Genomic DNA, 143715 nt, shown 5'->3' with positions numbered 1-143715 from the left:
TCTCTTCACATAATGGCCTTCCAGCTGTTGACCAGGAACCCACAAGCAGGACATGATGTATGTACCTGCTCGTATTTTAATGTCATCCACAGAAGCCCTTATTTATTGATTTTATTACGTTTATATCCCACCTTCCCCCCCACCCCCAAGTAACTTAAGGTGGCATACATAACTACCTCCTCCTCTCCATTTTATCCTCACAACAACAACCATGTGAGGTAAGCTGGGCTGAGAGTCTATGACTGGCCCAAAGTCACCCAGTGAGCTTCCTTGGCCGAGTGGGGACTAGAACCCGGATCGCCCAACTATCAGTCCAACACTCTAGCCACTACACCACACTGGCTCTCTTCCTCAAGTATCCCCTCTTCTGAGGCTCAGAGGGTGGCAACAAGAGAGGGGTCTTTTTCAGTAATGGGCCCCCAGCTCTGGAATGGTCTCTCAAGGGAAGCTCACCTGGTGCCCACACTACTATCTTTCCAGCACCAGACTAAGACTTTCTTGTTCCCCAGGCTTTTTCAAAAAATAAATAAATCTCAAAGTCTTTTGAAGTATTTTAAAATATTTTCGTGTTTTTGTATTTTATTATCTTAAGTCCCTGCATGTTGTTTATTATCCTAGTCCCTGCCATGTGGTATGCTGTGTTGGGCATGTTTATTAGCTTTATATTGTTGATTTTATACTGATTTTATTTGTATTTTTATCATTATTGTAAAACACCTAGAGAACTTTATTTTATGAGTGGTTTAATAAATTTAATAAAGAAGTAAATAAGTAACCACTTCTCATATCAGCCATTGGAAATACTATGAAAAGGGCACTAGAGGGCACTAGAAGGACATGTATAGCAACTTCCTTATTTGGAGAACAGATTGTGAAATAGTTGTACAATTTCCTTTGTAGGAGCTCTTTCTCGGAACACAGGCAATTGAACATATGCAATCCTTTTTGCAGTTTTGTGCTTTGTAAAAAGCTGATTCTGTCCCTTGGGCAGAGATAATGTCTTTCATGTTGCAGCATCGTAACAGCATTAGGGGATCTTAACCAAGGGCAAGATGGATGGATGATATTCTGGAGGTGACAGACTTGACCTTGGGGGAGCTAGGGGTGGTGACAGCCGACAGAAAGCTCTGGCGTGGGCTGGTCTATGAAGTCACGAAGAGTCAGAAACGACTGAACGAATAAACAACAACAAACAACCCCAAATGTGTTGAGGAATGTTTCATGCCAATTTTAATGGTATTTTCTCCTGCACTAAATTGTATTTTGGTTCTCACCATGGGAAGCCAGCAGGCCTCCCAAAGAGGAATAGTCCAATGCCTGGGTAGGTACAGGCTCCTCCTCTGTTCAGGCCTTAGCTTTGCATGACCCAGAAGGCAACTTTGTAAGGCATAACCTGTGTATAACGGGGGGACATGGGGGTGTAATTTAAAGGACAGGGGATACTAAATCCTTGCCACAACCAGTCTTACCTCTACAACCTATCTCTCCATGTACTTCCTCCCAGTCAGACTCCCAAACAGAAAAGAGCCCATTTCCAGGAGTAAAATGCCGGGGGGGGGGAGGGGAGTCAGCTCACCCTTTGGCCCTTTAAATCTCAGCCCAGTTCCTCATCCTGCTTTTGATATGAATGGGGTAAGGCCCAGTTTAAAGGCACCTGTCACAAGGGGTTTGGATCGAAATCTCTCCAGCATGGACAGCTTTATCTTTCCCACATTGGATTGAAAGCAATGGGCATAGATGTGCCTAAGAGCTTTATCACACCAGCGTTATACTGTGCAGTCACTGCGAATTGCATGCAAAGGACTCAGAAGCTGTCCCCCCCCCCCTTATAATCTGCTTTGATTGTGAAGTACTCCCATGCATCCTGCCTTAATTGTGCAATAAAGCAAAAAGATTCGCTGTATTTAGCCCCTACATTTTGAGCGTACTTTCCAAGTCGCCGCTGGGACATAGGAGCAGGATTTTAAAGAAATGCTTACATCTGCGTAAGCTTTAAAGATAAAGACGCCAAAATTGGCACAGTAATAGATATTAGGGAGAGCTTTAAGCATACCAAATTAGAATTGAATTGGGTCATCCATTGATTTTTTTACATTTCCCCTCTTAAACTCACTTCCTGGTATGCAAAGGATCGCTGTTGCCCGTAGCAAAAACAACAACAACCGCAAAAGCTTAGCACTATGGGGATAATCTGAGGGAAGCAGGTACGTGGGATGAAGCTTCTAATCTGCGTAGGGTTACAGCCTTACAGTGCTAGGACCAGTTTAGCCACCCCCTGTTTTTCTTGGGCGTTTGCCTCCCTTAAAGTGCCCTATTAACTTCTCAGGGTGAAGTTGATTAGTTCTGCTTCTAGAATGAAGAAAATATTGAGAAAATAATATTAAGGAAATTAAGAAAATAACTGACTACTGCTAATTTTCAGTTTTTCCATCCCTGCAGCGACTGCAGTAATGTAACAAGGTGTGTGCGCATGCATTTGGCTATGGTGGGTACCACCACTTAGGGCCAAAATAGTTCACTTCTGGTGACCAGCTAATATTTCAGGTAGGAATAGTATGCATATTGAAATATGCAAATTACCTGAGAGGCGCTCTCGTACACAGCCCAAATGAGCTGATAGCTGGCTCAGTGGGACTACTCATGAGTTCATTTGTATTATTCCAACTCTGTTGCGAAGAACCCATCAAATTTGGGTTTATTCATGAAACATGTAATTCCATAGAATTTTGACTGCATGGCCAAGACAGATCCCAACAATGTTTGCATTTTTTTTCACATATGGGATCGTGGACATTCCCTTCAAATATTCCACAGCCTCGTAGCCAACTTTAGCCAAAGACCTGGAATGAATGCAAGAAGCCATTCTTTCAGACTGGTTCTGGTAATGTTGATGTTTCCAAACAAGCCCAGCTCTTGAGTTGAAGGGGTGGGGACTGAGCAAAGCATACTCTGGTGGGGCCTCTTCCTCAGTCAAAAGGCTTATTTGGCTGTGGTGGCAGCAGTCTTAGAACTTCATCACACAGGGGAAAATAGTGTTTGCTTACTGTCACTTCTCTGCCCGCATGTTTATCCCTCATTACTTCCTCGTTTGAAAGAGGAAGAAAACAACGTGTACATGGCCCATGCAGTGGGCTGTTTTGATCGCGCTGCTTCTCCTGCACACCGCAGAAGATAGCAACTTCCGTCTTTAAAATGTCAGACTTACTGGGGTGCTTTTTTGTGGCGCAAAAAAGGCTAGAAGGGGTGGGAGGTACACGGGAGGTACACAGTCCCTCATGAGAGCGACTGGTGAAAATCTGTGAATGCCCAGTAATGAGCATGCAATAAAATGCTCGTTTGATGGAGCTCTGAGCAGAGCTGGGTCTAGCCACCCTTTCAATTTCCCACAGTACTCCAAAGCTATGCTAGGTTGTGGGAAATTATGAGGGTGGCTAGATACAGTCACCTGTCACTGCCAGAAAGAAAAGTTAAGGGAAGGAGCAGTTTGGACTTTAGCAGAGGGTCCTGCCAGGGTGCTGGAACTCTGGCATCTGCTCAAAGACGCCACGTTCTGATGCCAGGCTTGCTGGTAGCAATGACTATAAGCAACCTATTCTTAATGCCAAGTTACTTCAATCCCTAGGGAATGGGGCACAGAAAGGAACAAGCAAAGCCATTTGTTCAGGGGAGGATACTAGCACAGAGACAGAAATATTAGAGTAACACAAGGGTGCCATTACCTTGCCAAGGGCAAAAGGGCTTTCTTCTGTATTGCCCCCAAACTATGGTATGCACTCCCTCAGGAAGTATGGTTGGCCCCACACTCTTGGCATTAGAAAGGGTGGGATAACACATCTCCTCAATTTAGGCTTTAAAAAAAATATATTTTCAATGTTTCAAAGTGTAATCCTAAGCACGTTTAAACAGAAAAAAATCCTACAACCCCGAGCCTGTTGTCTGAGCATTTTTTTCTAAACATGTGTAGGATGGTATCTTCAATAAATAAATTCCTTGATTACCTGCTTTATTTTGGATCTCCATTTTATACAACAAGTGTGGTAAAAATATGATGTGTCTTCATGCAAGTTAATGGGGCACACGTTCACACAGAGTGGAGTGCAGATGATGGTGGGTTTTTTGTTGTTTTTTAAGGGTGATGTAGGTGTAATTTAACTAAGTTTATTTTTGCCACAACCTGAGCTATTGTTTGTATCAGGTTTCTTTTTATGTGCTTTCTGTTTTCAGTATGAATGTGTTATAATTTCAGGTGAGAGATGACTCAGACATAGATATTAAATATCCCTATTTAATTTCTACATAACTTACTGTGTGATTCTTCTGCTGCCTCTCTTCATCTTGATTGATAACCTGTGTGCGTGCTATGCAGTGGATAACCTCTTATCTGTGGCATCCATCTATGACGCCAATGTGTATGTATGATATCAATATGCACTGAGTGACAGCTTTTATTAGACAGTTGCAGTCAACTATCAGCCCCCACTTGAAATGAGATGGTTGTAATCAACATAATATGGGGTTATTACGAGTGATCGACTACATTATATCATAGTGCTGCCATAAATCACCCAACTTGCCCATCTGAAATATAAGGATAATAACAAAGCTGGACTTAATAATAACTTTGGTTTATGACAATTGGCTTATGACAATTTGGCAACACGAGTATAAAAGTTCTGCAGAACTGTATTTACATTTGTAGTACAATTTTCAATTTTTTAAAAAAAGAAATTGCAAACATTCACGCTTTTTACACACAATAAAACTCGAATTTGGAACAGACTGAATTCCTGCCTTTGCTTTTACTTTTTTTGAGGGTGCGGAATAAAACACAGCGTCAAAACAACAACACTAGGAATTCCGTCCAGACGAAAGTATTGTCCTACGGACACCGCTTTGCGGTCACCACAACTCCCAGCATCCTTACGGCCGTCAAAATGATCAGCACCCCTCCCTTCCCATCTCGCTGCTGAGACGTGCGTTTCGACTACACTTCCCAGGGCGCACTTCGACTTTCGTCCAGCGAAGACTCGCGAGGCGGAAGTGGGCAGGCTTCCGGTGGCTCGCTTCCCCCCGCCTCCCGCCTCCTTTCCAGCTTGTTCTGTTCTCTCGACTCCGCGGCCGTTGAGGAGAGCGAGAGGCGCCGCCCGCCCGCCTCTCCCCGTCCTGTCGCCGCGATGGGCTGTACGCTGAGTGCCGAGGATAAGGCGGCGGCCGAGCGGAGCCGCATGATAGACCGCAACCTGCGCGAGGACGGCGAGAAGGCGGCCAAGGAGGTGAAGCTGCTCCTGCTCGGTGAGAAGGAGGAGGAGGAGGGCGAGGGCGAGGGCGAGGGCGAGGGTGGGGCCGGGGCCTGCTCCGCCGACGGTCTCCCGGGCTGGAGTGAGGGGAAAGGGGAAGGCAGTGGCCTGGCGCGGGCGGCCAGGCACAGACAAACGCCCACCGGCGCCGAGAGAGGGAGAGAGCCTGGGTTCCTGTCTCTGCCCTGCGCCGCTCTGTTTCGGGCGGCCCAAAGGCTTTTGTTAGCCAGGCGCTGGGAGTTGCGCCTGGCCTAAGCTGGCACTCCCATAGCTCCGGGGCACGTCCCAACTCCTGCTGGCTCGCTCGCCCGTACACACAAGAACAGGCGAGTTGGCTCGGGCCAAACGTGTCCTCTGTATCCGTCGCCACTTTCCTACCCTCACTTTAGGCCCGTAACGAGTGTGTGTCGGGAGGGTCTCCCGAAGTTGGCCACGGCTGAATTTCGAGAGAGAAGATCCAGGGCCGTGCAAAGAGGCGAGGATCGGTTTATTTTAGGGAAGTTAAACTTGACCCTTGAAAGATGACATTTTGGATACTTGTAGCATTCCCCCCCCCCCCCCCCAAGACCTTGAGTGAGGAGATAACGAGCAAAAAAAGTTTTAAAAGGTCAGGCATGTAGGTAAGGGCTCTTCTATATTTATGCTTTAAAGATTCTTTAATGCCCTCCCATTGTTTTCTATATGCCATCGTTTATATCTTTAAAAGAAAAATAAGGCTGAACATGTAATTAGGCTGTGTGATACTACAGCCTGCTTGCACCTTCTGCATCTTCTGAATCCTCTGAAGCTAAGATGAAGGCAGCAGTGAAAGTGGGGGAACCTTTCTTCATACAGCCCCCAGCACCTTGGACAGCAAAGGGGAGACTGTGTGGTCTCTACACAGCACAAGTAGTTAAGTTTCTCCTAGGGATTTGTGTTCTGCCGCAAACTACTGAGAAGAGGAAGAGAAAATAGGGTGGACCTCAAGCTATGAAGGTAGCAATGGGATTGTTTTTCACTTGCAGAGAGCAAGAGGATAGCCTGCCTTTTGTTAGTGACATCTGGCAAGTGTACCTATTTCTTTCTAGACATCACTGCAAAACATGCCAGAGGGAAACCTGAAGCTGAACTACTTTTGGCTTGTAGTGAATCTGAAGTACTTTGTTAGATTTTAGAAGTTGAACTGACAAATGAAAGTGATAAAGTCACTGGGGGGAGATGATATTAATCTCAGTTCTTATTTATTTACATTTTATTTGGGTTTTAAAACAAAACAACCAAGAAAACATTCTTATAAAAGTAATAACAATGGCATTCAGCTTTAGCTTTGATGAACTCAAAATAGGAAATAGTTGATTAAAATACCCTTAAAATAAAAATCACAGCAAGTACAATAAGAAACAAAAATATGGACTTTATTATTGGGAGCATCTTCCTAACCAGATCTTCAAAAACGTTTTTGACCATGTTCTTCAGCAGAGTATTTTAAGGCAGCCTTCCCCAACTTGGTGCCCTCCAGATGTTTTGGTCCACAATTCCCAGTATTTGTAACCATTGGACATGCTGGCTGGAGTTGATGGAAGTTGAGGTTTAAAACATCTGAAGGGCACTAGATTAGGAAGACTGCCCTAAGGAAACGTAGCACTCAAGGGATTAGATAGTGGATCAACATGACTCAGTAACTGGAGGAAAACGAAGAACAGAGGATAAGAATAAGCTTTGGTTTTCATAATAGAGGGAATGTTAATAGTGAGTGTCCCCTAAAAGCATGTGTTTATCTTAAAAAATGACATGAAGTCTGGGATAAATTGTGAAACAGCCACGTTTACAGATGATGCCAAGTGGTACAGTATAGGATAATCATAAACTGGCCTTGAAGAGCTTCAGAAGAAGTTCTCCAAATTGGTTGGGCAATTGTATGTTTATGTATTACATAATTTTATTGTGTGTCATGTCTTCTTCTTTTTTTTTAAAAAAAAGCTATTGTTTCACCTTCATATTTTAAGGATCTGGATTGTGCATGATACTGTTACAGCTGCTCACTTCATCAATAAATCATTCAATCCCAAAAGATTTCCAGAGTGGTTGCCATGTTAGTCTGTTACAGTAAAAACAACAAACAAACTTGTGGCACCTGGAAGACTAACTCATGTATTATGGCAAAACTTTCGTGGCTACAGTACAGTTCATTAGAAGTAGACATAGTTCATGGAAGCTTATGTCAGAAGATATTTCTTAGTCTCCAAGGTACCACAAGATTCTTTTTTGTTAATTTTTTTTTTAAAAAAGACATCTTAGATAAAGTCAAATGAAGGACAATTATAGTGGTCACAGATATTAAATATCTTTCCTATGAAGGAAGGCTTAAGAAGAAATATAACTAAATAGTGGTCTGTTAAAAATATTCTGAACCACTAAAACTCTGGCTCATTCAGTGAAATTGCTTGTTGATACGTTCAGGAAAGAAAAGGAAGCACTACTTCACCCAGTGTGTAGTTAATTTATGAAATTATTTACTACAAGATGTGGCTGTGACTACTTACTTCGGCTGCATTCCTGGGATGCTGTCTCAGAGGCCGTAAGATCTCTCTCCTCTTAGATTGGAGAGGGAGGTTGCCAAGCTTCCGTTTTGCAAGCATAGAAACTTCCATAGCCCTTGCCTCTCTAATATTAGTACTCCTCCATCAGAAAAAACAAAAGAGGGCATGGTGGGAGTCCACAGGATTCAAAGAATTCCCTATTCTCCCAACATGTCATCAAACCAGCAGCAAAATTACATCAGCCCTGAAGCTGACATAGTTAATTTCCCTTACGTTGGAACGAATGGGAGCGGGAAGGGGACACTCCCTCCAACTTTTGCCCTGCCACTGCGAGCCTGGCAGGGTATAGGAAAGAAGGGTTCGTCCACCTTGACTTCCCCCTCATGCAGTAGGATTACTGCCCATTAGTTTTACACATCCATGAATGTTTGCTATCAGTGGGCTTGATCCAGACAAAGTTAGTCATCCTTTAGTCCCATTGAAATCAATTGGATTTCAGTTAGTCATGACTAGTTTCAGTGGTACTACAGGATAACTGACTTAGTCTGGAGCCAGCCCATTGGTTAGCCATGATAGTTAAATATGGGATTACCATGTTTACAGGGAGTATCATTCTGCTTATCAGATGATGAAAAAGGGGAGAGCCATCACTAACATGCCAAAGTTGAATGTTTACTAGGGACATTTGACTGTTGATTGTTTGCAATAAAACAGTCTGACTTGTGAGGTATTTCTTATGGAGATGTTATGAGGGGAAATATATGAGTAAAACATTGTGCACAATGTTTTAAATAAGGAGAATCACAGCATTTTCATAGCTCAAAATTCCTTTCTAGGGCAAACTCTAAATATTTCACTTAGAATGACAGTTTTGATATTCTTGTTCCTTAAGGAAGGACTCTTTTCTCTATTTGCATTTTATTTTTATTTTTGAAGGACACCATATCTTCCTGAGGTCTAGTGATACTGATACTCAGAGTTCATTTCTTTATGCTTGCTATTCTCACTCATGAATGTAAAGTTCATAAATTGATTCATTGGACGTAAAATACTTTGATACTTGAGATGTTGTATGGAACTTATGAGTCTATTTAATGTGCATGTAAGTAGTGTTGTTTTAAATGCTGAAGGGAAAGGTGCGACTTCATTGCAATATACCCAGATGAAAAGAGAATTCCTGACCTAAAACTAAAATATTTGGTTAAGGAGCAATCTTGAGTTGGTTGAGTAGAAGGTGAATTACTTGATAGATGACTTCTATTAAGTATTTTAAAGTTATAATTTCATTTTAAGGTGTGGCATGTACTTAGTCTTTATTGACCTACTTAATTAAGTTTGACTGATCTTGGTAGGGTGTGTGTGCAAATTTTGTATTCCCTCTTTATTACCAAAACAGGCAAGCTATAGCCGTCTGAACTTGTCCATGGGTATGCTGCTTAGGTTTTAGTATACAACCTTTTTCTCCAGAGCAGTTCTGTTAACACTATTGGTTTGATTTATTTATGCCATTTGCAGGATACCCAATAACTGTCGATCTCTGAGCAATGTAAAAAAATTATTAAAAGTAATTTAAAATCTCAAAAATCCACAACATTCAAATCATTAAAATTTTAAAAAATCACTAAAATCCTATAAAATAGAGAAAATAAATAAACAAAAGGCCCATAAAGAGCAGTAGATAACACAACCTAAAGTTCAAGAAAGTAAAACATATTTAAAATACAGCAAAAAAATTAAAAAAAATCAAATTTGTAAAGCCTGAGAATAAAAGGGCATTTGCCTGGCTCTGAAAGTACATTAAGGTAGGCACTAGACTATCCTATCTGATGCGGGCATTGTATAAACTAGGGGCCACAGCTGAGAAGAACCTACAGCTGAGAAGAACCTACATCTACAGGAGCCCTTCTCCGTGAGCCCCTGCCAAAGGAAGTGAGGCAGGTGGCTACTAGAAGGAGGGCTTTCTCCGCTGTGGCACCAGGGTTGTGGAATGAGCTCCCCAGAGAGGTCTACCTGGTGCCTACATTGTACTGCTTTCGTCGCCAGCTGAAGACCTTTATTCTCTCAATATTTTAACACTTAATTTTAACTTAAATTTAAATCCTACTGTTTTAACTGTATTTTAATCTTATATCAATTTTGCTGTGTGGTTTTATCTTGGTTGTGCTTTTTGTCCTGTATTTTGTAATTGTGCTTTTAACCTGTTGGTTGTTTTATTGTGGTTTTAATTTTTGTGAACCGCCCAGAGAGCTTCGGCTATTGGGCGGTATAAAAATGTAATAAATAAATAAATAAAAATTCTCTTGTAGCTACCTTCAGTATCTGAGCTTGTTGGGGTACTCAAAAAAAGGGTCTCTGTGGCTCTCAGGGCATGGTCAGGTATATATGGGAAGAGACGGTCCTTCAGATCCCATGACCCCAAGCTGTGTTGGGCTTTAAACGTCAAAAATAGCACTTGAATTGAGCCCAGAAATGGACTGGGAGCTAGCAAAGGCTCTGTATCAGTATTGTAGGAGCATTGTATTCCATACCAACTGCTGTTTCTAGGCTGTCTTTGAAGACAGCTCCACTGAAATTCAGTTCTATACAGTAATCTATATGGGAGCTTACCAAAGCACAGATCACTGAACCCAGACCAGTTCCATCCAATTGTGTTCTAATCACAAGTAAATGAATTGTAGTTTATCACTTTTTTTGGAAGCCAATACCAGTGAAATTAACTTTAGAGGTAGGCAAAACTCATATGTTCACATATATACTTATGGGGCCTGAGCTAGCAGTAACTGAGTAGGCAAGGAATTTTGGGCTCAAGGTGCATAGCTCAATGAAAAATGTTGGTCCAGTGTGTGAGAGGTTTGAAAAGGCAAACACTGTTAGGGATCATTAGGAAAGGGATTGAAACTTTTTAATATATATATATATATATATATATAGAGAGAGAGAGAGAGAGAGAGAGAGAGAGAGAGAGAGAGAATAGCACCTTTATGCAAATATCTGATCACATTTAGTATACTGTGTTCAGTTCTTAGAATCATAGAATAGCAGAGTTGGAAGGGGCCTACAAGGCCATCGAGTCCAACCCCCTGCTCAATGCAGGAATCCACCCTAAAGCATCCCCGACAGATGCTTGTCCAGCTGCATCTCCAAAAAGGACAATTGTAGAATTGAAAAAGGTTCAGAAATGGCATCCAAGGTGATCAGGTGAGCTAGAGCTGTTTTCCAATGAGGAAAGGTTACAATATTTGGGGCTTTTAGTTTAGTGAAATAGGCAAGGAGGGAATGTGACAGAAGTTTAAAAACATGCATGATGTGGAGAAAGTGGAAAGTTGTCAGGCAAAGGAAGTTATTCACACAGTACAGTTAAACAAGATACAATGATGACCACCCTCTTATGTGGCTTTAAAAAGGAATTGGACAAATTCATGGAAGATAAGACTATCAATAGTTATTAGTCAGGACGGCTATATCCTGCCTTGCTGGGGAACAGCAGCAGGAGAAGGCTGTTGTCTTCATGTCTGCCACATGGGCCTCTTATAAGCATTTGGGAAACAGGATGCTGGACTAGATAGGCCTTTGGTTTGGTCCAGCAGGCCAACGTGGATATTCTTATGGTTGTTTTGAGAAAAGAGCGAACGTAATAAGCTGTAAGACCTATGTATGTTTATTCAAAAGCAACCCCATTGAGTTCAATAAGACTTGACACTCTAGGTAACTATGGAGAGGATTGCATCAATAAGCGTGTGGCGTCAGAACTCATAATTGATGACTTCTTCTTTTGTTAAGAAAAATCAAGCGTATGTAGGGAAACCTAATAGTATTGTTGCCATGAAGTTATAGTTAAGCCTTTAGTGGAGGAGGGGTGCACAGGTAATTGGATTCAACAAATGTATTGTTTAAATTACTACTTTTCAGAATTCAGTGAATATAAAATGTCTTGCTTGTACATAATTTCTAAAGAAATAGTATATATACTTATTAATGAAGTTAGTAACTTCGTTAATCTCATACATTGGTGGATAACAGAAAAAATGACTTGAAAAGTCCCTCTGGAACTGTCATAGCTAGAAAAGATTTATTACGGTACAACGCTATTAAACAGTAACATATAAAATGCCTGAGTGCCCATTTGTATTTGTACCTCCTCCCCAGAAATATGTCTGTTTTTCTAGCAGTACTTGTTCCTTGATGACTGCTGTAGTTTGTGGTGGTGGTCTTCAAGCAGAGCTCCAAAGAATGATGGAAAGTATGTTGTTCTGTTCTTTGCCTAGTGAGATTTGCTTTTTTTAGTGGTATTTTGTTTGTTCAAGCAGTTACGTAAACTGTTCAATGGTTTGATAATTTCCCTTTCTCTCAGTTCATACAAAGGTCTTATTTCTCCACAAACAATACTCTAGAGTTTATCTCACAATAAGAGCTGTTAAGCAAGTACAAAATTAACTTTTAACAGAAGTGTGAAGAAGTAACTTGGCATTTTACCAACAGTCAATAAGTTATAGATGTCTTTGAAGCAGAGGTGGGCAGAAGGTAGATCTGGATCTACTGGAAAATTTCTGAGTGATCTGAAGTAGAGCAGCAAGGATGTCTGACTCCCAATAGTTTAATAGCAGCAACAACAAAAAGATGAATTATACTGCTGAAATGAAGGAGGAGTAACTAGGAGTGGATTTTTGTGTGGAAGGACTGTGAGCTCAGTTCAGGTACTTAAAACAAACTCCTAGATTCAGAACTTTTTGATTCAAAGTTTGTGTCTTTTGCACCTGGTCTGGTTGGTGGATCTCAGGGCAAAAACAAAAGCTAAATCCTACAAGTCTGAAGTCTGCCCTCCTCTATTTAAAAGAATGTGAAAAACCTAATTCTGCAGTTGAGTTAGTAGCATTATAGGCCATTCTTTCAGCCCATAGTAACAGGTCAGTTTTCTGTTAGTGAGCATACAGAAAATCTATAAGCAAGCTACTGTTGCACTGCCCCTGTGCTCCTTTCTTTGCTCATTTCTGCCCCAGACAACACTTCTATTGTTTCATTATTGCAGTGCCTCCAGGAAAAACACTTTTGTGAAGGGCCACTCAGTTTAGCTGACGTATAGTTTTGTGTGATTTTCCTATTACAGCAAGTGGCTAAATATTTAAAAGTGGTTGCATTGATCTGCCTGCTCAGCTTAACTTCTGATGTGTATTACTTGCCTGGTTGAATATAACTTTGAAAGACCCTGCAGTCCACAGACCATTTGAGTCACAGTACTTTAGGTTTAGTCCCAATGATTTCAGTGGGGAAAGTGTAGCTAAATCCAAGAATCCTGTCTGAATTTACAGGCTACTTCACACATTATAAAATCAGCAGATATACAGTGTGTAACCTTGTAACATACGATGAATAAATGCCTTTTTAACTGCATATACTCAAGAGCCGGGGCTTTTACATTTGCATTTTTTCTAGCCCTGTCCTAATCATGGCTCCCTGCATTTTATTTATTTATTTATTTATTTATTGCATTTCTATACCGCCCAATAGCTGAAGCTCTCTATACAGAGTGGTCAAAAAGGCATGTATCCTTGCACTTTAAAGCCATTGTGGGTATATGAAATCTCCTTCTGTATGTCTCTGTTCAGACCCTTAGGTCATCTACAGAGCTCCTGGAGGAGATTAGGTGCATGGCTACAAGAAAGAGAAAGAGCGTTCTCAGTTGTGGTGCTCTGTTTATGGAATGCCCTCCCAAGGAGGCTTGCTTTGTTGTCAATGCTGTTGACTTTTTGGCACCAGGTGAAGACCTTTTTTCCTCCTTTCTTTTTTTCCTCCAGGCAGAGTTTAGCTTTCAGATTGTTTTGGCTGTTTTTAGATATTTTATTTTTATTTCTGTGCTCTTTGTTGTACCTTATAATTTTAGCTGCTTGTAATCCACCCAGAAGAAGTCTGTTATTGGGTGGATTAAAAATACAATAAATAAATAATAGCCACAGTGAACCTACCAGTTTTATGCCATGGCCCTGAGTTATAATACCTTTTTATGTCAACACCACATTTTCTTAAAAGAATGGGAATTTTCTAGCTAAAGTAAGCATACCTTTATATTAAGTGGCAATATGAGCCTTCTCTAATTCTCTTTCTATTAACTAAAGCTTCTTCCTATTTAGAACAAACTGAGTGTTAGTAATTTGTATTCCTTCTATTTTTTTAGGTGGGACCTTAGAACAATGCCAGAATTGCACATTATTAGGCCAGCTTGTGAAATAAAATCTCAACTGCTGTGTCTTCTCTGCAAAATAGCATCAGAAGGGAGTCATTGAATTGGAAAAGCAGCTGGTGCCTGCTGGTTTTCCCTTGCAAGCCCCCATTCCTTTTCTGGTGTTTCCCCAGCTGGATTCCAGATCCATGTTTGCGGGGGGGGTGGGATCTGGAAAATTGCAGGGGGGAAAGCAGTGAGTAGCAGAAATGTTAAGCATCCCAACCTTTGTGTGTAGTGCTTCTCTATGGAAATCACCCCCCCCCCCTCTCTGCTTTGCAAGAAAAGTGGTGGTGATTTGGGGCTCCTTCCACATGGTGGCTGTGTAACAAATATTTGTTCTGGCCTAAGGTATGTGTGTTAGGACAGAGCTGGGAAAAATCTCAGGCTCCTAGAAATCTGGGGGGAAAGTACACAGTATGCCTAAAAATCTGTTGCTGGGTGATTGATGTCTTGAAGCTACTTCCTAGGACTCTGAATTATTTTCAAGCTCTACTTCATTAGGATTTTAAAAAGCACTCTATACTGGGCTGTTTATTTCATATTAAAATGCCTCAAATTCACTTCTCTGTAAAATACGGTTTTGTTTATTCTTAAGATAATTTTGTTCAGTTAAGAGTTTCAGTGCAGCTTTGAGATCCAAAGTCCCACCTAGTTAAGACACTAATAAAACAACTATCTGCTTGCTTTGACAATGGAAGGGCTGTTTTAAGAATGTAATGTAAAGGTGCTACTCAAGATTATCCAAGTTGTTTTGTTTATTTGCTTCATGCTGTCTGATGTTTCTCTATTTTATTGTGGTATTGATAAACTGGATCATGAAAACATTTATACTGCATTGTATCATTCTTTATTATTCTAACTTAATCGGCAATACAGTTCCATTGTAAATAAAATCCTGTTCTGCTTGTGACTGAACTTGAAGCATCTCAGCATCTGATCTGCCATCTGAAAGGCAGTTAATATTTTAAGCACTGTATTATTCCCATGTGCTTAAGCGTGGCTGAGAGGCAAAGCAGTTGAGAAATGTCTCTAAAGCAAAAGATTCTAATGATGAAATACCTGTCCAATTTCTCATCTCAAGACTGACTTTTACTTGGTTTGCACAACATACTTCAGAGACAAAGTTCTTGTCTTTTGGGAAAAGTAACTGCTAGCGTTTTATTTCCAAGGGATTCTAAAGTAGGTAAACAAGTATATAAACATATATTTGAACTGTAAACGTCTTAAACTGATACTTCTGTGTTCTATTAAATATATAGATGTTTGTAGTTTTATTCATTATTTGAATAAATCTCTCACTCACACTCTAAACTAATCCTCCTCCAAGCCTACCCCGGTTTGAATAGGAATACTAGAGTTCAAGAGTCTTATTGCAGCCTAGTGATGCAGGGTGACATGGGTCCTGGTTTGCATGTCACAACAACCCACAGTTAACAAACCATTACAAACATAGTTACATCGTGTGAATGGGACATAGTAGTCCTCTTCATTCTGCTGATGGTGCAGTAACTTACTTGAGAGCTGAATTCAGAGAGGCTTACTTCTGAGTAAATATTGCTCAGTAAGGGTGGGATTGCTGATAGGCAGCAGGTTTCCTTACTCATCTTTCAGATATGCTACTATAAAGTATAATCAGTATTCTTGAATGTTGAGCATGTATACATTTTTTGTCCTCCCATGAAATACGTTTTTGTTAAAATATTGGGTCACAGTTTATTGTGCTAGATTGTCTGTTAAAAGAAATCCTAGGAAGGATTAAGGATTCTTGACATGACAAGAAAATTATATTCTTGATTTGGGTACATGGGGGTAAAGTCAACGTGGAAGTCTCTCTGACTGGGAATACTACAAAATAATGACTCAATTTCTTGAAACGTAGAGGTTCTGCTGTTAACCATTTGCAGTTATAAGTAATGAATCCAGAATTTCCATTTGATGATTAAATTGTAGCTACACAAATTGCTATCTAACACAGAATCTTGAGAATCCTTGGGTTGTATCCAATCAGTCTTCCTCTGCTTATGGAAGCCTCTTAGATCTAGAAGACATTTGAGTCAGCAGAACAGGAATGAGGCGATTTTTGTTGATTTCCCCTTGTGCCCCCCAAATCTTCTGTAATGCACCTCCCCGCCTGATCTTTCTTGCTAAAACCAAAGGTTTTCTTGTTCCTGGCCTATTGGCAAATGAGTTTGTTGAAGGATGTGTCTGTAGCAACTTGGACTCCACATATTATGCCCTGTGGCTATTGATGTGTCCAGAGCACCATCTGGTGAAGTTTTGTTCAATAATATGCTTCTTAATGAAGCCCAAGGATAGAGATTGCTTGGAAGCGTTCGCTCCAACCACCTTTATGCTCAATGCGATGAAATGATAAATTGTGTTATTGTTTATATGTGGATATTTAAGTGTTTGGTTCAGGTTTGGATTTGCTGTGGCCAATTCTTTTATTTTCAGGAAATGGTAAGTAAGTTGGAGGGGGGAGTTAGAATGGTGAGCAGTGTCAATGGTGTCCTCTGATCGGTTGGTTGATTGGAATGGAGAGAGAGGAGGGGGAGTGAGAGGACAGTTTGGCAGTTAGTTAAAAGTTGGGGTGAGAGAAGGAGGGTTGAGGAATTAGTGAGGGTAGGAGAGAGTGAGGTGGTAAAAGCTTGTTTCAAGATAGTATTAGGAAAGTGGGATTATAGGATTTGGAGGTGGTTAGTGTTCCCTGGGAGGTTAAAGGAGGTAGATTAATCTTAAAGTGTAATTTAAAATCTTTTTCTATATAAATAAATTTTGTTCTTATTTTGTTTATCAACGACATCTACTCGGTCATTTGCTTTACGTCAGGTAGACAATACATATGCTCACTCACACACGAAAGGTTTATTATTCCCTCTTTCTTTTAGGAAATAAAGAATAGGGTGGTGGCAGCGAAAGAGAGGTTTGATAATAGACGTCACTGAGGTTGGTGACGCCACACTCTACCTTTGCCCATCTTGGCTTATAACAGCTAGCAAGGTGGGCTTAACCAGGTCATGGTAATTTCAGATGCCTCTCTGGATGAGGAGATATTCCCACCCATACCTGAACAGGCAGTTATTTATTTACCTAATTATTAGTCCTGAAGAAAGCCATGCTGGACCTAGGGGATTTTATCAACTATTGATTGGTTGGTAATATACCCTTTTTGGGGAGAAAAGATTCTTGAGCTGGTGATAGCCAGGCAACTCCAGACACTGATTATCTGACTCCTCACTCTCCTTTATTCCTCATATTGAGTCAGTAGCTAAATCCTGTCATTTTTTCCTGTATAATATTGCCAGGATTCGATCATTTTTGTCTGTCTCTTCTACCAAGACTCTTCTTCATGCACTGGTTATTTCTCGGTTGGACTACTGCAACCTTCTTCTCTCTGGCCTTCCTTCTTCTCACATCAGTCCATTGGTCTCTGTCCACCACTCTGCCGCTAAGATCATCTTCTTGGCTCGCCACTCTGACCATGTCACTCCACTTCTGAAATCTCTTCATTGGCTTCCAATTCACTTCAGAATCCAATATAAACTTCTCCTGTTGACCTTCAAAGCTTTTCACGGTCTAGCTCCTTCCTGTCTCTCCTCTCTCATCTCACACTATTGCCCCGCTCGTGCTCTTCGCTCTTCTGATGCCATGTTTCTCGCCTGCCCATGGGTCTCTACTTCCCTTGCTCGGCTTCGTCCCTTCTCTTCTGCTGCCCCTTACGCCTGGAACGCTCTTCCAGAACATTTGAGATCTACAAGCTCAATCACAACTTTTAAAGCTCAGCTAAAAACTTTTCTTTTTCCTAAAGCTTTTAAAACTTGATGTTGCTCGGACTTTATACTGTTAGTTTTACCCTACCCTGTGCCTGTTTACCCTACCCTGTGCCTGTTTGCATTCCCTTCCCCTCCTTATTGCTTTACTATGATTTTAGTAGAATGTAAGCCTATGCGGCAGGGTCTTGCTATTTACTGTTTTACGCTGTACAGCACCATGTACATTGATGGTGCTATATAAATAAATAAATAAATAAATAATAATAATAATAATAATAATAGATAGGCTTCAATCCATTTTCAGGCTAGGGTTTGGTACAGAGACAACTTTGGTCCTATGCCAGGAAAAAGGCGTTGGTAGTACAGGTTGGTAGACCTCTTGATGGCCCTCAATACCATGAAATGTGGCGTTTTCCTGGGCCAACTGTCTGCAGTGGGATAGAAGGCACTAAATTGATAAACTTTATTTCCTATCTTGATGGTTGATTCTAGATTGTCATGCTGGATGACTACTGCTCTACTTGATACTTTTTATTATGTGTTGTTCTGCAGGGCTCTGTTTTCTCCTCTGCGCTATTTAACAGCTACATAAAGTCATCCAGAGTTTTGGGGTGAGGTCATCAGTATGCATTTTTAAACATGTTGTGTATTTTTTGAGATGACGATCATGTCAGAACATTTGGGAAGTGTGAAAGCAGGTTGGCCACTGTGTGAGCAGAGTGCTGGACTAGATGGACCCTTGGTCTGATCCAGCATCAGGGCACTTCTTATGTTCTTATGTAATGTATGTTCTGATGTTCTGATCACATAATTATCCACGCTATTCATATCAGGCCAGTTTGTAAGACTGAATTCCACAAGCATCTGTACTTTTCAGTTGGAGCACCCCACTTTTAGAAATCCCTTCCTTGATAGGTGAACCTATCTCAGCCGTTATTTTCTTTCAGACTTTTTATTTGCCCAGACCTTTCGATTTTTGTGTTCTATTTATGCTGGATTTTAAACTGCTTGCTAAACCTCTTGGTGCTGTATTTGATTTTTGTTTTGTTTTTGTAAGTTTCTCTGAGAGCCCTGGCTAAAGAGCAGCTAATAAATGTTTTAAATAAATAGGAACCTGGTGTTGAAACCACTGAGATAGTTTTGCAGAAGATCGTCAATTTCATAAGTCATTATTAACAATAAATAGATGCCAAATGCAAATATAATAGGTAAGTTCTGAAGTTCTAAAGCTGTAGTGGAGAGGTTGTCAGCACATCATGCATAGTTCTTTAGGTTGTGTCGCAACAGTTTTCAGTACCTTATCCCGGCCCTTAAATTTAAACTATGTAAAGGAAGTACATGCGGTTGTTTTTAAATTTGTACAAGTTTTCCAATAACAATTTTACATAAACACTTGTGATATTTTGGGACAAAAAACTAACATGGGATAGTTTTGTTTTGTTTTACTTTGGTTTATTAAAAACAATTTGCTGCTGAAATTCAGTAATGCAGCATCCAAAAAGCTACATTGTTCCTTTAAAACAAGGCACTTAGGCAGTTCGGGCTTTGTTTTAAAGGAAAAATTCATATATTTTTGCTGCCACCATGCTGCCAAATTTGGTAGCACAGTGCCAAATTCAGCAGCCGGGGGGTGGGGTGGGGAATTGACCCCTTGACCCCAAAAGTTGCCCACTACTGTTCTAGGGCATGAGAAGAAAATTATCGTGAAAATTGCCCTGTGACAAGGGACACACACACACACACACACACACACACACACACACACACACACACTTGTTTTGGCCCAAGGGCCAAATTGACTGCCAACAAGCATGCTAGGGGCCACATGTTAGCAGTGGGCAAGGCCACCACACTGCTGGCATGTGGCTTAACCTTGTGATTGCCCAGAAGCCATTTAACTCTCTCTCACCCCCAACACACTTTCACATACTCACCCACAGACGCATTAAACGCACACTTCATCTTCTGAAAATGCCACCCTCCTCGCTCCAACTAGGTTTTTAATGTCTCATAAATTTTGTATAAGGATATCCCTTCCATGTAGGAAATTGCATGCACCTGAGTATACACTGTTGCGCGATGTGTGCATGTACCTGTCTTGTGCCATATACACATGATGGGAAAGAGAATTCTTCAAGTGTTTTATACATTTCAAGCGCTTGGTATTTAGGTGCAAGATTAATAAATAGCCTTTCTTTGGGAGATAAATAATGTTTTCCTGCAGGGGGTATGAGAATTCTGATAGATGGGCGATGGGTAATCCTGTATGCCTGTATAAGTATCCCAGCTATATGCATAAAGAATTCAAATGCATAATTTAGAGTAGGGCTGTGCACAGACCGCCTGCTTCTGACCTGATTTGATTCGATTCAAATCCGAATCGAGATTCAGATTTCTCATTTTCCCATAGACTTGCATTGGAAAAAAGAACTGCCTATAACTTTTTCATGATGCAAACATGAAGTTTGGAGACCTTATAGATGCTGTGGGGGTGATCAAATCTGCCAAATTTCAGACAGATTGGTGCAGTGGTATTGATGCAATCATCTGGTAACTTTGCTTTTTTTAGGGAAACTACTCAAAGCAAAGTGCTATAACTTGTTCATTTTTCATGATACAAACATACAATCTGGATACCTTTTAGAGACTGGAGATGTTCATGTCTTCCAAATTCAAGAGAGATTGGTGCAGTGGTATTTGTGTAACCATCTGGTAAAGTTTGCTTTTTTAAGGGAAAAATAGAGGAAGGGGAAGGAAGGGGGAAAGGATTGGAAGAAACACACTAAAGGCTAACCACTAGAAGAATATATGTAAAAGACAAGCAGAAAGAGAAGTAGAGGAAAGAGATAACAGTAAGAGAAGGGGGAAGGCTCAAGAAAGTTCCAAGTACCAACACCCCAAAACACACACCAACAAAAAACCTAAACTAGCCAGCCCCAAATACCCTACTTCTACCAAGTCTACCAAGTCTAACCCACAATGAGCAAGGGTGACGGAAGCTCGATCTCCTGATTGTCCTTAAGCCCTCCTCCACCATTGTGATTGGAGGCTACTGGAGAGAATTGGGAGACTTCAGGAGGATTGGGAGATGAAGCTGTCACTTAACAGCCAATTTGCCCCTCCAACTCCTCCTCCCCCTTCCTACTCTAACAAAAGAAACATTGCAAGCACAGACAGGTTGTCTGTGCTTGGAAAAAATATCCAAATCAATCCGAATCTATTTGGACCATGCCGATTCGCTTTGGACCAATTCAGATCTGTTTTGATTCACTTCAGATCTGTTTCAAAGCCCTCCGAATCACCCCGATTCACGATTCGGATCCGAAGCCATACACAGCCCTAGTTTAGAGGTCAGGATTTACACTCAGGATTAAACTGTCTGCAGATTGCTTGTAGCCTTTCCTAAGCAGCATAGGAATTTAAATTGTACTGGTGCTTAGATGCTTTTGAAACAATTGGTAGATATAGGAATTTCTTTTTTAAATTTTTTGACATTTTTCAATTTAATTCTGTTTTCCCAACTGCCACATCAAATTAACGCCAATTTGTTTTGCTTTTTCATAGGTGCTGGTGAATCTGGTAAAAGTACCATCGTGAAGCAGATGAAGTAAGTAAAATAGCATGTATTTTAGACTGATACACAATATGTATGCAGTCCACTTGCATTACTGGCACAGTGTCTGCATCCAGAGGGTCTTGTGGGCATTGCAAAGAATGGAAAGTGTATGCATCTCTGTTTCCTGTAACATCACACTTGTTGGTGTGAGGAGAGGGGAAATAGAAAGCAGTTGAGCTATGTTAAGATCCTCTGTGGGTGGTGTGCCCAGAGTGCAAATGAATTGTACTCATTTGCTGAAATCCAATGGCCTTTTGCAAAAGTGGAAGTGTCTTCTGCTAGTGCAAGCACCCCACCCACTCCCCTTGTATTTTTTCTGGTTTGTCCTTCCTGCTGAAGACTATGCCACTTTCTAAATCATTTTGAAGGGTCCTTTAATCTTAAGAGGCAACTTTTTGGAGAGCACAGGGCTGTAGAAGGAAGAGGAGGCAAGAAGGCCACAGTTTGAGGGCAGTAGTTTGAATCAAAGCCAATATGTTTATATAGATGTAAGAAATTCTAATTTATTTATTACAATTTTATCCTGCCCTTCCTTCAGCAAACTCACGAAAGTATGCATGATTCTTTTCTCTCCCTTTTATACTTACGACAACTCAGTCACCCAGTGAGCTTCATGGCTGAGTGGGAATTTCCCTGCTCTGGACCTGCCACATAACTGGTTAAGATTTATTTATTTTCCAGAATCATTCATGAGGATGGCTATTCAGAGGAAGAATGCAAGCAGTATAAAGTGGTTGTCTACAGCAATACTATTCAATCTATCATTGCAATAATTAGAGCAATGGGAAGACTAAAGATAGACTTTGGTGAAGTTGCCAGAGCTGTAAGTATGTTGTGTTGATAGTACTGGAAATTATGATAATGTTGATAGTACTGGAAATTATGATAATGAGGTTTTGAAGTACATGTTAACCATGAAATTGGTAGTGGAAATATACATAAATACAAAATAGTGGTTTGCATTATAATGTGTGAAGAGGAGTTAACACTCTGCTTTGAGTGTTTTGTTACCATTACTTTGGTGTTGCCAGGATACATGAAGGACTCTTGCATGAACCTGCCTACACATTATGATCTTCCTCTGAAGTCCTTCTCTGGGTTAATGTTTTGGAGGTTAGGCAGGTGGTGACTGGAAAATAGTCATAGGATCTCTAGTGCCCCATTTAGGGAATGCTGTCTGCAGGGGTTTGCTTGGTGCCTGTTTGTCTTTTCAGCATTAGGCAAAGACTTTTAAATTTTATACAGGCTTTTAATTAACTTTTTAATCCATTCTACGCTGTCTTTTTTCTGCTTTTATTTTTATTGTTTTTAATTGCTTTTAAATTATTATCTTATGTAAGCTTCCCTGTGTGAGCTTACTCAGAGGTTGCATTCAGACAACACGATAGTCAACATTGGGGGAATCAACCAACAGTTGTTTATCTAGGGGGATACTACCCACACAACATGATAGACTGCTGACCGGTACATCTCACAGAGACCATATAACACCGGTCTTAAAGGAATTGCACTGGCTGCCTATACACTTCCGGTCAGAATTCAAGGTGTTGGTAATGACAATTAGGCCCTAAACAGCTTCGGACAGCGATACTTGAGGGGGTCTCTCTCCCTATATATTCTGGCCTGAGACTTGAGATCTGTTGGAGGAGCCCTTCTTCGTGCCCCATCAATGTGAGATATATACTATGGTGGGATGTGGGAGAGGGCTTTCTCTGTTGTGGAACCCCAGCTGTGGAATGCCCTCCCCTTGGAGGCTCAACTGGCACCAGCACTGGCTTCATTTCAGCCCCAAGTTAAGACATGGCTTTAGCCTTTGATGGCTACATTCACAAAACCTATTCATTGTTTTAATTGGTTTTACTGTTTTTTAAATTCTATATTGGTTTTAGCTTATTGATGGTTTTATTTGTTTTTAGCAGTGTATATGTGTTGTTTTATATTGTTTGTATGATTTTACCTGTACACCGCCGTGAAATCCTTGTGATATAGGGTGGGATACAAATGTTTTAATAATAAATAAATAAATAAATAAATAAAATAATCAACCGTGGTGTGGATTAGGATCAGCATTGAGTTGTCTATTAGTCCACGCTGAGTTGACTCACTCATCCCCCGCCCTCTCTCCCCATCAGTCCTCCTGCTAGTATCCCATCAACCATTTCTGCCGAAAATCTATCCTGCCAGCTGGACTAGAGCAGCAGCCAATGCTTGGACCACTCTTGCCTTGCCACTCTGTGGCTGATGAAATAACCGATGAGGAAATAACCAACAGTACCCACCACACAACATGATAACCAATGGTTGTTAAAATAGCCAGCTCTGCATAGTGTTGGTTAATTGCATTGGTTATTTCAGCCAAATAACCAACCTTTGGTTAACAAACTCCCTCCACACAACACAATAACTCATGGTGGGTTAAATAAACAACTGTCGACTATTTAAACCACCATTGGTTATCATGTTGTCTGAACTCAGTCAACATGTTTATTGTGAAATCTTATGGTTGAAGCAGTGCTTCTACAGCAGGGATGATTTGATTAAATCAGATTGATTTAAATCATGAATTAAATTGATTTAAATTTGATCATGATTTAAATAGCTTCTCTGAAGGACTCAATTTTAATGATTTAAATCACAGTTTAAATTGCTAGTAAGGAAGATTCTATTTAATATTTTTAGTAGAAGTACATTATTGGTTAATATAACCTTAATACATATTCAAAAATGTAGGTTTCATTAGAAAGTAGGTACACGCTAAGCAATTATTCTGAATTGTTTTCAGATTAATTTTCAACAAAACAAATGAGATGATAATTTGACTTCCTGTATATCGGTCATTTCTCCCTTTTTTGAGCACAGTGATAGATTGTGGCAGTTTTTGAGAGACCTTAAAATTTTAATTATCCATGACTTTTGATAATGGCATGTTATGAAGGTTGATGAAGCTTTTATTTCAAAAATTCCAGTTTCATTTCCTTAATCTCTCACTATCTGAAAATCCATTTTGTCTGACATTGTTTAACAGTGCTAAGCTACTAGTTTTGCAGCTTTTATTATCTGTTTTTATTGAGATTTTTTATTTTCATAAGCATTATTAATTTTTAGCACTTGCAATTCTTATTGCAGTCAGTGAGTTTAATAATAGATTTGCCTTCTTTCTGATTGTTCAGACTAGCACACCCTGTTATGTGAACTCTGTGGTATGCACCAAATAATGGTTTCTGCAATTAGCAGCTGGCTGTTTTGTTGCAGAACCTTTCAGGGAAGAAAAGACCACTGGTTGTGTGTCTACCAAACCATTGTAAACTGTAACTGAAAAACAGTTTTTCCAATGCTTGAAGTTAAGTTACTGCACATGATAACAGCAATATTTAATTTATCTTTTCCTGCAGGATGATGCCCGCCAGTTGTTTGTACTAGCAGGAAGTGCAGAGGAGGGAGTCATGACTCCTGAACTAGCAGGAGTGATTAAACGGTTATGGAGAGATCCTGGGGTTCAAGCCTGCTTCAGCAGATCAAGAGAATATCAGCTTAATGATTCTGCATCTTAGTAAGAAGCCTTTTTATAGATTTTAAGCACTTTGACAGGTGACTTCATTTTCTTAACCACTCTCATAAGCACTGTATTTGACTTTTCAGAACTGTTATTTATTTTACAGAGTTATTGTGGCACGAATGAGTACTTCTAACGAATTTCTCAAAAGGCTGTGGGGAAGCTCTCAGTGTGAGGATATAAAAATGCATTTCGGCAGAATTCCTTAAGATTGGTAAACTGGAGTGTTAATGGAGGCCTGCCTTTGAAGATTCCATGGATTATGCTTAGTTGATCAAAGCAGGCTCTGGGTCAAAGGAAAGGGCTAAGCTGTCAATCCCAACAACACTCACTTTCGCTATCTGCTAAAATGGAAACTGGGCAATCTGTTTTTAATGGCACTCTTGAGATCTCCCTCTTGGAATTGATGTGCACTGCAGAACAAAGTGGTACTGATCCTTCCTTTTTTGGTAAAAATGTCATCTCACAAATTGTCCATATTTGTTTTGTCTTGACTGAACTTGGGAGTTTCAGATAGTTTAAATCTAACAACTTCCATAGGGGTATCCTACCAACTTGGGACAAGGCTTCATGCGTCTTCTGAAATGGACTCAAGTCCATTAAAATTTATGCCATAGCAAATTGGTTAGTCTTTAAGGCACCATGAGGGTATTTATATTTTTGTTCTCTATTTAGTGAGATTTATTAGAGAGCAGTTTGAAATCTATAGTGCTAGAAATAGTAGTGGGTGACTTGTGGCCCTACCAATGTTTTCCATTTCTGATCAGTCCTGATCAGAGCTGATAGGAGTTGTAGTCCAATAACATCAGGAGAGCCACAGATTTCCCATCCCCGTATTAGAAGCACAAAAATGACACAGGATAATGAGCAGAGATGTATAATTAATGATATTAATTAATAGAGGAACATTTCTTCAATTGCTGCTCCCCCCACTGCAAGCATATGTTAATTTTCCTGCTTCAAGAAAGTGGCTTTTGTGGACCTTACTGGGCCTACTGTTTCGTTTCAGAACTTCTATTAACATTCTTAGAATATTGGGCTATTGCTATAGGGTTGGATCAAGAAAAACAGCCCGTCCTGGCAGCCCCCCTCCCAATTAAACCTTTTCCATGGGCTGAGGCACCCTGCTAAATCGGGTGGGTTATGGCACAGGGGTCTGAGGGTGAAGGGGTCCCCCTGAAAATTAGGTGGAGACACCTTTGGGGAGTGGAAACTCCACTCAAAGGTGCCTCCACCCAGTGTTCAGAGAGGCTTTTCCAGTAGCTTGGGTGTGGGAAAGTAATCTTTTGCCAGCCTCATCCCTCAAGCTTTTCTTTCGATCCAACCCATAATTTATGCAACACCTCTGTGCTGTCTTGACACTGTTTACATTTATTTAACTGAAGACACAACAAAAGAAGCCATTTACACCTGTAACAGCAGTATAAGATTGCCTTGGATTATGGGGCATGTGTCTGCTTAATGACTTACTTTGGGCATTGCTGTGCAAATGCTTTTTTCCACAGAGCAACCCGCTTCTGTGTAGTAGTTTGCCACAATTGCTATGGTGGAATGTGTGATGGAGCTAGGCTCCCTTATTTTTAGGAGAAAAGCTAAAGAAGTATTTTATATATTTGGAATGATTTTTTTTAAAAAAAAATCCAGTGATTTAACCAAGATTTTTGTGGAGAGTTTTAGGATCTAGATACTTTAATTTGTGAATCGCCCAGAGAGCTCCGGCTATTGGGCGGTATAGAAATGTAATAATTTAATAAATAAATAAAATTTGTAGTTAATAAAAAATTCTATTACCATTAGAATCCACTGATGTATAAAAACGTCATAGCACATGGACAAAAAAAAGTATTAATTCCTTGGTGGTCAATACGTGCTAAATCAGCTCTTTGCAGTGCCAGCTGAAATAGAGCTAAACCAATTTTACTCCCACAAAGCTTGCTGTTGAAACCTGACAACACCGTATGCAAATGACTATGCTTTCCCTCATTGGGGGAGTGTAGCATCTGTTTAAATAATTCACTGGTTCTTGTTATCAAAACTGAACTGTTAACTGTTCTCAGGACTTCTTCTTGCATTCTTCTACCATCATTTTGCTTTAGAGCCAGTTGTCCGGAGTTGCCATTTAATTGACTTGCATTTCGGTTTTAGTTTCAGGTGGCTTCTCTATTGCCTTATATAAAAGCAGGATACTGTGCTCTCCTTTCTAATGTGGTTCCATATAGGCAGAAAGGCAAGGTATTAAATAAACGATGTAACAATGTAAGCTACCATAAAATTTTAGTGTTATTTTACATAGATCTAATTTATCTAGTATGGGTTGACAACAATCTTTGTTTCATAGCAGAAGTATTTTTTTTTTCATCACAATAAGTTGAGACAGTAAACACTTCCCTCTCCAAATGAAGTTAGTTAACATCAGAACCCTATTCAAGAATATGTCTCAGCAAAGAGATGGCATCTCAAATAACAATTGTGCTCTTTATTTAAAGCTATCTTATGAATTGGACAACTTCATAGAAACAAGAGGGTGTGGAATGAAGGGGCTGTCCACTAAAAGGTTGAGTAAAAATGTAGTAACTAAAGAAACTGCAGTGATGAAATCCTTCTGAAGTAGGAAAACATAGGCTGGAGCCCTAGTACTATATAGTAGCTAGTGTGTTAGGATTGGATGTAGGAATCCAGTTTCAAGTCTTGTTCAAATTTCTACCCTGAGGACTCTACGTTCTAAAATGGTGATTGGACTAGGGGATACTTTAGACCAAGCTATTGCATTTACTGACTGCTCTAAAACTAGTGAATTATCACGTGAGTGTTGCTCATTGTTTTTGGAAATTATTGAGCCTCCATTTTACAAAGTACATTTTAAGGCAGCTCTTAGTGTAGGGGTCCCATAAAGAATCCAGAAAAGTTCATTGCCTCCAATTTAAATTTGGCTGAAAACTAGGTGATATATTAACATGGAATCGGTGTATAGCTGGAGCTCATTTTCCAGTACTCAACCATTATATTACTGACATGAGATCCTGGCAGAGGAGAATTTTAAATTTTTATCTATTCGAGAATAAGGTGATCTAAGGATAATTCCTGGAGACATCTTTGTTCATAGGAATATATCTTTTATCTGCTCTCTTGGACTAAGAATGAATTTCTCTCTGCTCCCCCCCCCCCCCCCCGGTTAGCTACCTTAATGACTTGGACAGAATATCCCAGCAGAGCTACATTCCAACCCAACAAGATGTTCTGCGAACCAGAGTGAAAACAACAGGCATTGTAGAAACACACTTCACCTTCAAGGACTTGTACTTCAAGTGAGTAATGTGGGCTGCAAGGTGCAAATTATGTATACTATCACGCTACAATTTCTTTGGGGTATGGTGTAAAATGTACTGCTTTTTCTGTATGTGTGATGTAGGCTTAATTTGACTCTGGCTTCATATAATGCAATATTTCTGTTATTAATTTCAGTTCTTATTGGAGATACTTGGTATCAGTTCACTTTTTTATTTTCATTGTTTTATTCTTTTCAGCTGCTTTTATGTTGGGATCACAGATGCAGGTACTGAACCCTTGCTTTACAGGAGCATATATACTAAAAGGATACTGGCTACTGTTTTATATTCTTCATTGGAAGGTTAAAAGATAAAACCCACCATAGAGACTTTCCAATTTGCCATGCATTTATTTTCCTGTGTTGCAATCGGAGCTGAAATTAACGTGGCTCTCTGAATTGTGCATGGCTTTCTCAGCAAAACTGTAGAGATGGTACTAACCAGCCAGTAGTACTGAACATTGGCAGGGAAGCATGCACAGGTGATAAAATGCTTGCCATTAATAGTGCTTGTTGTAGGACAGGAGCTGTGTATTTGCCATTGGAATACACACAGACTGACTTTTAAGTCAGGCGTAGGTGACATACCATCAGGTGTGGATGTCCCACGCCTTTGTAAAAACATACCATGTGGAATGAGTGGGGCTGGCAAGTGCTCACATTTCCTCCTGGTGCAAGATGCCTTTGTGGAAATCAAAGGTTTTAGACACTGTGAGGTATGAACTAGGAAACTGTAGGGAGCCCTGCCCTGCAAGCATGTGCCTATCCCAGTGTAATTAGCCTGGACTAGTCAGTATCCCTTTAAGTATGCATTCCTCACTATTGCCTCTTATCCTTCATGCCAGCCATAAGGATGCACTGAAGCCTAGAACCACCTGCCACAAAGCTAAACAAAAGCTCATTTCAGATCATATGCTCTACTTTAGACTAGTTCTCAAATGCAGTTTGATAAAAAGTTACATTTTTGCAGTATTTTAATAATTCTATATGTAGCTAAATAAGTTACTACTTTTGCTTGGATTTCTTTTGACAAGGTCCACTTGCTTATGGCTTTTAATTGCACTTTTCCAGTTGATTGTGGTAATGTTGATAAATGTTTTGTGAATATATTTTACAAAGATTGAGCAAAATCTAAAACCAATGGAAGTTGAGATTAGGTGGGGTGTTATGTTTGGTTCTGGGCGTTAGTCAAATCAATTACAGAATGACCTCTGAAAAACTATCATAATTGAGCCTCTGTTCAAATATGCAAAATGGTAATAATGATCCATATATATATATAAATATTGAGACAAGGTCTATAACATCCGTATGCTAAAAGTATTATGTGAACGCAGGGGGAAAAAAGTGTATTCTAGTGAATCAAGCATTGGACTTTGGAAACCAAAGTTCAAATCCTTCTCCCTCTACTTTCCTTAAAGTATGGGTGGGGAACCATTTTTCTGTCATGGGACCACATTCCCTCAGGGGCTGAAGTCAGCATGCCTCCTTTTCTTTGCAGGCCTGGGTCTTGCATTGCCCAACTCTGTAATGTCTGTAGGTAAATGAGTGTCCACCCAAGGTCTTCAATGCCAGCGGCTTTGCCATCTGGTGGTTCTATCTTCAAGCACTGGGACAAAGGGCTGTATTGCCTTTTTGTTCAGTACATTACTGCACATGATGAGGCTGTAGCATGTTCTAAAACCTGGAGCCTCTCGAAAGGGGATTCCATTGGTTGCAGAGAGTGACTTATAAGATTTAGAAATGATACATCCTACACAGTGCTTCTCATGAGAAATACAGTACGTAAGTAAAATATAGACAACTTTAAAAAATCTTATGTGGGTGGGGCAAGACCTCACCCATTTATTTATTTATTTATTACATTTCTAATACCGCCCAATAGCCGGAGCGCTCTGGGCGGTTCACAAAAATTAAAAACGTTCAAAGTATAAAACAACAGTATAAAACCATACTATAAAATACAATATAAAAGCTCAACCAAATAAAAACAGCAACAATGCAAAATTACAAATTTAAAACACCAAGTTAAAATGTATTTATAGACTGTTAAAATGCTGGGAGAATAAAAAGGTCATAGAATCATAGAATAGCAGAGTTGGAAGGGGCCTACAAGGCCATCGAGTCCAACCCCCTGCTCAATGCAGGAATGCACCCTAAAGCATCCCCGACAGATGCTTGTCCAGCTGCCTCTTGAAGGCCTCTAGTGTGGGAGAGCCCACAACCTCCCTAGGTAACTGATTCCATTGTCGCACAGCTCTAACAGTCAGGAAGTTTTTCCTGATGTCCAGCTGGAATCTGGCTTCCTTTAACTTGAGTCCATTATTCCATGTCCTGCACTCTGGGAGGATCGAGAAGAGATCCTGGCCCTCCTCTGTGTGACAACCTTGCAAGTCTTTGAAGAGTGCTATCATGTCTCCCCTCAATCTTCTCTTCTCCAGGCTAAACATGCCCAGTTCTTTCAGTCTCTCTTCATAGGGCTTTGTTTCCAGACCCCTGATCATCCTGGTTGCCCTCCTCTGAACACGCTCCAGCTTGTCTGCGTCCTTGAATTGTGGAGCCCAGAACTGGACGCAATACTCTAGATGAGGCCTAACCAGGGCCGAATAGAGAGGAACCAGTACCTCACATGATTTGGAAGCTATACTTCTATTAATGCAGCCCAAAATAGCATTTGCCTTTCTTGCAGCCATATCGCACTGTTGGCTCATATTCAGCTTGCAATCTACAACAATTCCAAGATCCTTCTCGTTTGTAGTATTGCTGAGCCAAGTATCCCCCATCTTGTAACTGTGCCTTTGGTTTCTATTTCCTAAATGTACAACTTGGCATTTATCCCTTTTAAATTTCATCCTGTTGTTTTCAGCCCAGCACTCCAGCCTATCAAGATCACTTTGAAGTTTGAAGTCTTCCAGGGTATTAGCTATCCCACCCAATTTTGTGTCATCTGCAAATTTGATCAGCGTTCCCTGCACCTCCTCGTCCAAATCATTAATAAAAATGTTGAAGAGCACTGGGCCCAGGACTGATCCCTGCGGTACCCCACTCGTTGCCTCTCCCCAGTTTGAGAAGGTTCCATTGATAAGTACTCTTTGAGTCCGATTCTGTAGCCAACTGTGAATCCACCTAATAGTTGTTCCATCTAACCCACCTGGCGTCTAAAAGCATACACTGTAGGTGCATATATGTAGGTGGGGCTATTCCCCCCCCATCACTCCCAGCAGGCTGCCTAGGAGAGATAGATCTTTCTTGCCCGAGGTCTAAACTGGCCACTTGCCAAGGGCTTTTGAAGTTAGTTCAAGGGCTGAAGGTTGCCCATCCCTGCCATAGCCACGCAGTGCCTCTATGGTTATCTCAAGTCTTGGTTCTTCATATGTAAAATTGGAATATCTTGGGAGTTGCTAATACAGGTTTCTTATTAAAACAAAGAAGCTAAGCTTTGCCAAGTATTTCTAATTTCCCCCCAACTTCTGTTTAAATGAGTCTCTTAAATAATACGTTCTTTTGGAGCTGCTTGGCCTCTTGCCTATTCTGATGTATGAATTTTTTGCTACAAATTGCCTTTAGTATGCAGCATACTAAGTAGTCTAAAAACTGTAGTAAATTATAGTGCAGCTTGATGTCTTGTTTTGATTTAAAAACTGCCCACCAGAGTAGTGTGTGGCATGTGTTTAAGACATAGTTTTAAAGCAGTATAGTTATCACTTTTGTTTGATCTTTTTCCTATATCCTCCCCCTCCTCCCCTCCCCCACCCACCCAAGCCTAATCAAGTTGTGAGGAAATCTTCTTTGCCCTGTGCATGCAAGTTGATAAACATCTGATCCCTAACTAATAAAAGGCACATCCAAAATTTGGATGAGATCAAATACAAGTAAACAGAACTCGTCTGTGCATCTGTGCAGTGGATCTGTTATGTATATTAAATAGCCTTATTTACAAACTGATAGAGGGGATGGGAGAGAGACTCATTTTTCTAATTTCTGTGCATGTAACCAACTCAGTCCTGCAAGATGAAGAGCATCATGCATGGAAGGGAAAAGTACCACCACCATATCATTTCTGAATGTGTAAGTGGGCACACCTTAGGTGTGCCATTGGAACTCTGGAGAGTCTTTTTAAATTCAAAAATGTGTAGTTATTCACACTCAGATGTAAACAGCTGCTTCTGAACATAGGTGTGAATGGCTGTCTGTTAATGATCTGTACATCTGCCCATAGCAGCTTCTGCACATATAACTACATACAGCATTTTTAAGAACATGAGGACCCCTGGTTCAAGGCCAAAGCATTTACTTTGCAGTATTAGGAATGTTAAACATTAAGCCAGATATTCTATGATGGCTTGTCTAATGATTTCTAAGGAGTTCCTGAAGCACTTTTGGCAGTATAGCATGTCTGTTAAGAAGTTTCTTAATTTAAGCAATCCCCAAATTAGACAGTCTTAATGGAATCTAGTGTCTGTTTGGCTTGCTGGGCCATTCACGTTCCTCTTGAAATTACTCCTTTTCTACCATAAGACAAGGCTGTATACTCTCTCCTATCTGGGTCTGTAGTTTTGTACATAACCATTTAAACCAGGGGTGCACATCCTTTTTTGGCCCCAAGGGCCCACTTCTGTGTCAGCTGGGGTGGGGGTGGGGGGCAGATGCATACCTTCCCCACCCAACCCCATGCACACACATCAAGGTGTGCAGGGATGGGGAGATTTATGCCTTACTTCCCTGCCTGCAAAGATCTTCACATCACTGTGGAATGGGAGAGGCGATCACTGCCAAGATCATGGTTTCTTCATTGCACCTACTGGCTGGAAAACAGCAAACTCCAATCACTGGGGTTTGGGGGAGGCTTTACCTCTCCCATTCCCCAGCATGTTCACAATTATGGCAGTACTATTAGATTTTTCTCCCCACAGTCTTGTGATCAGCTTGTCTATGGAGAAAAGTGGTGGGGTCCTGCAAGCTTCATCAAGCCCTTCATGCAGCTTGCAGGCTGTGCACCCCTGCCTTAAGGGAACTTGCAATATCAGAATACCTTGCTGTACTGCAGAGGTAGGCATCCAGTTGCCCTTGAGATGTTCTAGATCGTGAGCTCCTTAAGCCTCTGCTAGGAGATGCTGACCATCATCTTTTAGCATGTGACGAAAGACTAGGCAGTCATGAATCAATAAGTTACTAAAGATGACAAAATTATGCCCTCTATTGTCAGTAGTTTACAATGTCTGCAATACAGGTTTTGACTAAAAGAGATTGATAATACTTCCCCACCCACCTCGGATCATTGCTTATATTCCAGATTGGCTCCCATTCTAGCCTGAGGTACTACTGCTGATATTTCACATGATCAAGTGTCAGGATATCCATAATTATCATAACTGAACTTACTTTGTCTTACATTATTGCTCTATCTTCTCAAGTTATAGGCGAGGCTTTTACTGTTATTTGTATTAGCCTGTCAAGTATCATAGCACTAAGTGAAGGATGAAGATGGTGCACCTTGGGAGCATTGTATTCACACAAACACACTAGTTCTAGTGGAACGTGTCCTAATATTATAAGTGATTTGTCCGGCTCTTGCTTACTGATTACAGTTTTGATTAATAGAGGCTTCTTTGTGGTTGTTTGTTGGTAGAAAAGATTAGCATGCTTCAGTTTTGCAAAAAAGCTTAATGTCAGAAGAGTATCCTTGTGAATTTCAGCATGATAGATTCTGCTAATGGCAAGGGTTGTCCAGCTTATTTAAGGACCCCCTATTGTGAGCTTTTAGTGGCACTGAACAGGTAACTTCACTTTCATTTTGGTGTAGTATAATTTTCAAGTCATTGTCTTTCTGCCAGGATGTTTGATGTTGGCGGCCAGCGTTCGGAACGTAAGAAATGGATCCACTGCTTTGAAGGAGTAACAGCAATTATATTCTGCGTAGCTCTCAGTGATTATGACCTTGTGCTTGCTGAGGATGAAGAAATGGTATGTTGCCATAGAGTTATATATTAGTTACAGTCTGAATAATGTGAACTGTGGTAGAAAGTAACTGTAAGTTTTCTGTAGCTTGTTTAAGAAAGCTTAATTCAATAGGTTTTGCTGTTTGGCTGCCTTGAAAATTACTAATGGTAACCAAGTTTCAAAGTGGTGTAAGAACAAGCTTTTCTTGTATGCATACTCAAATTCCTGCAGTAAAAGCTGGCAAAGGCATTCAGAGACTTCTTGTGATCAGTCTTTGCCAAACTGTAGGAATTATATAAAGTTCCTTCAATACTGCCTTTTCAATGTGGTGTTTCCCCCCTTCCCTAGAATCGTATGCATGAGAGTATGAAACTCTTTGACAGCATTTGTAACAACAAGTGGTTCACAGATACATCAATCATTCTTTTTCTGAACAAGAAAGATCTGTTTGAAGAAAAGATAAGGAGGAGTCCACTAACTATTTGCTACCCAGAATATCCAGGTAAGGTAAAAACTAATGGGAACAATAGGATGAAAATGGCAGATTGCTGGGGTGGTCATGGTGGTTAATGTCTGTGCGCTCTTGTATATGTACATTGCCTTCTTCCTGGGCCCATCCTCTATTCAGCCTTTTAAATATATAAAGGTCTATCTAGTAGAGTTTTGATTAGGTGAAAGCAGAGAAGTCTTCGGCTACAATTGGCTCTGTTAACTACTAGTCCTTCTGTCATGAGTATCTCATATTGTTTCTTATTGTCCAAGGTTTTATTTTCTGATGGAAGCAGGTATCTAACATTATTGTGTTTACTGCAAATTGTGCCCTTTCACTAATTATATATGATAAGAAACTCAACTTGTAGAATTCATAAAAGATATCTAAGAAAATTAGAAGGGGTTGTTTTTTCAAATCATTAAAATAAAGTTTCCATAGCCCCATTTCTGAAACTGGTGCAGAGTGTGCTCTAATGTCATCCCGTAATCATGCCATTTATTATGGGATGATAATAGCTGCATGCCTATTCTCTAATGAATTCAGAACGAACACTGCAATCTTCCTCACTACCTGGCTGTGTCTTATTTGCTTGAATTCATTCTGTCACAGAAATTGTTTGGGGGCTATTAGATGAATTTGCCAGGCACTTCCAGGACAAAATCTTTGACATCCGTCAGGACGTAGACTCCAGTGTTATAGCAGTTGAATCTAGTGAGGTATTCAGAGCGCAGGCTTGTACTGTTTTCTTGGATGAGTTTCAGTTGGTAAAGCTCGAGGACGTGGACAAGGTGCTTGGACTGGTTCGCGCGACCACCTCTGTACTAGATCCTTGCCCTTCTTGGTTAATAAAAGCTAGTAGGGATGGAACAGCCGGCTGGGCCAGAGAAGTGATTAATGACTCTTTACGAGAGGGAGTGGCCCCGGGCTGCCTGAAAGAGATGGTGGTGAGACCACTCCTAAAGAAACTTTCCCTGGACCCGGAAAATCTTAATAACTATAGGCCGGTGGCAAATGTTCCATTCCTGGGCAAGGTCCTTGAGCGGGTGGTTGCGGGCCAGTTACAGACACTCTTGGATGAGACTGATTATCTGGATCCATTTCAGTTGGGCTTCAGGCCTGGTTTTGGCACGGAAACAGCCTTGGTCGCCCTGTATGATGACCTATGTCAGGAGAAAGACAGGAGAGGGAGTGTGACTCTGTTGATTCTCCTCGACCTCTCAGCGGCTTTTGATACCATTGACCATGGTATCCTTCTGGGACGACTTGCTGAGCTGGGAGTGGGAGGTACTGCTTTGCAGTGGTTCCACTCCTATTGGGTGGGTCGGATACAGAAGATGGTGCTTGGGGAACATTACTCGGCCCCGTGGACTCTCAAGTATGGGGTCCCGCAGGGGTCAGTTTTGTCTCCCATGTTGTTTAACATTTACATGAAGTCGCTGGGTGCGGTCATCCGGAGCTTTGGAGTGTGCTGTCATCAGTATGCTGATGACACGCAGCTCTATTTCTCCTTTTCATCTTCAGCAGGAGAGGCTGTGGATGTGTTGAACCTGTGCCTGGCTGCGACAATGGATTGGATGAGGGCTAATAAACTGAAATTCAATCCAGACAAGACTGAGATGCTGTTAGTAGGTGATTCCGCTGACAGGATGGGGTGTGTTCTACCAGTTCTGGATGGGATTGCACTCACCCTGAAGGAGGAGCAGGTTCGTAGCTTGGGGGTTCTTTTAGATCCATCATTGTCACTTGAGGCTCAGGTGACCTCGGTGGCACGGAGTGCCTTTTACAAACTCCGGTTGGTGGCCCAGCTACGCCCCTATCTGAACAGGGATAAACCTGGCTTCAGTTGTCCATGCTCTGGTAACCTCCAAGTTAGATTACTGCAATGCACTCTACGTAGGGCTGCCTTTGAAGACGGTTCGGAAGCTGCAGCTCGTGCAAAATGCAGTGGCCAGATTGATTTCGGGAACCAGAAGGTTCGACCATATAACACCTGCTCTGGTCCACTTGCACTGGCTGCCTGTATGTTTCCGAGCCCAATTCAAGGTGCTGGTTTTTACCTATAAAGCCTTATATGGCTTGGGACCACAATACCTGACGGAACGCCTCTCCCGACATGAATATACCCGGTCACGACATTCAACATCTAAGCTCCTCCTCCGGGTGCCTACTCCGTGAGAGGCTCGGAGTGTGGCAACGAGGGACAGGGCCTTTTCGGTGGTGGCCCCCAGACTATGGAACGATCTCCCTGACGAGGCTCGCCTGGCACCAACGCTGCTATCTTCCCGGCGCCAGGTTAAGACTTTCCTCTTTGCCCAGGCATATGGCAGCACATCTTAATCACCCACATGTTTAGTTTTTTAACGGTTTTTAATGCTTTGTTTGTATGTTCTGTGTTTTAAAATTTTAAATTTTGTATACTTGTTTTTATCTCAATTTTAGAATTTCTGTAAACCGCCCAGAGAGCTCTGGCTATGGGGGCGGCATCTAAGTGTAATAAATAAAATAAATAAATATAAATAAATATTCTTCCCACAACTAAGCAAGTCCTGGTTATGATAGCTGCTAACTACTGGTACAAGGCTGAGTCTATGTCCCTCCATATAGGGCTCCACAAATCGTAGCTTGGCTTCATAACCCTCACACGATTACATTTTAACCACTCTTCATACTGCCATGGGAACTCAATAGAAGCATCTATGAATCATTGGAGTGGAATACAATTAAGTTTTTTCATTGATGGAACCATGTCTGTTGATGGGACCAGGACAGAGGCAATTCTCTCTCCACCTTCTGTGCACCCTCAAAATCTGATTTGGAGGTCGGGGAGGCACTTTGGAGCAGATGTTTGGGGGGCTGTAAAGGGAAAGAGAAAGTCTGAAAGTCATATTACATATGTGGGTTTCTTCTTATGCAACATTAGATCCACCATTTTTTAAATAGTGAGTGTTAAAGATGTGTTTTGGTTGTTTCTGAAAAATGCTCACATTCAAAATTTGTTAGGTGTACAATTAAATTGGAGTGCTTTCATGAATAAAGCATTTCTTCAGCAACTTTTGAGGTTTATCCCTGTTCTTTGAGCTGTCTGAGCATCAAAGAAAGAGGGTGGCTTTTAGGGTCATTCTCTCATGCCTAGTGCTTGCTAAGGGCGGCCACTGACTGCAGCACTATTTGCACTAAAGAAACAAAGAAAATTTACCCAGCAGTAACCTGTGCATTGCAAATAGTCTTTTTCTGGGTTCCCTTCTTACCTTGATTGTCTTCGGTTGCTACTCTTCTGTTCCAAGCCACTTGCTGCTGGTAAACATTTTTTCTCATGGAAGGTTTAGATTGCATTTAGGATAAATATGCATACGATTGTGCTGTTGAGGAGGCAACAGTGCCTTTTTAAAAGTAAATAATAATCCTACTACTCCCCAACCAGATTTAATTACTTAATTCAGGTACATGTAAGACTCACGTAACTGTTTCAGAAACAGCAATGAAGACCCTGCTGGTTGTCCTGCTTCCTGTCAATTTTCTGTATGGACTCCCCACCCACCCCAGGACTAGTCACACACTTGCAGTGATGCTGGCACTCATCTCTAGGCAGTACAGTGTGCTTGTGAAGCAAGGGAGTGCGTGTACTGCAAACAGCGACTTTTTCTGGGTCCACTTCCTACCTTGATTGCCTTCTGTTGCTACTACTTCTGTACCAAGCCAAATAAGCTTCCTTCTAATGTGGTTCCTGATTCTTTCCATGCTGCAGGGAGCTCCATTTTCCAAGCAGAGTTCTTGCTTAAGTCCATTAAAATCAATCGTTTTAAGAACCCCTATCATTTCATAAGGATTTGGCTGTAAGCCTACCAACACAGTGGCTAGGTTCAGACAACACGATAGTGTGAGTTGTCATTGAACCATGGGCTGTTGTTGAAACGTGGATTATCGTGTTGTCTGAGTTCAGCCATTCTAACAAACCATGGATTGTTAGCACAATTGGGTTCAGATAACACAATAGCCCCCATTTCAACAAACAATGCACAGTTCAATGACAACCCACACTCAACCCATAGTCAACCCTTGAATGTGGGTTATCACTTTGTCTGAACCCAAGTAGTAGTCATCTGATACCTGCATCACACTTGTGAGGTTAAAAGAATCATGGTAATTAGTGAGGGCATTTGTGGATCATTGCCCACATATCTTGTCAGTGAGTGAGTATTGGTAATAAGAATCCTTCAAGACTGTTTCATAGGAAAGCCTTTTTGTACATGAATGTAATTATAAGAGTTGTCTGTCTGATGGTGTCTAAGTTTAAATCATAGAATTGGGCTTTTGAATAAAGAGAACTGAAACTTTACAGTGAGCACTACTTGGCTGTAGTCCAGAAAGCTTAGGAGTGTACATGCCCATCAATGATTTCTTTGAAGAGCAGTGCTGATCTCTATGCCACTTTGCAAGGTTTTTATGAAATTCTCTTGAGTTTCAAAAATGGTTTTGCCATGCACTGTGGGATTCTGTTGTGTGAAGAAGAAAAAAACACTGATTGGGCCATGGAACCTTAATGACTTTCTGGTTGGCAGCCCTTGTTTTTAAAATCTCCACTAAAGATCCCCATCTTTCTTTTCCTCACATGGCCATCTACTTCATAACATAATTAGATCCTTCTATCATATTCCCTTTTGTTTTTCTAATATGAATTGGGTCTTTATTTTCTGTTTTGTGTATTCTATTCTTCTTCCAAGTAGCTAAGAGCAGCATGGGTTCCTGGGTGACCTTTCACTTAGGTATTAACCAACATCAGATCTCCTTAACATTGGAGATGAAGCTACATCGGGTATCTTCAGACTATTCCTTATGACTATGAGCATTTCTTTAGCCAACAATGTTGACAAGAGTTGTCTCTAATCACCGCAAATTGAAATAGTGCATTTGGAACAAGTGTAATTGCCAGTGATTCTTCCTTTTTCAAAAGAGCTATGCAGTGGATCAAAAGTCCTTGAGAAGTGGTTTGGGTTAGCGTATGTTTGTCTACTAGTCATGATGGCTATATGTATATCTCCAGAATTGGAGGAAGTGTGGCCCTCTTGCTGGGGAACAACAGCCGGAGAGAGTGGTTGCCCTCTCATCCTGCTTTTGTTCTTTCTAGATGTATCTGGCTGGCTACTGTGAGATACAAGATACTGCTCTAGATAGGCCTTTGGTTTGATCCGTCAGGGCTGCTCTTAATTTATGTGTCACTTTCCCCCCCCCCTAGGTTCAAATACATATGAAGAGGCAGCTGCATACATTCAGTGTCAGTTTGAAGATCTGAATCGAAGAAAAGACACCAAGGAAATCTACACCCATTTCACATGTGCCACTGACACTAAGAATGTGCAGTTTGTTTTTGATGCTGTTACAGATGTAATAATTAAAAACAACCTGAAGGAATGTGGACTCTATTAAAAGAGAGTGACAGGAAAAGGTACATTTTGAACTTAGGAAGCTACTCTGAACTTTAGCATTGTGTAAACATTTGCCTGGCTATAACATGCACTTCAGCTAATGGTTTTTTTTCCTTTCAGATTTCAGGATATGGTGTTTTAAAAACTGGACTGTTTATTTGCTGCCTCATGGGACAGCTGCAAGCATGAACAGGACTGGGGAATGAAAACAGCATGCAAAATCCATGCATTCTTTAGCACAATCTTCTGTACTAGGGACCTTTTTATTGATATGGGATGCGGAAGTTAGACTTCAAACATGGAACTACTGTTAAGTGTGATTTTTGATCATCCAAGCATCACTTGGATTGCATAGTTTCAAATGTGTACAGCTGTTATGAAATTGAGATCGCAAAACTTCAATATGTAGCTTTCTTTCTTTAATAAGCCACAATTGCTCTGTTTTTAAGGTTTTCCATCAAAAATATATCTTGACTAAATTTTATTTCCTTATTTGCAAATGGTCTTGTTTTAAAAACAAACAAAAACAAACACTTAACTATGCACATGATGTGACCAGATCACGCAGAAAGTATTCCTCTTAGCAGGAACCTTTTGTTTTTAAAACTTGGTATGGTCAGAACTTGATATTACTGCAACTACTTAAAAGGGCCTTAGAATTCTTATGGCTAAAGCTATGGCTTCTTCTAATGTATACTTTGTTACCATTCTGCTATGTACATTGTAAAGCTTTCTCCCTCCCCCAAAAGATAGACTTCCTTTAGCGGGGGTAACAAGTTTTGTCTTACTTATGGATTGGGGAGGGTTAGCCTGGTTTATGCTGATTACCAAATCGCTTGAGTGTGCTACTATTGTAGCAGATTGAAATCTGTTTCTTATATGAAATGCCTGATGTGGCTTCCAGTTAGAAAGGCGAGTTGTAAAATTCCAAACTGGAGGGGAGAGTATGTGCTGCTACAAAGCTAATTAAACAACCACTTAATTATTTGTGCGTGTGTGTGTGTGTGTTTGGTCTTAAACCAGTGGGGAGTTTTGTAGACGGTGCAATTTGTTCTGCATTTACCAGGGCCTTTTGTCTTCAGAGATTTCAAAAATGTATCAACAGCATGCCTTTACTTTGTAAATGTGGTGCCAAGTTCCTGTTTGCCATTGTTTTTACTGTAGTGATGTTATTAAGCAGAGTCAGTACATTTCTTTGCTGAAACCATTACATTGAGACTCTTTCCCAATTTGTCATGTACAGTTTCAATCTGATGTAGTTATTGGCAATATTAAAATGGTGAGTTAAAATTCTTAATGTTCTTAACTTTATTGCAGCCACATCTAGAAATGTTCTCAAAGTCTTTGTCGGTCCCTCTTAATTGGTTTTCCAATTCCTGAAAATAAAGATTTTACTTAAATGGATTAGCTATCTGGTATTGCTGAACATTATGTCAATAGATGTGGAGCTTTTGTATCTTAGTTTCTGAAGACTTTTGATGCCAGTATTCCATCCTGTTAGTACAGATAGCTTATACAAATAAGGCTGAAAAAGGTGGCAAGGTGTGTTTGTTGGTTCTTACCATATAAGTCATATCAACAAGATATTACAGTTGCTATCTCAAATCCTGCGACTACTTGTTACCAATTATTATGTTTATGATCACAACAGAAAAGTGATAGAATTCTCATGTTCTCTTCCTAGCAGGATGTTACAGATATGGAGATTATAGTAAGACATTGACCCTGTAAGGCAGGCATGGGCAACTTGTTGCCCTCTAGATGTTCTGGCTTACAACTTTGATCATCTCTTACCATTGGCTAGGTCAGATGACAGTTGCAGACCAAAACATCTGGAGGGGTATAAGTTGCCCATCCCTGCTATAAGGTGATGTATTCACTTGTCAAATGGGGAACTGAGATTGTAACTTGCCAAATACCACTCAGTGAGAACTGATTTCGTACAGCATGTTTAGAACACACTGGGCTGGTTCACATGATCAGGGAGGGAAAATAAACCACAGTGCTGCCTAATTACCCCGAGTGTGGCTTGTTGTGGCATCAGGAACTGGTAAGGGTGGGTGGCAGGAATGGTTTACAAACCACACCGCGAGCATAGAACCTGGCAAGGGTGGGCAGCGAGGATGGTTTACGAACACTCCGCTATGGGTTCTGGGGTTGCAGGTTCTGACATCATGACAAGTCGTAACCAGTAAGGATGATTATTGTAATTAGGTAGGAAAATAAGCCATGGTGGTTTATTTTCCCTCCCTGATGGTGCAAAGCTGGTCAATACCACCAGTAGATAAATTGCAAGCTAAATGTCTAAATTGAAATCCATTGTTAGAGATCAAGTCTGACTCTCTGTGTGAGGGTTGCTGTGTGAAAATTTCATACATGAAAGTCAACTCTTAGTATTGCAATCACTAAATACAGGTGTGTGTCTCTGACTCACCTAAATTTTCAAATTCAGGTTTCTCCGACTACAATTATTATCCACTGAGGCCCATTGGTTCTTATAAGGTCTGTGTACACTGTATGGATAAGGATCAGGTGGCTTTTGAAAACAAAAATAAAACTTGAATTTCTTAAGAAAAACTATTTTTCCAAATAGATAACACAGTATCTACATTTTAATGCATGTTTATTTTTTGATTTCCTACATTAAATTGAAGCTGTATAAGCAATTTTCTGCAGTAAATATTGATACAAAGAGAATCTTGTCTAGTAACATGACACTTATTTACAAATGGTCAAGAACAATACAGCTCTAAAGAGTGAGATTCCTGACATAACCATTTCCACTGTGTATCTTTTCTCTCTATTTCCTATGTGTGTGAAGAAGTTCTCTAACCCTTTAATGTCCATGGCTTTCTTTTGTATGTTGCTGTGACCTCTTTACCATAGAAACCAGCGAGGCAACTACAACAATAGTCTCCACAGCAAGAAGTAAAGCATTGGGCTGGGATCAGTAGTGCTATACTCCATGAGCTTAGTTGGTGTGGAGAAAAAAGAATCTGTCTGGGTTCACCAGGTTTTCTAGTACAGAAAGAGTTGGATACAAGAAAGAAAATAAATTACTTAAGGCTGTGGGGACAAATTGCAACAGTTTCAAAGAACTGCAAGTAGATATGTGTGTTACGTGTGTTTACTTGGAAGGTTCGAAAAATATCTCACTTTCTGGGGTTATTTACAAACTGATCTCATGATATGGGAATTTTTGGACATTCAGCCATTAGGATCTCCATGTTCAGCAGAATCACAGTTCAGACCATTTATAAATAAAGGAAGAGAACAGCTCTATTGAAGAATCCACAAAAGCACTGATTGTGTTGTTTCCCCACAGAAGAGTGATGCTTCTCTTAGATCTTGGTTGTATAGAAACACGAAGATCCAGTGTTTGTCACATGATTAATTGTTTGCAGACAAGATTGTGTTGGCTCTCTTTCATGTTGTAGTTTCAGGGCTTACAGATTGCAGAGTATTTCAGAGGAAAATTACCAAAGAGAATGACTCAGAGAGATGGGAGGCTTTTAGCTTTTTGTTTCTTCATGCCTTACTGATGGCATGTTCTTGGAGGTATACAGTTTGTATCATGGGTGGGTTATAGAAAAGTGTGAACTCTTGTGTGACTTTTGGTTACTCCGTTGGCTCTGCTCAGCAGAACAGTGAAGCTAACTGGAAGTCCTTTTTCCTAATTAACGAAGAAGGTGAAAAAGTATTTTGAGAAATGAAATCAAATTACATTAAAATATTTTGATTCTAAAACAAAGCACAGGTATTTGCAAAAGATATGTAATATAAACTGGCTTAATCCCCAAAATGCTTGGGTAAATTAGCTACATCAATGTCAAAACTTTAGTTCTGTGTAAAAACTCTCAAACCCTTTGTCAAATACTAGCCTTGAGATTGGGTTGTGTGACGCAGTTCTGAGTTTAGCAAGCAACAGAGAGGTGTTCACGGTCTTTGTGGCTCATAAGAATGTTCTGGAGGTGAGCTGAATGTTGGCAGGAGCTCATCCCCTACCCTTGGCACATATGCTCAAAAGGTGTGGCTCCTGCTCTTCCTACTTAGTTCCTTTTTAACTGCAGCAGCAGGAGTATGTGACCACAGAGGAACCACTTCCCTCCATGAATATTTTCTTGCTTTCTAATTGTGTTCATATCTTCAAACCTGCTTAGGCAATAAATGCTCTGAGAAGAATTTAGGCATGAAGCTACCTCTGTTGATGTAAAGCAGAACATGTTTTTGCAGAAATAAATATATATAAACCCATTAAACAAATTATAAACCCATTAAACAAATTATAATGTCAGGTAGTTAAAAGATCTGAAAAGTCAGGGCACTTAATGTACAATTTGTGTCTACATGAACATCCTACTGCAGATTAGGTTTATTGCTAGCTATTAGGGATGTACTTGAGATTTCTTGATTAATGTTGTTGTATATACAGACATTCAAATGTAGTTAATGAACTAGGAAGAGTGGCCAGTTTACTTCATCTACATGGGAATTGGGAAAACCAAATTCAGGGTTAGCTCACACTTTTAATTCAGAACCATTTTTCAAGTTCTTGTAATTCAAAGGGAAAGTTCTTCCTAAAACGAGTTCCTAAACTTGCTAAAGTGAAAAATGCTGCTAAAGTAAGTGCTTCAGGTTTCTGTAGAACTAATATTTACAAGTTTGGGCTGCTGGAATAAAATTAAATGCAAATTCAGGTGTAAGCATGGCATAGAATGGAAATTACCTTTTAAAACACTGAAGTCTTAGAAGAGACCGCAGTCCTTGAGGTTCTCTTTGATGATGACATCTGTGACTGCATCAAATACAAATTTGACGTTCTGTGTATCTGTGGCACAAGTCATGTGACTGTAGATTTCTTTCACATCTTTTCTCATGTTCAGATCGAGGAACTGAAGTTTGATGTAGTTGCCTGCGTCTTCAAATGTATTGGGGCCTGTTTATAAAAAGGAAACAAGGGAAAGGATGGAAATGTTGCTGAAAGGTATATAGCTTATTTTACAGTATATGGGTTGAATCTTGAGTTGCTTTCTTATAAAAGAGCCTTTGTTCCAGTTTCATGCTGGTGTAAGGGAACGGGAGATTCCCCCTTTCCCCTGTATCACTTCCCACACTGTTCCAGACAGTCTCCAACCCGCTGGAGCAGATTTTTAGGGAAATGGCAAAAATCTCCTTCTACCAGTGGGAGCATCCCATGAGCTGAGTTCCACTCTTAGGATCCAAAGCCATGCATTTTTGTCCCTGACTAAGAGCTTATTCTGTTGTTTGACAAGAATGTTTATATAAATTTAGTATGACAATCCTGAACACCTTTTTTTCTACCAGTGCTTTTAGAAGCAGGTCTTGGTAAGAAACAAACCAATGAAAATGCTTGTGCTCCTCCAGTGCTCTTCATATGAAAACGGTTTAGGATAGGAAGTAGCATTCATAGTAAACATGATATAGAATATATTTTGGAATGTGTCTGTGTGTAACTTTTGAAAACACACCACTTTAAGATAACCTTTTTTTCTACTTGTGTTGACTTTGGTGCAGCAAGAGGTTTTTTTAAAAAATCAAAGGATTGTCTCCTAAATGGGTTGATCTTGCATTGGGAGTTGAGTTTCAAATTACTGAATGTGTAGCTCAGTGGAAAATTAATACATAACACTATTTCTACAGTGGATGATATATGGGGCTAGAAATGACTGGTAAAGCAGATCATTTTATGCATGACAATAATATACTAGGTGTTCCTACACCATCATGCATCCATGTACGAAACATGTCATTTGTGTACCAGCTCTTGGATCTAATTACTTTGGCTTTCATAAAAGGAGTGTTTTGACCAACTCACCATCATAATCTGGGAAACAAATGCTGAGATGTACTTTCTTGATCTTTTCCTCAAAGAGGTCCTTCTTGTTTAGGAATAAAATAATGGAGGTGGCAGCAAAGAACTTGTGGTTGCATATACTGTTGAACAGATGCAAAGATTCATGCATGCGGTTCTAGAGAGAAGACCACACATTTTAAAAAATGAAGCTGAAAGATTTTGTGCAAAATCTGAAGATACCATCATTTACAAACATCTTCATTAGCCCCAAATGCTTCTCAATTATTTCCACTCTGGGCTTTTCCTGTGTATTAAAAAACATACAGACAGGGCAGTGTGACTTGAATCACTGTCAAGGTCTGAATCAAAGCTTCAATTTTACCTTGACTTATTCCCATCTGTACAGCAAAAAACATTCTATATAAATAAAATGGGTATGTGGACATGAAAGGGTAGGACTAGGAATAAACAACATGAGAAATATCCTTGGTTTTTCAAAAGAAAATGAATGAGTGGATGTAAGTTAATATATCACATGTCAGGGATCGGTAACATGGTGCTCGCACCATCCCTGATGGTGCTTGCCAAGGCTCCCTTATGCCCCCTTAATGTGCCTTCCTCAGCCCTTAACTGTGATCTCACTATCTACCTTACCTCTGCACTGCTGAAAGCAGGAAGTCAGCGGATTGGAAGAAGACTGGGGAAGGTGTATGGTGAGGGACAGAGATTCCAGGTGGTGGGGAGCGCTGAAAGTGGAGAGTTTTGGAGTGCATGGTGGAGAGGACAACAGACACGGGGATTTTGTTCATTAGAAATGTGCCCATGAGACCAGAAATTTTTTTACAGATGTGCCTACCCATCATACGAAATTGCTAGGGTTAGTATCCAGTGAGGCTACTCCACTTCCGCTAGTTTCATTGCACTTGCAGGACTTGTGCAACGGGGCTTTTGTGCTTCTAAAAACAACCCCAGAAATGAGTGGAAACAGTTGTTTCTCGAATGGGCCTGGTCAACGGAGCTCCCTTCAGTGAGCTTTGCTGATCTGCACCCTTCTGGAAATGAGTATTTCAGCTTGTTTCTGCTGACTTTGAGACCCGCTAAGTTCCCATTGCACCAGTAGTGCAGGGGCAGTATTGGATACTACGCTCATGTTTCTTTTAATTTTTTCAAATCTCAAATCAGAGGACCTCTCCTTTAAAAAAATCTTGATGAAAATGCAGTGGAAAGCCGATAAGAGAGAAAATACCACTTTTGATCATCAAATAAAGGGTGGGATTCCGATTTCCCCCTAGCGGCGTTCTGCTCAAGAGATGCACCTTCTGGTGAAGAAGGCAGAGTGTTTTCTGCCAATTTCCTGCAGCCCTATCTACACTTGCACATGATTCCATTGGGTTAGGGGACCATCCAGAACATTGGAGTGGGGGGAGTGGAGGGGCTGCAGGAGAAAGGGAATTGGTGAAAACTGCCAGCTCCTTTCCATCCAGTGGGGACCTCTATAAACAGAAGGAGCCTTTCTGTTCAGGGTAGAACAAGTCTGGATCCAGCCCATGATGTTTTAAATGAAGTGCTCAGGTTATAAATGTAAAGTTCTTGTATAGAGTAATGTGACCAAAAACACAGGAACGCAATAGGTGCACTTTTTCAGAGGTAATCTTAATCTTAATTCTAAGCAATTTGGCTCAGTGGTTGATACATCTATCTATTCTCCCTCTTCATTCTAATTGCTGTATTTTTCTGAAACACCACTTTGTCTTTTAGTTTAACAACAACAACAACAATCTGATCTCACAGCAGAATTGACAGGTTTCAATTTGCTGTTTTACCACCATCTGCCTACTACTCTTAGCCAAAGTTTTTACTATTGGAATTCTCCAGAGTAACTAACCCTGGCTAGTCTCCAACCTGGCATCCTCTAGATGTGTTGGACTAAAACTTACATCAGCTAGCACCTATGCCAACTGGGTATGATGGGAGTTCTAGTTCAACACATCTAGAGGCTGTGGTTGCAGAAGGCTGCTCCAGAAGCTATTGTCAGGCCTTAGAAAGTTGCACTTTTTATGATTTTGCCCCTCCTAATTCCAGAGCATGGAGAGAATGTTTCCGGCGAATGTCCCCATTCAGAGTCATGATCTCTTTAAGTCTGAAAGAGAGCTCTACAAGTTATACTTGAGTGGAATTTCCCAAATAGTTCCCTCATTTCAGTAGAAAGCTGCAGCAGGCTTCGTTTTTCTCTGTGCTTGGAGACCAGATTTGCTTACATTGGACTATGAGAAAGCAGCTGATAGCTTTTCTGCCAAGTCATCTTTAGCTTCCTTCTCTCATTTTATTGGTCTTGATGGAGAGATTGCAACCAGCTGTAGGGTCAAACAACTGAAACATGCACATTTTAAAGAATTTTGTGCAACTTGCTGGGTGTGCTTGCCCCTTCTTTTGTTAGATTTTCAACCGACTAATCCTATTGGTGAAGAGAACACTTTTCTATACCTTCATTAGTGTGAGACTTACAGATCTTGCAAAATGGAGAAGCTCTCACCACCCACATTTCCCTTTTTGGAATCAACAGGGTGTTCCTGGTTCTCATTGTTTTAAAGAAAGTGATCAGATGACCTTCCCTCTCTGGCCTGCAGGAACCCTGAAAAAACAGGGATGGAGTTCTGCTTCCTGTTCTTGTGCTTTTTAAAGGCTGTCCTGCCCTCTCCCTGTTGATGTCACCTTTGACGTAAGCTGATGGGATTCTCCCCAATCCAAGTGCATGCGGAGCATTGGAATCAACTGGTTCTAGGATGTTGCTGTTCTGCGTGAATTAATCCTAGCTCCCAACTCTTTAACTGCTTACAGAGAGACATTTAATTTCAGGCAGGGGTTAAGCAAATGTCAGGCAAATGTTTTTCTTCCGGGACTTGCATCAGAGCAGCACAATGTAGCAAACAAACCACTAAGTTCCCTCAAGGCTCTGTAATTTCCCTCTCTCTGTTCTGCTAGCTTGGAGCAGGGCTTTTAGCGGGTCAGATTGTGGCATCACTGCACCTTCTTGTGGGACTAGGGGGCTGATGGTGTGTTTGAACCTGTGTGGCTATTGGATTTCAGAGTAGAGGCAGACATGCTTGAAAGTGGAGCAATCCCTGATCCCCACAACATTTGAGCTATAAAACATACCACTTCATCATCTTCTACCAACACCATGTCATAAGCACTGAGAGCGCCACAGAAGATGATGCAGGTCACCCCTTCAAAGCAGTGGATCCATTTCTTGCGTTCTGACCTCTGTCCGCCTACATCAAACATCCTGCAGAAGAAAGAGCCGAGGTTTGTGGCATTAATCTCACACCATTTGAAACAATGCACCAGAGGGGAAAGCGTCATTTAAATAAACAGTTGCTTGGAACTGAAAAAAGGGTGTATCTTTTACTATCTGTCAGGCTGGTTAAAAGACGTATAATGCAACAGTCTAGAATGAAAGCATGAAGATTATACTGTGAAATGGAAAAGCAACGCAGGTTGGCAAAATAGATATTTAGTAAACATATGTCTCACTTTTTCTTCGGTGAAAAAAAATAACCCCAGCAGCATATTCCATAAAATTCTGCAGCAACAGAAAAACAGTAAACAATAAAAATCATAAATTCCAAAGAGCCTTTTTGAAAAGCTAGGATGGATGGTTCCCTGGGGCCTGAATGCAGTGGAGGCTGGTGACTCCAATGTCAGTGGCACCTTGGATAGCTTCTTTAGAGTTCTGACTGAAACCGAGAGCGAATTCACCACCCCACTGATATCAGAGCCATCAGCCTCCATTGCCTGAATGTACTCAGTGTTGGGACCAGACAAGTTTCTCTGGGAGATGGAGCCAGTACTAAGAGTGCCTTTGTAGTAGCAGACACCTGCTGTTCCTCAGCTGCTGGTGGTTGACTGAGCAGACCTCAGATGTTGGAATGGAGTGTACAGAGGATATGCAGGAGAAGGGAATCCTTAAGGTAGTCTAGAATTAAGAAATAAAATGTATCCATGCTGAAAATTGGTTGCAGCAACAAATGGATTAGGTAGAGGATACTTTGAAGGAGTTTTGTGTACCTGAAGTTGAGGTCTTTGACACCGAACTTTGTCTCTATGATTCCTGTGGTCTTAACTCGTGATCGCAATACATCCTGTTCATTGGGGAGGTAGTTTGGGGCTGTGATCCTATCCAGTTGGTTCAAGTAGCTGCATAAGAAAATGGAAAAGTAGTTTACAATGAAGTTTGTTCATCCTCAACAATAAATTGGTGGGTAAATCATTTGTATTTCCATTTCATAGATATGGCGCCAAGCTTTCTTAAAGCTACCTATAGCCTTAATGGCTGAGCAGGTTTTGAACTCAGAACTTGCAGATTCAAACCATTACCATTATTTTAGCTGAATAGTGTCCTCCTAAAGGCTCCAACTATTGGGAGATTAAAAATGAAACAAATGAATAAATCACTAAATAAAATAAGGTTTGGGCATAGAGGTTTAGAGCCAAGTGGCTGAAAATGCTGGCCATTGTGAATATTCAGCCATTGTATGAGAGCAGCTGGGAACTGATCTCAAAACATTTTCCTACTGAACATAATGGGTTGAAGAGGACTCATGAACAACAGTTAACTCTTCATTAATGCATTAACCTCAAAGACATACAAGTATTTGCCAGTGGATTTGCACTGAGCTACCAAAAGGATTGCGCAGTTATTGGAAGTTACTATTTTGCAGTTTATTGTACTGTTCAGCTTGATCTATTTAAGTTTACAGCTGTTTGCTTCTTGCAGAACGAATGCAAGCCCCTTTTAATAGACTCTTTCAGCCTGTGTTTCAAACCTTTAATGCTAATATTAGCAAAAAGCAAAAGGACAGCTCTTCTACCAGTAGGAAATGGTATTGTTTCCTGTGCACGCAGCTTGTACAATAGGCTTCCAAGGTCCTAAACTTCCCCAAGAAGTTATACAATCGTACAGAATAAGTTGCAAGTAGAGCTCATATCATATTTGTTTGAAGTGATCAGGTAACAGTGCACAAGTATTAAAAACAATTTTAAACCTGTTTAAGGTTTAAAATACATAGGAGGACATTGTTTGTTTGTATCCCAAGGCCATTTACACAATAAATTCAATGACCTAATATAATCTACAGCAAGGAATCCATTGATGATGGACATTTTGTTTAAGCTTTGGATTACAAAATACACAAAATACTAACAGGATGTATTTGCCTTGTTCTTTTTCGCATCCTTAGTTGAAACACATATCCCTTCGGCTGTGAATTCATTCAAAAATGTCCACTGACTTAAGAGTTGAATTTGTACTTATTGAAGGCTATTAATCTGGAAATATCCCATTCTCTTTGGACCACTCTACTGAAAAATTAAGCTTCCTGGCTTTTAAAAATTAGTTTATCTTTGTAAACCTCCCAGAGAACTTTGGCAATTGGATACTATAGGAATGTAATAAATGAAGTGTAGTAAATGAAATGAAATTATTAGTGCTGTGCTGAAAATTTCTCCCATGACAATTTCGACCATTCTCATTCACTCTGATAGAAAAGAAATTCCTTTCAAAAAGAAATTCAAAGGAGAATAAATTTCAGAGAAATTCTCATGGGTTTAGTTCAGGGTTCTTTTGCTTACCTTACTAACATGGTTGAGAAGTGTGTGAGTGTCCTGCCTTTCATTGTACAATCATCTCTCTGACAGTCTGTAGCCCCCTTGGCTTCCTGCACTTCTCGCCCAGAGGACCACATCATAAATTTATTCCTCCCATAGGGCCTTTTCGAATCAGGAAGTGCAGGCAGCCTGGGAGACTATAGAGCAATGGTGAAATATGTAATAGAAAGAAAAATATAGACAGTACCCTCAGCCACCTTACAGTGATTAGGTAAGGTCAAAAATACCATCAACACGCATTCAAACTAAATTTAAAAAATATCCTGAGAAGTAAACAGAAAAATGGAAGTCTTTTTTATGGGGGACAAAAACTTTCAGGACATTCCTGGGATTTTTCTTTTCTTACCTCTTCAAAATTAAAGGACACTTTTCACATTTTTTACCACATTTTCTTCACCATTATTTTTTGTGGCGGCTGCATTCACTCCCCTCAATGCCCTGGAGTGATGGTAGGTATATGGGGAATGGTGGAGGATACAAAATGGGGGCCAGGCTGCCAACTGAGTTGATGTTGTTGCCACTTGCAGTGGCAGTGCAACACACACACCCCCCACAAAACCGTTAGAAAAAATTAAGAAGCTCTTCTACAGCCCTTGCCAATGGTGATGCCTACCTGTGAGAAATGGTTGGAGAATTTCTCCTCCTCCTGGAGAAATTCGGTGAAATTGACCCTGCAATTTCTCTATCCACAAATAGGGTGGAGAATTTTGAGAGGCCTCTTGTGCACAGCTCTAGAAATTATTCCCACCCATTTGTGGTTTCTAGCCTGTCCCTTCCTGAAGAATTTGTGAATGGAACAATTTAAAACTGAAACCATATCTAAGTAGCAGCTAAGATCAAGATTGCACTCAACTTAGAATAGACCCATTGAAATCAATGGCACTCAGGTTAGTGATGTGATGATGTGCCCTAACAGAAGGGAGGTTTTTTTAACTATTGAGGGCCAGCCTCTGAGTTCCTCTCTGCATGAACTCTGCATACAGCTCGTGTAACTGTTAATTTGGCATAGCACAGGCATGGTGGGCTGTATCTGCACTTCTACAGATCTGCGAGTCCAGTGCACATCTGACTCGCACCATTTGCACTGGACCCCTCATCCAACTGCACGGTTGGTAACTTTGGTTGTGCTGGATGGCACAACTATAGGGCAATCAGGACCTCTCATGATGTGGCCTTGAAGAGCCTGTGCAACATATTGTCACTGTTTTTGTTCTTTTGTATTTTTATTCCTTTTTCCTTTACTGTTCACTACACTGGAAACTTTTTCTTTTTTTGGATATAGAGCAGTTTATAAATAAACGAACGGAACCCTTTGTTATGCTCCTCCTCTTCTTGTTCATTCCATGCAAAGTGAGCAGGTAGCACACATGCTCTTATCATTCACCTCTGCCAGCTTCAGGGGAGCGTCTTTCCTTCGACAAAGCTGGGAATCTTGCCCTCTGTACAACAACTGTCTAGGTGTAGTCAGACTGTTTTTGCTGTGATGCCTTTATTTTAATTTATTTTGCCATATGGAATTTTAAAACATTTAATGTTTACTTTTTTGAATTATTTGATGGCTGATTGCTAATGTAATAAACTATCTTCCTTCCCTCCTTCGACATAATATCACGCTGCTAGAGAGGCCAACCCAATGGGTGGGTCTGATTGCATGGGTCATTCTCACTGACCAGGATCCCTAGTGGGGAGAGAAGATGCCAACAAGGTGGGAAAGGTTAGTATAAACAGCCCTATCCAAATTGCTGGAATATTCATACATTCTTTGCAGAGCTGTGGGATCCCACCACAAAGAAGCAGCAGCTGTGAGAAGGGGACCATAGTAGGACCAAGGGAAAGAAATGGCCCCAAACTTTCTGAAGGGTACCAGCTTGGGGAAGGTTGAAATTTGAGCAGTGTGCTTTGGCATTACCAGAAGAACTGGACTTTCTGCACACCAAAATATGTCACTAAAGGGGGTGTGGAGAAACACAATCACAGCAGGACATGGTCGACGTCATCTGAATCCTTTGCATGCAATTCACCACGACAGCAGACTATAACACTGGTGTGATGGAACTTTTTATTGCAATCCCTTGGGCTAGCAATATAGCCTCTCCTCTCCCCACTAGGATCTTCCTATTGATGCAACTGCAGGGACAGACTTACTATGAAGCAGAGTCATTGAGCTGGTACTCAGCTGCTCGCTCAAAGCAGGCCTGTACACCTCCATCTTTCCATAGCTTCTTTATACAATCCACTAGCTCAGGAGGCATGGTTCCCTCTTCAATGGAGTCAGCCAAGTTGAACAGCAGTCGGCCCTCATCCTGTAAAGAGAGACAGCCCATAAGAGGATCAAGCTTCAGTGACTTGAGGGATAACAGAACATGGGGTTCAAGGTTGAATCGCATCTATGTTTGGTCTTGAGGACACACACACAAAAAATCCCCTCCCAAATAATTGGAAAGTTCATCTTTTTTTTCTTGGTGACTTGCAGAAACAGCTTTCCTTTTAGGCCATGCATCAAACCGGATAAAGATGGAGAAAGGGGTGGGCTGGGGGATAGGAAAAATACTGGATCCTCTGAGGAAAAGATAGGAAGTAAGAAGTCCAAATGGCTATAAATCAGCTTTGAATTCAATGTAAGAAATCTCCTATGGCTGATCAGAGGTTTGTCTACTGAAGTTGTGGGATCTTCTTTCATGGAGTATTATGTGAAGATTGATATTGGCATCTGTAGGAGATGCTAACATCTAGGGAATCTTCCCTTAGAAGAAAGTCTGGACAAGGAGAGTACCTGCATTTCCATGTTGCTGCTCAGATGGATGCACCATCTTAGCACAGTCTCTGCAAGTGGTCTACATCTTTCATTGCATCTTTCCAGTAATATCAGGTGTTGGAGGGGGTCTCGGCAGCCTTTCACCAATACTGCACTGTATCGTTTAAAATAAGTACTTAGCTCCCCACTATTAATTGTGCCAAGTACAAGTAAATTAAGTGTAGACACAACCTAGATGCCATTTGAGGTCTTTCCTGACATAATTCTATGGATGGGTTCGTGTGACTCCATTGACAGGAGACTGGTAATGCTCTCAAAAGGTTTTCTTTAACCACTAGGTGGCACAATCCAATAGCTGCTTCAGCCTCAGGAAGCATGAAACCATCTTGCCTGGGTTTTCTAGGCAGGTTATAAACTAGCTAAAGTGTGCAGCATAGTCCGTTGAGATCACTGCTTCACTAAACTTTACAGTTCTGGTGCTGGGATATTCTTTCCTTTTTATATCTATTTTTTTCCTTTAAACATCTCATGGAAATATAAATAGGAGGCTATCTAGTGGCAGTGGCACACCTATTTCATGGGTACGCTAAACCATATATTGGCCTTGAACATGAATAAAGACACATTCATAGTAGTCTTTCTTTCTCACATCAAATTAACTACAGTGCACACAGCCTGATCAATACACAATCACGTTCTGTGCAAGAACGTGGAACTGTTTTCAGCAGCCTTCCCTAACCTGGCCTCCTTCAAATGTGTCGAACTGCAACTCCCATAATTCCCAGCCAGCATGCTTGGAATTATGCTGGCTGGGAATTATGGGAGTTGCAGTTCGACACATTTGAAGGAGGCCAGGTTAGGGAAAGTTGGTTTCCGGAGTTGCTCGTGCTCTGTTTCCATCCACCCCACACTTCCAGTCAACCTCAATGGCTTAAGGAGGCACGGTGCTACTGACCCCTCGGCTTGCTTCGGCATAATCTATCCCCAAAGTGGTCATGGCCCTTATGATGGCCAGGATGGACTGTAGAATGTTGCCATAGATGACCGATTTGAACTCCAAACATTCTTCTTCCGTGTAACCATCTTGATGGATAATCCTGTGGTAAGAAGAGAGAGAAACACAACCCCCCTTATGTGAAATATCACTGTAGGTTTTATTTTAAACTTACCCTGCTTTCATAGAGGTAAACAAGAATGAATGGCAGCTCTTCACTTGTATGGAAAAAGTCAACATACCTAGTCTATGATACCATGAAAGGGGGAGTAAAACCTCCTTCCAACTCTGACAGTGCTAAAGAAAGGGTAACTGAGCTGCGCTTGTCTTTGTTATGCTTTCATTTGCATACACATTTCACAGGGCTTAGGAAATTGCTATCCTTGGACTTATTATGGGAGTTATTTAAACCACATACAGGGAAATTGATGTTGATGCTGTAGTATGAAAAGGAATTTCCTCCTTATCCTACTCAGGGTCAGTTTATGAAGCAAACAGTTGCTCCTTGTTGTCCTAGCTTGGTTTAAGTAAATGCTATTTTTATTTGTGTTTTAAGCCTTCCATAATCTGTTTAAGTTATTTGCCTCAGCCCAATCCTGTTGCCAACAACACTGTGAAAGTGCCTATAAATGTCCCTCACTGGGCTGATGTGAGAGAGCACCTGGAAGAAAAAATGCTCAAGAACACAACGTGTCTCTGGGCTCCTGATCCCCATCTCCCAGGTGGTACTCACTTCATCTGTTTGACAATTGTACTCTTGCCTGACTCGCCCGCACCTGGAAAAGAGTAAAAGGAAATAGGTTGATGCCAGAATTATGGTTAAAGGACATACAGGCCGATCACTTGACAACAGGAAGCATTTTGAGTTCGTTCTGAATTATTTATTGTTTTCCTGCTGGAATTACTTTCCATTGCTAAGTTCACAGCTGGCAACAGATTCAGACATTATATCACCTGGCTTACTTGAGCTAATAAATGTGGGTGACCTCCTCATATTGGTGGTATATATGCATAGGTGGAGACTTAGGCCTTAGCTAGACCTAAGGTTTATCCCGGGATTGTCCTGGGGTCGTCTCTGCCTGCACTCGGGATCCCCTGTGTGTCATTTACATGAACAGGGATGACCCCGGGATAAACCTTAGGTCTAGCTAAGGCCTTAGAATCTTAGAATAGTAAAGTTGGAAGGGACCTATAAGGCCATCAAGTCCAACCCCCTGCTCAATGCAGGAATAGGAGCTATACTAGAGTGACCAGATTTAAAAGAGGGCAGGGCACCTGCAGCTTTAACTGTTGTGATGAAGAGGGAATTTCACCAGATTCCCCATATATACAAATGACACCTGCTGAAATTTTGTTTTCAGTACAACTGTTAAAGATACAGGAACCCTGTCCTCCTTTTCATATGGTCACCCTATCCTACAGCATACCCAACGGATGGCTGTCCAGCTGCCTCTTGAAGGCCTCTAGTGTGGTAGAGACCACAACCTCCCTAGGTAACTGGTTCCATTGTCGTACTGCTCCTTCAGTCAGTAAGTTTTTTCCTAATGTCCAGCTGGAATCTGGCTTCCTGTAACTTCAGCCTGTTATTCTGTGTCCTGCACTCTGGGAGGATCGAGAAGAGATCTTGGCCCTCCTCTGTGTGACAACCTTTCAAGTATTTGAAGAGTGCTATCATATCTCCCCTCAGTCTTCTCTTCTCCAGGCTAAACATGCCCAGTTCTTTCAGTCTCTATTCATAGGGCTTTGTTTCCACACCCCTGATCATCCTGGTTGCCCTCCTCTGTGGCTTCCCATTCTATGAATGAGGAGCAGTCTGTGATCTCAGAAAAACTTCCTCCTCTGATTAGTATGGGAGCAGAGTCTTTACATGGACTGTGACTTGAGCAGGTTGGCTGCTATATCATCTGAAGCACCACCAAGGGTGACCTATTAAATATTACAGCAGCAGCACAGGAGCCTTTGGAGTGGAAAATGTCACTAGATGTGCTAAATTAACATACTTTATTTGTGTTTCTATCCACTGAAACATCTGAAAGGCAGAGGGTGGGAGATCCTGTGTACATAGTTCAGACTTTTAATTCGATAGTCCAATCATGTTGAAAGAGATGGATGAGATATAGATGGGTAGGCAAGTTGGAGAAGAAGAAGAGGAAGGAGGAAAATGGATAGAAATAGGAATGTCATCTAGCGAATATCACCATCCAAAGGGTTTGAGACATGCTCCTTGAAATGTTATGGGAGACCTTGCAATTCACTTTGACCCTGAATTTTTATAATACCTCCCTGGATGCAGTAGTGGACAGTATTGAGGCTCAAGCCAGCTTTGAAGTCCCATCTTGGATATCTGTGAGGACAAAGTCTTGCACAGAAGTAAGAGCAGGCCAGTCTTTGCATGGTCATCCTCCTATTACCACTTTGCATATCCTAAAGCTGAACCCTGACACTAAAAGGAGTTCCAAAGCTGTCTACTGGCACATGGATTGTTCATACTTAAGTTCTGTCTGCAACTGCATTTATAGCTGCAATACAACCTGTTCCTGTTGGACCTGACTTGTCAATGCACTATTTGTACATCAAGCAGAAATATGTCCTACTGGAGGTAATAATCTTTCTTCCTACATCATTCTTCTTAAGGGCTCCATCTATTAGGCCTAGTCTACACATGCAGCAGAATGAAGTGGTAAGTGTTTTGGGGGGCTTTAAAGGACAGTACTACTTGAGACTGTAGGTGGCAATTCTATTTTTTAAATGCTCTCCTCTCCTGTGTTAAAACCAAACCAAAAATAACTCACTGCTGCAACTAGAAAAGCTAGCACTGTAAGGACCAGGTTTAAAAGACTACCTGAAGTGCTAGTCTTTTAAAAATTACTTGCAGAGAATTAAAAAATATGTATGTGGGCAAGCATGACAAAATGGCACCCATCACCTTGCAATTTATTCTCCCACCTCATTTTGCTGCAAGTGTAGACTAGCCCTTTTAGCAGTTACTGACTACAGATCTGGAGCAAGTGTGCCAAAACTGTAACTTGTGAAGCAGCTACATGTTCTTCTTAAACATAACGCGTGTATGCTGTGACTACAGCTATAAACAGCAAGAATTACTGTGGGTGTGTAATATTTTCTTGCTAAAATGTAATATGTGAAGCAGTAAAACCAATATCACTCCTCTAAGTGGTAGCCTGCCCCCCTTCCTAGCCCAATGAAAGCGGTGCGCTTCTTTGCCAATCAGAGTGGAAGATGCTTTCCTTCCATGGCCCAGAACAAAGAGTGGAAACTCTTTCTTGTTTATTCACTGCAAAGAAATATCTCATCTTCCTGTGTTTTATTGCTACTATGGTGTGTGTGTGTGTGTGTGTTTAGATTTGTACTACATTGTATGCTTATCAGAGCATCTGCTAAAAGGTCTGGATCAGGGTTAATACTTGGATTTCTGGGAATTATGGCAACACTATCAGTGTTGTTTCCCTCAAATGATGAAGCTCCTCCTGGCACTAAGCAAGGGGTTAAAAAAAACGTCCTTAACCATACTGATTGGGGATGATGGGGTTGCAGTCCAATACATCTAGAGAGCACCTGTTTAGGGAAGGCTGTGGAACTATGTGGCTCCCAGGTTAAAAAAAAAAAAAGACTGCCCTTTATAGAACAGGACACTTCCCTGGTAACAGTTAATTGTTTAATAATACATTATTGCTGGAGCACCAAGTATTATGTTAAAGGAGCAGTAGGGAGACTTTGAGAATCTCCCCCCCCCCCTCTGTTGTTGTTTGAATTTTTATCCTGTTTTTCAGACAAGGATAATCTCCCAAACCAATTCATATCAATAAAATAAAAGACAGAGGCAGGCCCTGCCACCAGACTTGCAAACCAAAAGGACATGCAAGGGAAGGGGAGTGGAGGGAAAAGGAAGAAGAGGAAGATCCGTTTTTGAAAACCGGAAAAAGATGGTGAGCTGCACTTGCTGGTTTTCTTGTTTGACTGAGGCTCTTGTTCTCTGGGCCAATGGAGGGGACCAGAGTGTTCTTTCCACTTCCTTTGTTTGAGCTGAATGTTCTTTCTGTCAGGGAGGGGGGAGGGGGCTTCCTGCAGCTGCTGCTTCTCTGCCTCATAAAACGGCCCAGGGTGGTCTCCTCTTGGCTTGAGGTTATTCCTGGGATGTTGGGGTGCAGCCTCCCAGTGGCTCTAGGTCCCCTGGCTGATGGCAGAAGCCCAAGTGTATAACCCTTCTGCTCTCCAGTCCTGGGGCAATGTCTCTGTTGCTATCTTTGTGGACAGAAAATGTTCTGAAATGAAGCATTCTTTATATGCCTTTATTCCTGGCAAAAGAGTACGAGTCATGCTATTCCCAGCATGAAGTGCAAGAAAGGAGAATAGGAATGACTGTGGCAGTTGCTACAAGAGGCAATAAAAGAAAGAGGCAAAGTAATTACGAAGGAGTGAGTTAACATGGGAATACAATTGGAGGTAGGGCAGATCGCTGTATGGTGCTTCCACATGCTGTGCATAGCACGCAACCATATAACAGACCCTTCTGTATCCACTCCCTGTTTTAATTCTTGACTTCTCCATTTCTGAAGCGCCTCGCCTTTCCTCCTACCTTGATCCTTCCTCCCGGTATTGTGTATCAACCAGTGGTTGTGGTGGTAATTTTGAAGGGCTCAACATGACAAACCCCACAGCCATGCCCCCAGGGAGAGCCCGAAATTCAGGCAGCTGGGTTGAGCCATGGCAAGAAAAACAATTCAAGCAGTTTTCATGAGCAGGTCTTTTGTAAAGCTCATGGGCCTACATGGCTCATTCAAGACCAAGCCACCCCAAAATCATAACTGGGAACATATTGTTGCTTGGAGAATTAATTTCCTCCCTAGTTGCTGTGAGAATTGTGGCTATGCTCAGAGGGGACAGGGAATTCTGGGGAGAGTGGCAGATGATGTCAGCATGCCTGCTGATCAAAATGTGCAGGGGATGCATCCTTGTGAGCCCCGGTTCCAACATCACCTGTTTAAAGCTCCATCACACCTTGGAAGAAACGCTGACTAACGTTTGCTACCGTCGCTTCTCCGTGGACACTCAGTTACTTCCTGTTTTCAAACAGGAATTAAACAAGGTGCATGACAGCCATTCAGTTCCTCGTTGTGAACATGCTGCTTCTCCCACACACAGCAGGAGAGAGACGCAACTTCGGTTTAAAAAATATTTTGGTGTTTTTCTGGTTTTTCTTGCGGCACAAGAAGACCAGAAGGGGTGTGAGAGGCAGACAATGTCATGTGAGCTATTTCCGAGGAATCTGTGAGTGCCCAGTAACAAGCATGCAATAAAATGGGTGGAGCTTTTAGAGGCAGGGCCAGCCCAAGGCACTTTGCTGCCTGAGGCAAAAGACAAGATGGCACCCCCTTCTCCAGCCCATGTACAGAAGTTGACTGGATCGGCAGCTGAATCTCATACATGAGGCAACAGACAAATTTAGGGGGCCCAAAACAGGTTGTGTGGCAGACGGGAACAGCCAGAGGTCAGGAAGAAGGACCAGGAAGCTGCTCCTGCTGGTCCTTGGCATCTCCTGCCTGAGGCTGTTGCTTCACTTGGCCTAATGGTAGGGCCAGCCCTGTTTAGAGGACAAGAGTTCTCTGTGTTCTTGGTACCATCACTGTACATGTTCCTTTTCTTTGTTTCTAAAGAGGCAAAAGGAGCCAGGCAAGGATTCAGTTATCCCCACTTACATGGAAGTAAGCCCCATTAAATCAGATTTACTTTTGATTAGACATGCATTGGATTGTACTGGAAATGTCCCCCCACCTGTGTAATCATCCTTATGAAAAGCTTCAGTTCCAGTTTTAGTAAGGGCCAACAGCTCCCAGCTGAGATGTGGGCCATTAAAATAGTGATCTCATGTTTCTATTTTTATAAGTCTATATAAATACCACGATATTCTTAACACTTCAGCATAGATTCATATCTTAACTTTACCAGTGCTGGTTCATATTTTACTCCAGATCAATTGGTCTTTGCAATCTAGGTGTGTTAGGCTGGCTGTGTGGATTCTTAAGGCTCCCTGGTCTTAACTGTGCTGCCTCCTCCTCCTCCTCTTGCCCTTCAGTCTTCTTCTGCAGCCATGGTAACATTTCCTCATCTCATCACTTTAAGCAGCTTATTCCAAAACAGGAAGCTGCTTAGAATTAGGACTTAAGTGCCCTGATCCCAACCTCCCTGCTGTCACCTGGATGAACCCCTGCTGCAAAAAGACAGGGAACCTGCAACTTGCCTGCACAGGGACTACTATTTTATTTATGCTACTTCACCTATTTGATCCTTACTGTTGTTGTTCCTAGGGAAATGCTATCTCAAGAAGCCACTAAGTAGGAGTAAGGGCATAAGAAAGTGTTTCCTTCCTGTGCATGAAGAGCCCTCCAACAAGCCATAGCTGCTAAGAGCTGTGGTTTCCGATTCCTCCAGCTTAGAGTTGGCTAAGCTGAAGAGCAGTAGCGGCAGCACTATTTTCCACTGTATGGAGGTTGCCAGGAGTGTTCTTATCTTGGTCTCTGAATCCCCCGTGGTGGGATGGGTGAATAGACTCTCTGCCCTTAGAGTGGTGTCTATGTTCATATATTTCCTAGGCTACCTTTCCCCAACCTGGTGCTTTCCGGATAGGGTGGCTGCTGATGAATTGCCAAAAAAAGAGGACTTTGATAACGTGTGCTTATGCTAATTTATATGTGCAGAATGTAGGAATAATTGATTACAATTTAGATCAAAACACAGTACATCTCACCATAGTGTGGAAGACTGCTGTCCAAGTGTTGTTGACAGGCAGTGTGATGTCCCCTTTCTTCCTTCTTATGGTTCTTTATCTTTACAGTACACTTCTTAAACAGAGAATAGTCTTCTAAGAGTGGACTATTCTTTCAAAGAGTGGACTGTCCTCTGTAAAATAGGGTACATGGCCACTCCAGCTCCAGATGTGTTGGACTACAACTCCTTTCATCTCCAGACACCATGGCCATTGGACATGCTGGCTGGGGATGTTGGGAATTGTATTCAAACTCATCCAAAAGGCACCAGGTTGGTGAAGGCTGCTCTAGGTTTTTCTGCCTGGAGGCCTGTGCTTTTCAACCCACTCTCAAATGTGCTATCACAGGATGTTCCTTTTCCTTTGCCCAAGACCAAAGTGTTCACTGCTGCTTTTTTCTACATCCCAGTTTCACCTAAAGTCATCCACAACTTTAACAGGGACAACATGTTTACCACAGATGGCTGGGAGATGTTCCTTAGCCATGGGCTTTCCCCTGTCTCAAATGTTCTTTGTGCTGCCTCTTCTTATAAAATCTTCACTGGCAACTTTCTTCCCACTCATTCACTTTCTAGATTAGTTTAAGGAAACTGAGCTCACAGCTAGGAGAGAGCCACAGTTGGGTATCATCCAGATGAATTCATCCATGCAATCAGGAGCTCAGGAGGATGTAAACTCGTAAGTGCGCAGCGCATCACAGTTAATGCTTGGAAGGTCTGTAGCCATAAAAAGAGCTGATCTGCAGGGTCAGCTGTGAGGAAGTAGGAAAAAGCTCAACACTGCAGAAGAGACTGAGAAGCTGGAACCTTTGGCATCACAGGGAGTTATAACTTAAAAAAACAAAACAACCACTGGATTTAATCCAATACATATCCATTGAAATCAATGGGACAATCAATTGAAATCCCAACTGATCTGTCCAGGGAACATTATTTACTGAGAGGATTAGAAATATAATAAATAAAATGAACAAATGAATAACTTAACTCCAATTGATTCCAGTGGGATTACTCGAAGTATAACTAAATCTGGATCCAACCTACTGTGTCCTTCCAATAAAACTGTCTTGAATTAGCAGTGAAGCATTTGGCCACTGGTCTGTTGCAGTATTTTTATTTATTTATATACTGCCCCATAGCTGAAGCTCCCTGGGCGGTTTACAAGAGTTGTGGATACTCCTTTCATGCTCTATCTCTAGTGACGAAAAGGACGCACACAGAGAGGAACCATGCAGAGAGCAAAATCCCAGCTTGGACTCAATCGGAGTACTTGGAGGCGATCTCTTCCAGCAAAGAGATTATACCAAGGACATTTCCCTCTAAAGCAGCACCAAAATAAAAGGAGAAAACATTGCAGCTATTGTGACTCAAAAGCCTATTTTTGCAGCATACCAGCTTTTAAAGCCCCTATAAGGAAGCAAGACAGGATGAGTATATAACATACTTTTCCTTCTGCACCAAAGACCTAAGGATCTGGAAGGGTTTCACTGTTCACACATACAAACTGTAGCTATATCTCATTACAGCTTCAACCTCCTGAGCTTCACAACTGCCCTTAAGTGCTGGTGGTGAAAGTAAAGCTAAGATTGGCTAAATAACCAGCTCAGGGCACATTATTTTGGCAAAGCCAGTTGTGGTTATAGTCCTTCATACTGGATGTTTAGACTATTTTTTTCTATATGTAAGGGGCTAGGGAATTAGCCCAGAATAAATCACTCTATTTTGCAAGCCAGATCAATTTACCACCTCTTTTTGTGCTGGGAAATTTTTGTGACAAAGTTTGGCAGATCCATCCTAAAACAAACAAGCAAAAACCTAGGCCATAGCTTCCGTCATCTCTCCTCTAGGCATAAGTCCTTCTTGGAGATGCTTAATCTCTTCTGACAACTGGGGCACCCCGGACTGCTTTGCTGGAGAGGGTGTTTGTGACCTCTTGCTGTATCCAATGCGCTGAGCTATCTGTGCTCTTGCTAATCGGCTGACTTAGGAAGTCATCAAGCTAATGAGAAACCATCTGGTGCTACTTAGGAAAATATATTCTCCAGTTTTTATTTTTAAACTACGTTTCTTTTTGTGTGCTGAAAGACGCTTGGGTCAATCTGCTTCCCTTCCCTTCTCTAATGTCTTTGGCCATCTACAATGGTTTGTTGCCTGGCAGCAATGTCAACCATAGGTTGTGTGTCTTCTGGCCCTTCTTCAAGCTTGCTTTGGAAAACAACATACCACAGTGTAGCTGCCTTCATGCTATCTGCTTCTTGGCTAAATCAGAACTGAAAGACACATCACCATTTATTTTCTGTGTGCATGCCCTACTGAAAACAAGGGCTTTCCCATTCCATCTGCTGCCACTGATACAGAATGGCTGGGATCTCACCCCTGAATTTTTCATGGGCTGTATGTACATTAAGAAAATGTGCAGTCAGGGTAGCTCTAAACACAACCATCTTCTACCACCCATTTTGCTCCGCCTGCACCCCACCTCCCCTAGTACAGCCAAAGGTGCCCCACGTAAGGTTGAGTGGCCAGTTACAACACACCTACCTAGCAGTAGCAGCTTGACTGTCTTTGCTTCTTTGTCTGCATCTTCTTGTAGCTTCTTTTCCAATTCCTTGGACCTCTTGGCAAGTTCCTTATCCTCAGCACTTGCTCCACTCCCCATCTCACCTTCTTCCTCCTCCTCCTCCTCCTGTTCCTTGAGCTCCTCTAACTCTTTTGTTTCTTCCAGCTCTTCAGATTGGTCCACTCACCCCTTGTTGAGTGGGGAGCAGAGAGACCAAAACAAAATATCTATGGCGAACCCTCCAGGGTGTGATAACGAAGGTGCTCCACGGAGCTGCCTTGCTCCAGAGCTGTATGCCCAAAGGCTGCTGGTCCAGGACTGCTAAGAAGGTAGCATCAAAGCCTTTCACCTTGCTCTGTGCTCTTTCTCCCCCGTCCTCCTCCTACTCTTAAGTCTTCATGGATAACCCAATTTTGTTACGGTGGATTGAGGACTTTTTATCTCACCATGTGACCTGGGGAATCCAATTATAAAAAGCCCAAGATGGCAAAGATTAATGACGGGTAAAGAGGAACATTGAACCCAAGCCCTGCGGTATGGAGAAGGTGGTTATGTAACAGGGGACTGCCCTCTCTACCTACATGCAAGGCCAGGACTACAACAACTACTGACAAAGTTCTGAATCCCAAGCAATGAGGCCTAGTCTCTGCTCCTCCCCCTCCTGCTGTTCCTCTAGAGGCCTGTTAGGTAATGTTTAGAAATAGAAACTGATGAGGAAGGTAGCTTAAACATAAGTATTAGTTGAAGACTAAATGTATATGTGCTAGTATCCCCATTTTGGCAGCTACAACCCAGTAAACCAAATAGCAGTTATCCCCAACAGGTGCCACTTAGGGACTGTGTAGATGGCATCATTGGAATGCAAGTGTAATTGGATGCAGCTATTTATGTTCCCTTGCTATTCTCCCCCACGCATGGTCAGGAAGAGTATAAGATTCTGACAGCATTCTCTTTCTCATCTGGAAAGGGTGGCAGGGCCTCCTCCCCCTCTCCTACTTACAGCCAGATGCATATGGCAGGAGAACCAAGCATATGCAGCTGCTGCTGGGAAGGTAGGCATTGGAAGCTATCATGAGCCTGGCTTTGCCATCCACAGAGCTTGTGTTAAAGTGAGCTTTTTCCAGACGTGCAAATATCAAAATAGATGTTTTGTTTATCATGTTAGGAAAGATGGAGCGGTTGTTGTTGTTTTTTGGTTTGTTTGTGCTTTTCCTGCTGCAGATTGCATTGAAGAAAGGAAGCTAACTTCTGTCTTAGTTCTAGACAGGGAACCTGCCAATGGCCGACATGGTTGGGCACCTGCCCAGGGCTCACGAAGCCACAGGGCCCGCTGGCAAGAATGGCTCCTCGTGTCAAGCAAGCAAGTGGTCGCAATGGCGAGAAAGAGGGTGAGGAGGAGCCATAGAACCTAGTGACAATGGCGGTGAGAAGGTCGACTCACTGGGGGAGGGGTGCTTTGCCCAAAGGCCCTAGAAACCATGGAGCTGCTGAGCCCGGTCCTAGAAGCAAGCAGTGGCCTTTGAAGCAGTGTGGGCTGTGGCTTGCGCCTGTGTATTTCTGGTCACAAGAGCTGGCTGGGATAAAGTCAACAAACTAACCATGGGGTATTTCTCTCTCCCCCCACTCCTTGCTGCTATCTTCCTTATGAGGAATAGCATAATTTGCTGAGGTGAGTAAGAAGTGAGTTTAATCCTTAAATGCCAGAAAGAAGAATTGCACACACTAATCATGCTGCTCTCCATCCTGCCACTTAAGCTATTTAACGTGTTAGCTTGGCTCACAAAATCCTTCCCTTCCCCCTCCTGCAGCAAGCTCCTACTTTTGGGGAGGCTTGCAGCTCTAGAAGGATCAGGAGATCTCTGTGCTCTCTGCCCTGGGGAGGCCCTCTGAGAGCTCTCAGCAGGGTCTGAGAACCACACTGCCCAATGTTATCTCCAGCCACTTCCCCCGCAGCTGCTATTGGCCAAGTGCCTTTTCACCTTTGACTCTGATTATGGTTACCATTTGAACCACCTCTCTGCAGGCTTTTCTCTTTTACTTCTGTTTTCTTTGAGAAGGAAACCTGAAAGCAGGTTGATGATAAAATACCAAGACGTGCAGGAAACAGACTTTGTGCAGATCCGGGTATGTATGTATTTTTCATTTATTTGTTACATTTTTATACCGCTCAATAGCCAAAGCTCTCTGGGCAGTTCACAAAAATTAAAACCATGAAAAGCACAACAAAACAACCAACAGTCTAAAAACACAAATACAAAATACAATATAAAAAGCACAAACAGGATAAAACCACACAGCAGAAATTGATATAGATTAAAATACAGAATTAAAAAGCAAAGTTTCAATTTAAGTTAAATTAGGTGTTAAAATACTGAGAAAATAAAAAGGTCTTCAGCTGGCGACAAAAGGAATACAGTGTAGGCGCCAGGTGAACCTCTCTGGGGAGCTCATTCCACAGCCGGGGTGCCACAGCAGAGAAAGCCCTCCTCCTAGTAGCCACCTGCCTCACTTCCTTTGGCAGAGGCTCATGGAGAAGGGCCCCTGAGGATGACCTTAGGGTTTGTGCAGGTTCATATGGGAGGAGGCGTTCCTTCAGATGGCCTGGCCCCAAGCTGTTTAGGGCTTTGAATGTTAATACCAGCACATTGAATTGGGCCCGGACCTGGACTGGGAACCAGTGAAGCTGGAAGAGGACTGGTGTGATGTGGTCTCATTGGCCAGTCCCTGTTAGTAAACATGCTGCCCTATTTTGTACCAGCTGAAGTTTCCGGACCGTTTTCAAAGGCAACTCCACGTATAACGCATTGTAGTAATCCAAATGAGAGGTTATCAGAGCATGGATAACTGTAGCTAGGCTATCTCTGTCCAGATAAGGACGCCATCAGTTTAGTCAGTTTCTCTTGGTGAGACATGTGTAGTGGGGGAACTCCTTCCTTGAAATGTGGTCACACAAACAACTCAGCTAACTGGACTTTAGTTGGTACTTCTCCCCTCCCCCCACCCCACAATATAGCAGGACACCATTCATAAAGAATGCAAAGGTTTCTTGAGACTCACTCTCCTAAGTTATGGGACAGCTATTTGCAGTGTACTGTTTAACACACATTATTTTATATTTCTCATTTGGTTCAGTATCCAACCTTAGCTCTTCTTTTTTTTTAAGCTGGACAGTATAACAAGAAAGAAAGAGCTTCATTAAAGGCCAAATTTCAAGTGATGTACGCCGCCCTGAGATCTTAATGATATAGGGCAGAATACAAATGTTTTAAATAAAATAAATAAATAAATAAGTGATGTTAAATGCTTCTATGCATATAAATGCATGCTTCTTAAAAATGCACAATGCATATTGCATCAGCTGAAGGGATCTAAAGGTCTCCTAAAGGTCTGTCTATCTGGTTCCTATCTCACAACGACCCCTGGTTAATTTCATTCATATCCTGAGAGGGAGCTCATTTGGCTGAGCACCTACACTAACATCCAACCAACTCAAATAACGTTTGTGCTAATAGGAGTCTGAAGATATTGTGCCAGTAGCCTAATTATTATAATGAACTGCTTGCTTTATGACACAGTTACATTTGAGCTCAAGTAGTGAAGGGCATATTCATCCCTTGGGTGACCATTGGGTACTCAAATTGCAGGAAGCTTCCAAGGTGTGACTTTTGAAAGATGGAACACCACCCAGTGGTTGGTGGTCAGAGGAAAGGAGTGGGACCAAGGAAAGGGAGCATGGCACGGGCCTACGGTTCCTCACCACTGGGTTAGGGAGTGGGATCACAGGAGCGAACAGCATTAGGGTGTCTATATTTGAAAAGGGAAAGGATTTCTGTCACATTAAGTGCTGTGAGAAAGATAGAAGCTCCAAAGCTTCTGTGTCTCCCACTGTTGCAACAAGAAAAACGGCACCTGCTGAAAGTTGCTTTGCTTCCGGGCTTTCAAAAGGAAAGAAGACCTTTGGCATTGAACGGTGGTTAACATCTGTAGTGGAGTTTTTAGATGTTGCAATGGGACCTGGGGAGGTGACAGTTTCTCAGGGCCTTCTGCACAACTTTTTTTTTTTTTTTTGGCACCATAATGGTGCATTTGTCTCTTATTTGTTGCACACAGGTCAATTCTCCTTTCAAGTTGCACTTCTGCTACAGGGACATTATATTTTCTGAACACTCGAAACACATTAGGTTCAGGAAGAAGAGTTAGGAGGCTGCCTCCCTAGTATCTGCCACCTGAGGCAACTGCCTCACTCTGCCTAATGGTAGGGCCAGCCCTGGTAGTTGTCCTCAATTAGAGTTGATTATTGTTTCTTTGGAGGCTCTGCATTCCAAAACAGAAGGGTCTTTGGGGGGAGGGATGGGAAACAGCAGCACCACTATCTCTGCAGTACTTTTCCCTCTGCCCACTTTCAAGGTGAAAGACATTGTCTTATTGTCACTGAATTGAAGTATTGCACAATAGATATCATGTGGTTAGGACACATGTTGATGGAACAGAAGTATCCTTGGGCTGCTGCATAAGATTAATGTCGAGGAAATTGTGGTGCCCTATATTTGTGGCAGCCTTATCTACAAGTCCTGCCCTTGGAGTGGAATTCTTGGTAGCCTAGACAAATTGTTCCCACATTAGTCTATATCGTCTTTCTTATTGGAGAGCTGCTGCAATTGAAGGACTAAACTATTTATAGGTTACTCTCTCAGTTTTCCAGCTTTCAGATTAGCATAGTCTTAATGCAGAAAAATCTGCTTTCAGATTCCACTTCATGCTCTCTGCTCCTGGGCTACTGAATATCATACAGTTTAATGATAGATCCTTCCTCTATATTCCAGTCAACATTACATTACTGTTATCAGCTGCTCCTCTGGTTTTGTTGTAGACGTGTTCTGCCCCCAAAGAGCCACAAGAATCAGTAAATGGAATTCCCTTTGCTCAGAGCTGGCTTTCTAAAAATATCACATTTTCTGTCCAAGGATTAAAGTGATTTTGCAAAGCAATTGTCTAGAACAGATCATGGAATCATAGAATAGTAGAGTTGGAAGGGTTCTATAAGGCCATTGAGTCCAACCCCCTGCTCAATGCAGGAATCCACTTTAAAGCATCCCTGACAGATGGTTGTCCAGCTGCCTCTTGAATGCCACTAGTGTGGGAGAGCCCACAAACTCCCTAGGCAATTGGTTCCATTGGTTGCACTGCTGTAATAGTCAGGAAGTTTTTCCTGATGTCCAGCCAGAATTGGCTTCCTGTAATTTGAGCCCATTATTCCATGTCCTTCATTCTGGGATGATTGAGAAGAGATCCTGGCCCTCCTCTGTGTGACTCTCCACACACACTCTGTGTGGAGAGTGCTATCATGTCTCCCCTCAATCTTCTCTCCTCCAGGCTACACATGCCCAGTTCTTTCAGTCTGTCTTCATAGGGCTTTGTTTCCAGACCCCTGATCATCCTCGTCACCCTCCTCTGAACACGATCCAGCTTGCCTACATCCTTCCTGAAGTGTGGTGCCAGAACTAGATGCAATATTCAAGATGAGGCTTAACCAGTGCTAAATAGAGGGGAACCAGTACCTCATGCAATTTGGAAGCTATACTTCTATTGATGCATCCCAAAATAGTATTTGCCTTTTTTTGCAGCCACATCACACTGTTCGCTCATATTCAGCTTGTGATCTACAACAATTCCAAGATCCTTCTCACTTGTAGTATTGCTGCACCAAGTATCCTCCATCTTGTCACGGTGCATTTGGTTTCTCTTTCCTAGGTGTAGAACTTGGCATTTATCCCTATTAAATTTCATTCTGTTGTTTTCATCCCAGCGCTCCAGCCTATCAAGATCACTTTGAAGTTTGTTTCTATCTTCCAGGATATTTAGCTATCCCACCCAATTTTGTGTCAACTGCAAATTTGATTAGCATTCCCTACACCTCCTCATCCAAATCATTAATAAAAATATTTAATAGCACCGGGCTCAGGACTGAGCCCTGCGGTACTCCACTTGTTACCTCCCCCTAGTTTGAGAAGGTACCATTGATAAGTACTCTTTGAGTCCAATTCTGTAGCCAACTGTGGATCCACCTAAGAGTTGCTCCATCTAGCCCAGTTTTAGCTAGTTTGTTAATCAGAATATCATGTGGTACTTTGTCAAAAGCTTTGCTGAAGTCAAGATATATGACATCCACAGCATTCCCACAGGCCACAAGGGAGGTTACCTGATCAAAAAATGAGATCAAATTAGTTCTTGACAAATCCATGTTGGCGTCTACTAATCACTCCATTATTTTCAAGGTGCTTACAGATAATCTTTATAATCTGCTCCAAAATTTCCCCAGGGATGGATGTCAGACTAACTGGTCTATAGTTCCCAGGTTCCTCCTTTTTGCAGATAGGGACAATGTTAGCCCTCATCCAGTTGTCAGGCACTTCACTCATCTTCCATGATTTCGCAAAGATAGTGGTTCTGATAGTGACAGTGGTTCTAAGAGTTCTTCTGCTAATCCTTTATTACTCTAGGATGCAGTTCATCAGGCCCTGGAGATTTGAACTCATTCAAAGAAATTAGGTGTTCCTTGACCATTTGTTTATTAATCTCAAACTAAAATCCTGCCCCTTCAGCTTGTACTTCACTTTTTCCAAGGGGGTCATAGACCCGCTTTTTGGAGAAGACTGAGCCAAAGTAGGAATTGAGCACTTCAGCCTTTTCTTTGTCATCTGTTATCAATCAAACCACCATTTCTTTCCCGTCTTTTATTATTCACGTATCTGAAGAAAGCCTATTGCTTTTAACATCCCTCGCTAGTCTCAGCTCATTCTCGACTTTTGCTGATGCCATTTTAGCACTTCTGTGCTATCTGTACTCTTCTTTTGTAGCCTGGCCTTCCTTCTACTTCCTATATGTATCCTTTTTTGTTTCTAACAATGACCCTGGAATTTCCCTCCTTATAGATCTTACACATTGTCCCGTGGTTTCTATGAGGATCCCGTCAGGGGTGGAGACAGAAATAGGCAAGGGGGAAACAACTAACAGCAGTAAACAAACAAAAACATATAACCAACAACTATAAATGGAGCAATAGAGTGCAGTTGCAAATGATCTCGTAAATATTTTAGATAAAAACATTTTTCAGGAGGATAAAGTTTTTAATTGCAAACTGCCTTGGGAGCTATAATTGTTGAAAGATGGTTATAAAGGTTGTAAATAAATTAAATAATAGCTAAAGAAAGATTGGGATCAAAGGGGAACCACCAGCATTTGATAGAAATGATTAAATTTTAGACTCAAGCTCTGTGGTGAATGGCTATGAGATGGTATGGCACAAATTCTCCTAGAAATGTATGTCTGTAAAAGCATTGCTCACATTGATGGAAGATATCTCTAACATTGATAGATATCTCTATCATTGGCTATTAGCTAGGATACCTAAAAACGCAACCTCACTTCTGTGTTTCTAAATCTCTGACGTCTGGGAGCAAACTACACAGAGAAATACACTGTCCAGAGTATTTGAGTACTTACTTGAAAGGATTCAGAACTGGTGTCTATTTTAGTCTACTGGTCTTCATAGGTCATTGATCTATCCCAGACTCCCCCAACCTGGTGCCCTCCAGATGTGTTGGACTGCAACTCCCATCATTCCCAGCCATCATGACTTTTGTAGTCCCACACATCTAGAGGTTGTGGGAAGGCTGAGCTAGCCCAACATATAGGGCTACCATCTTTTAATCGTTGTACTCTTGTGGCCTTGTTAACAGCTTTCTTGTTAAATTTCTTGTTAACACACAGAAATTTAGCAGGCAACTTTTCCCCGGCATGGAAGTAAAGAAAACTTCACGTGCTAAATTTCTGTGTCAGGCTGCTCTTAAAAGTAAAGGCGTGCGGGCCAACAGAAAACATCCTTTTTCTATTTAGCACAGCCTGTGTGCGCTAAAATGTTAGTACTATGCATAGGGAGTGTGTGTAGAATAGGACACACTTAACAATAGTTAGTTATGTTAATTAACATATCTTTCTAGGTAGGAAATGCCCTCTAGCACCAACTGGTGGCTAACCCTTATATACATAAGAGAACATAGGAATAACTTGCTATTTGTGCTGAGAAACACTGTTGAGTGAAGAGATGTTGAAAGGTGGAAGATGTATTGCAATCCAGAAAACCACATCTACCTTCCCAAGAGTAGCGTTATTATTGGTGCTATTTATTTATCATACAATTCAAAACATACCATTTCCCCCATTAAAAACGACACTTGGAAAATTACAGGAAAACAAGATTACAAGTCAAATTCCCATGTGCTTTTTACTCAGTCAACCATAGAAGAGAGCCAGTGTGGTGCAGTGGTTAGAGTGTTGGCCTGGGAGTCGGGAGATTCTAGTCCCCACTCAGCAATGGAAGATCACTGGGTGACTTTGGGCCAGTCCCAGACTCTCAGCCCAACCTACCTCACAGGGTTGTTGTTGTGAGGATAAAATGGAGAGGAGGAGGATTATGGATGCCATCTTGGGTTCCTTGGAGGAAAAAAGGTGGGATATAAAGGCAGTGAATAAATAAATAAATAGTATCTAATATGTTATTATTCATTTTAGTGGATATGCAATCGTTGCCATTACTTTAACGGATGGTCATGCTAGCAAGTGATGCTAGGAGTTGGTAGCCCTACACATTTGGAGGGCACCAAGTTGACGAAGGCTGCCCTAGCATTAACTATTACAATTTCTTCTTTTGCTAGAAAAGGACACATCATATAATGAAAACCACTTTTAATCTTTTTGAAAAAAATTAACAAATTGGGCTTCTTAAAATGAAGTTATTTAACATGGCTAATTTCTAGGATATGCAGGTTAATATATAATAGAGAGCAGAAAAAGAGTTTGTTAGAACTTTTGAATGTTCCAATCCTTTAAAATTCGAAATGGAAAGGCTCTGTGGATATCTTTAGTAACAAAGGGGGAAGATAACTTATTCCTACGAAATTTGTATTAGGGATTGCAAGACAAGGCAGAAAAGTTCTGGTACTGGTAATGGGAGCATATTGTACCATTACTTAAGCAGTTAGACTGGCTGCTGGTTTTGGTTTGTTTTCAGGCACATGTTCTGAATAGATGCCTGGGGGCAGTCTGGGGAAGACGGATGAAACAAGCAGAAGGTTAATCTCGATAAAATAGAAGTCCTGTGGTTTAGGAAAACTGCTGTTCTGGATAGATATGTTTAACTGGCCAGTCCTGTGTAGGGTTGGGGCTCTCCTGGCCTCCGTTCTATTGATGGATGTGTAGGTGTTATCAATGGCCAGGGGTGCTGTTTAGCAACTTGATTGGTTTACCAGCTGCAGCCCTATCTAGACAAAACTGACTTTGCTTTGATGACACATGGACTGGTTCTACCCAGGCTAGATTACTGGAAAGCTGTTTTTTATTAAATCACTGGGCTCTTGTTTAATGGTTACTGGTCATTTTAAGGAGGTGTAATGGGACTAAATGTATGGCTTTGTAGTGCGTTTGTAAATGAGCAAAGATGGACTTCATGAAAATGCTGCTGAGACCTGTGTAGCTTAACACAGTGATGAGTAGATTTTAGCAGGCTTTAGTTAACAAGAGCAGGCCTCATTCCCTGGATGGGCCTCTCATAGTTATGTCATCCTTTCATCATAGTGTCTTATCTCTGGATGAGATGGGAGAATTTCACTCCTAACCAGGCCAGTTATTTTCCCAATCCGAGATGCTCTGAGAACCTGTGAGAGGGAGCCCCCCTGCTCCCCCTGAGAGTGGGGGAGGGATGCAGCCTGTCAGCTCCTGAGAGGGAGGGAGACAACTAGCACAGGAGAGCCAACAGTATCCAATGTGCCAGCTTCATGCTTCGGCCTCGCTTCAGGAAGGCCTGGAGAACCTGCTGTGGCTCAAAGGGACGGCTTCCGTCTATCGTGGGCTCCCCGATAGACACCCAGCTATCAAAGCTTGATTAGCTGGAAGGAGGTGCTGACTTCCTTTGCATGTATATATTCTGCATCCATTTTCCATCAATAACTTGTCATCTTCTTGCACAAATGGTTTGTTTTCATCTTGATAACCAAAAGAACCTGATTGATGACTTGGACCTGGCGGAACCAGAACCCAACTCAACACAGGCTTCATACAGAATTGGGCTTCATGTGGAATTCTTGTACTCCATCTGGTGAGGGGAATGTGCCCTGAAAAGTTTTATTTATTTATGTAATACTATAGGTATAGTAACGGCTTGCAACCCATTTAATTGAAGGACTGCTTTCTTCTGCATGAGCTTGCTCAAACCCTCCTTTCAGACAGTGATTAAAGGGACCAAACCAAGGCGTTTCCCCCTTTTCATTTCTTATGAAACCAGGTATTTATTGATTACATTTTAGTATCAAACCATATCCTTGACTTCATTTACTTGGCCTCCTTCACATGGAATCTTTATTGCACCCAAGATAATAATTCAATGACGTTTATTTACTGTTGCCTCTATATATGGCACTTACAACTGCAGCTTGATACTGCTTTTTACACAGACAATGTGGATTCCCCCGCCCCCCCCCAACACTTGGGCCTTTCATTCAATGAGTATGTTGAGCACAAGGATTGTAATCCATGCTATGGTGCATTATGGTGTGAGGTGTTATATTCTGGATTAATTCTGAATACAAGAAAGCCATATGTGTATTCATAAGTGTATGTATGAATTAAAGCAGGGGATGTTGAACCTCAGAGCAGGTTAAATTTGACCCTTGTAGTCTAAGACATCTGGAGGGCGCCAGGTTGAGGAAACCTGTCTAGAGCTTCTCAGAAATTGAATTAGGCCCTCCTGTGACTGACATCTAGAACCTAAAGGAAAAGGAATCATAAGGCAGCACAACCGCTCCTCCTACTTTTTTTTTTTAGGTGTGTCAGCAAGCATTGCGGTTGAGAAATCCTGCCAGATAAGCAACTTCTCAAAAGCCCCTCCATTTGCTTGCGGTTTTGAGGATGTTCCCATTGTCTTGCTCAATTCCAGTTGACCACATTGCCACCAGATGGTGCTCTTCTTTGAGGGAGACGAACTTCTTGGAGGAAGGTAAAAAACCCTCGCCAGCTGCTGCTCCTACTATCGCCCTCTGTAGGGAGGCTTCCGAACGCCCTACCTGTGCACCACGATTGCATTTGGCCATGTAGGCATGCCCAGTGGGTGTCACTGTCAGATCTCTCGCATAGCTCGCTTCTCAGTTGAGGCTGGTGGCTCCGATGGCAGTGGGGCTGTGAATCCGCTCTGGGTTTGAGCCAGAACTCTCAAGGAGCTGTCCAAGGAGGCGTCTCCAGCTGTCCTGGAGACGCCTCCACTGCTGCGTCTCCAGGAACCGCTCTTACCCCACCCCGCCCGTCTTAGCGGCCAGCCCTGAGTCTGCCCTGAAGTAAGGGTGCGCGTCACATCACGTCCAGGCAGGGGGCCACTTCTCAGGCAGACACTGAGCAGCTCTTCTCGGTTGGGACCTTGGTCAGGAAGTGCTTGGGCGACCCTCCCCCCCCCCCCCCCGCTACTGCTCCGGATGGGCTGCAGCCGCCGCCGGCTTTCTTTCTAACCGTGAAGTGCAGCGGCTGCAGCTCCGGAAAATCGCTCGCTCGCTCCCTCTCTCGTCCTAGCTGCCGCCGGACGCTTTTGCCAGGACCAGCATGGCTTCAGGTAAGGGAAAGAGGGTACTGTCTTTAAAACAACGAAAGCCCGGGACTTTTTCGTGGTTCCCTGGTGCCATTCTTTCTTCACCCCACCCGTCATCTCGGTCCTCTTCCCCATGATTTTCGCCTTGTGGAACCGACGCCGGGGGCTTTTTCGTGCTCCCTGCTTTGGCCATAGTTCAGCCTCTATCCAGACTGCACCTCAGGAAACTTTCTGAGCACGCCCACCGCCATCGCAAAACACACCATTGCTAAAGCGCAAGGGCCCTGGCCATCGTGTGCCAACGTCTTGGGTTCAGATCGCCAGTGCGGACGCTCCTTAGCCATCAAGATTGGGGCACCGGAGTGGTGGGTAATTGGGCTAGCAAGAAAGCGTGTGCGCGCGTGGGATACAGCTCGCAAAAGAGGCTTCCCCCGCTTTGATCGCCCTTTATCCGTTCTTGTGCAGCGTGGGGAGGTTCCTTTGAAACCGAGGCAAGAGGTGGGCGTTAGGGCGGGCTAAAGAGTCGGGGTGCAGTTTGTGATCTCGGCTGGGGGGGAATAATCATTAACCGGGAACTCCGTGCAAGCAGTTACTGCAGCGGCAACGCTTCCCGTCCACGGCGCCATTTGCCAGATGCGGCTGACTTCCCCTCCCCCTCTGGCCTCTCGTGTCGGGTCAGGATTGGATCCTCCCCCTCCTCCTCCTTAGGCCACATTCGTCCCTCCGCTGCTTACTCAAGTCTTCGGCCGCTGAACCGCCCTCCCAGCCTTTGCGCAACTGACCATTATGCAAGGGAGAGCAGCTTAGACTTGCGCCCTCGTGAAGCCGATTCGGACCACAGCGACTCCGGGGCCACGCCTTGCTCGCAGGCCCGCCTCCATTGCCCCGCTCGGGGCGGGAGGACGCGATCTGAAGGCCGGCGCTCAGCATCTCTAAAGCAGCTGCCGGGCGCGCGAGCCAGCCGGACCTAAGTGGGAGGAGCCAAGCGTTTCAAAATCTGGCCCTAAGTGGGAGGAGCCAAGCGTTTCAAAATCTGGCCCATTGTGCGTCGAGTTGGCCTGCTTTGCTCCGACGCGCTTGCACAGTGGGAGGACAGAGTGGTCGGCCTCAGCCTAGAGAGTCCGCTCCGCTCCCTTTACCCCGGCCTCGATCCATCGGACCAGCCCTGTCCTCGTGGCGAAATTGAGGCGTGTCTTGAGGCGGGTAGCTTCCGGTAGAATTGGAGGGTTAGGAAAGGGCTGGCTGGCTGCTAGAGTCGGTCGTGGCAGGGAAGGGAAGGACAGAGTCTTTAAAGTTCAACCCGCAAGGTAGCTAAATTGAAGCGCTTGCATTTTAAAACCATTACAGCCTTAATTCAATCCCGTGGCTTTTAGGGGATCGATTCGCTCCGGATTAATTTGCGAATTATGAATCCGACCACAAAGCAAGTTAACCCTTCCCCGCTTTCTTTGAAGTCTAGACAGGGAAGGTTACTGATGGTGTAAAGCTGCGTTCCCCAACGCGATGCTCTCTGGATGTGTTGGACTGGGGAATGCTGGGAGTCGTAGTCCAAAACATCTTGGGGTACCAGGTTGGGGATTACTGCCGTAAAGAGTGCTGCTGTTGCCTTTGGGATGCTAGCCTGGGGGTGAAGGGTAGTGAGGGATCCTTTTTTTTGGGGGGGGGTAGCATTGGGCTGATAAGATCATGGTTGTTTTCCATGCAGGGTGCATTTTCAAGGAATAGTGTAAAAACCTAACCAAACCAGAACTGCTGCTTTATTTAAATAAAAATGTCAAAAACAATGGCGTGTTAGAAGCAGTTGAGAACAATATTTTTGGACTCCATAATGCCCAGAACCCATATGGAACAGAACAATAGCCTGGAATGCCAACATCCAGATAAGCCAAACCAATCAAATTCACCAATTTCATATAATCGGATTGGAGTGATGCAATAAGTCACAGAAACCACGTTCTAGTACCTGTTCCAGGCAATAGTCTTTTTTCTGGAAAACGCCCCAGAATGTCAATTTCCAAATCAGCCAAATTTACCAGCCACACATAACTGCTTGGGAGGGATGCAATGAGCTACAGCAGTTCCGCAGAAACCCCATGTCAGTACCCATTCTGACCAATAGTCTGTATTTCGGAAAAGGGCCCTGAGCACTAACTTTCTAGTGAGCCAAATCAATGAAATTTGTCTGGATGGGAGTGATACAATAAGACTGGGTTCGGATATCATGGGGGTAAAAGAAGACATCGTGGCTTCTACCCCCCTTGCTCCTGTGTGTGCTGCATGCACGGCTGTAATTTGCATAATTACCCGCAATGCGGTGTGGGTTGCTGTGTTGTCTGAAACTGGTGCGTTGGGTGGCTTCTTGACCACACCACACCATGACTTGCAGGTAATTTATACACATTGTGATCATATTGCGGGTAATTATGCAAATCGTGTTCATGCAGCACGCATGGGAGCAAGGAGAGAAGCCATGACGAGTTCGTTTACCTCTGTGGTCATCCAAACACAGCTTAAGCCACAAAACGTCCTCAGAAACCATGTTCTGTTACCTGCTTTGGGCAATAGTCCATATTTCTGAAAATGGCCCAGAATCCCAACTACCAATTGAGCCAAATCAACCATATTCAACAGTGAAACAAATGGATAGGAGCGATGCGATAAGCAAACACTACCACTCATTGTTAGAATTAAAAGCCATCTTTAATGTCTATTACAATAAAACAACAGAATCACAACAGGCCCAAAATTTACAGAAATGTGCCTTAACTCTTAGTCCTACCAAGTAAGATTTGACATCATCAAATTAGAGTTTATTGTTAAATCAGCCAAAGTTATACTCAATGATTTTTTTTAAAAAAAAACCAACCCTGAGCGTTTAAGATTGGTATTAAGTCTGTCTCATGTTGGTTCAAACTCCTCAAAGCCAGGAAATTGGAAGCTAGTGCTGATGCCTTAAATGGCATGCCTCATGATCAGTAATGATGTAGTACAATGTCACAGATTGTGCTTGTTGGCAACTTTACTCTCCATGCACCCACACTTTTCCTTGGTCTTCCAGGCCCAAATCCAGAGGGAGAGGTTGGAGTGCCTGTGGGACCAGCAAATATGCTAGGGTGACCATATGAAAAGGAGGACAGGGCTCCTGTATCTTTAACAGTTGCATAGAAAAGGGAATTTCAGCAGGGGTCATTTGTATATATGGAGAACCTGGTGAAATTCCCTCTTCATCACCACAGTTAAAGCTGCAGGAGCTATACTAGAGCGACCAAATTAAAAGAGGGCAGGGCACCTGCAGCTTTAACTGTGGTGATGAAGAGGGAATTTCACCAGGTTCTCCATATATACAAATGACACCTGCTGAAATTCCCTTTTCAAATCAACTGTTAAAGATGCAGGAGCCCTGTCCTCCTTTTCATATGGCCACCCTAAAATATGCCCATGTTGTTTTCGCCTTGTAGTGCCTTGTGAAACACCTGAACCTTGGCCCTGTAGTGCCTTATGAAACACCTAGAGGAATCCTCTTGTAAGTTTACCCATGACAGTTTATTGCTTCATTAGCAGCTGACCAAACGGGTTAGGTCAGATGCCTCATAAGGCAATACAGGACCAGGAGGGTCCTGAAAGAGGTGCTGGAACATGGTTTCTTGTAGAAGTATTTTATCTTATTGCATCACTCCCATCCAGTTATGTGTGACTAAGAAAATAGCATTCCAGGCTCTTTCCCCCAAATATGGATTACTGCTTGCAATAGTTTCATTGTATTCCCCACCCCACTCCAATCTAATCATGTGTTCCTGCTGAATTTGATTGGCTTGGTTCACTAGGAATTTTACATTGTAGGCCATTTTTTGGAATGTGACATGATCCAGTACCCAGAACAGGTACTGGATCATGGTTACTGTGGAAGTTTGTGGCTCATTGCATTCCGTGCACTGATATGTGGCTGATGAATTTGGTTGATTTAGTTCACTTGGAAATTGACATTGTGGACCTTTTCCCAGAATATGGGTTATTGCCCAGAACCGGTACCAAAACATGGTTTCTATGAATGCTTTGTTGAATTGGCTTACTTGGAATTTTCCGTTTCAGGCCATTCCGTCCTGTTCCCTATGGGTTTATTTATTTATTTACAATATATCTGAGCATTATGGGGGTTAATAATATAATATTGCAAGGGGTTCTGCCCCCAAATATTGTTCTCAATGTCTCTGACACACGCCATTATTTGTGACTTTTTTTTTAAATGCAAGAGGCTGTTCTTGACTGGCCTTTACATGGCCTCCATTTTCAAGATCACTTTAATATGGATTACTGAACCCACCTACCTCTTCATTTAACTCACAATCAGATGGCTAACCAATGGTGACACCCATGCCCCCCCCAAACTTTCTGCAATGCATACATATCCATGTGAAGATGTTAAAGTGAGTGGTAGTTATTCCAGATTAATGATATCACGTGGGGTGGAATGATGTGAGTGTGGCTTTCACAGTGCGTGGGATCCCACGTCCTCCACTCCGCCGTCCTGTCAGGGAACAGCGGGTACGCGGGCGGGTTCTTGCAAAGCCCGAGACTGAAAAACGGGACTGCAGCCTGAGCCGCCCACGGGGGAACCAGCCGATGCCTGCAAAGGCAGCCCGGTCTGTTTCACGGAAAGCAAATCCAGTAAGATGTATTCCCATGTAAATGTGCGGGGATTGCAGGCCTCACGTTTTCATCCAGCACACCGTCTGCCGTAGTGTGTGTGTGGTGGTGAGACAGGATCCGGCCTCGATCGTCGGCGGGGGAGCCCCGATCCATCCCAGTCTGGGCGGCTGGCTTTCTCTCTCCATCAATCAGCGGCAAGGGGCGGGGCCTCGGCCAGTCCGCCTCTTTCCTGGGCACGGTGGCGGCGGCAGCACCGGTTGTGAGACTTCTGCGGAGCATCGGGAGGGAGCAAAATGTCGGCTGGCTTCGTGCCCCCCAAGAGCGCCTCCCCACTGAGGAAGCGGGCCAGTCTTCAGGCTCCCACCACAGGAGGTGAGCATAGGTGCAGAGTATCTCCCCCTCCCCTCTCCACTGTTTCCAAGCGAGGGAAGCAGGGGGTAGCAGCACTCCCCGCATGGAAATAGCCCCTGATCGTCTCCTTCTTCCACGGAATCCCCCCACCCCGTTTCCCCACCTTTGCTGTTTTTCGTTGCTTTCTTTCCTCCTTAAACAGATGGTGGCTTCCTTGTGGACGATGCTCGCTAACTGTTGTAGGGACAGCACAATGCTATGCTTTCTCTTTAAAAAAAAAAAAACTCGGAAGAAAATTCCACTATGTTCAATGGGGCTTATTCTTAGGTAAGCGTGCACGGGATCGCAGCCTTGGTGAGGACAGGAGGAATGAAGGTGCCTTTGCTTTGAGGCATAACATGGCATACCGATAGCGGAGTTTCAGCATAGGTTTGGCACCCTATTTGGATGTATGGCGGTGGGGGTGGGGGAATAGATCCTTTCCTAATGGAGAACCAGATATTTGGCTGTTGAATCCGAGAGAGGGGGCTGAAGATCTTACACTTTCTTTACCATTTAATATCTGGCTCTCTATAATGGAGACCAGGCACTGCTCGTTCGAGCCCTCAGCAAAAAGTGTTGGGATGCTGGGTTTAAAGGTGCTGTTGATGAAGGTAATGTAGTTAGTGGGGTTTGTGCATGCTGCATGCAAAGCAACATCTGGGTGTCTGTATAATGGCATCTTAGATTTTTGGCACATCAAAAAAGCTGAGGGAAAGACACTTAGATCTGCCCCTTCCCCACCAGATGTGCTAGCTGAGGGAAGGGTGTTTAGAACTGTCCACAGTTTTTTTTTTTTTAAAAAAAAATAACAGTTGTGGATTCTCTGTATAATGCAGCAAACATCTGAAAAAAACCCACCCCTAAAATCACATCTCCAAGTTGGTTGGCTTAATTTAAACCACGGCTTGCCAGAGATTAATGTGGGAACATGTTTGGAATGTGATGTTCAACTCTGAAACACAGAGGTAATAAAGATGAAACTGCCCCTGAGCATATGCAGAGTGTATTTCTTTCATGTGCACATTAGGGTATGCCTAGGCATGTTTGAGTCCTGGTACCCTCTTCTGAGAAATTAAGCACTCATTTATTCCATTTCTATACCACCCAATAGCCAAAGCCTAGCCTTTCTTTATTGGTTTTTTTGCATTGCTGCTTAACTTAGGCCAGTTAGTGCCTTTTTGCTTGCTTGCTTGCTTGCTTGCTTGTGAGAATGAAGGGATAGTTCCAAGCTTGTTAGTCTTAGTTTGAGTATTGTGTTAGTCTTAGTTTGAATATTGTGTCTCTTGTAACATATCTGTACTTTGTACATTTAGAACACACACCTTCATGTGTATGTGTGTAAGTGTATATAGAATATGTAGGGACTGCAGTTGCATGACAGAATATTTGACATTTGCTCCTACCAATTGCTGCTCCATCTGGCTTGCTTTCATGTTACAAGCTCGTGATTTGCTCTTCATTTGGAGCTATTGGTGTCCAAGTAGACAGCTGATATTTAAAATACCTGTTTAATCTGTGTATACAGATGTGACTGGATGTTCATATGTGTGGAGGTGCATGTGTGTATATGGATAAAAATAATTCTCTCACACACACTGTTGCACAAATAGGTTTCCCATTGGTCTCCTTCCCCTGCAGTCCCCCATGCACACCCCAGATCTGCTGGGTGGGTCCCAAAACTCTCTGGAGCAGATTCGGGGTGGGGGAGGCTGGAGGGTAAAGGGGAAATCCATTGTGCCAGCGGTTTCCTTCCCACTGGCAGGCAATCAGGGTTGGATGATGTCCAGTGCATTAATGGTAAATGCTGTGTAGTTGGTTGTATGAATTGAAGGGCTTTGTTCAAAGTGCATTGATGAAAGATATAATTCTATACCTTGTTTAGCAGGTGTGTGCGTGTGCTGTATGTTGTATTCTTGAAATGTCTACTTCTTGACTACTTCAACAAGATTACCTGGGTTCCGTAAACACTATGCAGTGTAGAATTACTACACTAGCCTATAGTGTTTCTTTTGATCAGCCTGGTGATGGGATTTTGGCATCTAAGCACTGTACAATAACATTTATTTGCCTGGTTCATCAAAAATGCATTCCCACCAGTCTGGGTTTTAATTCTTCTTAAGTGGCAAGGTAATATTCTAAGGACTGTCTTAGTGGCCCTTGACTGATCCTTGGGGAGACAGTTCTTAACACCATGGTTGATATGCTGTTCTAGATTGCTCCTCTTAATCAGTTCTTGCTCCATCTGCATCTCATCATGAGGTTTGAGTTGCCCAAGCAGAGGATGAAAGCAAGGAAATTTACCTAGGCCAGTGGGAATGGCTCTGGATCTGCCTTCTGTTCCTGTAATAAATGGCCAGCAGCCAGTTTGGGTGCTATAAAATGTCTTAGCTCTAAAAGCGCCCTGCATGTAGTAAACAAGCACATTAGGAAGTGAGGTTTAATGTACTCCTTTCACTGATGCACTAATTTTTGAGATACTTGGATCTTATGAGTCTCCCTTCCCTGCAAACTGAACTATATTAATCCACAGTTCCATGTCATTCTGCTATGGCCATGGTGACTATGGATCATGGGAGCTGTAGTCCAACACTACTGGAGGGTCTTAGGTTGATCTAAGCTATTCCTGATACAAACCTGCCTTGGTGTAAATCAGATTTTGCCAGTGCTCTTCTAAGGCTGCGGTCCTATATGCGCTTAGGGTGCAGAGAGGCTGGCTGGGTAATGCTTGTAGGATTCCACCCCCTGTCTAAACATGCATAGGATTGTGCCCTTAACCTTGGGAATAAATCTCTTTGAACTCAGTGGGGCTTACATCTGAGTAGATATTATTAGGATTGTACTGTAAGAACAGCTTTTCCTGCTCTGCCTTTGTTGCCAGGTGTGTATGTGTGTGGGAGAGGGAAAATATCTCGCAAAGTTAAGTCTAACCTTTGTGGACTAAGCTGGAAGAGAAACAACAAATCTGTACTTTGGTTCTCTTTCACAGACTGCTGGCTGTGAAAGAATATAATTATTATCAAACTCCCAAGTGCAAGTAAAATGCACCGCTTTTGCTGTGTGGTAGTGAGTCATTCTTGGCTGCTTAAAAATGTGAGACTTTAAAGCAGCTTGCAAAATGCCAGACATACTTCCTATTTTCTCATTTTTAAATTTTATGTAAGGTTGTACTCCTAAGTCCTGGGTGTGTCAAACCACTTTCAGCCAGAGGGTCAAAGACCATTTTGGAGAAGCTCCTGAAGGCTGCATTTCAGTACTGGGTGGAGCTGAAGAGGAAAGGGGCAGGGCAAATGGCAAAAGGGGCGGAACCAAAATACCAAAAACCTGAGATACATTAGTTTAAAACTCTTAAGTAACTACGTCTTAGGAGAAGCATTTCAACCTTTCAGGGCACATTCCTATGCATGCATAGACAGAAAAAACTCCCCAAACTCCAAGGGAATGCTTGGAGTTGCTGGACTTTTCTCTTTCTAAACATGCATAGGATTGCACCTTTAGGATGGAAAGAAAATCCATGCAAAAGCCACAGCAGCTGCAAATGGTTGGTGGTTGGGGCAAAAAGGGGTTGGGGCATGAACTTTTGGAGACCCCAGGTGGGCTGGATTTATTTATTTATAGTATTTGCATACTGCTCCACATCCTAACAGATTTGGAACAGTGGACAATGAGAGAGAAAATGATACAAGTACAAAACAACAAAACATGATGTTAAAATTATTCTTTTTAAAAACAAGAGTGCCAGTTAAACTGTGGCTGTTCAGCCTGGAAAAGAGCTACTTTCAAGTGTTGCCCAAAATAACACAGTGTTGGTGCCCGCCTGACTGCCAGAGGCAGGAATTCCATGGGAAGGGGGCCACCATGCTGAAGGCTCTTCTCTGAGTGGATTCCAGTTGGGTCATAGGTCCATGTGGAACCACCAGGAGCATGGATTTGGCCCATAGACCTGAGGTTCAATACCCCTGCTATACACACCTATCTTGGGAGTAAGTCCCATTGAATTCAATGAGGTTTACTCATTGGGGCCTATAATGCCATTGAGTCCAACCCTCTGCTCAATGCAGGACTCTTATCTTAAAACATACCTGACAGATGGCTGTCCAGCTGCCTCTTGAATGCCTCTAGTGTGGGAGAGCCCACAACCTCCCTAGGTAATTGGTTCCATTGTTGTACTGCTCCTTCAGTCAGGAAGTTTTTTCCTGATGTCCAGCTGGAATCTGGCTTCCTGTAACTTGAGCCCATTATTCCATGTCCTGCACTCTGGGATGACCAAGAAGAGATCCTGACCCTCCCCTGTGTTGACAACCTTTCAAGTACTTGAAGAGTGCTATCATGTCTTCTCTCCTCTTCTCAAGGCTAAACATGCCCAGTTCTTTCAGTCTCTCCTCATAGGGCTTTGTTTTCAGGCTCCTGATCATCCCATGTGTATGATTGCACCATGATTTGTGCTTAGGAGCAAGCCTTCACAAGGTGATTTCCCTCAAACATCATAAAAACGGCGATAGTCAACACCTTTAAGTTACAGTAAATAGAACAAAGAGTCCTGACCACCGTAATGACACTAATATTGATTAGTATAGATGAAAACTTTTTTAAGCACCATGATGTCTCTAACCTGTAAAGCTGGAATGAAGGGTAGTAATGAAGGAGTCATATAAAGGTCCATAGGAACAGAATCCCACAATATTTAAAGAATATGTCAACACCATCTTTACAACTTGAGTTTATTGCCCTCTGAGACAGGAGTAATGTCACAACTGTGTATCTTGTGCATATCTTTAGGACTGCTGTGTAAGCGCAGAATCTGATAGCAGGCATTAAAGCTGATTTGCTGATGTCTTTTGTTTCATTTTCTTTCAAAAAGCAGCTTTCTTTGGCCCATAGGAAATTTCAGAGGTTGGTGGTGACCTTTCAGTAGTAAGGAGGTGGTGTGTTAGTGCCCTAATGAGCTCTCCTCCTTCTCTATGGATTTAATTTCATGACTCTAGTTTGCTTTCCCTCAGTTTTTATCTCATATAGTTCTCCCAGTATTTGCCAAAAGTCCCACAATCTCTGAAAGCAAACGTTCTTGGATTAACAGCGCTGTATGCAAACTATGTCCACCCCACCCCCCCAAATGCATATTTGCAGATGCTCCAATTGCAATGTTGGATTTTCGTAAGTTAATTTAGTGTAGAATTTGATTCCGAATGCCTTCAGACGAGGCTTTTATTGTTAGTTGCCCTCCCACAAACATGGAATTTTATGTGGGGTCCAGACATCGCTGTATTCTGTTTGTAACTGTCCCCTCTTTTCCCACTGCTGCTTCCACCCTTTTTCTTACCAAAGGCAATCTGTTAAGGAGGGAGAGAGGGAATAGCTACACAGTGTTTTTTGATTGATAACCCTAGAAGCCCTCCATCTGGAAGAACCCTCGGTCTGTGTCGAAGCATCTGTGCAGCAGAGCTGCTGTGATGGTCCAAATACTTAATCTAAGTCAAATACAACCAAGTTGCATTCATTTGGAGTATTTTGGGAATGGTCCTATCCAGGATCACATTGAAGCAGGGCAGGGCAAAGGATTGCATCCAAATCTGCTGAGTCTTTCACTCTAACTGCTGAGTCGGCTTTCTTCCCCTTTGTTAAATGACCCACCTTTGTCCCCTGGGGCTGTGAGATACTGGAGCGCTATTGCCTATGCAGGACTGACAGATTTATTTATTTATTTATTTATTTATTTTTAAGTAAGAGGCAGAGGAGCAATCCTATGCATGTTTACTCAAGGATAAATCCCACTGAGTTCAATGGACTTTGCAGCCAGGAAAGCTTGCATAGGATTATAACCTTGAGCAGGAGAGGACTAGCATTGTGCATCTGAGGAAAAGCAGGACATTTCAGGAAAATAACAGTGCTACTGGTTTTTGAAAAGTATAAGGAATATTTGAGAAGGATGGAAGAGTTCTAAAGGATAATCTATCCTGAAAAGTGGTTTTTAAATCCTGTTGTTGTTGTTGTTGTTGTTATTATTATTATTATATCTTTCTCGCTTGTGATGGTTTTTCTAGACGGACGTGGTGGGCTTTGCCAGGTCATGCTGTCTTTTACTGATTGAGGAATTTCCTTACAATTGAGCATATTTTGTTTTAATTTTGCAAGCTAAACAATATGTCATGTGAACCACGACTTAGTGTGTCGTGTGGACCATTCCTAACCATGGTGGCTACTTAACCACATTTTAAACATGCTCACTAACCCTTTACTGGCTAACAATGGCACAGCAGTTGTCTAAACAGGCCTATTATTATTATTATTATTATTATTATTATTATTATTATCCCAGCCAATTGGGGTTGATAGAAGTTGAAGTCCAACACACTTGGACGTTGTCAGGCTGGGGATGATAGAAGTTGTAGCTAGTTACCACATCTAGAATGCACCAAGTTTGGGAAGGCAGATCTATATTAAGTAGAGACGTTTCCTAACCAACAAATATAGAGCTCCATATAGATAAATGGCGTCTGGGAGATGTATTTAACTTTATGTAGCAGAGTAAACAGGGAAACCATAAGGCAAATGTTCGAACAGCAAGCTGCTCTGGTCATACCCCTTAATTTATTTTTCTTTGGGCAGCCAGAATACTTTCCGAGAACCTCATTTATTTGAAGGGAAAAAAAGTAAAAATAATACTCGCTAGACCTCTTGGGAGAAAATCCTGAGAACATAATCATATTTGCTGTGTTGTCCTCATGGGAGAAAATCCAGAGAACAGTATGATCATACTGTGTGACCCAACAAACATTTCTCAAATGCAAATATTGCTGCAAATTAACAACCAGGGGCTGCTCCTGTAGCTACAGACAAATCTTCATAAGAACCACAGGCTAAACAGCCGCGAAATGAACTGAAATGCAGGAGGTGAGAACCTATAGTTTTCTAGGCTACAAAGGAGAGATGTGGCTGTTGGAAAAGATGAGTATGGGCCTGGGGTCCTAGAGTGGCAGTGTGTGTGTGGGGGGGGGGGCTTTGAGTAATGGGGATACAAGAGACTCAAAAAAGAGATGATAGTTGAGCATATTAGGGGCAGAAGCAGAGGTTGAAGGATGCTTGGAGCAGGGGTAGGTAACCTGGTGCACTACAGAATGTTCTGGATGGCAACTCCCAGGATTCCTGGCCATTGGCCCTGCAAGTTGGGGCGTATGGGAGCTGTAGTCCAAAGGAATTTTTTTTGGCAGACACCAGGTTGCCAACCCCTGGCTTGGGGGACAAAGAATGGGATTGTTCCTGTGTTAGGGTGGTGGTGCGGCAATCAAAGGCAGGGACTATTGGCCAATGGAAAAATGTGTGTGTTTTTAAACAGTGTTTCATGACGTATGGAGGAGTGGGCTCTGTGTGGGCTCCTCCTTTTTTCTTTTTTTTTTAAGAGAGAGCTTTTAAAAAGTATACTATTTGTAAAACTGCAGTGAGAAAATGAATCTCTAGGCTATTTGTGTCGACTGTAGAACTCTTCAGGTGTGATCCTGTATATGTTAAGACAAAAATAAGTCCTACAACTCCCAGCATTCCCAGGGAATGCTGGGAGTTGTAGGACTTATTTCTATCTGTACCTGCATAAGAGTCGCCCTTAACCGCTCTACTCTACTCTAAAGAGGATTTAAGCTGAAGGACTCTCTGGCTTGTGTAGCAATGTTACATTCTTGCATTCTTGACTTTTTTGAAAGTAAATTTCCTGACCTTCCCCCTCCTTCCTTTTCCATTTGTTTATTGATTTAAAATGTGTTTTAGTCACTTTGTGGTAACTCAAAGCACCTTACAGCAAATATTAAAACAGATACAACACAATAAAAATGTGTGTGGGGAGGAATAAAGAACCTCAGACCAGGCGGAAAACAACAGCAAATTAAATGAACGGCAAAAGAGATGTTTCCTTTTCACCCTTGTTAAAAGCCAGTAAAAAGGGGGTCTGATGTGAAAGCCCTGTTCTTATTTCCCCCTTCTAATGTAGGCACAGAAGACAAGCTCTGATTAGAGGATCAATGACACATTTATAGCCCGTGTTTTCTCCAAAGAGCTTAAGGAGGTATATATAGTTCTCCCTCCCCCACCGCCCATTTTATCCTCACAACAACCCTGTGAGGTAGTTTACGCTGAGAGATAGTGGCTCTGAAGGTCACCCAGTGAGATTTATGGGAGATTTGACCCCAGGTTTCCCCAGTCTTTGTCCCACACTGTTTTGTTGTTGAGCTGCTGTGTGTTAGTTCAGTTTGTCGTCTCTTTAATTTTGTGTTTTGTTTTTATGCTTAAACAAATATGTCTTTAAAAAGTGGATTTCTCTATTGTGGGAGCAATTTAACCACATAACGAGCTTTAAAAAATAATTTTTAAAAATAGTCCTATGTACATAAAAGCCCATGGTGTAAGCCACATGTTGAAGATCTGTTTGGAAGAAGAATTCATTTTACGGGTATAGAAGTGATAAAACCCTTAAACGCTCTCACGATAAAATTGAAATGCTACAACTTCATTTTCCCGAATTGTTCAACAGAATAAATGTTGCCAGTTATATTCATGTAGGTAAGGTGACTTCTGCATAATTTATTCCAAATGGTTGGTAGATATAGATTTATATCTGTCATAGGATTTCACTAGATTCAACAAGGTGGGGGAGTGTCTTATTCCATGTTACTGAATTCAGCTTCGGTTTCTTCTGATGGCTCATAGCATTCCATGAAAGAAACATTTATTGTAAAAACGAGATAGCCGCTTTTTCAGTGCAGAAGCATGCAGCCTTAGTCAGAATCAAGCTTGCGTAGGAACTGAAGACAGGGGAGAAAGATCTCATGGAACACCCTTCAGGAGACATTAACTAGAAATGGGCAGGCAGGGAGATACAGGGGCCTTAGAGCTGGTGGGAGATCTTTTTCTGTCAAGGGCCACATCCCCTCAGGGGGCACATGCTGGTGAAGGTCAGGGCCAGAGGCCAATGTGGGCATGGTCAACCCTTGTCTCTCTTTTTCTATCATCCTCTTTTTCTGTCTCCCTGCCTCTTCCTCCCTGCCAGGGCCAAGGGACAGGTCGCTCTTGCTAGAGCCCAGCTGCTTTTTTTTTTTTTGACAGGATTTACAATGCTGTTGGAATCCCATCCATAGCAAACCAAGTGGTACTATATACTCATCCAGTTATATACAGCATAGAATGGGACTGTTCTCACAACATGCTAACCCACACTCAGTGATTGAATGTGGGTTGTTTTGAACCGTGGGTTGTTTGTTAAACCATGGGTTAACATGTTGTCTAAACTTAGCACATTTTCTGCAGAGCGGGTTATTATGTTGTCTAAACACAGCCAGGGTGGCTTATTAACTGTGCATTGTGGCTTGTTTACCACCCTGAACAACCTACAAACAAACCATGGGGTCTCAAGATGGCTTGATTGAGAAAATAAGCCACACTGCATGGTGGACAATTCACCCAAGCTGTGTTCAGACAACAGGATAACCCACAATTCAGCAGACAACCCACAGTTCAAAACAACCCACACTCAACCACTGAGTGTGGGTTAGCATGTTGTATGAAAAGCCCCATAATGGCCTGTTCAGATTATATGCTAAGCCACAGTGGTTAAGCATTTTAAGCTAAACATTATGGCTTAGTGTGCCATGTGAACCATGACTTACTGTGTCATGTGAATCATTCTTAATCATGGCGGCTACATAATCACGGTTTAAACATGCTCACTAACCATTTGCTGCAAAAGGGTTAGCGGTCTAACCATGGCTTAGTGTGTCATCTGAACAGGCCCACTCTCTACTATCCGACAGATCCTAATCCTTTCCAGTAAGGGTGTCTAACCACAGAACTGTATGCTAGATTTACAGCCTTTTTCTGGCAGGACTTTACACAACAGGCAGAAATGTAAATAGGAAAAGCTTTCGACATGCTTAGAAAGAAATGGACATGAGGAAGTTCTCCTGTCAGGCAGTCATGTAAAAGCAAAAGAAACCTTCCTGTGAAAATGGTGGCAACACTAATGTGCACCTATTGTTAACTCTCCCTCTGTTAGGTGACGCGTTCAGTAGGAAGCTGACATGCCCATGAGATGTGCATAGCCCAGCACAATTTTCAAAGGGAGATATGGGCTTGATTTCCCAGAGAAACATTAGATGTTGCTGCAGAACATGCACATCTATCAATTCTGTAATTTGATAAAATTGTCTGGAACGTGAGCTCTTAAAATTAAGGCTAAGGAAGCTGGCTCCTCTTGATTAAAACAAAAATATTTTTAAAGCCCTGAACAGTCTGCCTCCCCCCCCCCCCCTTGTATACATGACTGCAAGATTCTTTAGGCTGCAATCCTAAACATGCTTTACTTGGAAGTGAGCCCCTTTGAAAATAGTGAGGCTTATGTCTGAGTTTACGTGTATAGTATTGCACTGTGATTCTTTCTTCCTGTGTCTGGTACCTTTCTCTGTGTGGTTGTGGTATAAAATTCTTTTCTTTACAACGGACTGCAACTTGCAGTCAGAGCTGGAGACTGGACTGTGATCTCGTTTCCAGTGTTGTAGCTGCAGGGCTCTCTTCCCTCTGTGATAGACTGGCAGGCTCCCAGCTTGGTTATCCCCCACCTTGCTCATACCTGGATAATAATAGCTATACATGTTTCTGAGAGCATAGTTGAACTTGTGCAGTCCTTGTGCATAGAAGTGTTTTGTTAGAATCTTAGTAAAATCTCAGTACATTTTGATTTTGTTTGAATTTTATTCTTGATATTTACTTGCTCGGTCAACACTGGCCAAAAATATATGCTTTAAGACTGTCTCTTTTCAAACTGTCAGGAATAGGCAAGTATATTTCAAAGCAAGCTTTTTAACAGAAGAACCTCCGCATCCATTTCTTGGAGACATCAATTTCATGTACTAAAATCATCCCTACTGTTGAATTGTTTGAATTATCCTGATGTGTCTTCATAATGCCCTATCTCAACCAAATCAGGCCTCCTCTAAGAGTGTTTTCAAATGTGAGGCTTTAAATCTACTTTTCTTTAAATTGATCTGAAGTATGAATGTAAAGGTTAAATGGGGCACTTCCATAGCTTCTCCCACATTAACAGTGTTCACACATTGCACAAATACTGTAAGAGAGGGTCAAAATGCTTTTTAGTCTTGTGAAAATTACTTTGGTCTTTGTCTGGTTCCTATAGTAAATATGTGTTTGGAAGGTGTTCAGCATACTAGCTGCAAGACATTTGAGGTCCTTTGATCACTCCCTGGTGGCTATGAAGCAAAAGTTCATCTTTTTGCAGAAATGGGAGAGGTGTACGTAAGAAAGTTGACCTCTAGATGTTGGAGCCTGTCTTGTCACCATGTATAAATATTTTAAAAGCTAATTTTAAGTTATTGTATCATTGGTTTTTATCTCCATGGAACTGTTGTAAGATTTAAATACTAACTGCTTTTTTAAGGCTGTAAAAGCACAAGGCCATTTTTGGCATATATGTTGTTGGAACTGCCCTTTTATTGTAAAATTTTGGAGAAAAAGAATAGATCAGAAAATTATCTCTTTTTATGTCGATCCATTGGACAAGTATTGTTAATGTTTTTTGTAACTTCATAGTGAACTTTATTAATAATCTAAATTATGAAGGGCATTTTTAAATGTAGTTACTAAACATTAATATCTAACATAACAAAATCTGGGTTCTAGGGAAGGTTCTGATATGTTCAACTAACTCTCAATAGTACTTCCACACTTTAAGGGATAAGAGGCACCTTGTTTGTCTTTATATTCCTCTTCAGATTTACTTAATTTTGTCTAGGACATATTACAAATATGCCTCTTTATTTCTTCCTTTGGTTTAAATTGTCAAACCAAAGCCAAGCAGGGTCTTCAGTGGTTGCTCCCAGGCTATGGAATGTTTTCCTAAGGAAGTCTAAGTTTGCTCCCTCTTTGATCTCCTTCTGCTGGCAAGCAAAGACTGCTTTAATTAAGAAGTCTTTTAACCTGTAAGTGCGTCTAGTGGGTTGGGTGCTGTTTTTAATAATATTTTCCTGGTTTTTATTGCATTTAATGTACTGTTTTAATTAATTTTAATTGGTTCTGTAAGCTGCCTTGAGTGGCAGTTTTTTGGTAGAAAGGTGGGGTACAAATGAAATAAATAAATAAATAAATATGAGTTCTAAATTTCACCATGTAACAGTGACTGCAGAAAATACATCCTACTGTGTGGCTTTAGAAATTTCTCCAATGGTTTTAACATGTGCTCAATACAAATAATCAAGAAACAGGAGACTAACGTTTGGATGAAGGAGTTCATTTCCTCAATTTGGGAGCCGGGGTGGATACCTTTTCATCACAGATGGCCCAAAGCCTTATTTGATGTAACTCTGTCATGGAATCATAGAGTTGGAAGGGATCTCAGAGGTCATCTAGTCCAACCCCCTGCTCAATGCAGGCTCTGTACTGCAGGGCACAGCTACAGCATCCCTGGTTGAGGGCCATCCAGTTTCTGCTTAAATACCTCCCAACAGAGAATACACAAACCCCAGAAGCCATTTGTTCCATGGCTGAACAGCTTTCACCATTAGGAAATTTCTCTAAATTTCTTCGCTGCAATTTCCACCTGTTGATTCTAGTCCTGCCCTCTGGAGCAACAGAGAACCAGACTGCTCCATCTTCTGCATGACAGCCTTTCAGATATTTGATATCAGATATTTGAAGGCCACCATCACATCTCCCCTGTTAGGCCCATCGCTTCCAAGCATCAGGCCCAAGGACTGTTTTTGTCAAGCTGCTGAAATTTGTCTAACAGCCATCAGCACCCCAGTTTAAATTCTAACCCTGGGAAGGCCTATGCAAATATATGTACTTATGCGTCATTCTTCTCTTTTCTGCTCCATGTGCATCCAAACCCCAGAATGGATACATATTCAGTGCCACTGGAGTGCCAGTGTGATGTAGTGGCTAAAGTGTTGGACTGGGAGTCAGGAGATAAGGATTCTAGTCCCTATAGAAGCCTACTGCGTGACTTTGGGCCAGTCACAGACTCTCAGCCCAACCTACCTCACAGGGATGTTGTTGTGAGGATAAAATGGAGAGGAAGAGGATTATGTACTCCACCTTGGGTTCCTTGGAGGAAAAAAGGAGGCATATAAATACAATAAATAAATAATATTTAAAATTCAGGTGAAATGGGTGATATGTATTAGATACATTTCTAGGCAATGGACCTCCATAGTGATGGATTTTGTTGTTATTATTAACTAGCTGGTACCTTTTTTTCAAAAACAGTCTTCAGGTGACAATGAGTTGTGACCAAAGTTAGTCCTACATAGCGTATAGACCCATTGAAATTCAGGGACTGAAGTTCTGCCTAATTTATGTCTCATTTATTTCAATGGGGGTACCAATTCACCCCAACAAGCATAATGAGTTTTACTTCACTGGGTTAAAAAAGAAAAGAAAAAAGGAGCGGTATAAACAGTTCTCCTTGGGAACTTGCCTATGGGGATCTTGCAACTCTCAAGGAGTCTTAATGTCTTATGCCATCATATCATCCTCGTCTCTCCATCATTTCTGGACTTTGTGCCAGCTCCTGAAACATTGTGTGCATATGTGTTTGCTTGCCGACAGCTCATTGGGAATTGATTCCTCCTCTGATTTCCTCCAGCCACTGGGGTTGCATCTGCAGTCAGGTGCTGCCTGCAGCTGGGCTACTGAGATCTAGATGCCATCTGTGTATAGGTGCACATGCAAGCATCGTGAGGTGCTCCCGCGGACGTCCAGGAAGTGAGAGATTGCTAGGCAGGGGTCCATAACCTGCTGACAGGCTGTCTTCTGAAGACTGAGCTGGGGAATGAGATGCCCCTCGCTGTCACGCCTGAGGCCCTTCATCTCGGTTGACAGCAGAATCAGAGCCAGGCACTTCCATTACATCCTGGGGGAAGCAGGAGGGACAGCTGCTGCTCATAGGTTATTGTTTGTTCTGAATTAACCAGTGGCTGAAGCCCTTGGAAACAAAGCTTGCGGGCTGCCTCCGCTAATAACTACCGCCACCTCCTTCCCTCCCACTGAGCTCTGACCCTGCAATGCGGCCTCAGTTCCTCCTCACCCAGCCCTACCTTGGAACTGAACCCGTTCCACAATTCCATTCCGACTTGGAGTCGGCTTAATGTGTGCCATGCATAGCAGCTGTAAGAGTCAGGTTATAATGTGCAGTTTGGAAGGTAGCAAGGCCTAATGGTTAGAACTGGGTGCCCCGGGGAATGAAACGGTGCAAATAGAAGTAGAATAATATTTCAGGGGTTGGTGCCATCGGAAATGGGCAAGGATTCTAGCCCCGATGGGGTTTAACGTTTGGGCAGGACCCAGAAATAACACGTTGTGAGCTGACTGCTGTGTATGTGTGTCTGTGCATGGCCTGGCCCTCAACAGAAACCACTTTTTGTTGTTTGCTTGGGTGCCCCTTGGGTGCGTGTGCGATCATTTGTGCAAGCATGCACACACTTAAAAGTCAGGGAAGCTTTGGTTTGAGGCTCACCTTTTTTGTACCAAGCGGCCAGCATGTGGTGCTATGTGCTTTTGGAAATCCTGATGTGTAGGCAGATCTTTGCCGTTGCCTTGTTTCAGAGAGAGAGAGAGAGAGAGAGAGAGAGAGATTGCATGTGAGCGGGAGAAAGAGAGAGTTGTCACTCAGCCTGCAGCTGTGGCTGGCACTTCAGAGGTTAACTCCCCTGACTTTAAGGCCAGGAGTTAGCTCTGCCGCCTGGCCACCAGCGGTGGTGGCTTCCCGCTTGTCTGTGACGCTGCCTCTCTCTTGGAAGAGGCTGCAATATATATATATTGTCTCCTCCCTCTCTCCCCCCACGTAGCTGTGCTTGGTACAGCCCAAGCCAGCTCTGGAGCTGGAATCCTGTGGGACTGCAGCGCGAAGAGAGGAGGCTGTGAAATACTGGTGGCAGTGACAGCAAGCACCTCTGCCGGATCGATCCTCAGCAGCCTCCTGGCGGGCACTCTGCCCTTGCCCCACAGGGTGCCCTGGAGACGTCTTGGTCTGTCCTGGGATAGAATGCAATGGGATGCTCCTTGCATAGCCTGCCAGCTTCTTCGTTTCCAGGTGGAAAAGAGGGAGGCTTAGTGAGGCCCTAACGCTGCCAGTTTTGTAAGTGTTTGGAAATCTCTCTCTCCCTCCTTCTTCCTTTTCCCCTTCCTTTTCTTTTCCTTTCCTTTCCTCCCTCCAGGGCTGGCTGGTTTGAGTTGCAGCTGCTTGTATTAGTCAGGAGCTATAAGCTGTTTGAAGGATTAGGAAAGCCCTTCTGTTATTTCAAGGGCTGAAGCGACAATATTGTGGCTCGGAAGCACCACCGTTGAAAGGCTTGGGCATGAGGTGGGCACGCGAGACTCCTTGTGAGAAGAAGGGCTGTTGCTCTGGTTGCTGCCGAAGCGAATACCCGAAAGTTAGAGTCGGAGGGCCGGCGCGTTCAGCCTCAGGTGTTTGCGTGCGGCGTTTTCAAGACCTGCGTTTTCTGCAGGGGAGGAGGAGGGGGTGTTTTGTTCTTGGGGAGGGGGCAGCTTCCCTAACTGGTTGCCCATCGCTCAAGGGGACCTTGGTCAGCCATCCTCGTGCAAATGACAGATCGAGTGTTTGGAGGCAACACTGTCCCTTCTTTTGCAGCTGTTTTGGTCTGTATCCTATCGTCAGATGTATTGCAAGAGTAAGGATTCCTAGTCATGTGGCAAAGCTCACAGTCCCTGTGAGTCCCTGTGACCGAGGTCCCCTTCCATTCTATACCTTCCATTCTCTTCTATTATTTCGGTGGCTTGAGGCTTCCGGTGAGAAAGGGGAGCCTGTACAAACAAAAACTTTGTTAATTGATTAGTGCACACACACACACACACACACACACACACAGTTTGTCATCTACAGTGTATATTTACAGCAATATACAAAAGAAATAAAATAGAAAATAGTGATAGCCTACTTGTTAGTATACTTTTTAAATATTTTTGCATAATCGTCTAATGTTTAAGAGAATCTTTGTGGGAGGGTCCAATATTATGCTGAGAGATATTTTGTTCATTTTTTCCATTCCCAAAGAATGCACCTTTTTCTCGTGATGCCAAAATAGGCATTTCAGTGCTCTAGCTTTCCAGGTTCTCAAAATAAACATTTTAGTCACTAAGAAACTAACTATAATTGCTTCTCTCCCCTCCCCACATGTGTGAGAAAACCCCAAGGATAGTATGCAAGAAGAAACATATTGTCCTCTTAAGTCAGACTGGAGTACCTAATCACCTCTTGCCAAAAATATGTCACAATGACAAGCGCACATGTTAATGAATCCTGGGAAGCAACATGTATCTGAATTAACCACATTTCTGCATTTGTATGGGTGGGATGGGGTCAGGAGTTCCCAAAGAGTGGTATGAAAAGGGACATGTTACTGACCCGGTGGTGTCCATGGTCATAGGGTCTTCTGCATGTGGCCAGGGTTTGCCATGCAGCTGTAAGAACATTACAATTTCACAGTAGATCATGTGGGAAGCTATGTAGAAACATTCTGATTTCCCTTCCAATGATCATCTGAGTGTGGGAGCAGCAGACCACACTGCTGAACCCACCATAATTTTACTGCAGCATTGCAAGGACCTTTGTTCCAGCAGTGTGTGTGTGTGTGTGTGTTCGCCTTGGAATGGACGCTCCCCAGCTGGCTTTGGCAGGTGCCGAGAGACTGTCTGACCCAGGGGAGAGGAGCCCTATCTCTGTAGTAGAGCACCTGCTTTCCCTGAAGAAGGTCCCAGGTTCGAACCCCGGCATCTCCAGGTAGGGCTGTAAGAATCCCTGCCTGAAACCCTGGAGAGCCATCCTGGCCAGTCAGCATCAACAGTCCTGGGCTAGATGGACCACTCGGCACAAGGCAGCTTCCGGAGCTTGGGCAAACCACTCCCTGAAGTTGGCAGTGGCGGCAGTGATAGAAATGCTAGAGAAATCTGTGCTGCCATGCATGCGGTTGCCCCGCCAGCCTTTTGGCACCACAGGCGCAGCTGTACTTGGCTGCCCCCCTCCTGAGCTAAAACCCTGTGCTGACTTTGATGGGGCTGCCAAGCCTCCCCCTTGCAATTGGCCTGGCTGTTCCCCAGCCCTGCTGGTTTTTCCTAATGAATTGATTGTTTGCACTGTGCACAGGGAGCCCATTAGGGAGGCATGTGAGGGTCATTAGCGAGGCACAGCGGAGCCTGTCTGTGTTTTTAGCCAGTGCCTGGCTCGGGGTGGGGGGTGGGAGAGGAGCAGCAGAGCCCCCAAGCAAACGCATCTCCCCTCCGCATATGGGATGCAGCAGACAGCAGGCCCTCAGGAGCATCAAAGACAGATGCACTCTGAATCAGATGTGACAGTGGAGGATCCTGGGCTGCCTGTACTAGAACAAGAGTTGATGCTTCTCCGGTGATTATTGCAGCCTCGCGTCATGGCAAGGCCACGGTGCACCTGCAAAGTTCTGACGTGTCTCCAGCGAGCTCAGTATATGAGTAAAGCCGGGCGAAGCAAGTTGCTCCTGCATCGCCCCACCTTGCAGGGGAATTGTAGCACTTGCGAAACACTGCTTAGCTTTCAGTGGGTGAAACGGTTCCACCTTCCCAGATAGAGATGCGTTGCCCAGAAGCTGCTTGTTACAGTAGGGGGCTGGCTTTCTTTTCCGGGAAGAAGGGAAGGAAAACTGAACATCTGCACGCACAAAATGTGTTTTGCTAGCCACTGTAATGCACTTGCTTCTGGGGTAGAATCAAGAGGTTTTTTAAACACCGTGAGTTACATGGCAGCTGGCTGAGACCCCAAGATAAGAGTTCTGATGCAACTACTAAGAACACTAGATGGGCAGAAGTTAATCATTGGAACTTGTTTCAAAAGTTATGTTTCTTGGTGTATCATTTTACAAATGTTCTATTAGACCCTGGTGGGTATAGAAGAAAAATGTGTGTCTCATGGACAGCAGGCATATAAGGTTGCCTGTCCTTTTAAAAAACTCTGAGGCTGCAACAGTAGCAGAAAATCCAAGAGCAAGTGGAACCATGAAGATGCAGCCGCCGTGCCTCCTGATCTTTTCCTCCGCTGGTGCTTTCATCCATCATTGTCCTTTCCCTGGCATCCTGCTTGCTACCTTAGAATGGGTGCAGCAGTGTCTGGCAGAGGAGTGGTCTGGGGACTGCAGCAGCTGTTTGCTTTCCCGTTGCTTTGGAATATTTAAAGGGACCATCAGGAACTTTTGTTATTTGGAATCTTTGGGGAAGAGCCATAGCTCATAAACACTTTGCATGCAAAAGGTCCCAGGTTCAATTCCTGGCATTTAGCGGTATGGCAAGAACAGGGACTCCTGCCTGAAGCTCTGGAGAGCTTCTGCCAGTCAGTGTAGACCAGGAGTAGGGAATCTGAGGCCCACAGGTCGGTCCTCAACTGGCCTGTGAAGTCTCCTTGGAATCACCCAATCTTGACCTCCAAACCCTGCCCCCTGGAGGAATCCTTGCTGTTATGCCCAATTGCAGTTCAGAGATAACAGCGGGAATATGGGTGGCAGGGGTCTGGGCTAGCATTGTCCAAGTCCTTTTGCGCGCTGTGTGCCATCCTCATGGGGACAACGTAACAGTGCATGAAACCAGGGACTCTGCTGGCCCTGTGAGGAGTTGCTCCCCCTCCCAGCACTCCCTTACTTCACGTTGAGAGAGGCACAGAATTCTGTCCCTCTCCCACCAGGGAGAAAGGCAAAATGGGTGTGGGACATGGCATCCATGGCTGTGGCCACATCCACTGAAATCATCCTTCTTTTGGAGGAGCTGTGGGGGACAAGTCAGCCAAATCTCGCAAATCATGTCCCCCACCCTGGTGTAGACAATACCTAGGTGGACCATTGGTTTGACTTGGTATATAGCATCTTCATATCTTCTGTGGATTGGAAGCTTCCCTCTGAAATCACTAACCTGCATCTTGTATTGATTTCAAGATATTTATAGGGGTAACTGGAGCTGATTAGTTACTCACCTTCCATGCACCTCCAGTGCTATTAAAGTTTTTCACCCATTCTTGCTTGTCAGTTCCTGGGAAATAACTAAGAGTGCAGTCCTATGCATGTTTAGATGGAAAAGATTGCTACAATTCTTGGCGTTCCCCAGCCTGCATGGCTGGCTGGGGCATTCTTGGAGTTGTAGGCCTTTCCCCCATCTAAACATGGATAGGATTCCACCTTCACTTACTTGTATGTTCTGACCCTGTTGGTACTAAATACCTTTTTTACATTAGTATTTCTGGATCATGGTGAGAAAGAGTGACATGAGAAACCAGTGTTTGCAGATCAACTGGCTTGGGTGGGTTGTGTCCTGGCCGGCAGCTATAGACAATAACTGGTTTGGATGGGAAGATAAATGTAGTCACTTGAGCAGTGGATGTCAGTAATTATAGAGAGGGCTTGTAGAATTCAGCCAAGGAAATGCCAGATTCTGTGATTTAGGATGGGCAGGGCAAGCGAGCCATGAGTCTGCATGAACATATGTACTGTACCAATTGACATTCTCTTCATAATTATGTCGGAGGATCTGGATCAGACCCAGGGCCCATCGAGCTCAGCATTCACTTCCCGCAGTGCCCAACCAGATGTCCATGGCTAGCCCACAAGCAGCCCATGTGTGCAATAGCACACTTGTGTTCCCCAGCGACTGGTATTGAGAGGCAGTCTGTCTTTCATCTTGAATGTAATATATAGTCAGTGGTGGCCTGTGTGGTATAGTGGTTAGAGTGTTGCACTGGAACTCAGGAGATCCAGGTTCTAATCCCCACTTGGCCATGTAGGTCATTGGGTGACTTTGATCTAGTCATTGACTCTCAGCCTAACCTACGTTGGGTTTTTTACAAGAGGAAAAAGGCTGGCATATGACTGTAATAATTAATAATCATTAGTAGCCATCGATAGCCCTATCCTCCATGAACTTATCTAATACCTTTATAAAGCCATCAAAGAAAGGCATATGGCAGAGATGAAAAAAGAAAGGAGGACATGAGGCATTGGGGAAAATGTTTATAGGGGCAATGGGCTTGGCCAGGGACTATGGCTTAATTCATCGTAATATTTTGATCCCGTCCTTCTTCCAAGAGCTTAGGGGGGCATACCTGGATCTCTCCCTCCTCACCACAACCCTGTAGGTTAGTTTAACATAAGAAGAGCCATGCTGGGTCAGGCCAAGGGTTTGTCTAATCCAGCATTCTGTTCACACAATTGCTAAACAGCTGACCACGGGGAACCCACAAGCAGGACATGTGTGCAACAGCAGCCCCCAGCCCATGTTCCCCAGCAACTGGTGTACATGGATGTAGCATATAGCCATTAGGACTAGGAGCCATTGATAGGTTGGGGGAGAGAGAGTGCTTGGCCCATGGTTGCTCTGAGCTGCATGGCTGCAGGGTGACTGGGACCTGGAGCTCCCCTGCCCCAGGACAACAACCACACCCCATACTGAGTCACATTGGCTTCCGGGAAGGATAAAGCCTGTAAAATGCTTGGTCATGGCAGTCCTGATTCAGAAATTCCACTTGTTCTTTAATGTTTAGTATCGATGCTCTTGCATAGCTATGAATACTCGAAATGAAAGAAAGTTCTGACCGAGCCAGATGATTTTGCCTTATGACGCAATTAATGTAAGAGACATCTAGATTTCCTGCCTATTGACAGCAGGCAACAATGTCACAGTGTGTCGTTGCCAGTAACTGTTGATGAGAGTCTAACTGAGCAAGAGGTGTCACTTTTCTTGGCACCTTTGAACCTTTTCCTCCTCCCTCCCAATTCCCTTTCCTTTTGTGTCATGTTTTTAAGATTGTAAGCCTGTGGGCAGGGACTGTCTTAAGAAATATTTTTGTAAGCTGCCTTGAGAGCCTTTTTGGCTAAAGGGCGGGATAAAAGTTACTAAAATAAATAAATAATAAATATTACTTATATCCCTACTCAGTAAATTAAGAATATTCTCTTCTGTTTTAGGGTTCCTTTGCAAGTTGGCCCAATGAAAATGCACTGCCAACCATGGTTAGGAACTCAGGACTCTGCTGCAGTGCTGCAGGCTTGCACAATCCCTTCATCTTCCTCCTACTCTCACCTTCATAGATTATAGCCACCCTGGCCCTGATTAGCATTAACTACAGAGCAGCATGAACATCTGCACCAATTAGCTTTCAAATTGGAGTTTTGTCGCCAAGGCTAGAAGCTGGTTTGCAAACCATGGTTACTGCCAGTGAAGACCTAACAACTTGACCACAGTTTATACTAGCCAGGAAGGGGCAGCAGTAGGAATTCACACAGGATCGAAGATCACTTGTCTTACATCTATACTTGGCCATTATGGGAAAGACGAGCTCCTGTATGTCCACTGTGTGTCTCCATGGTGACTACCATAATGTATGCAGGGGCACACGTGTGTGAGAATATGGAAGCATGTGTCAGTTAATCTCATGTTTGACAAGTCATTTTTAGGTGCCTCGGAGACATATGGAAGTACAGAGAAAAAACATATTTTCTGTATTGTGAAAATGTCTTTAGAGATAGAAACATAAACATGTCTAGAGGCAACTTCATAATATGCTTGAATGAATCAGCTGATTAGTCTTTTTTTGTGGCATTAGTAGTATTCATCTTTCAGCTGTTGGAAAGAGGGAAACCTTCTAAACAAAGCCTGGATGCAGTGTTTGACTGGGCTGGCAAGTAGTTCTAGTGCCTTGGTTACTTCTCAGAACTTTCCCAAGTGTCAGCATAGTGGGTTTAACAGGGCTATGGCTGAAGTTGCCATCTTGATTTCTAACCGCCCTCTTATGCCTTTAGCAGCTGCAGGAGAGGCAGAAGCTCAACAGGTACAGTTTCTGCCACTGTATATATGCAGTAATGAGGAGCACTTCACCCTCTGAATTTATGCATGTGAGGCAGCTGTTGAAGGCTCAAGAGGCCTACGGTGAGGTGCGGGGTGGGAAGGTGTCCGCCTTAATGTGGCTTTCCTTTAGAAGCCTGTTGATAGCCGGGATGATGATATGGCTAAATAGACAGGACTGCTTGGGAGAAGAGTGGGTAGAGGCACCTTTCGTAGGGAGGATGTCTGCAACAAGGTATGTGTCGGAGTTTATGTTCGACAATCCATACAGTGACCACGTAGCAGTTGAGACTCTGACCTGCTTCCAAAATGTCTCCAGGAACTCCACATTCTTTCATTCCCCTTCCCTTGGCATCCATATTGTTTACCTTGCTTTATTTTTAGGAATGTTGAGGTCAGGCATGTCAGTTCTGATGGCATGAGTTTCAACTCCAGGGAACATAGCTGTTGCCTGCAGCTCTGTGTTTTCACAACTTGCTTTGCCCCGTGCTGTGCACAGGTAGGTAGTTAGGTCATCCCTCGATTCCTGTGTAGCTCCAGAGAGACCTCTCCATGGTAGATCTTGGCCCACAGCAAGCAAAATACAGTTTTGTTTTTTATTGATTTCTCCAGCAACTCCCCCCTGTGCCCTGCATGGGAGCTAGGAATGGCTGTATCAGAGGAAAGATCTGATCTACAAGCAGTTGCTTTCGTTACCGTGTTAAGGCCTGGGAGCAAAAAGCCAGTCACCCCTCTAGAATGGACTTTGAGCAGTTCCTCTCTGCTGATCATATCCCTGAAGCTCAGCATAGGGTCCGGCAGATCCGCCCATGGTGTTTGCCGTTTGCCTCTGCAGTCACAAACAGGAGAGAGGGTGCCTTTGCCAGGTTCCTTTTAATAGAACAAAGGATGTGTTATTCCCCTTACGGTTCCTCCGGAAGCCAACTAAGGTACTGATCTCCGAGCCGGAGGCTGGTTATTATTTTCACATTAGGCAGCAGCAGGGTAGGCCTTCTGGACCCATAGATTAAAGCCTTAGCAGGGAACGGCTACCTTTTTGAGTGCCTCTCATCCTCAGTAGGGACAGCTGAGTATTGAATCCAGTGAAAAATAAGAAGGCGCTGCTGCTTTATAGTGAGCAAGGCCCCTCTAGCCTACTATCTTTTACTGGCAGTGTCTCTGCATGGTTTTGGGTAGAGGTTCTCCCCCCCCCCCAGGTCTTCTGCCTGAGGACCATTTAACAGGGCATGGCAGGGAATAAAGTAGTGGCCTCCTCCTTCTATAGGCAAAGCATATGTTCCACAGCAATGCCCTCCTCTCCAGTATAGTTAGTTCCTGGCCCTGCCAGAAATTCCTTGTTCAACCTGGTAGATTTACTGGTGTTTTTTCATCTGTAACATAAGGAGATGCTATTGAAAATGTGTTAGCTTCTTGATTGTTGTGAATGCTTGAATGGTGAAGCCAGTTGATACTGGAATGTTGCCCATCTAAAGTGAGGCCTCGTCCTCAGATCGCTAACATCTTCTACTGTATGACTAGGTAACAGAAACACAAATGAGAAACAGTGTGGTCCAACATAATTGTGGACTGAATTTCTATCTGGGAGAGTGACCTCAAATCCCACGGGTATGAAAATTCACTGAGTGCCTTTGGGCAAGTTACTGACCTGGTTTGCACGATCACCAGTATGGTTAACAAGCCACAACGGCTTGTTAATCACGCTGCATGTGTTGGTCACATGCCAGACCGATTTGCTTATTTAACTTCATTGGCACGGCTTACCGTATCATCCAAACCCGGTGAGAGTGGGTTGCTACCATGGTTATATGGCAAAGGTTTTCACAGAGTAATTCGATAGGTCCTATGGCCAGAATCTGAAATTTGCATCCGCTGGGTTGAATGCTCTTGGATCTTCCACCAGAAACATGACAGCATTTGATTGGAATGTTTTATTTGTAGATTGTAATATTTGTTGTGCTGTTGTTATTTTCCTTGCTGAAGGGGCAGGGGGCGGGGAGCTGCAAAAGTCATGAATTAAAAATAAAACTAGGCACCAGCAAGCTTGATACTGAATGAATTCTGAAATATAATATTGGGATAGATCCAGACTTGCCCTTCCACGGATGCAAGAACTTATGTTCACGGAAGGGATTGGGATCCGGCAGAGGGTCTCCATTGGCTGATGGGTGAAAGATGCAATTTTGGTTGATTCTGCCTGCAACCCCTTACACCAGCTTTCATACTATTCAACCTTACACAACAGATTTTCAGGGAGTTGCAGGGGGAAGGAGGAATCAGCAAACGTTGTATTCTTGTCCTTCATCCGGTGGGAGTGTTCCATGAGTAGCATTTCACTCGTGGGAAGTGTGGATCCACTTCCCATGAGTTATTTTAGGATTCTGGGGTGGTTTGGTAACCACAGTGGCATCCCATCCTCTCTGGAGTCAGATGACACAGTAAACTGTGCTGGTGAGAGTAATAAAACAAATCAGGCTGGCTTGTGACTGGCATGTGCACATAGTTAACAAGTTCGGCGATTGTGTGAACCAGTCCACTGTCTCTAACCTTCAGTCCCCCATCTGTGAAATGAGAATATTTATTTATTTATTTAGCAAATTTGTATCCTGCTCCTCAGCCAAAAAGGCTCTCAGAACAGCTTACGTACAAACATTTTTTTTTTTTAAAAAAAAAAAGACAGTTCCTTCTTGCAGGCATACAATCTAAAAAGATATGATACAAAGGGAAAAGGGGATGGGGAGGGAAGAGGAAAAAAGCAAGCAGACTTTCAGCAAGGCTGGTAGAGTGGCCCTGCATCCCATCCCATCTCCCTCTGCCTCAGCCTGCTGGAATGGCAGCAGCTGGTAACAGCTGAGGGAGGAGTGGCTTACCTCACAGGGCTGTTGTTAGGATGAATAAGGTAAGGATTGTGAATTGTACACTCGCTCTGAAAATTAACACATGGCCATACATTGACAAAATGAATGAGCTGACATGGAAGAGTTTTCTTGGAGCTCTTCTCGTCATTCCAGGCCAGACACAAGAATAAAAGCTGTGGGACTCGGTCTCTGGTGTCAGGGCAGCTGTAACAGCAAGTGGAGGAAGATGGATCTTAAGCTAGTTCTTGGATGTTTGCAAGAGAACAGATCTGGGGGCCTATGACACAGACCAACAGCTGGTGATTTGATTGTGGGGCTCAGTTGACCTTTTGAGGTGGACTTTGGGGGTGGGTGAACAGATTTTTCAGCGTAGGAGTGTAGCCCTTGTGCTAGGAAGCAGTCTTCTATTTTTAATGTGGGCTCTGATTGTAGCTGGGAATTTAGCTCTTGTATTGATGAACTGGGCACCACTGCAAGAGAAAGAAATTAGAAAAACACTCCTGCATGTTTCACGTCGGGTTTCCCATCTGGTATTAATATCTGCCAATTATTAGACATTGTATATCAGGATGGCTACTAGGATTAAACTTGCTTTGTTTCTAGTTTTAAGTAGCGTCTTTGCTCTGCCAGTGCCCTGAACTAGTCTTGAGTCCTTCTAGCAGCTTTGTGCTTTTCAATGCATGAAGTGAAGGAACGGCTTTTGGAAAGCACCCTCGCGACTACAAGGATCTGAAAATCAGATTCAAGAATGGCGTGGGGGGGGGGGGGAGAGCCCATGCTCATTATTTCTATGTACACCACGCTGGCTGGGAATTATGGGAATTGCAGTCCAACACATCTGGAGGGCACAGGTTGGGGAAGGCTGCCTTAGACAGATCTATATTGCGGCATTTCTATAAGACACAGCCTGCTTCCGTCAAAGGCATGAAGAGGACTGAGAAGGGAGCAAATGATGGTAAAGCCAACTCTTTAGCAAGTGTCGAGTGAAATGAGGGGCGCCTGTTAATCAGCAAAGATTTCTGCAGAAAATCCTAGGAAAGCAAAACTGTGCTCCTGTAGATCTCCGTTTAGATCCAGGCAGCAGTATTATTAAGTCTTATTAAACTTCTCTTCTTCCCTCATGCTGTTCTGGGCATGCATGCAGCTCATGGCTTTCTCTTATCTCCCTGACAACTGTTCTGTCTATTTCCACAGAGATCCACGGAGGTCCACGGTCCCGCCAGTTACAGCCTGCACGTTCCCTTCCAGGGCCTCCCCACTGCCTGAAGCATTTCCCAGTTGACCTGCGCACCTCCATGGATGGCAAATACAAAGAGATTGCTGAGGTAGCCTTTCTTCTTCCTCACTGTGGCTTTTGTACAGAATAGCCTTGGAACAAGACCTAGGAGGGTCCCCACATCAGAGCCGGTGCCCAATGACCCTGAGTTCCTCTTTTCCTTTGATTGCTCTTTTTGATGTCTACATATAACAAACAAGGCCAGTTTTCTTCTTTCTTAGAAAACCTTCTTGAAGTCAGAGCAACACATGTGATTCTCTGGCATTTGCCAGAAGAAAATATGCATCCTTTACTGTTGGAGAGAATGGATTGGATTCAGAGATTCGGGAGAAGACTTCTGCTCACGGAATGGGTCATTCTCAGATCCCACAAAATGGGCTCCCTCCAAAAATCTGCTCTGGAGGCTTGGGGGACCCTGTGCCACTGTGTGGGAGGTAGTGCATGGGAATGGGGGAACTGGTAAAAACTTACCCCTCCCCTTTCATTTGTGGACACCTCTGCTAGATTGAAATCCATCAGGGTAAATGGAAGGAGAACTCTGGATCCAACCCAGTGTTAGGAGTGCTTGTAGTGGAATTTCCTTGGGGTACTTCACAGAGGATCAGATTGTCACATTGCTTTAGTGCCCTTGTGCAGTTATTTATTTCATTTATAGCCTGCCTTTTTTTCTCCAAGGAACCCAAGGCAGTGTACATCAGTGGTCTTCAACCAGTGGGTCACAGCCCAAACGTGGTTCGTGAGATCAGTCCAGATGAGTCACGGCAAAGCTGTTGCTGCCATATTGGGCAATTGTGAAATTGTGAAAGTGAGTCCCATGTTGCAGGTTGAAAGTCTGAGGTGGGTCTCAGATCTGGTCCAGTTGAAGACCACTGGTGTATACAATTTTCCTCCTCTTCATGTTATCCTCACAACAACAACCCTGTGAGGTAGGTTGGTCTGAGTGTCTGTGACTGACCCAAAGTCACCCAGTGAGTTTCCATGGCCAAGTGGGGACCAGAATCTGAATCTCCCAACTCCCAGTCCAACACTCCACTGCTTCAGCAATTCAGCAGTCTCACAATGTTACATGGTAGTCAAGATAAGCCAAGAATTGCTTGCAACCTCATCTGGGATGATTTGTGGCTGCTTCCAAGCCCAGACCTGTTATGCTTGCTACAGACCTTTGTTCGCTTAAATGGCCAGACCCCTATGTGTAGGTCTCTACTTAGGGTTGTTTAGAATGATTTCTGGAGCCACTAGAATCCGTGAACGATGGACTCACCTGCGCATTGCAGGAGACGTGAGAAGAAGGGCGGTGGGACGGGGGGAGTCGTTCCATGCACGTTTTCACCTTGTGGCATGATCCAATTCCAAACTGCCTGCTTCAGGCAACCGGAGTATACATTTATGCCCAGCAACATCCTCGGCTGAAGTGTGAGCTGAGCCCTCTTCAGGGAAAGCGATTATGGGAGTGCTTTGGCCAGACTTTGTGTCTGGAGGGGCCCTTCTCTGCTTTGAAGATCTAGGGTGCGCTTCCCAGCAGGAAAGACCCAAAGAGCCCAGGATTTCAACTCAGTCATCTGTGGGCCATTGCTGAGTGGTCCCACTTTGCCTCACCGGTAATTCTAATGCTGCTGCGCACTTTAGGCTTACGTAGGAGAAGTGTTTCCATTGTAATACCCGCTGGCCTGAACATTTGGCTTTCTGCCTGTAGTTACTTTTCAAGCGTGAGTGCAACATTACCATAGGCAGGGCTTCAGGAATTGGGCCCCAAGTGAATTAATTGAAAATGCATTTCTTTCGACCGACTGGGAGGTTAAGTAATTGAATTGCTTGTCTGATTTATTGGGGGAAATCCTTGCAGAGCAAGCTTGACTCAGCTTCCACGTCGTGTCTGCGTCTGGTAGAATGTGCTTGCTGCCAGTGGCTCACGGCTCTGTTAGCCACAACACGGAAATGCATACTGCAAATGGTTTCTCCTGCACCCACTCGATAAGTGCCTTTCACACATGCTGGCAATACCAGGGTTTGACCTGAGACAGTCAGCAGCTCCCCACGTGTGTCTGAATGTCTTCATGCACTGGAACCAGGGTACAACTTGTAGATGAATGCAGACATAATCACTGTTAAGAATGGAAAAAAACAGGTCCTTCGTTATAGTGTGCAAATCTAGCTTTGTAACTTTCCTTACACATCTCTGAAAGTCAGCTCTATCTTGTTCCTTACCTTGTGATTCAAAAGGACTATCTTTTATTGTGGTGTTTTTTTTTAACATAGTAGTATATGCGCGTTTATATGTCATAAATTTCATCCTTCACCTTATCGACTCACTCAGAATAAATAAATCCACAAACATCTTATAAACAATTCCAAATCTTCTCTAAGTGCTTGGAGGAAGAGAATGTTTTTAATGATGTTATTGATGCTAGCCAATAGGCGCCCACCACAGGCAGTTTATCCTCAGTTCACACTGAGTCATGCTAAAAACAAGTACATGTCTTTTTAAGGCAGTAAAAGTCCTGTCAACTCATCTCTGTAACACTGAAAATGTTACTTCTGTCTTCATTTCTGTTAGCAAGTTGGTAGTCCGTGCATTGAGTTATTTGATGTTTTATTAGAAGAGTCAGATCTCTCCTCAAAGAACCAGGAAGTGGGACTCCCTTCGCACATTATGATGATTTTAATGGCTACATATTACAGGCTTCTGCATTGTGTACCCATTTAAACTGTAACATCTGAAGGGCATAAATTTGCGCTTACGTTCACCACAGAAACACTGTGGGGCGACATAGGTTAGCCCTACCTCATAGGCACTTTAGATGTTAAAACTAAAGCCCTAAGCAGAGAGGTGAAGTATTTAGAAAGTGGTAGGGGGGGGGGGGGTGACTTTGAAGCATTAGAAGCTCTGGCTTCCATCTGGATTTCACAGGGGACAAGTGAGGCCTGTTTAATGGCTCAGCGGCTGAAGTTTCTTGATGTTGACACATCCGTGTGTCAGAAACCGGCTGGAGAGGGCTCTGTTGGGTAGTGCCTTATTAATCATTAATGTACCTTTTGATGACCTGGGCAATGAGAAACCCCTGGAAGTGACAGTCACCCAACAACCACCACTGGAGCAATTTTAAGTCACTACACTTGTGATCTCAGAGTGAATTGCCATTCTGAAAAATACGGCATCATGGTATAGATCGGAGTGTGTAACTTGTGCCCCCCCCCCCCCGATGTTTCAGTCTACAACTTCCATTTGCCCTTGCCAGCACAGCCAATGGTGAGGAATCATGGGAGTTGTAGGCCAAAACATCTGGAGGGCCACAAGTCGCACACCCCCCAGCATAGATCGTGTCTCAACTCACCCAGTTGCGGTACTTTTGCTGATACTGATGCAGGATTCCAGCCTAAACAGGTGCCTCAGGACTGACTCCTCACACTCTGGCCAGTGTGGTGTGATTACAATGTTGGACTGGGACTGGGTAAATACAGGTTCTATTCCCCACTCAGCCACAAAGCTCACTGAGCGATTTGTTGTTTTAAATGGATGCTCCTGTTTTTATACTGTTGTTTTTATGTCTCTGATGGTTTTTAAATTTTGTATACTTTTAATGTTTACTGTTTTTAGCTTTTGTGAACTGCCCAGAGAGCTTCAGCTGAGGGCGGTATATAAATGTAATAAAATAAAATAAATAAATAAATAAATTTGGGGCCAGTCACTGGTCCTGTTCAGACAACACACTAAACTATGGTTAGGTCGCTAACCCTTTTGCAGTAAGTGAGGGTGTTTAAACTGTGCTTATGGAGCCACCATGGTTAGGAATGGTTCATATGACACCCTAAGCCATAATGTTTAGCTCATGATGCTTAACCATTATGGTTTAGCGTGTTGTCTAAATAGGGTCACTGACTCTTAGCCTAATCTACCTCATAGGATCGTTGTAAGGATAAAATGGAGAGGAGGATTGTTTACATGGGCTTGTTGGAGGAAAGGCAGGATAAAAATATAACAAATACATAAATCCAGCTTATGCTACTCATCAGGCGTTTGCTGTGTGGGAAAGTTCTGTCCACTTTCTCCCCAACACCGCACACATGCACACTTCTGCACTGCTGTGCTGTTCTGTCCACAGGAGCTGTTCTGCCGTTCGTTGGCTGATAGCGAAATGCGCAGTGCCCCCTATGAATTCCCTGAAGACAGCCCCATTGAGCAGCTGGAGGAGAGGCGCCAGCGGTTGGAGCGGCAAATCAGCCAGGATGTGAAGTAAGTTGCTGACGTGTCCTGGCGTTCTCCTGACCTGACGCCTGTTGGTGTTCCCAAGAGTAATGGGAGTGGGGGAGCATTTCAGGGGATTTGGAGATCAAAAGCAACTGGATGAATAAGAGCACTCGAGAACTGGGATAGCTGTTAAGAAAGCAAATGGGAATTCTTGAGTTGTGTCCAATGTTAGTCTGACTTAAGCCCCATTCATTTCAGTGGGTCTACTCTAAGTAGGACAAACATTGGTTGTAACCCTTCTTAGTCACAACCTGGAATGGATTGGTGTAGCACAGGAAATGGGTTGGAGAAGGAGACTTCCAGGACTTTTCAGTCACTGCTCCTGCTTTGTAGTAATAGTAACTAAGCGACAATACAGTTGACAAGTCTGCTAAGAACTGCACATGTGCTATTGGTTTGGCTGTATGTGCGTATATGTATGTGTATGTACGTATGTGTGGCTGGCAGTTTTGCATATGATTGTCCTGCACGTAGCCTTTCTTGGGTGCCTTGAGGTTTTCACTGGTGGGATTGATACCATACCAAAGCAAAGAAGGCTCTGGGTTCCCCCTCCCCCTCCCCCAGCTTTATCCAGCCACAGTTGCCTGTACTCCTTTAGAGGCCTGAACTAGAGAGGGGAGTCAATGTGGAAAGATTGTGACCCAGTTCCCATGTGCTGGGCATGTGCTCCAGGGTTGTTGTTTTCTCTTACGCACGCTGATTCCCTCCTGATCTGTGGTAACTGTAGTTTGCCATGAATCAAGCAAATTTATGGGTTTTGCCAGCCATCACTTGCTTCCAGACCAGAACCCCATTTCAAACTGTGTTTTGGGGTTCTGGTTTGGAGAGCAAACTGTGGTTAGCAGTGGGTGTCAAAATAGTTACCGCAAACCAGGAAGAGGAAATTGAAATGCCCAAGGGGAGAAGGAAGACAGAAGCACTTTCCTGGTGGCCAAACCATGGTTTGGTCATGATGTCTGAGCCGGGTCTCTTGCATTCACTCTCTTTCGGATTCTGTTACTGGTGAATATTGCTGTATAGTGTCTGCCTTTTCTGGTGTTGGTTTCTGTATTAATGCTAGTGTTTTCTTTTTCTCCTCATTCTCTTCCTCCACCATTTCCTCATCCCTCTCTCTCTCTCTCTCTCTCTGTCTGTGTCTGTCTGTTTGTCCCTATCTTGGTCTTGGCCTCCACTTCCCGTTTGTCCTCAGACTAGAACCCGACATTTTACTCAGAGCCAAACAGGACTTCCTGAAAATTGACAGTGCTGCTGACTTACAGTGAGTGCCTAGCATTAATTCCCTCTGCCCTTGGCTCAGGGGTGGGCGTGGGAGCCCCCTGCTGGCTGAATCTTCGACCTGCCCCCATCTTGGCAGGCCCAAAGTGAGTGACGCCCTCTTTGCAAAGTTCTGTCCACATGCATGTGGTGCATCCCACTTGCTAACATACAACTGCTGGGCTTGTGGTCAATGAATTAGTTTCAGGGGCTTCCAAGAAAGATCTACTCTGTAGTGATTAAAGTACTGGGAACATGCCACATAGCCAGGATGCAGGCCTGGAATTGGACATCAGAATGGAAGAGCGGTAACCAGCTGAAATGAATTCACCCTCAGAAGAAAAGATTGGCATGTTAGAATGGAGACATCTCTGGAAAGGAAAGGCCAAAGTTAACTGCCATTTTGGCATGTGTGCATGTGTGTGTGTCAGTTTGGCAAATCCTTATGAGAAAAAGACAATGGCTGTGATTGCACATATCACTAAGCCATGGCTTGTGTTAACCATGGTTTGTTGCTTTAGCTATGAATTGGCTTGCAGATGAGCAAACAAACCACAAATTCCTTTTCCTGTTTCTGGTTTGTTTTTCTCCCGCCCATTTTGCCACCCATCAGAGCAGTTTCATTTTCAAACTGCTCTTGTTGTGCACCTCTGTTTCAGGGCAGAAAGTAGCACAAACAAGCCAAGGATAAAACATGGTTCAGGATTCAGACATCAGAACAAGCCATGGTTGAAGCAAGCCACTTCATAAATCAATAACAAACCATAGCTTCTATTTGTGGTTCATAACTGGTTAAAGAAACCATGGACTGTTTGTTGGGATGGATTCAAACACAACAACAAACAAGATTTCAACAAACCACACCATGGCTTCATTTTATGTGTGAACCAGGCCACAGTTCGGATTGAGAAGATGGGAAGACATAATTTCTTAGGTCATGGTAACCAGGTCAGATGAAAGTGCATTTGATTCTTATATCCACCTGCGTCCACAGTGTTTTGACACTGGTGAATGGGGAATTCCTCACTTTCCACGGCTGGTCACCTTCCCTTGTTCTTTTGCTCTGAGCTACATCTCCCTCCTGTCTTTTTTATTCTTTTCATGGCAGACACAGTGGATGGAGCCGGCCTCTTGTCTCTGTGTTTATATTTCTTCCCACCCACCCCCCATTCACTCTTTCATCGTGCATTGGCTGGCTGAGCACCTTGGATCCTAGGAAGCCCAGCCACTTGGCCAGGCAGGATCCTTGTCATTCTGTTTGGGATCATTTGGAGACCAGCTCCTTTGCATAGCCAGGACAGGACATTGCTCCTGGGATTTCTGCTTCTGTACATTTTGACCGATTGATTGATTGGCCAGGATAGAAAGGGGCAGCCGGAGCACCTGGTCAAGGTTTACGGAATCGAAGTGCTCTTTACTTCTGAGGCTCAGGAGCCCTTTCCTGCTAGGCATACCTGTGAATGTGAATGTGCCCACGGCCATTTCCTTCCTTTCGCTGTAGCTCAGGGCTGTTCCACCAGGGCAGGGGGAGGCCTAGAAGTCCCTGTGTTGCCCGTGTTTGTGTGCGGTGCGTCCTGCTTTGATGTCTTCACCTGCCTGTTTTGAAAAGGCGACTCCTGTAACACAGCAAGAAGTGGGCAGAGCCCAGCCTGTCATTGCCTGTTCCTCCCTCACCTCTCCCCATTTTTCTCTCCCCCCTCCCTCCAACCCACCACAGATTGTTTAAGGAGCAGGGCGAGGACCTGGTGGACCATTTCCCAAAAGAGCGAGATGTACTTCTTGAGAGGGAGTTCCAGAGGGTCACCATTTCTGGAGAAGAGACGTGTGGGGTAAGGCAGACTGGTTCACAAACTATCCCCATCTCTCTCTCCACGTGAGTGTATGCAAGCACACATACACTTTTCTCCCCTTGGAGACTCTAGAAAAGAGTGCAGAACCTCTGGCCAGCAGGGGGTTGCAATCCGGTCCTTGCAGCCTCTTGAGGTTTCCTCCAGAGGGCAGGGCTTAGGCTCCAAGTCCCACCCCCTGAAGGAGTCCCCTTAGAGGGCAGCCCCCTGTTGCTACCTCAGATTGGAGATAACAGTGGGGATTTATTATTGGAGATAGCAATGAGTGTGGGGAGGGTGTCCTGGGAATGATGAGAGTGGCAGTCTATAAAATCTCTGGAGAGTACCAGGTTGGGGAGGGCTGCTTCCTAGCCAATGAAGCCAGCCCATAATGATGCTGTGGTAAGAGCCATCCCCAGTTCAACTAACTGTTTCCCTCTTGCCCTTTTCAGGTGCCCTTCACAGACTTGCTGGATGCTGCCAAGAGCGTGGTGAAGGCATTGTTCATTCGGGAGAAGTACATGGGGCTTTCTCTGCAGAGCTTCTGCAAAACCACAGCCCGCTTCCTGCAGGAGCTTTCAGAAAAGCCCTTGGCGCCCAAGATGTATGAGGAGATCCCCGAGACCCCTGTGGCCTCAGGTGAAGTCTGAATCTGTGCGTGTGTATGGAGGACAGAGTGAGAGCCTATTTCCCTTCTTCCAGGATAGGAAAAGGAACACGAAGAGGGTTTAGATTAGTCCCTGGTGACTTACAAGGTCGCCAAGCTGTTGCTGATTCACTTACAAGCCCAGCTTGGATGGAGAGGAAGTTGATGTATAGCCCTTGGGCAGCTCCTCTTCTCCGCCACAAACAGTGATAGCCACAAGAGCAAGTCATTGCACTGGGCCACTTTGCATGAACAAACAGCCCACTGTCGCTTATTTAATACTGCTATGCCAAAAAATTCAATTATTCAATTTTCCAGCATTTTGTGGGGTGGGTGGGAGAAAAACAAAAACTGATGAGAGGCTGGGAGAGGTGAGAATTTCAGAGACTTTTCTCCTTGGGGAGGGGGACTGGGTTTCTACATACCTTTTTTAAGTGTATGAAGTTTTGAGGGGGTCTTCCTTCTGTTTTTATTTTTTTAAAAACACCCCCAGCACTTGCAGGAGCCCAGAAGTTCTTCCTGATTGCCTGTTTGAGAGGGTGAGGTCACCTGGTCTCCCATAGGCATTCATGAAGAACTGCCGGGCTCCTCCAAGTTCCAGGGGTGTTTTTTGTTTTAAAAATAAAAAATAGAAAGAAGACCCCCTAAACGACTGGCTACACTTTTAAAAGGCATGTGGAAATGCTGTGCCCCTCCCCAAGTAGAAAATTCTCTGAAATTCTCCCCCTCCCTGCAAAAGAGTCAGAAAAAACAATGCCTCTTTCACAGGGAGAGAAAAAAAATCCTGAAAATAGGGGGCAGGATTCGGCACAACACTATTATTTAAGCCATGGTGGGTTGCAGCATATACAGGTGTCCATTCTGAATATTCAAGCCCTGGCCATGGGCTGTTGTGTCACCTGAAGCTGGGGACTGTGGGTAATGTGAGGATTAAACAGCCCTCGCATTACCCAACAACAGACCTTGTTTAACCCTCACAGAACCCACCAGATCCTGGTCTGGATGCCACAAGCCACGGCCAGAGCATGAATATTTAAAACCCATCTGGCATGCACCACAGTCCACTGCTGCTTATTTAAGCCATGGTGGGCTGTTTTGACCATGTGAACCAGGTCATTGTCTGCAGCTGGGAATAGGCAGGACTGGGTCATCTCTGCATGCCAGTACAGTCTGCAAGAGCTCAGTTAGAAGTGAGCCAATGGAAAGATGCGGAGAGTACAGGGTGAGTGCAGGATTGGGTGTAATTTTTTTATTCTCCTTCTTACACCAAGGCAATTCATACTCTGTGCTGAGAAAAGCTGATGTTTGCATCCTGCATACATTGTTCTAATAGAGCCAATTTGTCCACGTTGTTGCCTTTTGCACAATTTAGTCTTTCCGTGTGTTCTGCTCCGCACACTTTTATTCTGGTTTTGCTAGTCATGGGAGGAGGGCAAGGAGCTATGCCGAGCACTGAAGCCCCACTCTGAGAGTTCATCAGGAATTTCCCAGGCATTTTAAAGTTTGTCTTTAGTAATGAGAACTAGCTCTCAAAAAAGAAAGGAGAAGATGAGATTCCCTGAAAAATGGATTTTTGCACCTGAGACCACATTCTGGAAAGTTTCTGTATTCCCATATACAGAGCCCTGGATGAGTGTGAGGGGAGTCATGAGGAGAAAAGGCATAACTGGTACCTAGCAGGACTGTCCACATTCTATATTTACTGCTGAATATTGATCCGTTGCATTCCTTCCCTGCTTCACCATCACAGACTGACTTGATGGCTATATGTGCCATGTCTCTGCGTCTCTTACCAATTCTAGCAAAACACCCTGGCTGGTTCCTGAGAATAGTTCCGTTGTTTGTATTCCAGTTTCCTGTTAAAATAATAACCACAGTACCTACAGTGAACAAGCAGAATATTGCTTCTCATATGCTCTTTCCTGTGTCACAGATGCTCCAGTGCACCCACCGTTCACCAGCCAGCATCCTTATGAGAAGTATGATCCTGAATCAATGCCTGGAGACCTTGGCTTTGGCCTCAAGATGGTCAATGGAGTAGTTCATGTCTATACCAAGCAGGACATCACTGACAAGTAAGTGTGCATGAGAATGGCTTGGTCAATACCAAGGGTGCCCTGGCAGTGCTTCAAGGAAAGAATTTCCTAGGTGGTGATGGTGAAAATTTGGAGGCAGACAGATGTCATTTGGAGCAATGTGTTTATCCGCAGTCCACTTCTAACTGGGCAAGTCCCTGACTCTTGATTTGCTCTGCAACTGGGAATTGCAGACCCAAAGCACACACTACGCTTTTCTTTCTTTCTTTTTTACTCTAGAGCAGGGGTGTTGAACCTCTTGCAGTTTAAGGGCAGAACTCCCGTTCCAGAGAAGGCAAAAGGGGGCAAGGCCAAAATACCAGCATCTTTTAGCTTAACTCACAAATAAACAAGACATTCCACTGCATATCTTTTCAGAACTAAGCAGAAAAGAATAGCTTCTCTGGGCTTTCAAATAGCATTCCAAATACCAAGGTTCTGCATGTGTACTCAGAAGTACACAGGGCAAGGCTCAGAAGGTAGCAGGACTGAATCACTCACCACCTTCCTCCTCTGGCACCATCCTCTCTTTCCTGCAGGGAAAATCTCTTATCTCTAATCAGTAGTTGATTGGAGATAGGAGCTTTTTCCTCCATGGCAGAGGAAGCAAGGACAGGTGAAGAAGCTGGCAGGCTGGATAGGGAATCTGATAAGGCCTACAAGTCAGAAGTTCCCCATCCCTTAGTTAAAGCCCCCTATCCTCCATGCTAGGTTCCCCAGCTTGATCAGCCCCCCTGCGCTTACTCTGCAGTAAAACGATGTGTAAAACTAACATGATTTGGCCCAAGTATCTCCAATGATTGCATGTGACTAATACAAATCAGTCTAGAAAAGCTACCTAGGCACTCTTTCTGGCAACTTGTAATAAGGTAGACACGTGATCTCCAGTGCTTTCTTCATGCAAATGTTTATTTAGACACACACAATGCCTAGCATTGAATGTTAGCAAAATCTCTGTAAACAATGGCCTTCCTTCCCTGTATCGATCTGCCCTCAGGAAGCATGGGGGGAAAATACACTTATACGACAGGGGCTTGGGGAGAGAGTGTGATTGACAGCCACCTACACAGTTTTGATTGCACAGAGTAGCAAATACACATTTTAATCAAGGTTGTTCATTTGCTCCAAAAAGCACATGCTATTTTCAGAATAAATTAAACCAGGCAGTAAAATGTATGTAAACATTACTATTGCACTTTTCTACTTATACCCTCAGTGCGTTGCACAGTAAAAACCAAACTTAAAGAAAAGTATTTTAAACCATCACATTCTAGCAGCTAACCCATTGACCAGTTTCAGACATACTGGGAAAGCCCTTGCAGACAACCACGGCTTTACAGACTGGAGGAAGGGGCACACAGAAGTAACTAGGCAGGTCTCTCTGGGCAGAGTTCAACAGGGTCAATGCGCTCTCTCTCTCTCTCTCTCTCTCTCACACACACACACACCTCCAAATTCCCACGAACTTGATCTGAAAAGGGAGGCACTGAAAGCAGGGACTCCCTTGTTACGCACAACAGACAGGGAGTATTATGTAGAAGAAGATACTCCTTCCATTATAGAGGACCCGGGCTATTTAGGACTTTAAAAGTTAAGACAACAAGCACTTTCAATTGAACCCTAACCCTAATTGGTAGCTAATGCAGATGAACATGAACAGGGGAAATGTGCTGTCTGCTGCCTGCTCAAGAAGAAGAACCTCCAAGAAGAAGAACCGGGTTAGCGCACCCACATTTTGTTTGGCTTTGGCCTTGGCATATTTTTCATGCACTCTCCAACTGAGAGCTTCATGGGACCATGCGCCCAGGTATTTGTATGAATCAACTTGGTCAATTCTGTTTTTCCCCATAGACCAAGGGAATCTTACCTTCCTCCTAGAAAAGACCAGTACTTTAGTTTTTGAGTAGTTCGTTGTTAACGGATTATTTTTACAGTGTTCAGCAAAGCCGCTCAGTAGTCTCTTTAAGCTCAAACGTGTCTGAGAAATCAGAATGGCATCATCGGCATAAAGGAGAATAAGACTTTTGTTGGACCGGTCTTAGGTGGGTGAGATGGTAACGATGCCAGCATAGAGGGGAGGTCTGCCAGATATAGATTAAATAAGGTGGGGGCAAGAACACATCCTTGTCTAAGACCTCGTGAGGAGACAATCTTCTTGGTGAAATGTCCTTGCTTACTGCATTAAACCTGGGCAGATGTATTGTAGTACAGGGACTGAATCAAAAACATAAGTCATATTTAATATCAGAGCACCTTGTCTTCAGTTTTCTCATAACTGTTCATCATCTAGTCTAACCAAAGATTAAAGATAGTCCTCTTTCCTCATTTGCTATTGACGGGGCTTATCTTGGCTTTACATATTATCCAGATCAACAACCCCAAACTCACACCTGGGAAGTGTAGCTGCTGCCTGATTTATTCTTATGTTCTTCATTATGCCTTTGTGCTAGTGTCTTCTGTGTTTGTGGTTTCATTTGATCTATTCCCTTTTTAAAAGGACCACAGAACTGGATTTACCTTATCCTGACCTGCAGGAGTTTGTTGCTGACATGAATGTCCTCATGGCTCTGATCATCAATGGCCCCATGTAAGTGATGCAGTTTTGTACTTCATTGATCTGCATGTGCACCTGTCAGTCTCCTTCTTCCAAATTGCAATTCTACTAAATCAGGCTAGGATTACAGGGTCAATTATGATCCTGCTATCTTATCATGTCGAACTGATTTGTCATTGCAAGGTTTTGCAGTGGGCCCTAGCACCGATGACTTTCTGCTTTCAAAAATGGATTGAGTAAATAAATGGAGGCGTAGTTCTAGTGGTCGCTACTTCCCATGACAATCAGAAGTGCAGTCTCCATGTTCAAACTGAGACACAGCGCACCTTCAACTACTGGGTCCTAGGAACTAACAAGAAGGATGGATCATACCTTGCTTTTGAATTTCTTTGCAGCACATGACTACTTCCCACTTTTTATTACAGAAAGTTGAGCTAGATGGACCATTGGCCTGACATAGCACAGCAATATGTTCTGTGTGCCCCTTGTCATTCTCATGTTCTGTCTTTGGGAAATAGCACCTCACTGTTCTCATTCATGCAAACCTCCTTAGAAATCCAGGTTTTTACTTGACCAATGCATTGGACTGAGTGAGCTTCAGGGATAGAGATTCAAATGTGGTTTTCATGATTTGCAGTGATGGCCTTCTATGTTGAGAGGATCTGATCAGAGGTGCATGAAGCTTAACCCCAGTTCTTTTTTCACATGTGGCTAGAAAATCCTTCTGCTATAGACGGCTGCAGTACCTGAGTTCCAAGTTCCAGATGCATGTCCTGCTGAATGAGATGAAAGAGCTGGCAGCCCAGAAAAGGGTGCCACACCGTGACTTCTACAATATCCGGAAGGTACCAGCATTGTGTGTTTCGGGAATATGTGCTTGCCATTACTGTTACAGGTGAAGTTAGTGCCATACATAACTGGAATCCAGGGAAATCCTACCACTATTGCAGAATTCTCAGCCATTCAGGGCTGGCCATAAGCTTTTTGCTGCCTGAGGCAAAGAACAAGATTGTGCCCTCTCCCATTCCATGTGCAAAAGTTGACTGGACTGGCAGTTGAATCTTTCTTCAAGACTGGCAATAGTACAGCATCCTCCCTCTAAAGGCAGCAGGCTACCTTAGGGGGTGCAGGGCAACCCCCAACACCTTGTTGCTGCCTCCCAGCATTTGCTGCCTGAAGCAACTGCCTCACTCTGTCTAATAGTAGGGCCGGCCCTGCATCCACTAAATCCATAATAGTGCCTGGTCTCTGCAGTTCTAAGGGAAGGTGTGGTGGAGATGTGGGCCTCTCTCTATTGTTTCTAAAATACATAGGCACTCTGTTTCAAAGGGGTTTTGTACCCTAGTTTCCTAAATGGGCTAAGAATTAGCTTCCTGCCCATTTGAGCATCTCCCAGTCAACCAAGGTGGCAAGAACTATTGTGGGATGTGAATAGTAAGCATTTATATAGTGGTGGGGTGGTGTTTTTTTAATTCTCAAGCACAATTATCTCACTCCTTGCAACAGCCTTGTAAGGTAGGTCTGTATTATCCCCACATTAAGGATTTGGGAGGTGGGTGTTCAGGCTGTGAGATAGTAGCTTGCCATAATGTCAGCTAGTGTGTTCATGGCTAAGGTAAGATTTGAACTCTGGGCTTCCTAGCTTGCACTCTTAGCCGCTAATCTCTTGTACAGGTGGACACGCACATCCACGCGTCATCCTGCATGAACCAGAAGCATCTCTTGCGCTTCATCAAGCGGGCTATGAAGAAGCACCTGGAGGAGATTGTTCATGTAGAGAAGGGCAAGGAGCAAACTCTTAAGGAGGTCTTTGAGACCATGAATCTCACAGCCTATGATCTCAGTGTCGACACACTCGATGTCCATGCGGTATGTCAATTGCCCTCATCGGAGAGAGTGCAGAGGCTTGCCTTGGGAAGGCTATTGGAGGCCCCTGACTTCTTAGGAAGTGGTTTCTGACTTGGGAATGATGACGTTTCCTTGATGTCCAAATACGTCAAGTCAGATACTAGTTGTTACCTACTGTGCTAGATCTGGGTTCTGATTCTGACAGGTCTAGTAATCAGATTCTTTTGATTACCAAGATGATAGTTGTTATAAAATGGATGCAGAATATATACATACAAAGAAAGTTCACATCTCTTTTCAGCTAATCAAGCTCATGGCCGAGTATCTGTTGGGGCCCCCACGATAGATAGACGCCGTCCCTCAAGCCACAACAGTTCTCTAAGCTGACAGTGCACATTGCCCCCTTGAGTTAGACTGAAGCACAAAGCCTGTGGATCTTATAGGCTCTTCTGCTAGTTGCCTCCCTCCCTCCTTGGAGCTGGCAGGCTGCATCCCTCCTCCACTCAGAAGAATAAGAGGCAGCTCCTTCTAGCAGGTTCCCAAAGCATCCAGCTTGGGAAGTTTATTGGCTTTCTAAGGCCTGGTTAAGAGTGAAAAACTCCCCAGCTCATGTTGAGATAAGACTCTATGAGAAAAGGTTGAGATAACTATGAGTGGCCTATCTAGGGAATGAGGCCTACTCTTGTCAGCTGAAGCCTGCTTAAATCTATTCTCTATGTTAGGCTATTCAGGACTCTTAGCAGCATTTTGGAACTCAGTGAAGTCCATATTTCTGCTCATTAACAAACTCACTACACCTACTATCACATCATAGACCTGTCTTGTATGTTGTTCCTGACTCTCTTTCTATCCAGTTGTGACCACATGTCTACTACTTACCCAATGGTACTCATAGAAAGCTCGGTCTCTGTTTGCCCAGATATAGATGATCTGGTGGTGGCGTTTGGAGATGTCAAGGAAGAAAGCACTTGTTAGAAGCTCTGAGCAGCAGCTTCTGGACTTAGATGGCATTACCTCCAGGACTGGCTCTGTGTCGCTAGAACAAAGGTGTCTTGTGGAGGCCATCTCTGATCACAGGGCTTATAGTCATTGGAGGAGTGAAATGGAAAACAGGAAAATCACCGTCCTCTATCTTTACGGCATGTAATGCTGATGAGCCCTTGATTGTTGGGTTCAATTATATCTCCTCTGCAAGCATAACTCCATCACTATTGGCTGGTACAGATTATTTCACGTCATATAGGACTGCCAAGTTTGTCAAACGGGCTCTGGAGAAATGAAAGTCACTGGCAACCATAAAAGACTAATCTTATTAATATAATATAATATGTCAGCAAATATTGTCCAGGATTACAAGGTTTTTTAACCTGCTCTCGTTAGACATTTTATTAACACTTTTGGTAATGCTGATGGTTTTTGTTGGTGCCTTCTCTGTTAATAGGATCGTAACACCTTCCATCGCTTTGACAAGTTCAATGCCAAATACAACCCTATAGGCGAGTCTGTCCTGCGAGAGATTTTCATCAAGACGGACAACAGAGTCTCTGGAAAATACTTTGCCCATATCATCAAGGTGAGGGCTGCCTGGTTTCCTTAGTACCTTACAAATAAATGCAAGGCAATGGTGGAGTTAATATGAACAAAAAGAACCACAACAGGTGACCACCAAAGAAATAAAGTTAAACCAGTAAAGTAATTGTTATTCAAATTTGTACATATTAAACCAGTCAATACATTGAATTAGGATCCCATTAGTAACGAGAGTAATATGTAATCAAAAACAATTCACCAATTCACATACATAACAGTATATCTAGACCAAATCAGTCAAAGTAATTAAACATTTTTTTAAAGACCACATTAACAAAGTTCATGGTATTCTTTGTTTCGAAGATTTCTTTTTCAAAATGTTGGTCTTAATAAATCCAAAACGTTGGTCTTAATAATCGCCAGCCGGCAGTGAAATGCTCTCACAATCTCGTTTTACTTAGTTTTCAGAGATGAAACCACCTTCTGGTATTTTTAGCAAAGTCCAGTGGAGCCTATTCAGCTGACAGCACAGGAAACGATGTGACGGAGCAAAATAGGCTCCACTGGACTTTGCTAAAAATACCAGAAGGTGGTTTCATCTCTGAAAACTAAGTAAAACGAGATTGTGAGAGCATTTCACTGCCGGCTGGCGATTATTAAGACCAACGCTTTGGATTTATTAAGACCAACATTTTGAAAAAGAAATCTTCGAAACAAAGACTATCATGAACTTTGTTAATGTGGTCTTTAAAACAACGTTTAATTACTTTGACTGATTTGGTCTAGATATACTGTTATGTATGTGAATTTGTGAATTGTTTTTGATTACATATTACTCTCATTACTAACGGGATCCTAATTCAATGTATTGACTGGTTTAATATGTACAAAATTGAATAACAATTACTTTACTGGTTTAACTTTATTTCTTTGGTGGTCGCCTGTTGTGGTTCTTTTTGTTCCTTAGTACCTTTCCTGGGAACTTTTGCTTCTAGCTGGAGTGCTGAACAAGCTATGCAAACTTGTATATACCTTCTTTTTCGGAGGATGGAGGTAAAGCTTGAGAAGGACATCCAAACTGAATTAAAGTCATCAAGAGGGCCAGGTGTGAGGGCATATAAAGTTTAAACTGCATTTCTGGATTACTAGAAGCCTAGTCCAGCCCTCCTCTAGTTTCTGAAGGTTTAGCAGATAATCCTTGCTTGCTTGCAAACATTCCCCGTTAAGCATGAGGTCTTGTAACTTATTTTGTGTGCTTTTAAAAAGAGCTCACATTCTTAGTCTGTCCAAATCTCTGCCTGGCACCAGCTTCCATACTTGGGCAGGGATAAGGGCAAACACTTGCTGCATATCCAGGCTTGCCTCTGATTTGTCCATTCTGCACACATTGGGTGTGCAGGAGAGAATGCAGGGCTGATGGGATTCTAGGCTGCAGGACCTTCCTCGACCCTTTTTATTTCTAATGGATTAGGGATAAAGGATGCATTTGTCTAGGGACAGAAGACTGGGGAAGAAGAGCAGTCATTTTGGAAAGGGGCAGAGGCTGACAAAGGGCAGATAGGAAGCCAAAGGATTGCAGGAGGCGGAGTTATTCTCCTTGTGCGTGTGAGGAACATGTCTGGGATACAGGGCTCTGCACTGGCTTCACCATGGGTCTCATCCTTCAAGGTGTGTGTTTCCTTCTGTAGCAGGCAAAGGTATGTCTGTGTGTATTTTATGAGGACACTTGCCACTTGCTTTCCCAAGCTTGTCCCTCTGTGGAGATGCTGAGACTGACAAGTCCTTTCACTTCTGGCAGGAGGTGATGTCCGACTTAGAAGAGAGCAAGTATCAGAACGCAGAACTGCGGCTCTCCATCTATGGCCGCGCACGGGATGAGTGGGACAAGTTGGCCAAGTGGGCCGTGACCCACAAAGTGCATTCCAACAATGTGCGCTGGCTGGTGCAGGTGCCTCGTCTGTTGTGAGTACCACTTCCTGTGTTGAGCAAATAGGTCTTGGAAACGCCCGGCCCAAAAGGACTTGCCGCTCCATTGTGCCGCCATGTTTGCCCAAAAATATATTGAGAGACAGGAACTATTTTTGCTTTAGTCATACAGAGGAGACAAGTAATTTTTTTTCTATTTTAAAAAAGTGTAAGGGTCTGTTGAATCAGAAAGAGGTTTGCAAATACTAGCTCTTGCCTTTTTAACTGGACAATAGATAGCCAGACAGCAGTTGCCCAGAATGTAAGGCTATTGTGAAATGTTAAAACTAGCTGTGGAAGTTTTTATTCCAGAAGTAGAACCTCAGACTCTCCTCTCTTAGGGATATCTGTTGCCGGGAAATCCTGCTCTTTTGGGTTAGATGGATTTCTGCAGTGTTCCTAACTCAGCTTACATTTGCAAGCTGAGCAGTGGGTTTTCTTGAAATCAGGGAACTTCTTCAGTGGTTTTTTTTTTAATTGCGTAAATAGAAATTTGTGCAAATTAAATCCACAATTTGTGGAATTTGGGCTGCAATTGAATTGCAGCAAATTTCTATTAACACATTTTTTAAAAAAAGAAAAGGGAAAATCTGCAAACTGGCCTGAGTCAATGCAATGATGGTCTTTGCTGGTGCCTTCTCTATTAATAGGAAATGAGCCAAAGTCTGTGGGGCCAAGCTGGTGATAGCTGGGCAAGCTCCCCTGCCCCCGGACAGATTTCTTCGGCATCCTTATCCTCCTGGTGCCCCTCCCTCAGTTGCTGGAACTTGGCTGACTCCTACTGAATAAGAGGCACAGGGCCTTTTTGTGGCACCCAGATTGTGCAATAGGAGGTACATTAAAAAAAGAAAAGAATGCTGAAAACTGTGCTGTTTGACCAGGTATTCTTAAAGTAAAGCCCGGCCACAATCCTATGCAGGCTTCCCTATGAATAAATCCCATGGAACTCAGTGGGACGTGCTTAGGATTGGTCAGTAAAGGTGCCTTACTTTATAGTTGCTTTTACTACCGCTTTATCACTGTAGTTCTATGCATGTCTACTTAGAAGCAAGTCTCATTGAATTCAACGGGGCTTTCTTCCAGGTAAGTGAAGCCTAAATAGGATTGCAGCCTAAACTACCTTTTCCGATGATGCAATGGTATAGTTTCAGAAAAAGTAAACAAAAGTTATAAGGCACTTTGAGTGTTGGTTAATGTAGAAATGCAAGCTATATGTTATATAAATGCATCAATTGATTCCTCCAGTAGCACACGTTTAAACTGTAAGTAGTTTTGCTTTTGGATTTTTGACAGCCATAGAGAGGAACCAGAAACGCAGAGGACTGTTTGGCTTTTGGTTGATGTGTTCAGCTTTAACTGGGCCTGTAATCCTAGCTTAGCAGGAGAGCGCCCTTGAAGCTTAGCTGCTCAGCTACACTATCAGCACAGCTCGCAAGCAATGTTGATAGGGTTGCATGTCCTAAGCTGAACACCTGTTTCACTGGCTGAGAGAAGTATGTACAAAATCTTTCTCTTCGAATGGACCAACAGAGAGAGAGAGCAACAGTTTTCTTTCAATTGACAATGAGAAGGGCAGGAGGCTTCTTAATGGTTTGAGGAGCACAACATGCTGAGGTCCTTCAAGTGACCAGCTAGACTAGAACAAGCTTCCAGCTGTTGCTGTGTTTTTTCCTAAGTAACTTGTGGTATTGGAACCATCCAGTTAGTTCCAGTGTTGTTAACTGACTTTTAAAAATGGTTAGGCATTTTCTCACCAGTAGGTGGTTTTAATGGTTTGGGCTCAGTATTATTATTACTTATGTCACAAATGTCAGGGTTGAGTCCACAAGGGTGCGGCTGGCCTAAGGCAACCTAGCGGATTTATGGAAGAGGGGGAATTTGAACCACGGGCTTCTGGGTTTATAGCTTGATCTCTTTGCCACTGCACTACCTGCACTTTTCTTCTGATGCTCTGGGAAGCCAGGCATGGGGAGTGCCTCATTGCAATGCTAACGATAACCTTCAGTGGGCCCTTTCAGAAGACACCTTAAGCCACGGATTTAACCATGGTGGTTAAGCCAGAAAGCCAGGCCGTGTTCAGAAGACACCTTAAGCCACAGCTTTAACCACAGTGGTTAAGCCAGAAAGCCTTATTCACCTTGGTTAAAGTCATGGTTTAAGGTGTCTTCTGAACAGTGTGAGGAATGTAGTCACCAAAGAGCAGTTTACAATTCCTAAGCATAAAATACAGGATAAAAAAATTAATATCCAAAATTTAGACACCTAAAAACAGTTTCAATAAAGTGCTAGACCTGTTTCAACAACTGACATAGATACCCCCATCACATGCTATTAAATGCATGGAGATGGTAGGCCCCAGTGAATGCTGACCATGTCCGCCTGTCTCTTGCCTTCCCCCAGTGATGTGTACAAGACAAAGAAGCAGCTCGCCAATTTCCAGGAGATGCTGGAGAACATTTTCTTACCCCTCTTTGAAGCTACAATCCATCCTGCCAGCCACCCTGAGCTGCATCTCTTCTTGGAGCATGTAAGTGCTGCTAGCACCAAAGCCCAGCCCATCTTGCAAGACTTTGCTAAGGGAGCTGGCAGGGTCTCTGCATTTGGGGCAAGGTGAGGGATGGCTGTACCCACATGTTTTATACATGGATTTTGAGTGTTCCTTATCTTGGGGGTTGACTTTGGCTAGGTTGAATATGGCTAAACACCAGACCTCCAGGTGCTGGATCTTCTGCCCTGGTGTAGACATTTCAGGCTGTAATTAAGCCATTGACATGGCGCTCTTCCTAATTGGGTCAGGGGAGGGGGTTCCTGACGGTTAACTCTCTATTAGCACCCAGAGCGATGTAAGCCTTTTCCCCCTGCATGGGGTGTGAGAAGTCACAAGACTCCTAGAAACTGAGTGGAGCCTTCTCTCAACCTCTCTCCTTCCTCCCCCCCACCCCTGCACCCCCTCCGGCTTCTGGATGGGCAGGTGGATGGCTTTGACAGTGTGGATGATGAATCCAAACCAGAACACCACATCTTCAACTTGGACAGCCCCTTGCCTGGGAACTGGGTGGAAGAAGACAACCCACCCTATTCCTACTACCTTTACTACACCTACGCCAACATGGTGGTGCTGAACCACCTGCGCAGGTAGGTGGGCCCTCTTCTTAACTCCCTCCCCACTCATGTTTTCTGTACTGGAGACTCCAAAATGGGCCTGTTCAGATGACACACTAAGCCATGGTTAGGCCGGTAACCCTTTTACAGCAAGTGGTTAGTGAGCATGTTTAAACTGTGATTATGTACCCACCATGGTTAGGAATGGTTTGCACAACAAGCTAAGTCATAATGTTTAGCTCGAAATGCTTAACCATTGTGGTTTAGTGTGTTATCTGAACAGGGCCATTGACGCTCTTGACTCTGCTAGCTTCTAAGGTTCTGGATGTGACTTACTAAGCCCAGGTTCCTTTGAAGCCTGGCAACAGTGCTACACAGAGGCAGCTCAGACCATCTGACGCCCAGGGCCCTTGAGATTCTGCAGTAGCTTCACGTGTTTGGTGCTGTGACTTTGGTCGTGGTTTCTGTTCCTCTTCTCAGCCCTTGTCTCCTCTTCCTACCAAACGGCCCTTTGCAGTTAGACTGAGCCGTGCACTTTTCTCTCTAGGAAGAGAGGCTTCCACACGTTCGTGTTGCGCCCCCACTGTGGGGAGGCAGGGCCCATCCATCACCTCGTATCAGGCTTCATGCTGTCGGAGAACATATCCCATGGCCTCCTGCTCCGCAAGGTGAGGGGATGAGATGTTTTTGGTGCCAGGGCATGAAACGACAGCATTTGGATGTGCATGCAGGCATATGCCGGGGAGGAGGGGCACAGGTCAGTGGCACAGCGCATGCATAAGGTGCAGGTTCATTCCTGGGCATCTCCCAGCTCAAAGGTTTTCTGGTGGCATTGCTGGGCCAGACGTGGGACCCTGGAAAACTGCTGACTACAATACTCTCACCTGGTGTAAGGCAGCTTCCTATGTTCCCCCAGTGGAGTTGCAGGGTGAGGACTGGGACCATCCTGTCACTGGAGGCACTGGATGATTGTAGCTCTAGCTTTGCAATGGCATCCCAGGCAGAGGGCCAGGGGGAAATGAGAGCAGGCGGCGGTGGCGGCTGTTTCACCCTGAGTAATTTGCCTGCAGACTAGAGGTCATGCTGTATCATAAAGAGGTTTCTGCTCAGAAGCCGTCTGGATAAGTTGAAAGGGGGGACAGAGGAAGCTGCCTTATACTGAGTCAGACCCTTTTTCCATCTAGCCCAGTTTTGTTAACATTGCCTGGCAGCAGCAGCTCTCCAGGGTTTCAAGGAAACATTTCTCCTGCGCCAACTGGAGATGCTGTGGATCGAACCTGGGGCCTTCTGCATGCAAAGCACGTGCTCTAGTGCTGAGCCACCGCCCCTCCCACAGGGAGATCCTGGTACTACTGATGTACCCTTGAGCCGTGCATGAAGCAAGACTCACCTGTTGCAGGAGACATTGCCCAGCTCCTAATCTTGGATTCCTCCCTAGGCACCTGTGCTGCAGTACCTCTACTACCTGGCCCAGATCGGCATTGCCATGTCGCCGCTTAGCAATAACAGCCTGTTCTTAAGCTACCACCGTAACCCGCTGCCAGAGTACCTCTCTCGGGGCCTCATGGTCTCCCTGTCTACAGATGACCCACTGCAGTTCCACTTCACTAAGGTGAGTGTATTGTAGCAGAGGCCAAGCAAAGCCAGGAAAAGATGGGACGGGAGAGACAACCTGCCCCTTTATTCCTCTGTATCATCTAGCCTCTGCAGAATGATACTAGCCATTGCAAGAAAAATGCTTTTTGGCACTTAAGAAGAGTCCTGCTGGATCAGACCAAGAGTCCATTTAGTCCAGGCTTCTGTTCACACAGCATCCAACCAGATGCTCCGACCGGAAGCCCATAAGTAAGACATGAGTGCAATCTCTCTCTGTCTCTCTGTCTCACACACACACACACCTCGTGTTTCACAGCAATTGGTGTCCATAGGCATACTGTTCCCAATACTGGAGGTATTGACAACCAATAGCCCTTTTAAAAAAAAAAACCCTTTGAAAGCCATCGCTACATCTTGCAGTAGTGAATTCCATAGTTTAGCTATGCACTGTGTGCATAGCTGCCCTGAATCTCTCACCAATCAGCTTTGTGGTGCACTTTCTGCAGCTCTCCTCCAACCCGCAAGAGAGAAAGCGGGTTCTCAACAATACAGCCACACATGGGGTTAATTTTGTACATGACACAAGAAGTTTAAAAGCCACTGCTGTTGCAGTGCAATTAGGTTAATGCATGTTAAAACACATCTTCTTACCTTTTTCAGCGTATCCGGCAGTGTATGGTTCTGCTGTCCGGTGCGACAGTGGTAAAAATATATTAACTGCAGGGTTCTGGTTATAAATCAGCCTGTGAGTAGTTGAAGACCCCAGTGTACCCTTCCCTGACCTTTCTTCGCTACAGAAACCATCCCCCATGAGGTTTCCTTTATGCCCACTATATCTCTGTTCTCTTTTAAAACCAATTACTCCATCTTCCTCATCTTGGCTCAGAAGCGTCTTGCATTCTCATATTGTAAACACTATACACAGGATCCCTCTTGAAATGTCTCTGGCATGCGGGTTTCCCCCTACGGCCTCTTTGACTGGCTACTGGGTGCTCAGTGCCTCGTTCTATCTGGTCCCCATTCGGATTATCAGAAACGTTTTCACGCTCACCCCCTAGGAATGGTTTATCCCGAACCCGGACACTCCCTAGCTGCTTCTGGCTTTTCCCCAGGTGTTATTTTAAAATCTGCTCTGCAGTCTTTTTTTTAATCTTAAGCACCAGCTATCTGGGTCCATTTCAGTTCCATTTGTATGGGCCTGGCTTGTCCCCAAATGTTCCCCAGTGCCTAATGACACCAACCCCCTTCTCACGCCACCATCTCACCTGCATGTTGAGACCCCGCTCTGTTCTGCCTGTCCAGCTGGCCCTGCACGTGGAACAGGTAGCATTTCGAAAGAAAGTCCTGGATTTCTGCTCCCTGCCTAGCAACCTCCCTTTTGTTTCCAGATGTATGTTGTTTTCCACACCAGATCAGCCAGTTCTTTCATGTCCCTGCCTGATAGAAACTGGAGACCATTTTAGAACCGAGCTCTGAGACTTCCTTTGCCTTGTGGAAGGAAGAGTTCAGAAGTATCTTCAGCAACTGTTGTTACCCTAGAGAGTATTTAATATTTTCTCTCCTTTTTATTCAGATTTGTAGACTTCATTTCTAGATTTATAGACTGCCCTTTGTAGGCAGAATTTTTATCGCTTTGCTTTTGTTGTTGCTTGTACAAGCACACAATGTGCACTTGGACATGAACCGGCCATCTGTTCCGCTCAGCACTTCAATGTGGATGCCGACGACACAAATGCTGCCACCTAGTGGCTGTCTTTTCCATCGTTTGGGCTTACTTCTGCCCAACAGAGCAGTCAAAGCAACAACGAAATAGAGGACAGGAAGTGTTGAGCATCTGGGGAACCTAGGAGGGCCACATCTAGCTCCTGGTCCTGAGGTTTTGCACCCGTTTTATGGCCAGCAAGTGTTGTGCAAGTGTGCCTTTGCAATTCCCTTGAACTGGCCTGACTGCTAATATCTCTTACAGGAGCCCTTGATGGAAGAGTACAGCATTGCCACCCAGGTTTGGAAGCTCAGCTCCTGCGACATGTGTGAACTTGCACGTAACAGCGTGCTCATGAGCGGCTTCGGCCACAAGGTAATCTCTGGCTTTAGAAACTGAAGAACTGTGCAAGACCTCCTATGCAGCTAAACATGGCCCTGCTGTGGCCTTCTGAAAGCATTTATATTTGTAATATGACAGATCTTACAAATTGGGGATTGGGCTCAGGGGAAGCATGTCTTCTGAGCTCAGTTCCTCACTGCCACTCCTTGACCCTTTCTGCAGTAGCCGCCCTCACTGCAGAAAGGATCCTTCAAGGGGTAGGAAGTGGCTCTGTGTGCCACTCCTCTAAGCCTACTGGGGTGGTTCTGTCAACCATCAGGGCGCAGTCTTGCTGGCTGTTAATAGAACCCTGGCTGGGAGGGGAGTGAGTTTGGAGAATGCTTACCTTGTGGCACACGCCCTCTGAGCCCAGTTCCCTCACCACCATTACAATCCTTTTGATGCGAAAGCAGCAGTCCCCCTCCTTGTTCAAGGGATATTTCTTCCAGCCCCGGCCAGCTAAGAGCAGTGCACGTGTGTCTCAGTCTGCTTCTGTGGGGATTTGCAGGGTGGGAGAAACAAAAGGTGGCTCCAACCTCTCCCCCCCCCCCCTGCCATTTCAGGCCCCCTGGGATGGCTGCACACAAACACCCTACGTTAGCAACATAGGGAACAAGTAGGAGCTGTATCGAAATGTTGCTGTGCGGCGTGCTCCTGTTCAGAATGCCAGCAAGTTATGCCCTTTCCCAGGATACTCCATTCCACTTCGCCGCTGCCACCAGCCCAACTTTAAGCTACCATGATGTGTCCATCGCTTAACATGCTCTTCGTTTCTCATTGGGATGCTTTTGATCCCATCCTCCACCCCCCACTTTGGGACTTTCCTTAAACAATTTCTTGTCTCTCTCTTTCTCACACACACACACACACCAATCCCCCATCATCTGTGAACTTTTAATTCTCCCCCCACTTTTATTTCATTGTGGTTTGATCTGGTGTGTGTGTGTGTGTGATCTGCACTTCTCTGTAGCGAAGGATTGCCCATTTGCTCCTTAATCCCATCAACATCATCCGCCCTGCTGCAAGGCTGTTCCCCCATTCATTTTGTAGGGACCAAGGAAAACATAAGTTGCCATCTGTCCCAACCCTGGCTTGGTTTCTGCCTTTGTTGCCCAGGTCAAGAGCTATTGGCTGGGACCCCACTACCTGAAGGAGGGCCCCGAGGGCAACGACATCCGGCGCACCAACGTGCCAGACATCCGGGTGGCCTACCGCTACGAGACCCTTTCCCAGGAGCTGACCCTCATCACGCAGGCTGTGCAGACGGAGGAACTGGAGACCATCCAGGAGGAAGACCTTCTGACCATGAGCTCCAGCCTGGATGCTCGCTGAGGAACGCCCCTTCATAGCCTCCCCATTCTGGCCTGCCTGGGTGGGGCTGTTCCACAAGCATGAAGAGGCCCTGGCCACCCCCTTGCACCATGGACCTTTTTAATTTTCTGTTGTGGTTCTCTTGTTTGTTTTGTTTCTCAGCCTAGTTACCTTCTGTATCTGCTGGAAAGGCATGAACGTTCCGTTTGCACTTGGTAACCTGCTGAGGCGTTTGGGGGTGGTAAACAGAAACTCCTACTGGGGCCTAGGATGAGGAGGGAGAGCAGGAGGGGCTGGAGAGCAAGGAAGGAGCCTGTGGCCAGGAGTTGTTGAATAAACATCAGAGGCCTTAGCATGGGAATTCGTCTGCACAGAGGCAAAACTAAAAACGGGCATGTAAGCATGTCTCCTGGTTCTAGTCAGACTGAGGAGCTGTGTATTTGGCCAAGCCAGGGGCTAAAGTATAGAGGTGGACCATTCTGACACCTCAAATTTATTTCCATGTTACGTCCTGTACTTGGCTGTTGCTAGCTACGGTTTCTCATTGGCCAGTAAACACCCTTTTTGGTGGAGCCAGCTCTGCCTTTTATCACCAGTGTAGCATGTTTCCACGGTTCCTGCCTGCTCAATCACCTCCAGCTTTACGTTAGGGTCCAGTGTGAAGTATGGCCAATAGACAAGAGTCTTTGCTTTGCCATTCAGAGCCTTCAAATTTGTGGAAAATCTCAGCCTATAGGACAGGGATGGGCAGCCGGTGGCCCTACAGATGTTTTGGCCTACAACTCCCATGTTTCCTCACCATGGGCTGTGTGGGGTAGGGCTGATGAAAGTTGTAGGCCAAAACATCTGGAGGTCCACAAGTTGGCCAGCCCTGCTTTAGGAGGTGGAGTACTGTGAGCAAGTGGGGAGGTCAAGATAAGAGAGAGAAACGAGCGTGCCAGAGACTGGCACTTTTAACTTTTGTGTAGCTTTTGTGAACCCCTCCGCCCCTCTCTGCAATCATGTAACAGGCAAAGGGGTTGTGTGTCTTTATTAAAGGAACAAGAGGAGGCTGAAGAAGATTGTTCTGGCACTGGAAGAATAAATCTGTTCCCTGTGGTGGGGGGAAGCCCTGTCCAGCATGGAGAGAGTTTGGAGGAAATGGACGTTGCTCAAGATGGACATGATGCAGGAGATCTGTGATCAGTTCTCATTTTTTAAAAAAAACTTTTTTACAGTTTTGCTTAGTTCAATGACACCAAGGGAGATGTGTACTTGTTCTAACTTGTCCCCATAAAGCTGCTATTAAGGGTAGGGAAAAACACCAAGATGGTATTTTTTTTTCTCCTCCGGTGGGGCATGTAGCAGTAGGGTGGGCGTTAGATGAGGAAAATGGCACAAGGGAAAGGGTACGCAACACACCAGCACCGCTGCTCTAGTCAAAATCTGACTGCTTCTCCCTGGAGCTGCTGTTTTTTTTTGTTGTTGTTGTTGTTTTAAGTTGAGAGATTATTCCCACGTCTGTTTTGGCCACTGTTCTAGTGCCTGATACATGTGCCTGTGGGGGAGATGCAGCACCCCCTTATAGGATGCTTCCCAGTTGTCTTGATCTGGGTAGACGGTTTAGCACCCATTAGCCCTTGGTGCGCTTAGACAATAACATATACAGTAGAGGCAACCTCCTTGAGCTTCGTATTGGGTGGGAGAGATGACCTCTTGTCAGGTTTGCTTCCTGCATAATGCATAGGTACGTAGAGATCTTCTTTCTGCATCTGGCAAGAGGAAAAGCCATTGAAATGGCTCAGCTTTCTGATCAGTAAAGTTGCTGCCGCTCCTGGAACAGCCTGGAGCCTCCAAGTGGAGGTGGGTAATGAATCCAGAGGAGAAGACAGGGAGTAACTTCTGCCTTCTTCCGAAGCCATATGTGACTCAGATTGGAAATGCATACAAGAGGACATGGTCCCATGTCTTTCCCAGCCAATGGGCCGCCAGCACCGGACCACGGGGCACAGGTCCTGGGCTGCACAGTCCAGGAGCCCCCCCCAATGATCCTCCCCCACCAAGAACCAGCATCACTCCTGGCTGTACTTGTTTATTCCTGCGTGGTAAAAGGTTCACAATAGTTAGAAGCCCATCCCTGTGGAATGTCCTCTCCACAGGATTCTGGCCAGGTGACTCACGATCTCATTGCTTCTGAACCTCACCTATGGGCAGCCCACTATATTTAGGATATTGGGCCTCTCATTAGCAGTTTTGTGCAACTAGTCTCAGTAGGGAGTTCCTTGTGAGCATGCCCTCCTCAAGAAGAAGAGCCTCCGCTAGTTCTTGCTCCCTTCAGGCTCTTGGACAAATGCTGTCGTCTTACCAAGAACACAGTCAGTGGCCGTCAGCTCGTTAGTGCTGCTTCTCGCATGCTGCTGGGCACTAGTGCCTTGGCAGTTGCAAGCAGTTTTAATTCAGTGGAAATGTGTTTCCTTAAGCGTAGGTGAGCAGCAGCAGTAGTAGATCGTGAGCAATGCTTCTAAGGTGGGCAGGGAGCTTGCAGTGTCCTCCCTCCCACCCGGCTGCTGTGGACCAAAATCAGAAGATCCATATTGTAGCCAGTGCCTTGCTTTTAGAGTTGCGCATGGAGTGTGCCAAGACTGGGTAGATCCCCCTTGTGATTCTACCTCTAAGACAGGTGTTTTTAATGTTCTTCCCATCCCTATTTGTGAGTGTGTCTGTGAGAGTGTGTGAGGGGGACCTGGACCTTCAAGGGTTCACACACCCTCTTTGTATGTCTGCCATCCCACCTCTATGGCCTGGAAGGGGATATCTTTTGATCCCACAACCTCCATGCTTTTGTTTCGGGTCTTCCCGAGTACCATGAAAGCTTGCCATGGAGGTGTCTTGCCTTGGTTTTTAACCAGCGGAGGTGCCTTGCAGTTCAAAACTATCTTGTTTTGACCCAAAGCAGGGAATTCATGCAGAAATTGAATATCAAGGTAGCTCAGTAAATGGAACATGACTGTTGTCTAAATTAAGAGGGTTTTCTTACCCTCCCCTCTCCCCATCAATCTCCCTCCCCTCCTCCTCGCCACAACCTGCCTTGCTTCTTTTGGGTACTCAGCGGGTACCCCATGTTAGTTTTGGTTGGAGGTGAACCTTGTATCCCCCTGGCAATCACTGCATCCTCTTCTTCATCTGATATTTCTATGTAGTTTGGATGAACTGTACGCTTGTCTGTGCTGAAATATGGTGTTAGAAGCCCTATCAAATATGAGCATGCTCCATCATTAAAGATTATTTAAGTAAACCACCTTCTTGTGTGTTTCTGATTGAAAAGGGTTCTTTGTCTCCATGACCTGTGGGCAAGAAACGAATTGCTTTCCTACAAAGGGGGGGGCATCTATCATCCAGGGGGCTGAAATCAATAGTTGCCAGAAGTAGTACTGTTTATGCGCTCATGGCTATTGTACATTTTCCTTTCATACTCACTGGGCTCTGCTTTTTAAGAAGAAAATATGTCACTTTCTGTGCTTCTGGATGCTCCTTCCCAAGCCCACCAGAAAAGCCACCATAATGCCCAACCAAAGAAGTACACGTTCAGGAATCAGCATCATCCCCATGTGGATTGTGAATGACTGGTGCTTTTTTCTGGAGTTCCAATTGCCCATGAAATACCAGTTGCATTGTTGCAAGTGCAGATGTGACCAGTATTAGCCCACTCCCAAGTGCCATTGCTAAAGGGCTACTTCCTGCTTAGATCAAGGTGGGGAACCTTTGCTGCCGGAGGCCCGTAATCTTGGGTGACCATATGACCGGATTTGCCCGGACATGTCTGGGAATTGGGGGCCAAAACCGGGTCCGGGGGGGGAAACCTTGAATTTGCCCCCAAATCCGGAAAAATTGCCTTATATGGGAAGCTAGAAAGGCCTGTTTTCGCCACTTCCAGGTACAGACTTTTCCAGCATCTCCCATGGCACATCCGGGCTCTTGCTGGGTCATCGCCATGGCGACGACCCAGAAGGAATCTGGATGGGGGTTGGGCGAGGCTGGAGAAGCCTGTTTCCAGAAGTGACAAAAACGGGCCTTTCCAGCCTCTTCCACAGCGACAACGTAGCAGAAGCCCAGATCGCTGCTCTGGAGAGGCTAGAAAGGCCCGTGTTCGTCACTTCCTGAAACAGGCCTTCCTAGCCCCGCCCATCCAGGCTTCTGCTGGGTGACGATCATGTGGGAGGTGCTGTGTCCGTTCCTGCCTTCCTGGGCCTCCGGAAACACTCTGCTGCCTCTCCCACACACCAGGGGCCATTGGCGCCTTTTTTAAAAAGCCTCTTCTGCCTAGGAGAATTTTTAAAATCTTGATGGCTCTGGTGGGTGGGAGAAGCAGCGTTCTTTTGAGGCCTCCAGCAAAAACTTTGCTGCCCACATGCTCCATGTGTCTTAAAAAAAAAACTTATCCTGTCCAGGAGAGAGCTCTTTTAAAAAAAATAAAAATCCCAATTGCTCCTGTGAGCGGGAAAAGCAAAGGGAAAGAAGACACTGCTGTTTACAAACTGCCCCGAGTGAGATGTGCTGTAGCTACAGCTTCTTTTGGTCTCCTTCTTCTGTCTCCTCTCCAAGGTAAGGAAATTGGAAAATGGAGCTCTCTGTTTTCTTTTGTGCCTTCCCCACTTACAAAGCAAAGCGACTCCAGTTTGGTAAAGACAATGGTCCCGCCTAAAAATGGCCTCTCCTGCTGCTGCAGGAAAGAGCGTTCTTTGAGTCCTGGTGGCCCTGGGTGGTGGAAGGGAGAGGAAAGAGAAAGAAAAAAGAAACAACTTATACTAGAGCCTACCAGTGATACCAGAGCAGGGAAGAGTATAAACACTTGCAGGACGTCACTCTGCAGACTTTAAAAACTAGGGACACACACTGCTGTCTCCAAATTGCCCAGGCAGAGATGTGCTAAAGTGTCAGAATAAAACTCCAGCTTCACTTGATCTCCTTCTTCTGTTTCCTTTCCAGGACACAGAAGCTGAAAATGTTAGCTTAGACAGTAAGGAGCTCTTTCTTTTCTTTTTTTGCCTCCCCTCTTACAAAACAATTTATTACCAAGCAACTCCAGTTTGGCGAAGACAATATTTCAGGAGAGCACTTTTTTTGATTCTCTATGTACAAGGTGGGGGGTGGGGGAAGCTATCTGAATATTTATAAATTGGAGAATACTACATTTAATTCATATTACTTTCTTAGCCCATGGACTTCATATAATCTGAATCAATTTCAACTCGGTTACCCCACCTTAATCAGTTTGGTGACCTGCAAAGAAATAGCAGTAGCATTTTTTCCTCTTAATTCTTTACACTTTAAATGTATTGTTTTGCTATTCACAGGGCATGATTCATGCTCTTTCCATACTAAGCTCTTATTGGGAAACTTGCCAAATCCCTATTTTCTAATTCTTTAGCTAAGCCATAGTGTCGTTATCTATTGCTCCTGTTAGCCCTCAAACCTGAGAGCAGGACAGGCCGCTCCCTCAGTGTATACTTTGCCAATAAACACACCGGGTTGGAGAATGCAAGTTAAAGTTTATTCGTAAATGTTGCAACTATGGAGCTCCAGCGGGAAATGCAAATTAAGAGCTTCTCGAACAAAGGGATCCTCTGGAATATATAGGCTCTGGTTACATCACTCGTTAGTAACATAATTGGTCAGTGCTCTTATCTCTAATGGACTTTACTGGTCCGTGCTCTGTTAACAAACTAGGGCCAAATCTACACACAGTCTTTGGGGTGCCCTGAAGGAAGAAGGTGGGCTTCTTCTGCCGAGCTCTCCACCCCGGGTGGCTCTTTCGCCGGCAGCAGGAGGCCGGCGGGGAGTTGGGCTTGGCGGCAAGGACTCACCAGCGAAGCCGCCGAGCCCTGGGAACTTTTCGCCGCCACCGCCGCCGCCTCTTCTTCCATCTCTTCTGAACAGGTAGCTACACTAGGAGTTTCGGAGTGCCCTGAAGCGCGTTCAGGGCGCCCCAAAGACTGTGTGTAGATTTGCCCTAGGTTACATTGCCAATACAAGGTAAGGTGAATACAATTCATACATCACAGCTTACATTCGACACTGATTGGTTGAAAGTTTTTCCTTTGTCTAAGATGCACTTAGAATCTGCCATGAAGGAATGTTAAATGTTCTTAACCTTTCACCTGGAGCATAGACTTATTTCACAGAATGAAATTCCCTTTTACACATCACTCCCAAGATACGTAGCATCCCACATGGTTAAGGAGATACCTTAAACTGTATGCACAGCGTTTTGTACTAAATTAGATGGCCTGGGTTATTTGTAGAAACTCGTTTGATTTGTCTAGTAGTTGCCTGCTGTAACAGCTCAGTGACACAGTGGTTCAATAACATATTGTGGTTGGACAACATCACAGAGCATATAATAAATTGTTTAGGGAGCCTGATTAATTTTTCAATATTTCTTGTGAAAATGTTTGTTCCCTTGACTTCCATGGCATTAAGTTCACTACATGGATTTCTGATTAGGCAAGGTCACGTTTCTTTTTAAATAGTGTCATTTAAATGGCGTTTGGAAAAGGAGAGCCAGGGCAGTCCAAGCATCAAAATTAGCCTTTTCCAAGAGCTGACTTCTTCCTCCTCCCAGCACTACCTGTACAATCCATTCCTAACCACATCAGTCCCTTGAGTTCAATGGGGTTTACTCTCCCTAGTACAATCTCTCAATCCATGTTAGTGTAATGCCTTTATTGGGTCAACCAAAAGATCGCAAAAAATGTATAAGCTTTCAAGAGATCTCCAGGTCCCTCAAAAGCTTGCACAGTTTTTGTGATCTTTAAATAAAATAAATAAAAAATCTACCTCTCTAGAGGAATATAGTGCCAGTACAAAACCATATCTGTGGATTCAAAGCCAAAAAAAACTTCAGAATTTTAATCGTAAAATAGCCTTTCCTTCATGATCCTATTCCTTTGTCTACTTTGCACTCTTCCCCGCCCCCTTGGTTACCTCTTTTCCCCCTCTCTCTTTCTGCCAGCTTCTTCTCTCTCTTCTGTGTATGTGTGTGTGTGCCACCCAATTTTCTCTCTCTCTTTCTGACACAGCATTTCTCCCTTCTCTCTCTCTTTCATTCCCTCTTCCTCCATGCCCAGCAAGGTGCCAAGGCAGGGATAGATCTCTATGTCTCTTTATGATACCCCATTTCCCTCTCTTTCTATCCATCCATCTAGCCCCTACCCAACCTGGTTCCGTCCAGATGTATATTTTTCCTTCTCCTGCCTCTCCTCTTTTCCTCAAAGGCTGCATACTCCTTTCCTCCAGTGCAAGCCTCCAGCAATTAAAAACAGAATCCTTCTAACTACATTAAACGTGATTTGCTGTTTGACAAGATCCTTTGGAGCATTTCACAGTGCACTTGGGTTTTCACTATTCTAAATAATGTCACATCATCTGCAAACCTGGCCACATCATTGCTTACCCTGACTCATTTTTAATAAATTAATTAGCACTTATTCCAGTACAGATCCTTGAGTAATTTCAATGTCCACTGTGAAAACTGTTAGTTTACTACTACCCTCTGTGTCCTGTTGTATTAACCAGTTCTCAACCCATAAGATCCTCTTATCCCAGGAGCTTTTGTTGAGGGACTTTGTCAAAATCTTTTGGAAGTACAAATGTACAATGATGGGACTCCAAAATAATTCCATAAGATTGGTGATGCAAGTCATCTCTTTGCAGAAGCTGTGTTGATTCTTTCTCAACCAAGCTTGTATTTAGTACTAAATCTGAGGGCTCTTAAATTCTATTTCCATGATCCCAGATGTGTTTTTATCAGAATTACATATTATACTATCCTCACCTTTTCAGTAGAAGTTGCTATTTGCTAGCCAATCATGACAAGTGCTCCTTATTTGTTTTAACAGTTCAACAGGTGCATGCTCTAGAGAAGGTTATAGATACCTTCTTTTTGTACACATTGAGTTGTATTCAGACTTAAGTTATGCTTTTGTCTCATTGATTTCAATGGGGCCAATGCATGATTAACATACTTGAGATCCAATGCATTAGGTGGGTGGGGTGTACGGCTACAAATAGTCAAAATCAAGTGAAATCCTAAATTAGCTGGGAGTGTATGCTGCTTTAATATAGTATTGCTACACAGCACGAAGTTTGGTAGATTTAGTGTAGTAGCTTTTAATAATTTATTTTTTAAATAATACATTTTGACCCATAGACCTTCCTCTCCAATTTGTTTTGATATAATTGGCATGATGTGTATTTTGTAACAATTGCTGATAATTGTTCATCCTTCTTAAACAATCTTTTTTTTAAAAAAGTAATTAACAGAGTTCCCATTATTATCTCTCTTTTTTGCTCGTGGTGCTTTTTCTAGATGAATATGATGGGCTTTAGGGTGACCATATGACCGGATTTGCCCAGATTTGTCCGGGTTTTTGATGGCAAATCCGGGTGGGGGGAGGGGAGCAGCTCTAATGGGAATTAACAAAAATGCTTATAACTCCGTCATTTTTTAAGATAAAGACATGAAACTTGGCACAATGGTAGCTCTTAGGAAGGGCTTTAGTCATACCAAATTTGAAACAGATCTGTTCATCCATTGATTTTTTAGGAATTTTTTTAAAAATTGAGGTTTTAAAATTATTTTTTTAAATCATCATTTTTAAAGATAAAGAGATGAAACTTTGCACCATGAAAGGATTTAGGTAGCGCTTTAGCCACACCAAATTTGAAACAGATCCGTTCATCCATTGATTTTTTAAGGAATTTTTTAAAAAATGAGGTTTTAAAATTATTATTTTTAAGCTGTCATTTTTAAAGATAAAGAGCTGAAAGTTGGCACCATGATAGCTTTTAGGTAGAGCTTTAGCCATACCAAATTTGAAACAGATCTGGGTCCAGTAGCAAACCCTGTTAACAACAGCAGCAGCTTGCAATGAGTGAAGATACAGTCAGAAAAGATATTTGAGGTAAGGGGAGAATGTAACACACAGAGTATAGCAAAAGCTTCAAAGTACAGCAAAACCTACAAAAGTAGGAGTGAGTGAAGTTAATTTCAGATACATTGAATCTCTCACTTGTTCTTTATTTCAGTGATTTTAACATTAAGATGTTATGTAGAACAGATTTGTCTTAAATGTGTGCTGTAAAATCAGACATGTGACCAAGGCTATGTTCGGGTGGGCACGCCCCCTTGGGGCGACCATGTTGTCCTCCTTTTTGGTTTCCAAAATATGGTCACCCTACACATCCATCCATTCAGTGATCTATCTTCTCCCTGCCCTGCTAGTCTTTCTTTCTCTGATTACCTCCCCCTTTCTCTCATTTTCTTCTCTCTTCCCCCTCCTCACCCTGCCCCCAACCACTTCTGAAATCCCTAACTGCTGGGGGGTTGGAGTTGTGGGGCAGTCACAGTGCACAGGGAGGGATTAACCCCAAGTGTAATACCCACACACCCCTGCAATCTTCCCCCTTCCATGCAGCAATTAGACTTTAAAATCCCTGATTGCTCAGTTAAAGCTTCATCACACTGCTCCCCACCATCGCTTCTCCACCCATGTTTTTGTTCCTCAGTTACTTCCTCTTTCAAAAGAGGAAGAACAGAATGAGCACAAGGCCCATTGAGTCCACTGTTCTAATGGCGCTGCTTCTCCTGCACACAGCAGGAGAGAGCAGCGATTCTGAATTTTAAAAAATATCAGCCTTAATTAGGGGTTTTTTGTCACGTAAGGAAGGCCAGAAGGGACGTGGGGGGCAGACAACGTCATGTGAGGGGCCTGAGCAAACTCCGTGAGTGCCCAGTAACGAGTGTGCAATAAAACGCTTGTTGTATGGAGCTTAGAAATCATCCCTACATGTGAACACAGCCTTATAATTCACATAGAAAACTGGTGATATAAGGAAATAAAATTCAGGAGTCCTGGTTACACCGTGCTCTGCCAAGGAGGACTTTTCCGAGAGTTTGGCATAGCAGTAAACAAACTTAATCATTGCCTGCCTGGGAAAATGCCATGGGTAAGTGGATTTTTACCCTGGAGAACAAACAGATAAGGAATGGGACAGGCTCATAAAATTGTAGCTAATCATTCCAGTGCCATCCCCAAGTGGAAGGGAACTTGACCTGTGTACAAATAACAGGTTTTCCAAGAGCTGGAGATTATGTAGAGTTGTCACTCATCTCAACGCACACATTAATGTATACGTATTGGGTTGTGTGTCCCATGGTGATCTCTAGTTAACACAGTTTTACAGATGATTGTAGCACTGCAGGCAGTTTGGGGGCTGTTTGAGTGGCAGAGAGGGCTAGTGTACGGAAGAATGC

The 143715-nt window shown here is 43.5% G+C and overlaps 3 protein-coding genes and 1 non-coding gene across 9 annotated transcripts; 3 read left to right on the top strand and 1 right to left on the bottom strand.

Moving 5' to 3' along the window:
• Nucleotides 1-5103: 5103 nt before the first annotated feature.
• Nucleotides 5104-41560, top strand: GNAI3 (G protein subunit alpha i3). The gene is made up of 9 exons (XM_063140596.1): nt 5104-5292; nt 21371-21413; nt 22104-22245; nt 24815-24972; nt 28152-28280; nt 34135-34264; nt 34589-34742; nt 39967-40176; nt 40277-41560. The coding sequence occupies exons 1-8, from the start codon at nt 5175-5177 to the stop codon at nt 40155-40157; spliced, it is 1065 nt and encodes a 354-aa protein (XP_062996666.1). The 5' UTR covers nt 5104-5174; the 3' UTR covers nt 40158-40176; nt 40277-41560.
• LOC134413487 (small nucleolar RNA SNORA57) lies at nt 29785-29920 on the top strand. Its single transcript, XR_010026495.1, has one exon. It is a non-coding gene; the product is annotated as a small nucleolar RNA SNORA57 (small nucleolar RNA).
• A 3324-nt stretch (nt 41561-44884) lies between the features above and the next one.
• On the bottom strand, nt 44885-64826 carry GNAT2 (G protein subunit alpha transducin 2). The gene is made up of 8 exons (XM_063140656.1): nt 64709-64826; nt 56121-56163; nt 55349-55490; nt 53784-53941; nt 50040-50168; nt 49128-49257; nt 45993-46146; nt 44885-45092 (listed from the first exon to the last, which is right to left on the bottom strand). Exons 1-8 carry the CDS (start codon nt 64824-64826, stop codon nt 44902-44904), a joined length of 1065 nt encoding a protein of 354 aa, XP_062996726.1. The 3' UTR covers nt 44885-44901.
• An 11465-nt stretch (nt 64827-76291) lies between these two features.
• AMPD2 (adenosine monophosphate deaminase 2) lies at nt 76292-136693 on the top strand. Of its 6 annotated transcripts, none has more exons than XM_063140556.1 (18): nt 76292-76380; nt 107304-107434; nt 111486-111616; nt 112821-112889; nt 114603-114714; nt 115164-115350; nt 117291-117432; nt 119930-120019; nt 120702-120831; nt 121661-121855; nt 123276-123407; nt 125163-125326; nt 127730-127856; nt 128301-128464; nt 128979-129099; nt 129870-130043; nt 131994-132104; nt 133227-136693. In XM_063140556.1, exons 1-18 carry the CDS (start codon nt 76371-76373, stop codon nt 133440-133442), a joined length of 2406 nt encoding a protein of 801 aa, XP_062996626.1. In that variant the 5' UTR covers nt 76292-76370; the 3' UTR covers nt 133443-136693. The 6 variants fall into 6 exon arrangements, with proteins under 6 accessions (XP_062996626.1, XP_062996618.1, XP_062996634.1 ...); XM_063140548.1 differs by lacking the exon at nt 76292-76380 and adding an exon at nt 81247-81375; XM_063140577.1 differs by lacking the exon at nt 76292-76380 and adding an exon at nt 96281-96523.
• The last annotated feature ends 7022 nt before the right edge of the window (nt 136694-143715 follow it).

The sequence above is a fragment of the Elgaria multicarinata genome, chromosome 1, assembly GCF_023053635.1.
Source record: "Elgaria multicarinata webbii isolate HBS135686 ecotype San Diego chromosome 1, rElgMul1.1.pri, whole genome shotgun sequence".
Lineage (NCBI taxonomy): Eukaryota > Metazoa > Chordata > Lepidosauria > Squamata > Anguidae > Elgaria > Elgaria multicarinata.
The sequence above is the reverse complement of the archived record's forward strand: the minus strand, read 5'-3'. Positions and strand labels throughout refer to the sequence as shown.

Bases quoted from the DNA above. Each gene is read 5' to 3' on its own strand.
- GNAT2 (XM_063140656.1), bottom strand. From the start codon at position 64,826: ATGGGGAGTGGAGCAAGTGCTGAGGATAAGGAACTTGCCAAGAGGTCC. The intron at 56,164-64,708 runs GTAGGTGTGTTG...ACTCTTTTCCAG, and splicing joins AGTCAAGCTGCTACTGCTAG to GTGCGGGCGAGTCAGGCAAG. The intron at 46,147-49,127 runs GTATGTTTTATA...TCTTCTCTCTAG, and splicing joins TGGTAGAAGATGATGAAGTG to AACCGCATGCATGAATCTTT.
- GNAI3 (XM_063140596.1), top strand. From the start codon at position 5,175: ATGGGCTGTACGCTGAGTGCCGAGGATAAGGCGGCGGCCGAGCGGAGC. The intron at 24,973-28,151 runs GTAAGAAGCCTT...CCCCCCGGTTAG, and splicing joins CTTAATGATTCTGCATCTTA to CTACCTTAATGACTTGGACA. The intron at 34,743-39,966 runs GTAAGGTAAAAA...CCCCCCCCCTAG, and splicing joins TTGCTACCCAGAATATCCAG to GTTCAAATACATATGAAGAG.
- AMPD2 (XM_063140548.1), top strand. From the start codon at position 81,297: ATGTCGGCTGGCTTCGTGCCCCCCAAGAGCGCCTCCCCACTGAGGAAG. The intron at 81,376-107,303 runs GTGAGCATAGGT...CTATTTCCACAG, and splicing joins TCAGGCTCCCACCACAGGAG to AGATCCACGGAGGTCCACGG. The intron at 125,327-127,729 runs GTGAGTACCACT...GCCTTCCCCCAG, and splicing joins GTGCAGGTGCCTCGTCTGTT to TGATGTGTACAAGACAAAGA.